Source organism: Bombina bombina, chromosome 1 (genome assembly GCF_027579735.1).
Source record: "Bombina bombina isolate aBomBom1 chromosome 1, aBomBom1.pri, whole genome shotgun sequence".
Lineage (NCBI taxonomy): Eukaryota > Metazoa > Chordata > Amphibia > Anura > Bombinatoridae > Bombina > Bombina bombina.
Window position 1 is genome coordinate 1,306,595,449 of NC_069499.1, and position 144,179 is coordinate 1,306,739,627.

A 144,179-nucleotide genomic window follows, 5' to 3' on the forward strand; every position below is an offset into this window, starting at 1 on the left:
GTACGGCCTGGTGTGCAGCCTGGCCTTTCATAAGAGCAGCAGGATGCTGGTGACGGGCTGGAGGAGGATACCTTGTGTCTCCATGGTTCTTGGATGGAGTCTTTTCGTCTAGAACCTGATGACGGAGTCCCTTTGTCTTGGGGTCCTGGTTCTTCTGATCAGATGCAGCAGGTGGGTATGGCCAAAGTGGTGGCAGAGGGCCTGTTCACAGTGGGGGTCATGACAATAAGGCCATTACTAGGGGTGTCAGGTCAGGTGACAGATGGCTGCATAGGCCTGGTGGTCACCCAGGGGTGGGGAGAGGGAGATTGCATAGGCGGCCTGGGCCTGTAGTTGAAGGGTATGTTGGTTGTGGTGTGACGGCTCCTAAGAGAGGAAAAGGAGGTGCTATGGTTGGGGGTGCCAACCTGAATAGGGGGAGGTGTGGAAAGGAGGGATATTTGCCCCATAATATGGAGAGTTCGAGTGAGTCCTCTTCCCCCCAGCAGCAAAGGTGTGGGTTCCTCCGGTTGCACCTGTGACAGGTCACAGGGGGGTTGTTGTTAACATAGACTTTAGTACAGGTTTAAGCAGGCGTGGATGCATCGGGTGGGTCTAGCAGTACCCGGGGTCTAGGGGCCATGGTTGTTGAAGCGGGTAGTAGTAGTAAGGCATCTGGGGGGTCGGAACTTAAGATGGCTGACACAGCATTGTTGAGGTCTTGCCTTTGTGCCAGTGGACCCTTGGGAAGGCTGTGTTGTTACTCCATGGTTTCCAATTTGTTTGGGGTGCCTATTGCTCATGAGAAATCTGAGGGACCGGTGATGTCCCTCAGTTTTCTTGGTATCACAATTGATTCTGTGAACATGGAATGTAGGCTACCTCATGAAAAAATTGATAATTTGGTCTTGATCATTGATCGGGCTTTGGGAGCCAAGAAAATGACTATGAGGGAAATTCAGTCTCTATTGGGCAAGTTGAACTTTGCTTGCCACATTATAGTGATTGGAAGGTTTTTTTTGTCAACAGCTGTCTTTTGCTATGGCCAGAGTTCGTCGGCCGTACCATTTCATGAAGTTGTCATGGGAACTGAAAGATGATTTGAGGGTGTGGAAACGATTCCTTTTGGAATTTAATGGGTCGGCTTTAATACAGGAAGTTAAACTTTCTAATATAGAGAGTTGGGGTTGGTAACTGATGCTGCGAGTGGCCATGGTTTTGGGGCCTATTTTCAGGGGCATTGGAGTGTGGCCATTTGGCTGGATTCTTTCTGGTATTAAAGTGCTTATGGATGAATGTGTTTGTTCGAGCAAAACATATTCCTGGTGTGACTAACTCAATAGCCAATGCCTTATCTCGTTTCCAGTGGCAGAGGTTTCGAGAGCTGGTGTCTCAGGCAGACTTGGTCGGTTGTCAGTGTCCAACATACTTGTGGAAGCTTGGAATGGAGGATTGGCTGGAATGATGAATGATTCCATGGCTCCAGGTACTTGGGTGCATTATGCTTGAGTTAGGAGAAAGTGGGAAGTTTGGTTGTCTGAGTGTGGAAGTTTGGAGGGGTCTGATGGTGTCACTGACTGTTTGCTGGAATGGATGTGGAGTTGTAAATGTGGGAGAGTTTCCCCTTCTGGGACGGACAAGCGGTTGGCAGCCTTGGCTTTCCATTTTAAGTTGTTGGGATTGAGTGATGTTACTAAGATTTTTTTGTGTTCGTCAGGTTCTGAAGGGTATGAAAAAAGAGGGTTGATGTTCTGATCGCAGAAGACCCATCACCTTTTCATTGTTGGTGAGGATTTGTGGGGTTGTGCCGGATATTTGTTCCTCTTATTTTGAGGGGGTATCTTTTTCAGTTGGCTTTTGTTCTGGCCTTCTTTGGTGCATTTTGTATATCAGAATTGGTGAGTAAGAATAGATGGGCCTCTGGGGGCTTGGGGGTGGTAGACATTGTTATGTCTGAGTCTCATGTTGAGCTTTTCTTGAGGCGGGTAAAACCGATCAGGTTGGAAAAGGCAGGTCAATCGTGTTGTTTCCTAGTGGTTTGGACATTTGTCCATGGGTATGTTTGAGTAAATTTTACTGAAGCATTGGCAATTGCTCTGAGTGAAAGTGTGATTAAAAACATTGGCACGTGGGGGGCTCAACGTTATCGACTGTATGTTCGCCCCAATTTGCAGGTGTGAAGTTTTGTCATGTTTTCTTCTGTTTTCTTTTTATTTTAGGTTTTAAAAGGATGTGGCTTTTCGGTCATTCATTCATTTATTGGGCCTGGAGGGCAGCAGCACAGAAGGTGGATGGCCTGCAGTTGGGTTTTCCTAGATCTGAATAGGATGTGCGGTGGTTTGAGTACGTGGTCTCTATTGGGACCAATTGCTGTTGATGGTGGTGGATTATTGTAGGTGGTATCCGCACATGGATGTTTTGGTGGTTCACGTTGGGGGTAATAACTTGGATTTCATGCCTCAAAGTCGTCATAAGGTTTAAGGAAACTATTATGTTCTGGGGGATTGTTAAGAATTGGTTTAAAAGGTAAAGGGCTCGAAATTGCTGACTAAAAGGGTCAAGGGTGCCCCTAGAGGCAAGCACAGCTATAGCTGGAAGGGGACTTTGACCTATAGAGGAAGAAGCCCTATGATGGGTGGGGAAAAGAAAATAGGTGGAGTTAATGGAAGGCATTACATCAGGGGATGAGCGGGAAAAGTTGCAGATCAGTCTAAAATATTTCTGAGTCAGCATCTCCCTACCGCCCAACTTTTTTTTAATTCTTTTATTTGTTTTGTCGCAGCTGGATGGCGGGGGTGCTAGTTTGTTGCAGGACAGCATGTATGGCCAATTGGAAGGTGTTGAGTAAATTTGAATTCCCATAAAGTGGAATGCTTGTCTAAAAGTCTCAAGGGACAAGGGGGTCTCTTAGAGTCAAGTGTTAAAAAGGGCTAACGGACTCAATCCTTAGAAAGATTGTGTCCAGATAATTGATGGCCATATGTGAGGAATTTTAAACTAGCACCTTTTGCTCATATGTTTACAAAAGTTGTTGTATTTTAGATTATTATTTATTTAATATTTGCACTTATTTATAATGTTATTTAAAGGTTTTATTTATAAATTTAATAAAAGAGCCGTGGCCAATTTTATACCAAGAAACAAGTCTGGTGTCTTTATTGTCATAAGGTTTAAGGAAACTATTAAGTTCTGGGGGATTGTTAAGAATTGGTTTTAAAAGGGCCGGAAATTGACGACTAAAAGGGTCATCTCTAGCTTTGTTTGCACAACAGCATTTTAATGTTTAGAAATACCTTTGAGGGGGCGTGTCCTGACCGCGGCCATGATCAGCAGCAACTTTGTGAAGCTCTTCAAGAGAATATAACTACGTATTACATATCTCCTTCATAACTTAGAATTTGGTTATGTAAGTCCACAATCCGACATGGGAGAAAACACAGAGCTTAATAATACCCTTATATTTCTGATCCTACCTGCTAGATTCAATCTGATTTGATTCAGAAAACAGGCCGCGGCACTTTTACACACTTGTATCTCCCCCCTCGGATACCCAGATTTTCCGAGTAGCGCAGTATTTATCTGCCACACTTTATTTCACTAACAGGAATCTCACATAACATTATTAACATGGAGGACATGTTATGAGTCAAATTAGAGGCTTTAGGGCATTTGATAGATCATAGATTTGCTGAGCTTAACGACATATGCAGAGAAGCCCTGAGCTCACAGAGCACACTTCCGGAAGTTTCTGGGGAGCCTGAAGCAGTTACAAGCATAGTCTGGCCTTTGAGATCTTTGGACTGGACATCAAAAATAACCCAGTGTGAGACACTAAACAATATGGATCAAAAGTACAGCCAATCTGGGGTTCAGAGCACGGAGCTGCCTATACAATTACCACCTGCGATATGGGACATACAGTGTGCACCATTACCCTCGGATCCGTTGGAGCGGGATGCGGCCGGTCCCCCCGGTGGTGAGGAGGGGTTTAAGACCATTCAGGCAGTAGGTTTGTCAGAGTACAACAAGCACTTGCAGTCTGTTGGAGACCCGGATTATGACTCGCAACGAAGCAGCAGCAACACTGAGTCGTCAGCAAGAGAACTGTGTCAGACCAGGTTTATCATTTCTCCAGTCCTACAGTACCAGACAGACAGTTCTATTGCAAATCAAATTGGGAATAATCTATATTTTAAACGCCACACAAGAGTAGGAGTGGGCTAATTCTGGACAATGTGAAGCGGAGGCCATGTTCTCCTGTTACTACATCAGGATATTTGACTCTTGTGAAAATATAATGATACTTGTATAAGATTTTTTACCTACACATACAGCCACACTACCTTTTTAGTGATTTTACATAACACTATGTCTGGTGCTTACGTTATACAAGTTTTGGGTAACTATTAATGTTGGTCTCTTGAATTATTCAAATAGCTAAGCCACTTATTATCCTTTATGTAACCTTATATATAATGTTCACAGGTTGCTAGTAAGGGGTTGCATAGCATATGGAAGTGGGTTTGTCTTCAATGATATAAACAGGTTTTACTTCGCATATTGAACATGATCTTTTTATTTAGAAGGGTGATTGCTGAGTCAGATTGTATTTTCTGGCTTCTGGGAGGGGGGGCTCTGCTCCTCAGACTTAAGAATTAGGTAGCCTATATTTAAAGTATATTAAGCCTCTATAGTCGTTATATTTGTTTTATATATTGCTAACGATGAATAGTCAGCTAGACACTGGGTAGTTATCAGATAGTTTAGAAAGAGAAGATGTATTATAATATTTCAGACCTGCCCAGTTTATATAACATATTTAATTTTGGGATACTAAAATAATCCTATGTTTGTGTGACAGTTCCCTAACACACCCACATAAGGCGAAGCACCACAAATAGTTAGCGTTAATATAGTGCTGGTAACGGGCACTGCTCTACGCGAGACTAGGTTTGTTATAAACGTGTACAAAAAGTCACTTGTGTGTTAGCACTAGATAACCACAGTCCACCTCATCAGATGCCAAAGTCAAATGGAATAGATCAATGTGTCAAACTGTTATGGTTCAGTGATGAAATTTCAGAACAGCTTAGCATCTGGTGACTCACCCGGCTTCTTGTCGGTACCGTGTCGGCTTCAAACTAATGCGGTATTTGGGAGCGGCCCGTCCACGGGGGTACCCTCGATCAAAGGAGTGTCTCTCCACGAGTGAAGTATCCTTCTCTTCACAAGACTTTCTCCCTGCGCTGGGTTGTTTCTCCCCTCCTGGGCCCGCTCCTCACTGCACCGCTCCACACTCGGCGTCTGACGTCATCTGCTGGCTCGCGACAGCTGGCCGATCCCTTTCTGTGGGATACTCCCACTTACGCTAGTGGGTTTTTGGTGATTGCGTGCACTAGGTTCCGTAGTGCCTTGGAATCTTCCGTGCTTGCTCGGTTTCAGAGTCAACTGGATTAGAGGTAATAAGCAGCACCGGAGACTTCGTATGCACTTAAAAACTTCACTTTATTCAGGCAATTGGATCCTTTAACAAAGCAATAGATGTGTGACAATCTGTGCCAAAAGAGTTGCACCCCATGAACCGTTGCTTACGCGTTTCAGCCCTTGTGGCCGTAATCGTAGCTGTGGTTCACAATCACCTGTACCTACTTATACACCTGTGCTTATACGTGATTGGATAAAACAAACCTGAGGTGCAACCCTCTAAATGGCTGCATATACATTTTAGCCACATTGACTGTTAGAATTCAGTGCAATTGCTTTCTTTAATAAATATTTACACAATAACCACACATGAAATAGGCTAACAACAAAATTAACTATGGCAATTTGGATGAATTATTGTACATAGGAATAAACATGCACTGACTTTTATAATTTATTCACCCTTATAGTTTCGCTACTGCTTACCTTAACATTCTAAAAGGCACTCTTTTACTGAACTAAGAGATGATTTATTCAAGTCAAATTACAATTGTGGGTACAAGACTTTAATGTAATAATCTTAGTCTTGTTTTCTCATAGTAATAACCCTCTTTAATCTAAAAAATTTATTATTAGGGGACCCACTTACGATAGTGTCTACAATCAACCTTTTTGCAATACTCATATTTTTCCATAACTTGTACAACTACCTTTCTATCAACAAACTGTATGCCACCTATTGAAGGGGTTTTTTTTAAACTACGAATATGATGGGATATTATGATACACTGTCTTAATAACGGTTAGCCTAACCTAAATTATTGTACTTAGATTAGATCAGGTTAATTCTAATATCTGAAAATAAAAAGAAAGAAAGAAAAAAAAAAAAAAAAAAAAAAAAAAAAAAAAAATTTTTGAAAAATATACAATAAAAAATGTAATATGATAATTCTTTCACTCACTTACTATTCCCACTAAACAACTCTTAATGGAAATGGAAAATCTAGACTGGCAGGAAGGAAATAAATGGTTGACAATTGATGTCACCTCGCTTTATTCTAGTATACCTCATGCCAGAGGCCTAGAAGCGATCTCCTTTTTCTTAAAAAGACTTACGAATTATACCCCCTTGTTCTGTCAGTATATCCTTAGAGTCACTGAATTTCTACTAACGCACAATTTCTTCACTTTTGAGGGGGTGCATTACCTCCAGAGATGTGGGACAGCTATGGGGGCGAAGTTTGCGCCCTCATACGCCAACCTGTTCATGGGTTGGTTTGAGCTGTCCCACATCTATGGATGTGATGGCCCTTGGAAAGCGAAGATTAGATATTACAGAAGATTCATAGACGATCTTCTGATCATTTGGCGAGGAGAAGAATCTGAGGCTCAGGATTTTGTTAATTACTTGAATAATAATACGGCAGGAATAAAGTTCACTTTTGAATTTGGACATACCAAAGTTAATTTCTTGGATGTAACACTAACAGGAGAACAAGACAAAGTTTCCATACAGGTGTATAGGAAACCCATTTCCAGAAATACTCTGTTACATGCGAAGAGCAGTCACCCAAAGAGAGTATTTTATTCAGTGATGAAGGGACAATTCGTAAGGCTAAAAAGAAATAGCTCCACACAAGAGGAATATGAAAGACAGGCTCAGGATTTAAAAACTAGACTAGTTGACAGGGGCTACAATAAGAAAGAAATAGCAAGAATAAGTAACCAAGTTAAATTAAGTAATAGAAAGACTCTTCTGGTACACAATGAAACAAATAAACAAAAGAAAACCTTTGAGGGTGTCACCTTTGTTACGCGCTATAGTTCTCAGTATCAAGATATTTGCAACATCATACGCAAACACTTTCACATGTTGAAAGCGGATGAAGAACTAATGAATATAGTCACAAAAGGGTGCAGATACGCCTTCAAGAAAGGTCTCTCAATAGGCAATATGGTAGCCCCAACGCAACTACCTACAATCCAGATTCCCAGCTCCTCTTGGTTAAAACACAATGGGGTTTTTAAATGCAGTTTTTCATCTTGCATAGCCTGCAGTCACCTACAAATTAACAATGAGGGCTTTTCAAGTATAATTACTGGAGAGAAATTTAATCACTATTCATGTCTTAATTGTAGAAGCAGATACATAGTATACCTATTGACATGTAATCTATGCAGGGTCCAATATACAGGTCTCACTACCAGAGAGGCACGTGAGAGGATAAGGGAGCACATCACAAACATCAAAGCAGGAAAAATCACTACGCCCCTTGTCCAACACTTTAAGACCCACCATAACAAAAGCCCAGCCTCATTAGAATGGACTATAATAGAGCAGGTGAAGAATAAAAAGAGAGGAGGGGACAGAGAAAGTATCCTGGCCAAAAGGGAAGTTTTCTGGATTCACCGCCTAAAAACCAGAACTCCCACAGGGCTAAATTCAGAATATGACATCATTAATTATTGGGAATAGTAAGTGAGTGAAAGAATTATCATATTACATTTTTTATTGTATATTTTTCAAAAAAAAATTTTTTTTTGATTTTTTATTTTTTTCTTTCTTTCTTTTTATTTTCAGATATTAGAATTAACCTGATCTAATCTAAGTACAATAATTTAGGTTAGGCTAACCGTTATTAAGACAGTGTATCATAATATCCCATTATATTCGTAGTTTAAAAAAAAACCCCTTCAATAGGTGGCATACAGTTTGTTGATAGAAAGGTAGTTGTACAAGTTATGGAAAAATATGAGTATTGCAAAAAGGTTGATTGTAGACACTATCGTAAGTGGGTCCCCTAATAATACATTTTTTAGATTAAAGAGGGTTATTACTATGAGAAAACAAGACTAAGATTATTACATTAAAGTCTTGTACCCACAATTGTAATTTGACTTGAATAAATCATCTCTTAGTTCAGTAAAAGAGTGCCTTTTAGAATGTTAAGGTAAGCAGTAGCGAAACTATAAGGGTGAATAAATTATAAAAGTCAGTGCATGTTTATTCCTATGTACAATAATTCATCCAAATTGCCATAGTTAATTTTGTTGTTAGCCTATTTCATGTGTGGTTATTGTGTAAATATTTATTAAAGAAAGCAATTGCACTGAATTCTAACAGTCAATGTGGCTAAAATGTATATGCAGCCATTTAGAGGGTTGCACCTCAGGTTTGTTTTTATCCAATCACGTATAAGCACAGGTGTATAAGTAGGTACAGGTGATTGTGAACCACAGCTACGATTACGGCCACAAGGGCTGAAACGCGTAAGCAACGGTTCATGGGGTGCAACTCTTTTGGCACAGATTGTCACACATCTATTGCTTTGTTAAAGGATCCAATTGCCTGAATAAAGTGAAGTTTTTAAGTGCATACGAAGTCTCCGGTGCTGCTTATTACCTCTAATCCAGTTGTTATAAACGTGGCAGACTCCTCTTAGCATCCTGAAAAGGTCTATATACAGATCATTGAGTTCATAGAGACAGACTGCAGTTACTTGTCTCTGGGGACAATTAATAGATTAACCTCTCTCGAGGTATGATATTTTGCTATGGGGATACTAGTCTTGCCTGCTTTTATTTTACCCAGGTTGGAGCTTGCTTGTTTTCACACTTGTCCTAGACAGGGTAGCCTATATGTTCATTTTAAATTTACCAAACATGGGATTTCTAACCAAGCAGAGATATATTGAGTTAAATTCCCTATATCACCCGTGCACTATAGTAGTTCCTCCTCACAACTATGAAAAAGAAGGTTCCTGAGTCTTTCTGTCTTTTTTCCCCCTTTATTTATATGTTATGTCATCAGTTAATTTTAATAATTTTCAAACTTTGTTTGGGTCCAAGAGAGACCTTGAGCGTTAGTTGAGACCCTCCCCAAGTTAAAGTGTTATCTTCAGGGTACAAGAGTGACCCGGCTTAGGTTGGGAGGTGTTACATTACAATATAGTCTTATTTCTGCGCTAAACATTTACCTCTCATCACTAATTGTAATTGTATGGTATTATTCTAAATATTCTTCTTGTAAGTATCGTTCTATTAGGCAGTTATACTACATTAAGAGGTATTATAGTAATCTCAAATCATAAAATAAAATGTAAGGTATAATGAAAATAGCTGGAATAGTCAATATGTATGACAGAATTGAATATGGGATATGTTATTTTACAATCCTTAGTAGTTTTATCCATGAGTTTAGACATGTGAGTTATGAGGGGGCTTATGTATTGTTATTTTCCCTCTACTATCCAATACATAGACAGATTATGTTGATAATATGATTTACATGTTGTTATTGTATGCATATTGTATCACCAAATACCTTAATAAAAAACTTTGATTTAAAAAAAAAAAAAGAAATACCTTTGAATGAAATGCTAGTACCACTGTAATGCTTACAACATATTTATTTTTCATAACATAATATCAGACAATTGACAATGAAAAATAATTGCTTCAATATGTTTGTCTTGTAACACAGGTCATTATCTTTTGTTTCTCCAGTAATGGAATATCAAACAATGAATGTCAATAAGTAGTGTCAGGATGATTCACAGTTTGCTGCAATTATTACACAACAGCATTAACTAACAAATATCATTGGAACATACCTTCAAAATGTTATCTCCAATATATTTTTGTAAATTAATTAATTGGGTGGATTTGAATAGAATCAAGAACAAGGATAATTAAAGGTTAACCAGAGCAGTATTGGCTGCCAGAAATGTCTGAGAGCTTTACATCAGAAAATGCTGACGCTTGGATCTGGTAGCCATATATGCTGGGCAAATGGTTTGCTTAAGGGGATAGTCAAAACTGAACTTTCATGATTCAGATAGAGCACACAATTTTAAACAACACTTCAATCAACTTTCATTATTTAAATGGGCACAATCTTTTAACATGCACAATGTCTGAGGAACCAGCTCCTACTGAGCATGTGCAAGAATTCACATAATATACATATATTTTGCTGATGGCTGTCACATAATGCAATGGGAGCAAAAATCTAAAATATTTTACAATTTGTCAGAGCAAAATACACTACTCATTTCAAATTGAAACTAAGTGCTTTTACATTGTCCTTTTCTTTTACTTTGTTGATTATGCATTTCTACTGTATTTAATGGTTCTTTTAAGGGGGAAAATTACATGTTGTTATTCAATTTATATTTATTTATATTCATTCAATGCATGCACTTTTATCACTATTGAGCCTGCAATTTGCAAAGAAGCTAGGTAAACTACTGCTCCAGAGCCCCAGAGCACTGCTGGTCCTGACCACAACCAGTGATTTGCAGGGGTTATACACGTAGAGTTGCAGGGTCAATTGTGATAAAACGCAGGTCATGGAACTGATTGGCTCTCTTGCATGGGAGCTGCAATGCTTTGGCTGCTGAGTGGGACATTACCTATTCATCTCATCCCTTTACAGGAATTAAACACAGTTATCAAGTTTTAGTAATGCAAACATGATACACTCTAAACAATAACACAATGGGGCATATTTATTATTGTGCGGGCGGACATGATCCGATATTGTGGATCAGGTCCGCTGCACATCGATAAATGCAGACAGCATACACTCTTGGCATTTATCATTGCACCAGCAGTTCGGGTTGATTTCTGTCCGCCGCCTCAGAGCAGGCGGACAGGTTATGGAGCAGCGGTCTTTAGGCTCGCTGGAAACACGGAGCATCAAACTCCGTACGGAGCTTGATAAATATGCCCCATTGTGTGTATTATATTGTCTGTGGTGTAACACTAAAAAAGTACAGTGTTTCTAGCACCTATCTCTATGTTCTTTCTTGCTTCCACCTACAACTATCTCAGTTTTTTCTCGCCTCTTAGTCCAGTGTTGTCCAAACAAAATCAAAGGTGGCTAAAATATAACCCTCCAGTATATTGTATTTGCCTTTCTCCCTATTATAAGAAAGCTTGTCCAATGCATTTTTCTGTGTCTGGGTAGACGCTTGGTAAATTTGAAGCTTGCTTATCATCGAAGAATAAATGTTCTGAGTAGGTTTTTTTAATTGGTTATTATCCTTTGGAAAAAAATAAACAAAACAAAAAAAACAATTACAAAGAGCCACTTAATCTGAAAAGGATGGAGACCTTTGTATAATCCCTAAACTCTTTGTGAGCCATTATTCCTTTATATTCTAGCCCCCTCTCCACCTTGTTTTCACTCCTCCTTACTATTCTCTGCATGCTTAGAGGGTGATTTATCAAGCTGAGGAAGACAGGGGCACACATACGTGCCCATGTTCGCCACAGCTCGCCTCTGGCGGGCTGAATTCCCCTGGCGGAATTCAGCAATGCACACGAACGCAATTTTGTGCTCACGTGCAATCCCGCCTCCTGCCCACGCACAACCAATCACGCGCGGGCAAGAGCTGTCAATCTCCCTGGTCGGCAATTTAGAGGTGTCGAAAGATTAGGGAAGCAGTGGTCTGATGACTGCTGCTTGTTAAATACGACGTGCAGGTTCTCTTGTTAGAACCTGCAGCCGTAGTGGGTCGAAAGGCTTGCGATGCCTTTGATAAATCGACTCCTTAATCATGGTCTGATGATCTAAAGTTCTCTATTCAGGTGAGAGCATCTAAAATGATCTATCAGTGCTACTTTGTCCACAGGCTGATCTAAAGGCACATGTGACGTGTATCTTGCTAAGGGGACTAACCTACATTTCGGTATGTGATGGTGATTTACATAAATACAGGATAATGCTCAATAAAATAAGCAAAAGTGCACAGAAGCTACATTGTAAAATCCTATAAACAGTACACATTCAAACAGGTATTAAAAACCTGCTACAGAATGCAAATTTACATTATGCCATGCAAATAATTCTGTGAAAGAAAAATTTATTCAATTTATATGTTAAAACTTGTATTTAAGGTACTCAGTAATTTCTGAAAACAAAGCTGAAAATGCAAACAAAATAGCAGCATTTAAATGGTTCTTCATATTTCAGTTGTGAAATGGGTCTTGCAGCATAGGCCGAGCAGGACTGTACCTTGAGCGTATATAACGTTTTCTCGCAGTTGGTTTTATATTTTTACACCTGCAGCTCTTTAATTCCAATAAATATGCTGGCGAGTTTGTTTCAAAATACACATTGTGCTTATGGTGAAGGAAAAAACAATGCAAGTTGAAATATACTGAAAACAGCGTCATTTGGTTTGTAAGTGCTTTAAAAAAATATTTCTATCAGTTCTGGGTGCTCTGTGTAATAATTTTTCCCCTACGAGATTATTTATACTAGAGAGATTACTTTTTATGACGGTAATCTCACAACTCCCAGGGAATTCCTGATTTAGCCCATTTTCTTAGATAATTCTATGAGGTGTGCCCATGAGAGTGTTGGCCAGATATTTCTCACCATGCTGATGAATTCTAGATCCCTGAGTCCTTAGCCCTTGTCATAATACTATTAGTAATTGTGTACAATCATTATATTGTGAGGAACTGGTCTTGCTGACTTACGATACATTTTTACCAAGCACCAAACATATTGCACATAGTTACACATACAAAATATACATTAGTAAACAAAACAGGCAGTTATACAATTTCTTGGCATTACGTATACATTAAATACATTTTAAAAATCTAATAAATAAAGTGTTGCAATGTCTGAGATTTTAGTAATTTACTGGTTTGAGTCTCAAATTCTTTTTTTCCCATGTTTGTTCTACTGTTTCCTTTATGAAAAATGCTCTTTAGATTGTTGGTGGTCAAGTTTTGATATTTTGTTATTTCATCAGGGCTCCAAGTAGGTTTAAAGATGAGTGAAGAAAACAAACCTTCTATTGTACAAGTACTGAAAGACTGGTTAGGAAATATTACCAAAGTATTGATGAAAATATCTGATCTAAAGTTTAGAACCTGTACATTTATTTTGCAGCTCAAACAATCCAAGTATTCTTCATAACCACAAAATAGTTTTTACAAACAACATACAGTACTTTTAAAATGAGGGTATAACAAATACCTTATTTAAATATTTGTATGCAGTTTTTTTCTAAAACAATGGCTCCTCTTTATCAAGGTCTGGCAGACCTGATCCGACAGTGCGGATCAGGTCCGCCAGACCTTGCAATACGCTCGCCGTATTCATCATTGCACCAGCAGCTCACAAGAGCTGCTGGTGCAACGCCGCCCCCTGCAGACTCGCGGCCAATTGGCCACTATCAGGGGGATGTCAATCAACCTGATCGTACTCGATCGGGTTGATCTACGGCGATGTCTGTCTACCTGCTCAGAGCAGGCGGACAGGTTATGGAGCAGTGGTCTTTGTGATCGCTGCTTCATAACTGCTGTTTCGGAGCTTGATAGATAGGCCCCATTGTGTGTTCTTTGCACCAGTACCAGAACCTGACAAGTGCCTACTGGGAAATAAGTTTTTTTTGGTGTTTAAAGGAACATGAAACCCATATTTTTTCTTTCATGATTCAGACAGAACATGCAATTTTAAACAACTTTTTGGGGTCCATTTATTAATGTGCGGATGGACATGATCCTATATAGCGGATCATGTCCACCGCACATTGATAAATAGCATCAGCATACACTGTCGGCATTTATCATTGCACCAGCAGTTCTTGTGAGTCAATCAGCCCGATTGTATTCGATCGGGCAGATTGTTGTCCGCCACCTCAGATGTGGCGGATGAGTTAAGGAGCAGTGGTCTTAGGACCGCTGCTTGTTAACTTCCGCTTCAGCCGGAACTGAAGCGGAGTGGGTCAAAGGCAGCACCCGCTGCTTCATAAATAGACCCCTCTAACTTACCTTAACACTAGATGGCAGCACTATTTCCTGCCATGTAGTGCGCCAGACGCCTACCTACGTATCACTTCAAAAAAGAATACCATGGGAACTAAGCAATTTCAATAATATAAGTAAATTGGAAACTTTTTCTAAAATGTATGCTCTGTCTTATTCACAAAAGAACATTTGAGTTTCATATCCCTTTAAACTAACATCTTGTACACCTTCCATACTGTTTTATAAAATTGACTAAACTTTGATTTCTCCTTGAGGTGCTCCACTAAAATATAATGGGGCTCTAAATCTCAGAGGATCTGGATGTTTATTACAAAGTCACCATTCATTACTACAAACGCTCCCTGTTTAAAGATAATACAAATGAAAACATTTTGCCATCTCTGCAGTTTTAAGGGACAGTAAAGAATAAGTTTGCACTGCATTTAAGTATAGCAGTGGCAAAGGCATAACATTATTATTAGTAATTTCTTCCTATGGATGCAGGTTCACATCTGCTTTGTTCCAATGGGCTGGACAATATAGTATCTGATTGGCTGTATCACCTATCACATCTTATAAAAGGGATGGATAAGGCTTTGGGGTGAACAATATAAGTTAAATGATCATTTTGTAAGCCTTTTGCAGAAAATGTCTACATTTATTGAAACTTGCGTTGCTTTGAATCTTTTAGACAGTTTGCATGGCTTTAAGAATACTTGAACTGCTTTAAATTTGCCCAAGGTTGCCTTGTTCAGTCTACTTTCTATGTTAATGCCGTGCAACAAACAGATTACAAAAGAAGTCTAAATAGAATACAATGTGTGTAGTATATTGTACTTTGCTTTAAATTTGAAATGTAATGACTTTGCAGTTCTTCAAAGACCAGTTTATAAAGCAAACTCTAATGAATTCAAGCCATGTAAATACCTCAAAGCCATAAGTTTGCTAAGCAAGGCTAACTAGTGTAATTACCTGTGCATAAGGGATAACGTGAGTCATAAACTTAAAAAGTGACACGACAAAAATAAAAGAGTGATACCACAAATATAATGTATTCATTCACTTGAAGGGACATTAAACACTAAATAAATGATAGGTAGAATTATGCATTCAAAGAAAAGATTAGCCTGAGAATAAAATGTAGATGCATGTTTTAATGTTTCATTAGTTTAAATATTGACAAAATAAATGTAAAGTTTTAGTGTCTATAAAACAATGGGAGCTGCCATGTTGTAACTTAGGTTACCTTCTCTGCTGTGGCCACTTAGAGACAGCTATAAATAGGTCACTAGAGTGTGCAGCCAAAGGTTGTGTGCAATATAACAGTGTTCTGCACTTTTATTTCTAACAGGAACTGAAAAGCTCACAATTTCAGAATGGAATTACAAGGAAAGGGGACAAAATAAATAATGAAAGTATTAAATAAATAAAATGTATGTTGCAGACTTTTTTTTATATTTATATACAATTTATAATTTTATATTTCCATCTCAGTATTTAATGTCCCTTTAAATTGACAGCAAACACCTTGAGATTTTAATATAAAATGTTTAGTTTATTCATAATAAAAAAACTTAGTTTGCAATATACTTTAATTATTTATTTTCCCACTAATCATGTAATGTAGCTCTGAAAATTGTTTTATTTTCTAATTTTCAGACCTGGAAAAGCACCCTGCAGATTTCTCAAGGCTAACCCTGAAACATATTGTTCACTTATTGGCTTAAGCAGATAAGAACTGCAAAACAAGTCACTTTATACTAACAGTATGACTGTAGCTAACCTTGTTGTCTGCAAACTCAAGCCCGGATTGGCTTTTTTAAATAAGGCAAGAGGTGGGTGGAGTTTGGCTATTGAAAACCACATGCAGCAAACCAGATGTTAATGTTAAAAATGTTTAGACTTGTCTGATATATTATTGTATGTTTAATATAGAAAGCAAACAGAAATGTGTTTACTGTCCCTTTAAAATGTTGTGCTAATATTTCCATGATAAGGCATAATGCCTAATGTCTAATGCTGAACATCAAGAAATTAGCAATAATCACACAATAACTTAAAGCTAAATCAATACCAGCAAGATTGTCAGACAATTAAAAATACTTTCAAAGGGAAAGGATAACAAATGTTATACTTTAAAAGATCTGAAAACATTTGGCAATGGGTCACAACATAAATATTAAATCAAACTGCAGTGTTATTTTACTTGTTTTGCAGCTAATTTGAAGATATCAATAAATGTGATTGAATACTAGTGTATCGTCTTCAAATATAGCTGCATATTATAAATATTTTAAAGCATTAAATCACATAGAACACAGCATCATATTAAATGATCACAATTATTGCAATGTGTAGACAATAAATGTTTTATATCTACTATAACTTATCTTGTGTGACTTGATTATAGTGTTAATAAAAAATGCTTGTCATCTTGACAAGGTACTTTAATTTGTATCTTTATTTAATAGAACTGTTGATAAAAGTTGATAATAAAAATGTGGTACAAATGTAGCCCAGATTATTGTTGATCACAATACAGTTAAATGGACTTTGCCATTTGTGTATATGTATGTATGTATGTATGTATGTATGTATGTATGTATATATATATATATATATATATATATATATATATATATATATATACCTGCATGAAAAATACCAATTGTATAAGCATTTGAACTGTAACTTTGTGAACAAAATTTGCATTGTTTTGCTATTGTAGTCCAGAGTTATAGGCCTTGAGTACATTTTTAAAGTGACACTAAAGTCAAAAAATGTCTTTTATAATTCAGATATGTATGCGAAAACCCCAAAGCTTCTCAATTTACTTACGTTATCAAATTGTATGCATAGTTTTTTTAATATGCACACTGTCTGAGGCACCAGCTACAGTATATATCACCCACGCTCCATTGTGCCGTTGAAGCGCGCAGGGTCAGGACGCTGGGTAAGGCAGAGCGCGACACTACAACTAGTGTTTTGAAGGAGAGAAGGTTTTTCGTCGTGTAGTGGTCGCTGCCTACTCGATATACAGAAAAGTCATGTGTACCCGGGAGAAAGCACTTTGGTACGGCTGAAGAGGAGGTGGGTAAGTGAAATACATATGGAATATGTTTGTGACTACACAGTAATACAACGTCACTTTTGATTGATATATCTTCACAACTATTCATGGGCTATATAGCGAATTTAGCTATGATAATGCTAGTGACACTAGGCTAGAATATATGAGAATTTTTTTTTTATATATATATATATATATACGGTGCACATTACAAAAACATTTTTTCTTTCTTTGTCACCTAATTTTTGCAACATCTAATAAATTACAGTATGGGAGAGGGTGAAGAGGAGTCATATGTTCTCACTGACTTTGGGGAGGAACTTACACTGTATGATACCAATGAGGAAATTGTCCATACAATTGACAGCTTATTCTTTGACATAGATTCTCTTAAAAAGAAGGATATAAAGTTAGAACTAGATATTAAAACCTTTCTAATTTACAAGCACAATAAAAGGATCCCAAGAGGATTACGTATTCGTAAGTTCCCATCATTTAGAGCAGTGTTTTTCAACCAGTGTGCCGTGGCACACTAGTGTGCCGTGAGAGATCCTCAGGTGTGCCACGGCAGACTGACAACAGTGTGACATATTTTTTAAACTTTGCTTGTTTTTTACTCCCAGTGCAGGGGTAGTTTGTAGGAGGCATGGCATAACAGCACAATACATACAGAATGTGTGTGTTTGTGTGTATGTGTATATATATATAGGCTGTATTAGGCTACAATGTGTGATTTTTTTAAATTTTGGGAAGGTGGTGTGCCACAGGATTTTTTAATGTAAAAAAGTGTGCCACGGCAAAAAAAAAAGGTTAAAAATCACTGATTTAGAGTACTGGAAGCTGAATTTATTGCCAAATGGAACACAATTCTGTACACTTGTTCTTTTGCCTTAATTGACCTCTTAATTGAATATAAACAAAAGCAGAGGGGTCAGCTATTACAGGAAATGAAAATAATACAAGAAAGATTAAAGGAAGTACAAAAAGATCCTGAATTTAGACCCTATGATAAAAAGTTTGAGAGAACTATGACAACATTTCGTCAGGAACTTTAGCAGTTTATATCAAGAAAAATGCTGCGGGATAAGTATGATTATGAATATCAAACTGTCTATAGGTGGGATAATAATGATAGCTTGGGCCTGTGACCGCAAAAAAAGGAAGGCGATGGTTTAAGAACCGAAATAAAAAAGGCAAACAGGTCACCTTCTCCGATACTGAATACGAGGTAGAACCCTCTGAGGGGGAAACGAATATTGAGGAACAAGAGCCTACTGTATTACAATCCACTTCTGAAGTACCCAGAGATAGTATGTCAAAAAACAAACAACAAAAGACTCTACCATTGGGAAGACGAAAAAAGTACACAGAGGTAAAAGGGGCAAAAGACGTCAGAGAAGGAGGAGAGAGTACACATCAAGACAAGAAGACACAACAGAAAACATATGCGACCAGATCAGGGACACATCAGAAAAAATATGCATGAATCATAATATATTAAATTTATCAGATGTTGTGCTGATTGATATAGAAATTAAGGTTTTATCTAAAGGACTCAATTTTGTTCCATCACAACATTTTAACCTATTCAATACAATCTTGGATGTTAATAGGTTTGTAAGGATGTTGATACTTCGTAAACATTTTGTTAATGCTGTGGTGGAACAAGATGAGGCCTGTAGTGATAGTCATAGTCCTAGGGAGATAAATTTGGCCTTTTCTGAGGCATGTACTATATTTGATTTACAGGGTTTATTAGAGGAAAACATTGATGATACAGAACATCTAGTCACGAAGAGCGATATCAATTTAACTAAATTCAGGAAAAAGAGTAATTTCTATCCTGTGAGCTCTAGAACACACCAACTTGAAATTTTTCAAAAGGTGATAGAAGATAAACTGAGAGAGTTAGATCAGAAACCCAAGAAATCAATTGCTATGGATAATAGAATCATAGTGAGACCTTCTGACAAGGGGGGAAATGTGGTCGTACTAAACAGAACCTCATATATTTTGGAAGCCCATAGGCAACTGCATGATGTAGAGGTAAATACCAAACTTAAAAATAATCCCACAAAACAATATAGGGAAATATTAAGTAGTATTGTAAAAATGGCAAGACTTAATAATATAATCTCACAGACTACAGAATAAATGTTAGTACCCCATAATCCAGTTACGCCGGTTTATCACTATCTCCCGAAAGTCCATAAAGACATATGTAACCCTCCTGGCCGCCCGATTATTGCGGGCATTAACTCCTTAAACGAACCATTGTCAGATCTTATTGACGCATTTCTACAACCTCTTGTCTGTAAACTGCCCAGTTTTATACAAGACACTACAGATTTATTTGTGAAATTGCAGAAAGTAAAATGGAAATACAGTTACAGATTTTTGGTTGTAGATGTTACTTCTCTCTATACCTCTATAACACATCAAGTCGGGCTTAAGGCTGTAGAATACTTTTTGGAGAGTCAAAGCAATTATGATGAAATGACCAAACACTCTATTCTTACATCCATAGAGTACCTACTCACACATAATTTCTTTATGTTTGAGGGGGGTTTCTATCTCCAGGGACGTGGAACCGCTATGGGGGCGAAGTTTGCCCCCTGCTATGCCAATCTCTTTATGGGATGGTGGGAGCGGTTCCACGTCTATGGAGATAGGAATCCCCTCAAAAGTGACATCATATTGTATGCACGATACATTGATGACTTGATATTCATTATCGACAGTGACGAACAGAATGTGGATAGATTTTGTGACTATTTAAATGCTAAGAATGTTGGCATTGGATTTGTAGGTGAACAAAATACAGATAAGATCTGTTTTTTGGATTTAACAATAACAGGGAACAGAAAGGAGGAGTGTATAGAAACTGATCTTTACAGAAAACCCACTTCTGGTAATACGATATTGGAATTTAGTTCTAATCATCCAAGACATACCATACAAGGCATTCCTAAGGGTCAATACATTAGGGCAAAGAGAAATTGTAGCAATGAGGATGATTACATCAAACAAGCAGACATCATCACTGAAAGACTATCAGATAGAGGGTACAATTCTAAAATCTTAGGTAAGGCAAGTGATGAAGTGGATAAATTATCTAGAGAGGATTTATTGAGGTACAAAGCGAAACACAGCATACAGAGTAATGAGATCAAACAGAAACCTAAATTCATAACAACATTCAGTCTGGAGTACAACAGTATTTGTAATATTGTGAAACAAAGTATTCCTATACTACACACAGATCCCGTGCTAAAGGAAATTGTAAAAGGGGGCTGTGATTTCATATCTAGAAGAGGAAAAACTACAGGAAACCATGTCTCACCCTCTGATTGCACAAAAAAGACAAGTAGTGCCTGTTGGCTTAAACAAAGAAAAGGATTCTTTAAATGCAGAAAGAATATCTGTAAAACCTGTGAATATGTGACTGAGGGTGAGACATTTGTTTCAACTAGTACTGACAACGTACATAAAATTAATTTTTACATTAACTGTGACACCACACATGTGATATATTAGGGGGTGCTCAAAGTAGTACACAGGGAAAACAAAGTGCTCCTTCAAAGATAGATTTCTAGCCCATGTGAGATCCATTGAGGACCCTCATTCTGATACTCCAATAGCAAGGCATTTTAGGGAGTATCACAATTCAGATGTAAAGCTATTAAATATTCGAGCTATTGATCATGTCGCCTTATGGAGAAGGGGAGGTGATAGAGAAGAAAAAATGGGTCTCAGAGAAGTATTCTGGATTTTTACCCTGAATACTTCAATACCATTCGGTTTAAATTTTAGAAGGGATATAGATCTATGTGTATAGACTCAGTGACAAATTTGAGATGTAGTTGTTCCAAATAATAGCATTTATATAAAGCATTTAACCTAATTTAGCATTATATTGTATATATTTAATATTTCTATTTTGGATCAATTCTGTGTGCACTGTATGTATATGTTCTTTAATTGCTGAAGTTAAATGAGGACTTTTTATATGGTGAGCATATGCCTTTAAGAATCAAGTATTTGAGGGATGGAGGAGGCAAGAATACTGTGGGCAGTGAACAAGTGCTGTTTGAGCACGAAACATGATTCTTGCAGTCCTCATTTACTCTGCCTAGTGTCTGAATTTTCGGTTGTGAAAGATTGGATTCAACTTTATATGTTTTTAACTTTATATGAAATAAAAACTTGTGACTTTTACCTAAAGGAGAGCCCGGATATTCTTTTGTGTTTTTATATATATATATATATATATACCTGCATGAAAAATACCAATTGTATAAGCATTTGAACTGTAACTTTGTGAACACAATTTACATTGTTTTGCTATTGTAGTCCAGAGTTATAGGCCTTGAGTACATTTTTCTTAAAGTGATACTAAATTCAAAAAATGTCTTTTATAATTCAAATATGTATGCGAAAACCCCAAACCTTCTCAATTTACTTACGTTATCAAATTGTATGCATAGTTTTTTTTATATGCACACTGTCTGAGGCACCAGCTACTACTGAGCATGTGCAAGAGTTCACAGTTTAATTTATACATTTTTGTGATAGGCTGATGACTGTCACATGATACATGGGGCAGGGAATTTATAAGAAATATAAAAATTGTCAGAAAAAAATCTTCTGCTTATTTAAAATTCAGAATAACTTTTTATTATGCATTTGTTAATTATGTATTTCTACAGTATATAATGTTCCTTTAAAATGATGGTAAATCCGAGCATTTAACAAATTTACCCTGACTGTGCCGCTGCACATTGCTAAACAGCAGCTCCAGCCGCCTCTGGTACAGCACTCTCCTTCAGTGAGGTGCCGCTTGCACCTCTAAGCTAATAGCCGTGCTAGCATACAGAACACTGTCAGCTGACAAACACAGGTGGTTTAGAGATGCAATCATCACCTCATTGAAGGAGAGCGATGTGCCGCAGACGGCCGAAGTCTCTGGGTTTGGCGATGTGCAGCAGCACAGTCAGGGGGAGTTTAGCACCCTTTTTTAATAACTGATCACTTAAACTTCACTTTATTTTTAGTGATGGTAAATCCTAGCATTTGTTAAACGCTCAGATTTACCATAACTTTAAAAAAAAAATATATATATATATATATATATATAAATTAGCTCTAAACAATCACTTTACAGAATGTTGCAGAATGCATCCAAGCCTCTCTTGGATAGAATGAGAAAACACAAAATTATGCACATTAAAGAATGCTTTTAATAAAGTTTACTTCTGAAAATGGACTATTTTAATTGGCAATTTAAATTATAGTTTAATATAGCTTTTAAAAAAAATTTGTTGTCTGGATGTGTTAGAGAATTACCCTTGTTATCATTTATTAATTGCACGTAGATCAAATTATTTCTGTAGCCTGCATAGAAAAGGCTGCTTTCAGCTAATCCTTTGGAAACCCACATAAAATTATTACAAGCACTGCCAATCACAGCACAGCTAATGTGTCACTTTCTATCTTTTACTACAACTAAACTCTAAATGGAAATTAAATTGTACAATAAATAGCCTCCATTCCAATCAATTGGCGTTTACCAAGCAAAATCTTTAAACTGAACTAGGCTATATTTTGGCTTCTTTTATGTGACCATCCAATTAATTAGAAATAATTACACCACCCAACTTAAAGGGACTGTCTAATCAATATTACATTTTCAGAAAAGGCATGCAATTGTAAACAAGCTAAACCTAGGTAGGCTCATGTGCTAATTTCCTTGAAGACCGCCTCTTATCTCAGTTTATTTTGACAGTTTTTCACAGCTAGACAGCACTAGTTCATGTGTGCTAAATGGATAACATTTTGCTCACTCCCATGGAGTTATTAATGAGTCAGCACTGTTTGGCTAAAATGCAAGTTTGTCAAATGAATTGAAATAAGGGGCAGGCTGCAGAGGCTTAGATACAAGGTAATCACAGAGGTAAAAAGTATATTAATATAACCGTTATTGTTATGCAAAACTGAGGAATGGGTAATAAAGGGATTATCTATCTTTTTAAACAATAACATTTTGGAGTATAATATCCCTTTAACTATGTAATAAAACCAAAACATCTGATTTTCCTTCATTAGGGATTGTGAAAAAATAACTATACACTTTATTTATAAATAACTTTCAGATGATCGTATTTTTCTTCTCTATACATTTATTAATTGAAAACTGTGTTGTTTTTTTTAAATTAAACTAAGAAACAGTCATTTGTATTCAAATCAGAACTTAGTATGTAGGAAAGCCGTATGAAATGCTATACCACATAAAACAGGCCAAATTTGGCTTCAAGAGGGTAAAGGTGCTGAAATACAACAAGAAAGGGGTTTGGTTAAGCACACCAAAAAACATTTTATATATTAGCACAAATATTGTGGGAGTGCTGCCAAAGTGACCAGGATGTGCGCAATACTTGTTTAGTAAAGGTGCTGAATCAGATGAATCTAAAAATCATTTGAAAACATAAGCAAAAGCTATTTTTGGAAGAGTAGAATACTTCTGGTAACCGGTCTCAGTGTAAAGTATCTCATGGTTTTTTTTTTTTTTTGCTGTATATATAAAAGACATAAGAAAACCACAACAAACACCTCTTCTAACAGACTGGAATAGGGGGCTGTGATTGGATGCACTAGAAACATTCTTGTTAATTGGAAATACCAAAGAATTGCAAAAGCTGCCTTTAATAAATGTATATGTTTATTTATTTATATTTATGTATGTGTATGTATATCTTTAGCAAGTTTTCAAGCAGCAATGTGATGAATTTCACACCACTTAGGCAAACAGAGAGAACAACAAATTAGGCTTCAAATTGTACCACATATTTTAGGATCAATAATTGCTGTTTTAGGAGCCATCACTTTTAGCATCATAAGATACAATCATCATGGTGTAACATTATCCTGCAAGAAAGCCACATATTCTCTTTCTAATGTAATAATGCCATAGGCATATTTAGACCTAGGTACACTCAGTCTATGCTAAGGGCAGCAGATATTTGGTGCTGTCAGACGTTTAGCAGAAACACAGCAGCTTGCTTTTTTACTTTCTCATTGGTCCAGTGCTATATTTATTAATTCAGTATGTTTGAGTGACTTGGCCCCTGCTCCACTAAATTCCCCCTGGTGTCATGTGAGGAAATTGTGATAACTAATTACTCCCCCACTGCTCTGACAAAGTTTTACATTATTGCTCCTCTTGGCACTGACAGACATTGGTGGGAGGAGGGACAGTTGAAAATGAGAAAACAGAGGGCTCATAGAAAATCTGTGTGATCAAACTAGATATCAGGAATCATCATAGATACCCCAAAGAGGGTAATTAGAAGAGTAATTCAGGGTGTTAATCGCACAGAAAGGGTTAAAATAATGCTCAGTGTTTTAGTGTCTGAGTATTACTGCCATAAACCACTGTCCTTGAGGATGTTACTGGTAAAAATTTGTTAAACTACTTTTCTATGTTTGTTGATTTTGTTACTGGCAGAAAGTGTCTAGTGTATGTTACATGCATGTAATGTGGCTAATTATAACATTACATGTGATTGACAGGAAAGAGTTAATATCTAACTGCTCAGTTACAAAAATATTTATGAAGCAAATATTATATAAACCTGATAGGGTAGAGATGACAGTTATCTGTGTGCCCATTACAGCATGACATCTAGCAAACAACTTGATACAATTATCAGCTTTCTCCTTCCCCCCAAAATTCTCCATATCACCTTGGCTTGAAACAAGGCTTCAGTCTGTAACATATACTGTGGATGGAGTCGTTCTGTGATATCAGGCACCAGTGAAATGACAACACTAGCTCTTATTTTTGTTTCAAAGGAAAAACCTCAAAGGATCAAGCTGTCCATGAGAGATACTAAATATTTTAGAAGATAAAATTTATACTTATAAAATAAAATGTAAACATAATTTAAATATTCTTTTTTGCCGTTGAGCTAATGGTAGAGAATGAAGACTTTTGATATAACTTTCCAATACAAAAGTAAAAGAGATCAGCTATGAAACGCTGACCAGGATGAAGAATAGAAATCTTCATTTGATGGCCATTGTCTGTTCTTTTCATTTTCTTCAGTGTCACTATCCTCTTCACTGGATGGATCATACTTTGGCATCTCACTATGGAACTGTAGCGCACACTGTTTTGCTTCTTCTTCCTCTCTTATTTTCTCAGATGTCAATTTTCTATGGCAAAGACCACATACTCTTACGGGTTTCTGGTCTAAACCAGGAATTAGGAATTTATACTTGGAGCATTCATGACACACAACAAAACCGCACTTACGACAATGGTGTTTGCGGTTCAAAGTTGTGAACTTAGTCTGCATGCAGCGCATGCAGATATCGGTGACTATGTCAGGTATCCAGGGAGCAGCATGATTGGCTGAAGGTTGCCTCCCAGTCTTCTCTAGGAGCTGTTGGACACATTCCTTGATATGATCTACCCATTCTCTCCTTTCTGTGAAAGAGGCTGCAGAAAGTACAAAGGATTTTTTGGATGCTTTTAGCAACCACCGATTTTTCATATGCAGTGTGTCTTTCAGTATATCAATAGTCACATCTTCAAGGGGAATTATATGTTGGCGAGTATACCGTATCTTGTTTATCACTATAGTTCCATACAAAAGTATGTCATTAAACAGAAAGAAAACCCTTGGTTTGGGCTTTTTCCTACATTCTTTTGTTAAAATTCCTTCACCCACCAAAACTCTTCCTGGTTTAGCCAAGGGTTGACCTGATGCACCAAAGCAATTTTCTACTACAGCAATCCTTTGATCGTTAATTTCAGTTCCAACTAGATGGTCCGCCATATTTAAGGAGCTACCTGGAAAAAAAAAATATGGATGTGTTAGACAAAGACTATGTTTGAATCACTTGATTACTTAAAGGGATATGAAACTCAACAGTTTATTCAATGATTTACATAGAGCCTGCAGTTTTAAACAACTTTCTAATTTACTTCTATTATCAAATTTTCTTAATTCTTTTGGTATTTTTTGTAGGAAAACAAGCTTGAGAGTGTGCAAGTGTCTGGATCACTATTTGGATCACTTTTTGGCAGCAGTATTGCAATAATGTTATACATTTGCAAGAGCATTAGATGTCAGCACTATTTCCTGCCATGTAGTCCTTCAGACACCTACCTATGTATCTCTTCAACAAAGAATACCACAGGAACAAAGCAAATTTAATAATATAAGTAAATTGGAAACTTTAAAAATGGTATGTTCTGTCCGAATCACAAGAGAAAATGGTTTGGTTTTATAACCCTTTCTTTGCTACTTTAAAATGTAATAAATTATTTCTCTAATTGCCCAATGATCAAAAACTCACCAGCATGGAGCAAAATCACACACAATGTTTGGTATTTTTTTTTAGACCTTATACTGTAATATGGGAGTTTCTCCTTCACACGTAGAACACTTCATAGTGAGCTAAACATCTCTCAAGGTAAAAATTAGAATTTTTTAATTTTTGAGACACCTCACAGTACTAACGAGTTCTTAGCTCATCTCATCAGAGTGGAGAGCTTTAGATCATTGAGCCTTAAATGTTTAATTCATGGTTTCCATATCACTAGCATTTTTTAGGTTGAAAATTCAATATTTAAAATGTTGAAAAATATACAATCTAAGGAAAGCAAAAACAAAGTTATGTTAATTCTAGAGAAAGTAATTTCATACATTTGTTAAAGTTTACTGAGTAGCACACAATGTTAAATTATTATTGCTGTTTTATTTTTCTGAAACACTGGTAAAAAGCCAAGCTGGAAAATGTGGACAACATACCTTAAACAAACATTGGACGTGGCTATAGCTCATAAACCCAATAAACCCAAAAAAGGAAATACACTTGGGATTTATAAACCACGTAGAATTAATGTTCTTTTATTTTGTGAACTATGTATCCAAAATTATGCAGAAAACAAATAAATGCTGACAAAAACACAATATTAAACATAAATGAAATAGCTCATAAAGAGCTAGATTACAAGTGGAGCGCTAATTTATAAATAACCAGCCATTACAAGTGGCTGGTTATTGCTACTGCGAGCTTGCGGTAGCAATTAGCGCTCTGAAAATTAACCAGTGATCAGATCTTTGGTTAATTTTCAAAATGTGCCAAATTGCCCCCCAAATACAGTGTAGTAAAGTTATTAATACATTTGTTTAGCATTTTTATTTTTAAAAAAATAGCTGTAAGAAGCAGCTATGAGAGGTTAAAGCGAGTGGGTCTGGGGTATTAGAAAACAAAGGTCACTGAAAAGTGCCTTTACATTGCAGACTATGGGGACTGTTTGTTCCCTGTAAATATACAGTATATGTAAATGCTTATATACATATATATGTGATAATATGTGTTTATACACATATTAACACATAAATATATATGTATATACTCATATACATATATATTTATATTTGCTGCCCATCACTGCACAACTTAGCCCCTTTGCAGCACTAGGTTCTCATGCTGTGTCTCACATGGAAGTAAAAAACTGATACAATGTAGAAAAAACGAATCAAAAACCTTCTATACGTCTATTATCAAATGTATTTATATATCTATATTGCTTGGTCTCCTTTGTTGAGATGTACTTTCTTCCCATGAAAAGGTATTAAAGGTAGTAAGCAATGAATGTATAACAATGTTACGTTACGAGTACTGCTGCTATACGCGCTCCTGAGCCAACTGTATATGTAGTATGGAAAGGAGATAAGTAAATCTGAGAATAAAAGTAAATTTGACATTTTTCTTTAGTTTTGTGTTCTGTCGCAATTACGTATGTTTAATTTTGACTTTCTTGTAGCTTTAAACAGTAAATCATTGCAACAGGCATTCATTTTCTTTCATGTAATTGGCAAGAGTCCATGAGCTAGTGACGTATGGGATATACAATCCTACTAGGAGGGGCAAAGTTTCCCAAACCTCAAAATGCCTATAAATACACCCCTCACCACACCCACAATTCAGTTTTACAAACTTTGCCTCCTATGGAGGTGGTGAAGTAAGTTTGTGCTAGATTTCTACGTTGATATGCGCTTCTCAGCATTTTGAAGCCTGATTCCTCTCAGAGTACAGTGAATGTCAGAGGGATGTGAAGGGAGTATCACCTATTGAATGCAATGGTTTTCCTCACGGCAAATCTATTTCATAGGTTCTCTGTTATCGGTCGTAGAGATTCATCTCCTACCTCCCTTTTTCAGATCGACGATATACTCTCATATTCCATTACCTCTACTGATAACTGTTTCAGTACTGGTTTGGCTATCTGCTATATGTGGATGGGTATCTTTCGGTAAGTATGTTTTTATTACTTAAGACACTCTCAACTATGGTTTGGCCCTTTATGTATTAATATACAGTTTTAAATATACTTGCCACGAGTCAGGTTTATGTATGTTTACTTTTGCAGACTATTCAGTTTCATATTTGGGAAAAAACATATTTAGAAAAATATTTTTCTTACCTGGGGTTTAGTATTTTTTTCAAATTGACTGTTTTTTCATTAAATTTCCGCAAGCAAAATTAGACTAGTGAGGTGCAAAATGCTGATGTTTATTGCATCATTCTTGGTGCAAGATTTTTTTGGCGCGAAGGTATATCCGGTGATGCAAGTTCGTCATTTCCGGCGTCTTAGTTGACGCCGAGTTCCTTGCACATGGTTGCGTCTGCAATGATGCGAGTGTGTCATTTCCGGATGTTGTTAGCGCAAAAAAATTTCATTTTGCGTTGTGCATCATACTTGGTGCCAAATAATTTCATTATTTAAAACCCCATTCCTATGTGCATCTTGCCTTTTTCTATGTCAGAGGGCTATGCTGTTTTTTTATGCGTTTTTTCCCATTCCTGAAACTGCCATATAAGGAAATTGATCATTTTGCTTTATATGTTGTTTCTTCTCTTACATTTGCAAGATGTCTCAATCTGATCCTGTCTCAGAAACCACTGTTGGATTCCTGCTGCCTGATAACAGTTCTACCAAAGATAAGTGTATCTGTTGTACATTAGTTGAGATTATATCTCCAGCGGTAGTATGTAAAAGTTGTCATGATAAACTTTTACATGCAGAGAATGTATCCATCAGTAATAGTACAATGCCTGTTGTTCCTTCAACATCTAATGTACATGATATCCCTGTGAATATAAAATATGTTATTGCTGATGCGATTCAGAAGGCTTTGTCTGCTATCCCGCCTTCTAATAAACGTAAAAGGTCTTTTAAAACTTCTCATAAACTTGATGAAATTTCAAATGACCGACAACATACTGAATTATCCTCCTCTGATGAGGATCTATCTGATTCAGAAGATCCTACCTCAGATATTGACACTGACAAATCTACTTATTTATTTAAAATGGAGTATATTTGTTCCTTGTTAAAAGAGGTGTTGATTACATTGGATATTGAGGAAACTAGTCCTCTTGATATTAAAACTAGTAAACGTTTAAACTCTGTTTATAAACCTCCTGTGGTTACTCCAGAGGTTTTTCCAGTTCCTGATGCTATTTCTGATATGATTTCTAAGGAATGGAATAGGCCTGGTACTTCTTTTATCCCTTCTTCAAGGTTTAAAAAATTGTATCCTTTGCCAGCAGTTAGATTGGAGTTTTGGGAAAAGATCCCCAGAGTTGATGGGGCGATTTCTACTCTTGCCAAACGTACTACGATTCCTATGGAAGATAGTACTTCCTTTAAGTACCCTTTAGATGGAAAACTTGAATCTTATCTAAGGAAAGTTTATTTATATTCTGGCTATCTTCTCAGGCCTGCCATTTCTATGCCTGATGTTGCAGCTGCATCAGCTTTTTGGTTGGAAAGTTTAGCGCAACAGGAAACAGATCCTGATTTGTCTAGCATTGTTCTCTTGCTTCAACATACTAATCATTTTATCTGTGATGCCATTTTTTATATCATCAAAATTGATGTTAAATCTATGTCTTTAGCTATTTTAGCTAGAAGAGATTTGTGGCACAAATATTGGAATGCTGACATGGTATCTAAATCTAGATTACTATCTCTTTCTTTCCAAGGTAATAATTTATTTGGTTCTCAGTTGGATTCAATTATTTCAACTGTCACTGGGGGGAAGGGAGTTTTTTGCCTCAGGATAAAAGACCTAAGGGTAAATCTAAAGCTTCTAACCGTTTTCGTTCCTTTTGACAAAATAAGGAACAGAAACCCAATCCTTCCCCCAAAGAATCTGGTTCCAATTGGAAACCTTCTTCAAGTTGGAATAAATCCAAGCCATTTAAGAAACCAAAGCCAGCCCCCAAGTCTGCATGAAGGTGCTGCCCTCATTCCAGCTCAGCTGGTAGGGGGCAGATTAAGATTCTTCCAAAGTATTTGGGCAGATTCTGTCAAAAATCAATGGATTCAGAGTATTGTCTCTCAAGGGTACCAAATAGGATTCAGAGTAAGACCTCCTGTGAGAAGATTTTTTCTCTCACACATTGCACCAAATCCAGTAAAGGCTCAGGCTTTTCTGAAGTGTGTTTCAGTCCTGCAGCTTTCAGGGGTGATCATACCAGTTCTGTTTCAGAAACAGGGTCTGGGGTTTTATTCAAATCTATTCATTGTCCCAAAGAAAGAAAATTCATTCAGGCCAGTTCTGGATCCGAAAATTTTTAATTGTTTTGTAAGAGTGCCAACTTTCAAAATGGTGACTATAAGGACTATTCCGCCTTTTGTTCAGCAAGGTCATTATATGTCCACGATAGACTTACAGGATGCATATCTTCATATTCTGATTCATCCAGACCACTATCAGTTTCTGAGATTTTCTTTTCTAGACAAGCATTACCAATTTGTCGCTCTTCCATTTGGCCTAGCGACAGCTCCAAGAATCTTTTCAAAGAGAACGGGGTATTGCGGTGTTTCCTTATTTGGACGATTTCTTGGTACTAGCTCAGTCTTTACATTCTGCAGAATCTCACACAAATCAACTAGTGTTGTTTCTTCAAAGACATGGTTGAAGGATCAATTTACCAAAAAGTTTCTTGATTCCTCAGACAAGGGTCACCTTTTTAGGTTTACAGATAGATACAGTGCACATGACTCTGTCTCTAACAGACAAGAGATAATTAAAATTGGTTTTTAGCTTGTCAGAACATTCAGTCTCAATCATTCCCTTCAGTAGCTATGTGCATGGAAGTTTTAGGTCTCATGACTGCAGCATCGGACGCAATCCCGTTTGCTCATTTTCATATGAGACCTCTCCAGCTTTGTATGCTGAATCAATGGTGCAGGGATTATACAAAGATATCACAATTAATATCCTTAAATCCCAATGTTCGACTCTCTCTGACTTGGTGGTCTGATCACCATCATACAGTTCAAGGAGCCTCTTTTGTTCGTTCAACCTGGACTGTGATCACAACAGATGCAAGTCTTTCAGGTTGGGGAGCTGTCTGGGGATCTCTGACAGCACAAGGGGTTTGGAAATCTCAAGAGGCGAGGTTACCAATCAATATTTTAGAACTCTATGCTATTTTCAGGGCTCTTCAGTTTTGGTCTCTGTTGAAGAGAGAACCATTCATTTGTTTTTAGACAGACAATATCACAACTGTGGCATATGTCAATCATCAGGGTGGGACTCACAGTCCCCAAGCTATGAAAGAAACATCTTGGATACTTTCTTGGGCAGAATCCAGCTCCTGTCTAATTTCTGCGGTTCATATCCCAGGTGTAGACATTTGGGAAGCGGATTATCTCAGCCGTCAGACTTTACATCCGGGGGAGTGGTTGCTCCATCCAGATGTGTTTTTTCAGATTGTTCAGATGTGGGGTCTTCCAGTAATAGATCTGATGGCTTCCCATCTAAATAAGAAACTTCCCAGGTACAGTACCTGTCCAGGTCCAGGGATCCTCAGGCGGAGGCAGTGGATGCATTAGCAGTTCCTTGGTGTTACCAACCTGCTTATATCTTCCCGCCTCTAGTTCTTCTTCCAAGAGTGATTTCCAAGATAATCATGGAACAATCGTTTGTGTTGCTGGTAGCTCCAGCATGGCCTCAGAGGTTTTGGTATGCGGATCTTGTTCGGATGTCCAGTGCCAACCTTGGCCACTTCCTTCTGTCTCAAGGTCCGTTTTTCCATCAGGATCTCAAATTATTACATTTAAAGGTATGGAAAGTGAACACCTAGTGCTTAGTCATAGAGGTTTCTCTGACTCAGTGATTAATACTATGTTACGGGCTCGTAAATATGTTTCTAGGAAGATTTATTATCGAGTTTGGAAGTCTTATATTTCATGGTGTTCTTTTCATAAATTCCTAGAATTTTACAGTTTCTTCAGGATGGTTTGGATAAAGGTTTGTCTGCAAGTTCCTTGAAGGGACAAATCTCTGCTCTTTCTGTTTTATTTCACAGAAAGATTGCTAAGCTTCCTGATATTCACTGTTTTGTACAGGCTTTGGACCATATCAAGCCTGTCATTAAATCAATCTCTCCTCCTTGGAGTCTTAATTTGGTTTTGAAGGCTTTACAGGCTCCTCCTTTTGAGCCTATGCATTCTTTGGACATTGAACTACTATCTTGGAAAGTGTTGTTCCTTTTGGCAATCTCTTCTGCTAGAAGAGTTTCCGAATTATCTGCTCTTTCTTGTGAATCTCCTTTTCTGATTTTCCATCAGGATAAGACAGTTTTGCGGACTTCATTTAAATTTCTACCTAAGGTTGTGAATTCTAACAAAATTAATAGAGAAATGGTTGTTCCTTCTTTGTGTCCTAATCCTAAGAATTCTTTGGAGAGATCCTTACATTCTTTGGTTGTTGTAAGAGCTTTGAAATATTATGTTGAAGCTACTAAAGATTTTAGGAAGACTTCTAGTCTATTTGTTGTCTTTTCTGGTTCTAGGAAAGGTCAGAAGGCTTATGCCATTTCCTTGGCATCTTGGTTAAAGCTTTTGATTCATCAGGCTTATTTGTAGTCGGGTCAGGCCCTGCCTCAGAGAATTACAGCTCATTCTACTAGATCAGTCTCCACTTCATGGGCTTTTAAGAATGAAGCTTCAGTTGATCAGATTTGCAAAGCAGCAACTTGGTCTTCTTTGCATACATTTACTAAATTCTACCGTTTTGATGTATTTGCTTCCTCGGAAGCAGTTTTTGGTAGAAAAGTTCTTCAGGCAGCTGTTTCAGTTTGATTCCTCTGCTTATGTTTAAGTTTTTTCTTGTCATTTATAAGAATAAACTTATATTTTGGGTTGTGGATTAATTTTTTCAGCGGAAAATGGCTGTTATTATTTTTATCCCTCCCTCTCTAGTAACTCTTCTGTGGAGTTCCACATCTTGGGTATTACTATCCCATACGTCACTAGCTCATGGACTCTTGCCAATTACATGAAATAAAACATAATTTATGTAAGAACTTACCTGATAAATTAATTTCTTTCATATTGGCAAGAGTCCATGAGACCCACCCTTTTTATGGTGGTTATGATTTTTTGTATAAAGCACAATTATTTCCAAATTCCTTTTTTTGATGCTTTTAACGGCTTTCTTTAATCACCCCACTACTTGGCTATTCGTTAAACTGAATTGTGGGTGTGGTGAGGGGTGTATTTATAGGCATTTTGATGTTTGTGAAACTTTGCCCCTCCTGGTAGGATTGTATATCCCATACGTCACTAGCTCATGGACTCTTACCAACATGAAAGAAATTAATTTATCAGTTAAGTTCTTACATAAATTATGTTTTTCCTGCTTTTTCCTTAATTAGCGACAACAAATTTTGCTTTTCTTCTCCCCTCAGAATTATTTGAGACCTGGCTTGCGTATAGACCATATCAGCAAAGTCTTAATATTGTTAAAACAAATTAACATCCTTTTTACTGCAATTATTTTTTAGCAGCCAAACTCCACCCTACATTTGCCTTATTAGGAGGAGCCAATCTGGTCATAAACGTAAACATTATGATTACAAGTGGAGCGCAAAATTGCGCTTTTGCGAGTGCGATATTTGCATTCCACTCAGTAATTACAAGTAAAGTGCAATTGCATTAAAGTTTTGCGCTCACGAAAGCACATGTCCAAAGGCTCCAATGGGAGCCTCGTTCTGATGCCGATAGACATGGCCCAAAACCTAGTGCATCTAAAGGAGTAAGTGGTGCAGCGATGAGCAGCAAGTTTAAAATAAATAACACATAAATATATATGTATACAAGCATATACAAATATATTTACAGTGATAACACAGTCCACTATGTTAAGGCACTTTTCAGTGCAGTTTTTTTTTTAACACCCCACATTCCCTGACTTTAACCTCTGAGGAAGGGGGGAGAAGCCCTGTGAAACGTGTCAGGCCATGCCCACTGAGTGACGCTATCGTCACGCATCGTGCAAGTCCAGCGTGTCTGGGAGCAGGCTGTAGCAGACACGTTTGGCAGCGTATGTTGTGCATAGGACTCTAGGACACTTTACCACATACTAGTCAGCCTACTGTTTGGCATCCGGTAACGACTGTGATCTGAACCACGCTTTTGGGAGAAGTGTGGGGTGGAGATCGACAGGAACGTCCACATTGAGATCAGGGACAGACTGGAGACAGGAGGAGGTTGTTGTGCCTAGAGAATCAACCGTTTTTTATGTGTGACGATCATACCTCATATGTTTGAGGGTACCTGTGTGAGTGCATTACTATCGTATTAAAGTACATGTTTTTATTTGATACTACACTCAGATATTGTTTTTCAGAGTTGATATAGTTGTTATTTTACAGACACTGCACCTGTGCCCAGGAAGGAGCTGCAAACACTCTGAGGATTACAAATACTGTTACCTTAAGGAGATTTAACAATTGAGGATAAGACATTGCTACATTGGTTTACTGATTTTACATCTGTTAATTGATACTGTAAGCATTATTGTCCCCTATTATACAGATTATCTATATCTTTAGACATTTCACACACACAGTAGTAATTAGCGGCCCTCTGATACTTAGTGTAATACTACAAGGTTTAACAAAAATTATAGTTTTAAATATTTTTAACCCTTTAAGGACACAGCTTTCAGTTTGCTCAATTGTTTTATGACGGAAAAATTCCGTCACATGTCCTTAAGAGGTTAAACATGTATTTGAATATAGTGCTTAATGGTTGGTATGTAAATATGGCATATGTAAAAACTAACTTTAATATTCATTTAGGTCTGGAAGAAAGGCTGGCTGAAGAGAAAACAGTGACTTCATCTTGGAAGGGAAGTCTAAATGTGGAAATATAACTGTTTCAACCAACTGAACCATTTACTTTAGATAAACATTTAATTATATTTAGTTCTAGACACTTTTTTTATTTTTTTTAATCAAACAACCTGCATTCAAAATAAATGTTTCAAAAGATGTTATGTTGTTAGCTACATTTGTACTGATCTTATGGTTCAGGGAAGTATATCTTGATAAGCCTTTGCAGTACTCTTTATCTCCTTTGACGTGGTCTATAAGGGGCAGATATACATGAAGTTCTGCAATGATTAAACAATCACTGACTGGCATGTTTCAGGGTCATTATTATGGATCATGCAGAGTTTTCATAGTTAAAAGAAAAGAATTAAATATTTGCAAATAATTTCAAATAATTAAATATTTGTATGTGAAATGTTATTGTGTGTTTAGCATCCCATTACATATGCATAGAGTCTGTGAGTCAACTCATAAGCCCATGGTTCCTGTAGATACTTTGTGTACAGGTGGTGTCAATCAGATGATTACAAATGGGCAGGGCCTTCTACCTTTTAAATGGACTGCTGAGCACAACACTCATACATACCTCATCCTGCAGGATAGTAACAGGTTGGTTATGTCTCCCCATTCCGCCTGCATGCCCCAGGTGTTCAAGCCCCACCCACATGCTGATGGACCACCCATATCCTAGTCCATCCCTATGTAACTCTGCACCTCCCTGCATAGCACCACCCACAAATTACCAGTGGGGCACTGCTTTTGATCACATCCCACATCCCAGAAAAAATCTGGCATATGTTAGGATATATGCCCATGGCAAATTTAAAGGGACAGTCTAGTCCAAAATAAACGTTCATGATTCAGATAGGGCATGTAATTTTAACAATATTCCAAATTTACTTTTTTCACCAATTTTGCTTTGATCTCTTGGTATTCTTTGTTGAAAGCTAAACCTAGGAAGTTCATATGAGAATTTCTAAGCCCTTGAAGGCCATCTCTTCTCTCAGGGCATTTTGACAGTTTTTCACCACTAGAGAGTGTTAGTTCATGTGTATCATATAGATAACACTGTGCTTACGCATGTGACGTTCCAGGGAGCCAAAACTGATTGGCTAAAATGCATGTCTGTCAAAAGAACTGAAATATGGGAGCAGTTTGCAGAGGCTTAGATACACGATAATCACAGAGGTAAAACGTGTATTTATATTACTGTGTTGGTTATGCAAAACTAGGTAATGGGTAATAAAGGGATTATCTATCTTTTAAAACAATAAAAATCCTGGTGTAGACTGTCCCTTTAACTCACACCAAGCTATTGTTTTTATTCTTTGATTCCAGCAGCTCTTTACAAAGCTGTTCTCGTATTTTACCCTTTACAGGTGCTAGTGTACTGAATATCTACATCTTTGTTATGGGAGCTACCATCAGAAGCAGTGCACATTCATAGATCAATGACGTTGCAGATTTGTTATAACAGCAACGTTGGAGCATTACATCTTTGCAGTTTTCTTACACAGAAAGGTACATAAAATATATAAGGAAAATAAATCATGAATAGTATAAAGCAATGCAGCCACCCCAAAAACATAGAAGCCCTCTAACCCTTACTGCATGATATAGCTGTCCAAAAGTCAGCAATGTCCCTGATCTATGAATGTGCACTGATTCTGTCACAGGGTGTGAGAATACCTATCCTCCAAGATGGTGGCGCCCAGTATGAAGAACATGTGAAAATAGGAAAATAGCTTTAACCCCTTAAGGACTGGGCATTTCAGACAAAAACTTCCCCAAAATACCAGAGCATTTTTAGTATTTTTGCCCACACTACATTTAAACAAAAATAGAGCATTTTTTTATATTTACCTATCAAAACTATATATATATTTTTTATATATATTTTTAGTAGACAACCAAAAGTATTGATCTAGGCCCATTTTAGTATATTTCATGCCACCATTTCACCACCAAATGCGATTAAATAAAAAAAATCGTTAACTTTTTCACAATTTTAGGTTTCTCACTGAAATTATTTACAAACCGCTTGTGCAATCATGGCACAAATTGTTGTAAATTCTTCTCTGGTGTCTCTGGGATCTCCTTTGTTCAGAAATAGCAGACATATATGGCTTTGGCATTGCTTTTTGGTATTTAGAAGGCTGCTAAATGCCGCTACACTTGTATTATGCCCAGCAGTGAGGGGGTAAATTAGGTAGCCTGTAGGGTTAATTTTAACTTTAGTGTAGAGATCAGCCTCCCACCTGACACATCCCACCCCCTGATCCCTCCCTGACCCCTCTCAAACAGCTCTCCTTCATCCCCCACCCCACAATTGTCACCCCCATCTTAAGTCTTAAGTACTGACAGAAAGTCTGCCAGTACTAAAATTAAAGGCTTTTTTTTCTTTTCTTTTTTAATATATTTTTTTTTATATTTTTTGCAGGGTAGTATCCCCCCTTACCTCCCAACTTCCCTGATCCCCCTCAAACAGCTCTCTAACCTCCTCCCTCTACCTATTTGCTGCCATCTTAGGTACTGGCAGCTGTCTGCCAGTACCCCGTTTGCTGCAAATTAGTCAATATTTTTTTTAAAAAAATTAAAATACTATTTTTTTTCTGTAGTGTAGTTGCCCCCCCCTCAGTACCATACCCCCTCCCAGATCCCTGTAGTGTAGGGATCCCCCTTACCCTTCCCATCTCCCCCTCCAAGCGATTACTTAATTCTGTAGTGTAGGGTCCTGCCACCTACCCCTCAAAACAATAATTTTTAGTAGTATAGAGACCCATCCCTTCCCTCTCCTGCGCTAGGCTGCCCACCCGCCTCCCTCCTCTACTCCCACTGACACCAACAGAAGATTGTTACAGAGAGTGACACAGACAGTGTCACTTTCTGTAACGATCATTAATACGGCTTCATATGGTAAGGGAGTACCTCTTCTGCCTCTTGTTGCAGCTCCTGCTGCCTAAGCTGACAGCGGGGATTGTAACATGCGCCTCTGTGCTGGATGTAGATACGACGCCAACACAGTATGCTGGGAAAAGTACTGTGTAACGCAATACTTACATCTATTTGGTGCAAGGGGTTATAAAGTAATACTAGGTAAGCTCAGGAGCGTGCACATGTCTCAAGCCACCTGGCAGCAATGTTTGCAACAATGTTTATAGCAATGTTATACATAGATACAAACACTGCTGCCATAGACTGGTAAAGATATGTGCACACTACTAAGCTCCTATCTGCCTACCTAGCATTACTTTTAACAAAGGATATCAAAGGAACAAAGCAAATTTGATAACAGAAGTAAATTGGAAAGTTTTATAAAATGTAATGCTCTATCTGAATCATGAAAGTTTAATTTTGACTTTACTGCCCCTTTAAGTATCCTAACATGCTCAATGCTTGACGAGAACGTTTAACCCTTTATCGTTTTGTGTCAAAATATGCTTGAAAGTTTATAACATCCAAACACTTAAAGGGGCATTACAGTTGCTGAGTACAACTGCAGTGGCAACGTTACTTCTCACTATTGCTATTGTTTTCCTCTGGGCCTACAGCTTTCTTCAAAGTTATTCTCTTATTTTAGCACTTCAAAAGTGCTGGTTAGTGAGGTTCTGCATCTTTACACTGGGAATCCGAAAAGGATTGAGATGGTTCCAGATTTGAAAATGGTTTAAGTCACCATGTTAAAGTGCCAATAAAGTGAGAATTATACATTCATAATTCAGATACACCTAGATTATGAGTTTTAAGCGCTATAGGGAAAGTAAAGAACGCAACAAAAGTGGCGTTATTTAACCTCCTATAGCGCTGCCATTACAAATTTTAAAAAACCCGTCTTGTGCGGGCGATATGGCTGCGTTGAGCTCCATACCGCACACAAAAGCAGCAGTGTTTTTTTATGTGCCCGTGCACACTTTCCCTATAGACATCAATGGGGACATCGCCGACACTTGCCTACAGTTATTAACCCCTAACCTGCCACTCCCGATATCGCTGCCACCTACATAAAATTATTAACCCCTAATCTGCCATTCCCGTTATCGCTGCCACTATACTAAAGTTATTAACCCCTATTCCGCCGCACCCCAACATCGCTGCAACTATATTAAAGTTATTAACCCCTATTCCGCCGCTCCCGATATCGCCAACACCTAAATAAAGCTTTTAACCCTAAACTTCTGGCCTCCCACATCACTACCACTAAATAAACCTATTAACTACTAAACCGCCAGCCCCCCCACATCGCAACATCTTAAATTAAACTATTAACCCCTAACCCTAACGTAACTCTAACACTAACATAACCCTAACCCTAACACCCCTTACCTTTAACATAATTAAACTAAATCTAAATTAAACTTACAATTATTAACTAAATAAACCCATTAACCCCTAAACCGCCAGCCCCCCACATCGCAACAACCTAAATTAAACTATTAACCCTAAACCTAACCCTAGCCGTACCCCTAACCCTAACAGCCCCTAACTTTAAAATAATTAGAATAGATATAAATTACATTTACAATAATTAACTAAATAATACCTAGTTAAAATTAAATACTTACCTGTGAAATAAAACCTAAGCTAGCTAAAATATAACTAATAGTTATATTGTAGCTAGCTTAGGTTTTATTTTTATTTCACAGGTAAGTTTGTATTTATTTTAACTAGGTAGACTAGTTAGTAAATAGTTATTAAAGGGATAGGAGAGTCAAACTTAAACTTGCCTGATTCAGATAAAGCATGTAATTTTAAGACACTTTTAAATTCACTTCTATTTTCAAATGTGCTTCATTCTCTTAGTATACCTTGTTGAAAATGAATACGCACATATCATACACCAGTGGGAGCTGCTGCTAATTGGTGCCTGAAAACAATGTCTCTTGTGATTGGCTAACTAGATGTGTTTAGCTAGCTGCGAGTAGTGCAATGATGTTAATTCAGCAATGGATAACAAGAGGATAAAGCAAATTTGATAATAGAAGTAAATTGGAAAGTTATTTAAAATTGTATGTTCTATCCAAATCATAAAAGAACATTTTGGGGTTTACTATCCCTTTAACTATTTACTAACAACCTAGTTAAAATAAATATAAACTTACCAGTGAAATAAAACCTAAGCTACCTTACACTAAAACCTAAAAAAACAAAAAACCTTCTATTACAAAAAACAAACAAATGAAATTATCCAAAAAAATAAAGATTATTCCTATTCTAATACCCTTAAAAAAAGCACCCTAAAATAAAAAGCCTAATATAGAATAAACTACCAAGGGCCTTTATAAGGGCCTTTTGTATGGCACTGCCCTAAATTAAAAGGCTCTTTTGCTACAAAAAAAATAAAACACCCCCTAAAAATATACATTACACAAAATAAAAAACAAAAGAATTACACCTAATCTAACAGCCCTATCAAAATAAAACAGCCCACCCAAAATAAAAAAAACCCCTAGCCTACAATAAACTACCAATGGCCCTTAAAAGGGCCTTTTGTCGGACATTGCCCCAAAGATATCAGCTCTTTTACCTGTAAAAAAAACACAAAGACCCCCCAACAGTAAAACCCACCACCCAACCAACCCCCCAAAATAAAAAACCTAATTCTAAAAAAACCTAAGCTACCTATTGCCCTGAAAAGGGCATTTGTATGGGCATTGCCCTTAAAAGGACATTTAGCTCTTTTATTGCCCAGACCCTAAACTAAAAAATAAAACCCACCCAATAAACCCTTAAAAAAAGCCTAACACTAACCCCCTGATGAGTCCCGCTTGAACGATCTTCATCCCAGAGTTGAAGTCCTCATCCAGGAGGCGAGAAGTCTTCATACGGTCGCCGCCGTACACTGAATCTTCAATGCAAGGTACGCGATCCAAGATGGCGTCCCTTGCATTCCTATTGGCTGAAAAATTTGAATCAGCCAATAGGAATTAGAGCTGCTAAAATCCTATTGGCTGTTCAAATCAGCCAATATGATTTAAGCAGCTCTCATTCTATTGGATTCTAGCTGGATTTTAGCAGCTCTAATTCCTATTAGCTGATTCAAGTTTTTCAGCCAATAGGAATGCAAGGGACGCCATCTTGGATGGCGTACCTTGCTTTGAAGATTCAGTGGACGGCGGCAACCGTATGAAGAGGAAGCTCCGCGCCGGATGTCTTCAGGATGGACCCGCTCCGCGCCTCCGGGATCGAGATAGAAGATGACGCCTGGATGAAGACTGAAGAGGCCGTCTGGATGAAGACTTCTCGCCGCTTGGATCAGGACGTCGCCGCCGGGATGAAGATTGAAGAGGCCGTCTGGATAAAAACTTCTCGCCGCCTGGATCAGGACTTCAACTCCGGGATGAAGATCGTTCAAGTGGGACTTCAAAAACTGTAAGTGGATCGTCAGTGTTAAGCTTTTTTAAGGTTTTTTTGTTTAGTTGTTTTCAGGGCAATGGGTAGCTTAGGTTTTTTTAGAATTAGGTTTTTTATTTTGGGGGGTTGGTTGGGTGGTGAGTTTTACTGTTGGGGGGGTCTTTGTGTTTTTTTTACAGGTAAAAGAGCTGATATCTTTGGGGCAATGCCCCACAAAAGGCCCTTTTAAGGGTCATTGGTAGTTTATTGTAGACTAGGGTTTTTTTATTTTGGGTGGGCTTTTTTATTTTATTAGGGCTATTAGATTAGGTGTAATTCATTTTTATTTTGGATAATTTCGTCTTTTATTTTTTGTAATTTAGTGTTTGCTTTTTTGTAACAGTATTTTTTTATTTAAATACTTTGTCATTTTTAGAGTAGTGTTAGGATTTTTTTAATGTGTAGTTTAGTTTAATTTAATTGGTAGTTAGTTTAATTTTAGTTTAATAATTATATTAATTTAATTGTTAGCTTAAACTTAGCTTTTTTAATTTGACAGGTAAGTTCTAATTTAATTTAAACTATGGAAATTGTAAATTTAATATAAAGTTAGGGGGTTGTTAGTTTTAGAGGTTACTAGTTTAATTTAGTTTATTTCAATGTGGGGGCTTTCAGTTTAGGGGTTAATATTTAGTTTAGTATATTTTGTTGTGAGGGACTTGTGGTTTAGGGGTTAATAGGTTCAGTATAGTGGCGGCGGTGTAGGGCTTAATAACTTTAGTATAGTGGGGGTGATGTGGGCGGACGGCAGATTAGTGGTTAATAATATTTAAATAGTGTTTGCGATGTGAGAGTGCGGCATTTTAGAGGTTAATAAGTTTAGTATAGTGGTGAGGGTGTCAGGGATCGGCAGATTAGGGGTTAACATATTTAATTTAGTGTTTGCGATGCAGAAGGGCCTCGATTTAGGGGTTAATAGGTAGTTTATGGGTGTTAGTGTACTTTTTAACACTTTAGTTATGAGTTTTATGTTAAAGCTTTGTAGCGTAACACTCATAACTACTGACTTTAGATGGCGGTACAGATCTTGATATTTTAGGCTGTAACGCTCGCTTTTTATCCTCACCACAAAACTCGTAATACCGGCGCTATGGGAATCCCATGAAAAAACGTAATTTTTAAGAGTGTGGGAATGACGTTGCAGTACGGGCTAAAAGGCTTGCAATGCACCTATACCATCAAGGCTTGTAATGGCTGCATTAGGAAAAATGATGGCCACAACGCTGCTATTTGACTCAATCTAGTCATATCTAGGTGATAGTACTTATGTACTTATTTTATCTAATTTGCTTTGTTCTCTTGGTATCCTTTGTTAAAAACATACCTAGGTAGGTTCAGGAGAAGAAGTGCACTACTGGGAGCTAGCTACTGATTAGTGGCAACACATATATGTCTCTTGTTATTGTTCAAAAAAGGATACAAAGAGGATAAAAAAATGTTATCATAAAAGTATATTGAAAAGTCTTTTTAAAAATGTATGTTCTATCTGAATCATGAATGAAAAAAATGGGTTCTATGTCCCTTTAACTGTGCAAAACCCTCATTCAGAAGTTTTGAATATACCTACGTATTTGAATCACACTTGTGTATTTCAGTTATGGGATTGTACATCCCAATAGTAACCTCAATATATGGGATTTGACAATTTTCATATATACCAATTAATAGTAAAACATTGTTATGTCTTTTTGGAAATCCCCAGTTCCAATTCACAGACAAGAGAGATGAAACTACTGTAACATCAGCCAGTTTCGGGTCTTTTTTCATTAGTTTCTGAAACGTTCCCTGGCAAGGTGGCGATTTCTTTGCCTAGTCAGTGACATCTTGGCAGCAGCGCGACTTTGTTGCCTCTAAGCAAGAATGAGTCATCATAAATTAAGTTTTTTCTTAAAATAGACCCAGGTTGTTATTTTAAAAACAAACTTTAGACATGATAGAGACTCAAAGTAAACCACTGGACCTATTCCTAGACTTTGTCTTTGAGCTAACATATAGAATTACATTTCTTACAAATAAATTGTATATCTGTTTGCTGCTTTACTTTTACTATTTCACAGATACTATGGACAAAACTTAATTACATCAATGTTTAATAAATAGCAATACTATGTATCAATAAAGTCATCTACTGCCGATATTTGTGGTCCATTTTGTAAAATCAGCGCATGATAATGTTCGCTGGTATTACAAGTTACCGCAATGCAAACGCAAGCTTGTGTTTGCATTGCTAGGAAGCATTGTGCTTACAAGAGCACACTTCCATAGGCTCCTATGGGAGCCTCGTTCTGATGATGTCACAGACGTCATTAGAACCTTGCGCAACAAAGGAGGTAAGTAGTGCAGCGATGGGCAGCATTTTTAAATATATATGACTATATACACATACAGGTGGCCCTCGGTTTACAACGGTTCAATTTGCACCGTTTCAGAATAACAACCTTTTTTTCAGTCATGTGACTGCTATTGAAAAGCATTGAGAAGCAGTGCATTGATTAAAAAAAGCCAGTAGGTGGAGCTGTCCACTTTTGTTGCAGCAAAGATATGCAAGCCAAGCAAGCTGAAATTAATCAGTTTAACCAGACCTGAGCTATCGAGCAGATTTCAAAGGAACAAGATCTTCCTGTCTATAAATCAGTCCAGACTGGAATGCATATAAAGAACTGTTTGCAGAAAAATGCAAGTAAAGTCTGTGTTGTGTGATTATTTTATTAGGTTTATAATGCTGTTTAGCATGTAAAGTCTTCATTTCAGAGCTTTAAAAATAATGTATTAGGTGTTACTTATGACAATTTTGAGAGGGGCTTGGAACCTAACTCCCTCACTTCCCATTGACTTAAATTATAAACTGGGTTTCAATTTACAACGGTTTCGATTTACAACCATTCCTTCTGGAACCTAACCCCGGCGTTAAACTAAGGGCTACATGTATATTTATCTGTTAATGTGTGTATATACACATAGGTTTTTTGCCCATGTCAGGTTGCACTCATATTACAAGTTTAAAGTAAACTGTTTTTGATTGCGTGCTAACCCGACACACTCAAAAAGCAAATCTTATGGCTAGATTACGAGTTTTGCGTTATGAACTGTGCGTTGCTAACTTGCACATTACTGTCACCGCTCACTTACCTACAGCGCTAGTATTACAGGTTTTTACAAACCCGGCGTTAAAAGGCATGAAGTGAGCGTAGAGCAAAATTGTGCTCCATACCGCACTCCAATACCAGCGCTGCTTAAGTCAGCGGTGAGCTGGTTGTACGTGCTCGTGCACGATTTCCCCATAGACATCAATGGGGAGAGCCGGCTGAAAAAAAGTCTAACACCTGCAAAAAAGCAGCGTAAAGCTCCATAACGCAGCCCCATTGATTTCTATGGGAAAACACATTTTATGTTTACACCTAACACCCTAACATGAACCCCGAGTCTAAACACCCCTAATCTTACACTTATTAACCCCTAATCTGCCGCCCCGACATCGCCGACACCTACATTATACTTATTAACCCCTAATCTGCCGCTCCAGACATCGCCGCCACTATAATAAACATATTAACCCCTAAACCGCCACACATAAATCTAATCTGCCGCCCATAACATCGCCGCCCCCACCTTCATTTATCAACCCCTAATCTGCCGCCCCCAACGTCACTGCCACTAAACTAAATTTATTAACCCCTAAACCTAAGTCTAACCCTAACACCCCCTAACTTAAATATAATTAAAATAAATCTAAATAAAAATTACTATTAATAACTAAATAATTCCTATTTAAAACTAAATACTTAACTGTAAAATAAACCCTAAGCTAGCTAGAATATAACTAATAGTTACATTGTATCTAGCTTAGGGTTTATTTATTTTTTACAGGCAAGTTTGTATTTATTTTAACTAGGTAGAATAGTTACTAAATAATTATTAACTATTTACTAACTACCTAGCTAAAATAAATACAAATTAACCTGTAAAATAAAACCTAACCTGTCTTACACTAACACCTAACCTAACCTTACAATTAAATAAATTCCCTAAAATAAATACAATTAAGTAAATGCAATACAATTAGCTAAATTACAAAAAAACAAACACTAAATTACAGAAAATAAAAAACAAATTACAAGATCTTTAAACTAATTACACCTAATCCAATAGCCCTATCAAAATAAAAAAAAGCCCCCCAAAATAAAAAAAGCCTAGCCTAAACTAAACTACCAATAGCCCTTAAAAGGGATTTTTGCGGGGCATTGCCCCAAATATATCAGCTCTTTTAGCTGTCAAAAAAATACAAACAACCACCCCAACAGTAAAACCCACCACCCACACAACCAACCCCCCAAATAAAAGCCTAACTAAAAAAACCTAAGCTCCCCATTGCCCTGAAAGGGGAATTTGGATGGGCATTTCCCTTAAAAGGACATTTTGCTCTATTGCAGCCCAAACCCCTAATCTAAAAATAAAACCCACCCAATACACCCTTAAAAATCCTAACACTAACCCCCGAAGATGCACTTACAGTTTTGAAGACCGGACATCCATCCTTAACGAAGCCGGGAGAGGTCTTCATCCAAGCCGGCAGAAGTGGTCCTCCAGACAGGCAGAAGTCTTCACCCAGACGGCATCTTCTATCTTCATCCTTCCGACGTGGAGCGGCTCCATCTTCAAGACATCCAGCGCGGAGCATCCTCTTCAATCGATGGCTTCTTCTACAATGAAGGTTCCTTTAAATGATGTCATCCAAGATGGCGTCCCTTAGATTCCGATTGGCTGATAGAATACTATCAGCCAATCGGAATTAAGGTTGAAAAAGTCCTATTGGCTGATGCAATCAGCCAATAGGATTAAATTTCAATCCTATTGGCTGATACAATCAGCCAATAGTATTGAGCTTGCATTCTATTGGCTGATTGGAACAGCCAATAGAATGCGAGCTCAATCCTATTGGCTGGTTGGATCAGCCAATAGGATTGAAGTTCAATCCTATTGGCTGATTGTATCAGCCAATAAGATTTTTTTCAGCCTTAATTCCGATTGACTGATAGAATTCTATTAGTCAATCGGAATCTAAGGGATGCCATCTTGGATGACGTCACTTAAAGAGACATTCATTCTGGAAGAAGACTTCGTTGGAAGAGGATAATCCGCGCAGGATGTCATGAAGATGGACTCGCTCTGCGCCGGATGGATGAAGATAGAAGATGCCGTCTGGATGAAGACTTCTGCCGTCTGGAGGATCACTTCTCCCGGCTTGGATGAAGACTTCTCCAGGCTTCGTTGAGGACTTCTGGCCGCTTCGATGAGGACTTCTCCCGGCTTCGTTGAGAATGGATGTCGGATCTTAAAAACTGTAAGTGAATCTTCAGGGGTTAGTGTTAGGTTTTTTTAAGGGTTTATTGGGTGGGTTTTATTTTTAGGTTAGGGTTTGGGCTGCAATAGAGCTAAATGCCCTTTTAAGGGCAATGCCCATCCAAATGCCCTTTTCAGGGCAATGGGGAGCTTAGTTTTTTTTAGTTAGGCTTTTATTTGGGGGGTTGGTTGTGTGGGTGGTGAGTTTTACTGTTGGGGGGGTTGTTTGTATTTTTTTCAGGTAAAAGAGCGGATTTCTTTGGGGCAATGCCCCGCAAAAGGCCCTTTTAAGGGATATTGGTAGTTTAGGCTAGGTTTTTTTTTTTTTTTGAAAGGGCTATTAGATTAGGTGTAATTAGTTTAATGATCTTGTAATTTGTTTTATATTTTCTGTAATTTAGTGTTGTTTTTTTATGTAATTTAGCTAATTGTATTGAATTTATTTAATTGTATTTAATTTAGGGAATTTATTTAATTGTAGGGTTAGGTTAGGTGTTAGTGTAAGACAGGTTAGGTTTTATTTTACAGGTCAATTTGTATTTATTTTAGCTAGGTAGTTAGTAAATAGTTAATAATTATTTAGTAACTATTCTACCTAGTTAAAATAAATACAAACTTGCCTGTAAAATAAAAATAAACCCTAAGATAGCTACAATGTAACTTTTAGTTATATTGTAGCTAGCTTAGGGTTTATTTTACAAGTAAGTATTTAGTTTTAAATAGGAATTATTTAGTTATTAATAGTAAGTTTTATTTAGATTTATTTTAATTATATTTAAGTTAGGGGGTGTTAGGGTTAGGGTTAGACTTAGGTTTAGGGGTTAATAAATTTAATATAGTGGCGGCGACGTTGGGGACGGCAGATTAGGGGTTAATAATATTTAACTAGTGTTTGCGAGGTGGGAGTGTGGCGGTTTAGGGGTTAATATATTTATTATAGTGGCGGCGACGTTGAGGGCGGCAGATTAGGCGTTAATAAGTATAATGTAGGTGTCGGCAATGTCCGGAGTGGAAGATTAGGGGTTAATAAATATAATGTAGGTGTCGGGGGTGGCAGATTAGGGGTTAATAAGTGTAAGATTAGGGGTGTTTAGACTCAGGGTTCATGTTAGGGTGTTAGGTGTGTACATAACTTTTGTTTCCCCATAGGAATCAATGGGGCTGCGTTACGGAGCTTTACGCTGCTTTTTTGCAGGTGTTAGGCTTTTTTTTCAGCCGACTCTCCCCAATGATGTCTATGGAAAATCGTACACGAGCACGTACTACCAGCTCACCGCTGAATTAAGCAGCACTGGTATTGGAGTGCGGTATGGAGCTCAATTTTGCTCTACGCTCACTTCTTGCCTTTTAACGCCGGGTTTATAAAAACCTGTAATACCAGCGCTGTAGGTAAGTGAGCGGTGAGAATAACGTGCAAGTTAGTACCGCACCCCTCATAACGCAAAACTCGTAATCTAGCCGAAATTTAATGACTAAGCCCACTAACCTAGCACCCCCTTAGTTACATAAAAAGCTACATTACAATTAAAATTAAATTTAAAAAAAATTACATTACATTAATCTAAAATTACAGAAAATTAAAAAAGGCTAACATTACAAAAAATAATAAAAAACACTATCCAAAATAAAAAAATTAAACCTATGAAAATAAAAAAGCCCCCCAAAATAAAAACACCCCCTAATCTAAGAATAAACTACAAATAGCCCTTAAAAGGGCTTTTTGTAGGGCATTGCCCTAAATTAAACAGCTCTTTTACATTAAAAATAAACAAAGTCCCGCCTAACATTAAAACCCCCCACCCACCAAGCACCCCAAAATAAAAAAAAACTAACACTAATAATCCTAAACTACCCATTGCCCCTAAAGAGGCATTTGTATGGGCATTGCCCTACCCACTGCCCAATAACCCCCCCCCAAAAACAAAAAACAAACTAACACTAAAGTCCCAAATATGTACTCACAGTTTCAGAAGTCTGGCGGAGGTCTTCTTCCAGACGGGTCCATCATCTTCATCCGCAGTGATGGCAGCGCGGAGCGGATGTCCGGAGCGTTCTTCCCAGATGTGGTGGTCTTCCCAGATGTGCGCAGATCAAACGCGGAGCGGAGGTCCGGAGCGGTCTTCCCAGATCTGGCAATCCTCGGTGGCGGACATTGGTGGCGGCACTCCTCTGCGGAGGTCCTCGGCAAAGGCGTGGAGTCATGCGATTGTCCGCCGCACACTGGAGATTGAATTTAAGGTACCCCATAATTATTGGGGTACCTTGCATTCCTATTGGCTGGAATTTTCAAAATCAGCCAATAGGATGAGAGCTACTGAAATCTTATTGGCTGATTTGAATAGCTCTAATCCTATTGGCTGTTTTGAAAAATTCAGCCAATATGAATGCAAGGTACCCCAAATTGATTGCGGTACCTTGCATTCAATATTTAGTATACGATGGACATCGGATAAAGAGGAGCCTCCATGCCGCCAAGGACCACCCCCGCCGTGAGGACCACTGCAGAGGATCGCCACATCTAGGAAGACCGCTTCGGACCTCCGCTCTGCACTGCCTTCGCTGTGGATGAAGATGATGGACCCGTCTAGAAGAAGACCTTCTCTGTCAGATTTCTGAAACCGTGAGTACCTATTTGGGGCTTTAGTGTTAGTTTTTTTTTTGGGGGGGGTTTGGGCAATTTGCAAAAGAGCTTGCTGGCGGTAATGGAACTAGCGAGACATCTACCACAAGTTTCGCAGACAACCCTACAACACGGAAGCCTGGAGACTCCCCTTCAGACCACTAGTTTACAGATCCCAAAGGAGGGTGCAACACCAACTGGTCAGCGCTCCTCAGAGTCTATGGGTGAGCTGCCCCACATTAAGTTCCTAGATACCGGGACAATACCTGATAGCGGGCCACAAGACACGCTACACACACCCGCAACTATGTTTGAGCTGCATACTCCCCTTCCTCTAGAGATTTTCAACTGGAATAGAGGGAAATTACTCATCAGGGACTTGGTCTCATTTAATACTCCTAGCAGCTCCCATCGCCATCCCACGGAGGTATTCTCTGCCCTTCTGCTTGAACGCGGAAGGGCCCAGGGACAGACTCTGAGCCTCATGTATAAACTTCACCGATCTGGTTTAGAGGATTCAAAATCTGGTATTGGTTAGACGACCTCATAACCTCATCTTTGCTTCTAAGTGGTGTACTGGACATTTATTATCTCCAAGTTTAAACGGCCCTTTTCCCTTCCTATGTTATGCTACCAGTCTCTTATAGGCAACAATACCGTTAAGTTATATTGTGTGTTCTTATTTTATCTAATAGGATGTGGTTTTAACAATGTCTGCTATGACTATTTTTTCTTTTTTTTGTTATTATTCTATCTACATATTGCATGATGGAGGACATTTACTTAAGTACTTAAATTGCCCTTAAGTGTTAAAGATTTGACTAAGTGATGGTTGAAATCGTTATTTTCTTCTAGAAATGACCCTTTGCACTTGAAACCTGATTCCTTACGAATCCTATGCATACAGCTATAAAGTTTAGATACAGTGTGTATGTTATGCCACATCATAGCTAGGCTATACCTATGCTGCATGATTAATGCTCTTCACCTTCTAGCCTATACGGCAGACTCTCCATACCCACAAAATATTATATTTATAGCTCTTAAACACATGTCTCCCCCAAGCTGCATGCAATTTATTTATGTGCCACCCTAACATTTACGCTATAACCCTTTACTTAAGTCCTATATAGGCTGTAAGTAACAAACCACCCCTCTGCCTTTATATTAGCCACATACGCCTGGAATCATAACTTACGCATTTTATGTCTAGCCACAAGCCCAAAAGCTAGAGCAAAAGCTGGATTACTTATACATTGCATTATGCCAGACACAATATCTCCTGACCTTATTACTGTTTAGCTTCTGGACTCAGGTAAAATGGTTTTCTACCCCCATAGGGATCCTCTTTATGATGTCACCTATATTATATCTACTTGTGTAAACATTTGAGCTTTTGATTAAGCAACCTTACTATTAGACCCTTATAAGTCTCCTAGCCCTTAAGATATCTATATTCTCCCCATTCTCACTATGGTCCGCCCCCCTAAAATCCCCCCCCTAAACTGAAAGTGGCTCTGGCCCACTGATCTTCCCCCCCCCCTTAAACCATACCACTACCAGTGAATATTGTTGAGTTTCTTTATTGAACAATTGAACCTATGGGTTCCCTCTATCAAGGGTTGTTCAACTTTCCATAATCCTCTATTCCCTTACACATCATTTGCCTTATCATTAGGATTCCTAAATATATATACTTATGTTATAATATACCTTGTTCTATCCGGTAGTGGTTGGTCTATGAAAAAAATTAGAGGTCACTCCTACCCCTGCACAGGTTGGTTACTGTAAATTACATCACCTTTTTCTCAATACTTACCATAAGTACGTGGATCGCATAATCTCTGTCTTCTGTATTAAGCGCTAATACTACTCTGTATTTTGTACTTAACCTGTGCTGTTGGCTTACTGTTTGTTACCTTTTACCTTAACCTCAATAAAAAAATATTTAAAAAAAAATAAAAAATGGCGGCCTTTAGCTGTTATGCGCATGCGCAATCTTTATGGCTCGTCATAGAATACGGCACACTCAATCCATCCAGCAGACGCTCTGAATTGATTTTAGAAAGAAGTCATGGGCGAGTGAACGTATCGCAGTGCGCATGCATCCAATGATGAAATGGGCAAATAATTATATGTACAAAAAATAAGGTAAAAAAAATAATTATATGATGTAAAATAAGATACGTTATAATCTATAACCGTTGATTAGAATTAGATGATCAAGTTGTGCTTGAAAATGTAAACTTTTGGCGCCCATACAAATGCCCCTTTAGGGGCAATGGGTAGTTTAGGTTTATTAGTGTTAGTTTTTTTTTATTTTGGGGGCTTTGGTGGGTGGGGGGTTTTACTGTTTGGGGGACTTTGTTTATTTTTAATGTAAGATAGCGAATTTCTTTAGGGCAATGGCCTACAAAAAGCCCTTTTAAGGACTATTGGTAGTTTATTCTTATATTAGGGGGTGTTTTTATTTTGGCGGGGCTTTTTATTTTCATAGGGATAAGCTTTAATTTTTTTATTTTGGATAGTGTTTATTTTTTTCTGTATTTTTACTTTTTTATTTTTTGTAGCTTGGGGGGTTACATTTTTCACACATAGACTGCCCTCTGGGAACGCTTATCAACTAGTGGGTAATAAAGGGATTATCTATCTTTTTAAAGGGACAGCTTACTCAAAAATTTTCTCCCCTTTAATTTGTTTCCAATGATCCACTTTACCTGCTGGAGTGTATTAAATGGTTTACAAGTATTTCTACTACCCTTATATTGGCATTTCAAATAGTTTATTTAGCCTGTTGTATCCCCACCCATACTGAAAGTGTTTGGCCTCCAGGCCAAGCTGTGTTAGCCCATTAATTACACTCCCAGTGGGGTATAAAAGAGATAAACTAATAAAATGTTAATTTCCCATTGTTCTCTACAAGTATTGGTGATTGGTACATGGACAGATATAAGATAAAGAAGCAGTTATATGTACACAATGTGATAAAGTAATGGGATCTGATTATACCTACAAGTTCAACCCATTGTATTAGGTTGTGGCTTCAAAACACAAAATCAGCTAATTGATATACACAAATAAGCCTTAAAAAATCAAATCTCATACATGTTATACTCTGCAGCTGGTAAAAAAATAATTGGAAACACATTAAGTAAAAAACTATTTTATAGTATACTGTCCCTTTAAACAATTACAATTCTTGAGTAGACTGCACCTTTACCTCTCCTACCTCCTATTGTGAGTGTAATTTATTTTGCTAGCTATGTTTACATAGCTTTTTTATACCCAATAGTTAAGTATTACATTTTCAGTATAGGTGGGGTTACCACAGGCTAAAACAGCTGTTTCAAATGCCAAAATAAAAGTAAAGGAGCTATATGTAAACAATTTGATACTGTGACGCTGCTCTCTGCTCTTCTGTGACCGTTGCCATGGACACAGGCACTCCTCCTGGTGCTTTGGATACGACAGTAAAACTGCAGCATGGTGATGACATAATCACCGCCCGCCCTGTCTTCCCTATGTAAAAGCCTCAGTCTCTCTCACCTGTGCCCAAGTAGGTGTTACCTCTTGTGCTCCTGGGTGCTGTATATCTTTATGCTGAATTGCTGTATTGATTCTCTGCTGCTGAACTCTGCCTGTTTGACTAAGCTGCTTGCCTTAACCCCTGAATTGCTGGATTGCTTTTCCGTTGATGAACTCTGTCTGTTTGACTACGCTGCTTGCCTTAACCCCTGAATTGCTGGATTGCTTGATGAACTCTGTCTGTTTTGACTACGCAGCTTGCCTTAACCCCTGAGTTGCTGGATTGCTTTACTGTTAATTAACTCTGCCTGTTTTGATTACGCTGCTTGCCTTAACCCTAAAATATTGAACTGCCTTACCAGTGGATTCCCTACCTGTTGCTGTCAGAGACTATCCTGTCTGTTTTCAAGTCCTTCAAGTGGTTTACTCTTGAACTGCCTAACCGCTGATTCCCTGCTTGTTGCCGTCAAAGACTATCCTGTCTGTTTCCAGTCCTTTAAGTGGTTTTCCCTTGAACTGCCTAACCGCTGATTCCTACCTGCTGCCGCCAAAGACTACCCTGCATATTGTGAGTACTGCTTACCTCATTTTGCAAACTTTCTCTGCTCTGGGATATTCCCTATCATTCCAGCTCGACGCCGGGATAAGAAGACTACTGGCCGAGTTTGGTCTGATAGTGGAATATCCCACAAGCATTACAGATACACTGCAGTAGGTAAAATAGATCATTGGAAACTAATTAAAGCGTAGAAAATGTTACAGTAAACTGTGCCTTTAATGCACTCTGTCAAATAAAATGGATCATTGAAGGAGAGAATAAATACACTGTCCCTTTACTGTATAGATAGATAGACAGACAGATAGATAGATTAGGAGGTCAGCTTCCTTTTTCCTCATTTCATCTGCAATTTATGCAGGCTCAGCCCATTTATATGGGCATGTTAATGAGAACAATGGATTGAGCCTTCAATCAACAAACATAACTATTTAATGTACAAAAATAAACATAAATGAGAAATTTTCCTAACGTTTTATGCTCTGCAGATACTGTAACAAGTAATTCAGAACACAGTAAGGGAAAACCAGTGTTAGTATAAAATGCATTATTTTGCAGTTGTTATCAGTAAAAGCCAATTAGGTAAATATATATAACATGGATAGCCTTGAAAAGTCAACAGGGTGCATTTTAAGTTCTCGGAATTAAATAATCCTCAATTTTCAGAGCTTCATTACACAAAAAGTGAGCAAAATAAATAATGCAAGTATATTGCAAAGTTGTTTCATCACACATCATTAAACATTTTATATAAAAATCTCAAGGTGTTTACTTCCCTTTAACAAATGAATTCCAAGAGGCCAAATTTAATCAAATCAGGAATAGATCTATTGACTTGCATTTCACTTCAAAATGTGTGCCGTATATGATCTCATAGTGTAGTTTAACTATGTTCGCAACATTCCATTAGTGCGGTCAAAATGATAAAAGAACAAGAGAGGTATGAGCCTGCCCCTAGAGAATAGCAACGGCACAAACAAGATGGTCACTGTACTAGATACACTAGCTAAACAAATCTTCAAACAGCAATTTCCATTTACCATTACAACTACGTACTCTGAGATTACACTGTACACTAGATTTTTCTTTGCATAGATGTTTTGTAGATGATCAATTTATAAAGCCCATCTGGAAGTGTTTCTGTAACAATGTGTAGTTTTGCTTATTTTTCTACAACATTGTGCTGATTTTCAGACTCCTAACCAAGCCCCATAGTGTCAGATGCATACACTCGTTTACAGACGACTGCTGGGTCCTTTTTGTCTTATCTGTCTTTTCATATACAGGAAAGGGTGGTGTCTGCTGTTTCTGTTTCCCCAGCCCTTTTCACTAGGTGTCCCAATCTAATCTCATCAACAGAGCTAAACTTGGAGCTTATGAGGCCCATTTATCAAGCTCCGCATGGAGCTTGTGGGCCCATGTTTCTGACGAGTCTTCAGACTCGCCAGGAACACCAGTTATGAAGGAGCGGTCTAAAGACCGCTGCTCCATAACCCTGTCCGTCTGCTCTGAGCAGGCAGACAGGAATCGGCACAATTCAACCTGATCGAGTACGATCGGGTTGATTGACACCCCCCCATTGGCCGCGAATCTGCAGGGGGCGGCGTTGCACCAGCAGCTCTTGTGAGCTGATGGTGCAATGCTGAATACGGAGAGCGTATTGCTCTCCGCATTCAGCGAAGTCTTGCGGACCTGATCCGCACTGTCGTATCAGGTCCGCAAGACCGTTGTTAAATAGGCCTCCATAAGTACGTTTTTAAAAGGTTCTATAATGGATTTTAGATCAGTATCTGGGCATATTCTACCCTATAGTAGTGTCTATTACATGCAGCTATATGGAAATTGGTGTATACTGACCCTTTAATATATTAGAAGGCACACAGTAGGCTTGTTAGTTTAGTTAAACCATGGAATGTTTCTTATACATGAGTTTGTAGGGAAAAACAGAAACACCAAAAATATTTTAAACCAAAACATCCTGTTTGTTTCTGTGTAAACTAGATGGAATGTGAGATTAGTGCAGTATTTTCAGCTGAAAGGAATATTTTTATGCAGCTACTCACATCAGTCGGGCCTTCAAATTTATTATTAATTTAATAACCTTCAAATCCCAATGGTCACAAACAAGAGAAATATGCTTTTTGATAAACCTCCAGTAAAATGACTGCTCTGGCCGCTATAAGGCCGACTACATTCAAATGATTCACATTTCGGTAATTCGGTATTCCTGTGGTATTAAACAAATGGCTCCAAACATTTCAGTAACACATGCATATTTCAATATGCTAAATATATGAAGAAGTCTATGCTTTCAGGTTAAACCATTGCTGTTCTGCTTATAATGGCTGCTTGATATTTGGCTAAAAATAACCTAAATTACATCATGCAATGTGTGAATTTGCTAATTGGAGGCTAAGAAATGACCCCTTGTCCTTGTGAAGTAAGGTTGCCACCTTGGCCATGCTTTCCTGGACACTTATGAGTTATACATGCTGCAGGGTGTGCAAGGAGGAATATGAATTTCAACCCTGGACAGCACCCAATTAGTGACACTGAACAGCACTATTCATGTTCCTCTCTGTGCACCCTGCAGCATGCGTAACTCATAAGTGTCCAGGAAAACCTGGCCGAGGTAACAACCCTATTGTGAAGTCATATATTAGTTTTGTCTGTATAGCAGGTGATCACTGTGGTAAAAGTAAAAGCCTTGCACTCTTCATGGCAATTTAGTAAGGAGATCACAATAACTGGCTATGAATTTTAAATATAATAATGGCATTTTGTGAATCTGCTGGGCCTGCGGAAATATATAATAAGCAATTTGAAACGACTAGAAAAGGGTTTAAATAAAAGTAGCAAAAAAAGCTCAAAATTGGTTCAGCACTGGGGTGAAAAAAAAAGGCTTAGCAGTGAAAGGGTTAAATGGCAATTACAGTCAAAAAATGACATGCTCGAGTCAGAGTATATCATTTTCAGAATATTTACTTTTTCTCTGCTGTGTATTTAACCCCTGTTAAGGGGTTAAACACACAGTAGAAGTTCTGCTAGGCACCTGCAGTACACTGCGGGTCCCGAGAGGAAACGCCACTGATCCAACCACCAGTGCTAGTCACACAACTCAGATGTGCAAGTAGCATATACACACAGACTAAAACCCTGGCCCAGTAGCCCTCTATAAGCTTCTTATTACATTGAAGGTACAGAAAACACCTTGAGATTTTTTTATATAAAATGTTTACCTTTGCGCAATGAAAGAACTTTGGGAAATGCTTTCATTATTTATTTTGCCCATTTTCATGTAATTTAGCTCCAAACAATTGTGAATTTTCTCATTCTCAGAACTTGAAATGCACCATGCTGACTTATCAAGGTTAACCCTGCAATTACTCTTTCTCTAAATGGCTTTATTTCATAACAACTGCAAAACAATTCACTTTATACTAAAACTATGACAATAGCTAACCTTGCTGTGTGCAAACTTAAAGGGACATGTAACCCACATTTTTTCTTTCATGATTCAGATAGAGAATACACTTTTGAACAACTTTCCAATTTACCTCTATTATTTAATTTGCTTTCTTTTCTTGCTATCATTTGCTGAAAGGTTTATCTAGGTAATCTCAGGAGCAGCAAAGAACCTAGGTTCTAGCTGCTGATTGGTGGCTGCATATATATATACCGATTGTCATTGGCTCACCCATCTGTTCAGCATTGCTGCTCCTTCAACAAATTATACCAAGAGAATGAAACAAATTAAAGAATAGAAGTAAATTAGAAAGTGGTTTTAAATTGTATTCTCTATCTAAATATCTTTAAAGGGACAGTCAACACCAAAATTGTTATTGTTTATAAAGATAGATAACGCCTTTACTGCCCATTCCCCAGCTTTGCATGACCAATATTGTTTTATTAATATACTTTATAACATTTAAAACTCTAACGCCTAGATCGGAACAGCCAATAGAATGCGAGCTCAATCTGATTGGCTGATTGGATCAGCCAATCGGATTGAACTTGATTCTGATTGGCTGATTCCATCAGCCAATCAGAATATTCCTACCTTAATTCCGATTGGCTGATAGAATCCTATCAGCCAATCGGAAATTCGAGGGACGCCATCTTGGATGACGTCATTTAAAGGAACCGTCATTCGGCGAGTAGGCGTCGGTTGAAGAGGTTGGATCCACGTCGGTTGGAAAGAAGATGGCTCCGCTTTGCTCCAGAAGAAAGAAGATTGAAGATGCGGCTTGATAGAAGACTTCATCCCGATGATGGACTTCCGACTTCAGCCCGATGATGGAGTTCTTCAGCCGCCGCTTGGATCCAGACTTCAGCCCGAGGATGGACGTCACTCTTCAGCCCCCCGCTTGGGCTTGGATCAACACTTCCAAGGCTTGGATCAAGACTTCCGAGGACGGATCGGTGAACCTGGTATGGTGAAGATAAGGTAGGAAGATCTTCAGGGGCTTAGTGTTAGGTTTATTTAAGGGGGTTTGGGTTAGATTAGGGGTATGTGGGTGGTGGGTTGTAATGTTGGGGGGGGGTATTGTATGTGTTTTTTTTACAGGCAAAAGAGCTGAATTCTTTGGGGCATGCCCCGCAAAGGGCCCTGTTCAGGGCTGGTAAGGTAAAAGAGCTTTGAACTTTTTAAATTTAGAATAGGGTAGGGCATTTTTTTATTTTGGGGGGCTTTGTTATTTTATTAGGGGGCTTAGAGTAGGTGTAATTAGTTTAAAATTGTTGTAATATTTTTCTAATGTTTGTAAATATTTTTTTATTTTTTGTAACTTAGTTCTTTTTAATTTTTTGTACTTTAGTTAGTTTATTTCATTGTATTTATTTGTAGGAATTGTATTTAATTAATTTATTGATAGTGTAGTGTTAGGTTTAATTGTAGATAATTGTAGGTATTTTATTTAATTAATTTATTGATCGTGTAGTGTTAGGTTTAATTGTAACTTAGGTAAGGATTTATTTTACAGGTAATTTTGTAATTATTTTAACTATTTTAGCTATTAAATAGTTCTTTACTATTTAATAGCTATTGTACCTGGTTAAAATAAATACAAAGTTACCTGTAAAATAAATATAAATCCTAAAATAGCTATAATATAATTATAATTTATATTGTAGCTATATTAGGGTTTATTTTACAGGTAAGTATTTAGCTTTAAATAGGAATAATTTATTTAATTGTAGTTATTTTATTTTGTTAGATTTAAATTATATTTAACTTAGGGGGGTGTTAGTGTTAGGGTTAGACTTAGCTTTAGGGGTTAATCCATTTATTACAGTAGCGGCGAGATTCGGTCGGCAGATTAGGGGTTAATAATTGAAGTTAGGTGTCGGCGATGTTAGGGAGGGCAGATTAGGGGTTAATACTATTTATTATAGGGTTATTGAGGCGGGAGTGAGGTGGATTAGGGGTTAATAACTTTATTAGAGTAGCGGTGCGGTCTGCTCGGCAGATTAGGGGTTAATAAGTGTAGGCAGGTGGAGGCGACGTTGAGGGGGGCAGATTAGGGGTTAATAAATATAATATAGGGGTCAGCGGTGTTAGGGGCAGCAGATTAGGGGTACATAAGGATAACGTAGGTGGCGGCGCTTTGCGGTCGGCAGATTAGGGGTTAATTATTGTAGGTAGCTGGCGGCGACGTTGTGGGGGGCAGATTAGGGGTTAATAAATATAATATAGGGGTCAGCGGTGTTAGGGGCAGCAGATTAGGGGTACATAAGGATAACGTAGGTGGCGGCGCTTTGCGGTCGGCAGATTAGGGGTTAATTATTGTAGGTAGCTGGCGGCGACGTTGTGGGGGGCAGATTAGGGGTTAATAAATATAATATAGGGGTTGGCGGTGTTAGGGGCAGCAGATTAGGGGTACATAAGTATAACGTAGGTGGCGGTCGGCAGATTAGGGGTTAAAAAAATTTAATCGAGTGGCGGCGATGTGGGGGGACCTCGGTTTAGGGGTACATAGGTAGTTTATGGGTGTTAGTGTACTTTAGAGCACAGTAGTTAAGAGTTTTATAAACCGGCGTTAGCCCAGAAAGCTCTTAACTACTGACTTTTTTCTGCGGCTGGAGTTTTGTCGTTAGATTTGTAACGCTCACTTCAGCCACGACTCTAAATACTGGCGTTAGAAAGATCCCATTGAAAAGATAGGATACGCAAATGACGTAAGGGGATCTGCGGTATGGAAAATTCGCGGCTGGAAAGTGAGCGTTAGACCCTTTAATGACTGACTCTAAATACCGGCGGTAGCCCAAAACCAGCGTTAGGAGCCTCTAACGCTGGTTTTGACGGCTACCGCCCAACTCTAAATCTAGGCCTAAATTTCTGCCTGTTTCTAAGCCAATACAGATAGCCTTTTATCACATGCTTTTTTATTAGCTTTTCACAACAGGATACTGCTAGTTCATGTGGGCCATATAGATAACATTGTGCTCACGCTCGTGGGTTTTGGATGACACTGCACTAATTGGCTAAAATCCAAGTCAATAGATAATAAATAGCCATGTGATCAGGGGGCTGTCAAAAGAGGCTTAGATACAGAGGTTAAAAGCATATCAATACAACCATGTTGACTGTGCAAAACTGGTGAATGGGTAATAAAGGGATTATCTATCTTTTTAAACAATAAGAAATTTGGAGTTGCCTGTCCCTTTAAGCCCAGATTGGCTTCCTCAAAAAAAGGCAAATGGGGGGTTGAATTTGACCTTTAACTATAACTGCAGCAAACAAGACGTACTTATGTTTTAAAAACATTGAGATTTGGCTGATATTCTAAAACAACACAACAGACCTGTTTTGAAACTACAAGGTCTTATACTGTTCAAGTCTAAAGAAATATCTTCTGCTGTCTACATGGCAAGTAAAAAGAACAAACATCTGATTTGACCTGGTTGTGGTTAACAGATCTGTTGTCTAACAGGAAAAACAGAAAAATGAGTTTAAGGTGAAATCTAAAATTGGACCAGTTATTTCTGCAAATGTGAGAACACAGAGCTGTTACTATACTGGGAATGCGCCCGTTGACTGCACAAATCCTTTAAATAAAAGCATTTATACAGACATTGTATACTTTCTGTCATGTCCACATTTTTTGATAATAACGGTTTCTCCGCTTAGTTGCGTTTGGAAAAGAAACAATGACAAATCAAGCACTATAAGATACAGTTCACACACACAGCACATATAAACCAGCTGCGAGACTTATCATTGTCATCCAGTAAACAAATTAAACGCAGGGAAGAGTTGCACACAAACGTATGCTTTTTGTTAGTTTCAAATTAATTATAAACAGATTTAATAAAGCCTTTTTCAAATACATACATATTTTTAACATGTATAAATAGTGGTGTATCTAGGTGTACAAATAAGGGGATGATAACAAAAGTTGCCAGAAATCAGGAATTTAAGGGTCAAAAATGAGCAATAATAAAAAGTTCCATTGTGCTAGACAAATTTATTTTTGCACTTTTGCTGCAAAGTAGGGAACACATAGCTTAAAGGGACATGAAACCCAAATTTTTTTTCATGATTAAGACAGAGAATACAAATCTAAACAACATTCCGATTTACTTCTATTATCTAATTTGCTTCATTCTTTAGATATCCTTTGTTGAAGAAATAGCAATGCACAAGGGTGAGCCAATCACACGAGGCATCTATGTGCAGTCACCAATCAGCAGCTACTGAGCCTATTTAGATATTCTTTTAAATAAAGTATATCAAGAGAATAAAGAAAATTAAATAATAGAAGTAAATTGGAAAGTTGTTTATAATGTTCTATCTAAATCATGAGGAAAATAAAATGTGGGTTTCATGTCCCTTTAAAGAGATATAAAACAGTCAGTTTCATTGTTGTATTCAAACAAGCACTAAGCAGTGGGTTATACTTAATATAAATCATTGTAATATCTATTATTTTATAATTTTAAAAGGATTTTTACTTTTTATTTGTTTAACTTAATTTGGGAGGGGTCCATTACTTCCGGTGTGATTTGGTCTCTATAGGAAGGCAAAGGAGGAGCTTTCCTATTGAAGTGGTTGCTAGGAGACACCATCACTAGCTCCAGTCAGTTTCTTGCCCATGATTAGTAAAGAACTTTTGCTACTAAAAAATGTTGTGACAGTAGAACTTAAAGGGATAGTGAACACAAATGTTTTCTTTCATGATTCAGATAGAGCATGCAATTTTAAGCAACTTTCTAATTTACTCATATAATCAATTGTTCTTCATTTTCTTGCTATCTTTATTTGAAAAAGCAGAAATAAAAGCTTTGGAGCCGGCCCATTTTAGGTTGAGAACCTGGGTTGCGCTTGCTCATTGGATGGCTAAATGTGGTCACCAATCCGCAAGCCCTATCCAGGGTACTGAACCAAAAATAGGCTGGCTCCAAAGCTTTCATTCCTGCTTTTTCAAATAAAAATACCAAGAGAATCAATAAAAATTGATAATAGGATTACATTTTAAAGTTGCTTAAAATTGCACGGAAGGAGGAGAGAGACAGCGCAGCTCTAGGTTAGGCACCGATGGCAACTCCCAACAGCTCACAGACGCCAGAACACAGACGCCTGGAACAACATGCGTTCAACACATATGTGTAAGATCGAGTAGCAAGGTGCAAGCCATGGAAACAAGGCTGAGCAAGTCCGCGTAAACATGCAAAATAAATAAGTAGGCAGCACTCCAGGATTCTGGTAAAACAAACAAATTTATTCCAGCGTGGTGAAGAACATACAAACTCACAGGTAAGAGGGAAAAGGGGGCGTGTCCTTACACGTTTCGTGCCGAGCGGCACTTAGTCATAGGGTGACAGGTAAGTCTACCAACAGAACCTATATACTCAGTAATCAGACACCTACAACAGGGAGCCAATCGCCACCCTGGACAAGGTAAGTGAAGGGACAAAACATGGAAAATTTAAAACCAATAAATTGAAGGTAGAAAAGATTACCGCTATAGAAAAATAATGATAAATACAGTCATATGTAAATGGGCAAACTTGTTTGAAAGAGAAAGTGTCAACAGGAACAATTGTTACTTAAGTCCCAGTACATGTTTCAAATATCCGATAAGATCTTACGTCATACAAAATCCATATACATGTACAAAAACAAAACCAGAGACAAATATAGCCATGTCATTTGTAACAATATAGCAATAAAGTCAAAGTCCAAAATCGGGACTAAAATTAAATTAAATTTAAGTTAAATTAGATTAAATACATCCAACATTAACACCGCGGTGCCGAAAAGACTCTCATGTTCATGCAATTTATAATCCTAATTGAAAATCTATTAATAAATAGGAAACTATTTAGCACTGTGATGTAAAAGCAGAGGAACATATAAGACACTGCAAAAAAATGTTACATCAATGTGCTCTTAAATATACAAATGAAAATGAAACCTTAAAATTTAAAGATTTAAAGAACCATAAATGGAACATAGAACAGATCTTATCAAATGAATTAAGGAAATAAATATAGAATGTCAAATATCAACCATTCAGCACCATAATGTGACGGCAGAAAAGTTTGTTAGACATTATAAAACATATTGCACCATTGTGCTCTTTAGCGTGAGGAGCAAAAATCTTAGCCTAAAAATTTAAAGAGCCATGAATAGGACATTCCTATGTGTAATGCACAAGTCACAAATCCTATCACATAAAATGAGAAAGTCAATACAGATTATAAATTAGTCAAAACACCAAGTGGCCTAATCCACAAATAGACTAATATCCCATTCCTTATTTAGGCCCCTCGGCTCCCTAGTATTTAGCACAAAGATCAAATACAGTTCTTTTTTAGTTAAAACTTTATATCTGTTTCCCCCTCTAAGTGGCGTTCTGGCAATGTCTATTACTTTAACATTGAAATTGGCCAAATGTGTAAAATGTAAACCATTAAAATACCAGGCTATACTCGAGTCTTTAACATAATTTTTAACATCTCTTCGATGTTCACCAACTCTTGTCCTCAAACTGCGTGAGGTTTGGCCCACATATTGGGCATTGCAGAGATTGCACTCTAGAAGATAAACAACAAAGGAGGTGCCACAATTGGCATAGTGATCTATCTTGTATTCTAATCCACTATTGTTGGTGTCACCCCTTGAAATAACCTCACATGTAAAGCAATTACATGAGAGACATCATGTCATCCAAGGCATTTAGTGAAATTAATACCAAAAAGCCAATTTCTTAGATTAAGAAGAAATGCCTCATTGAGGCTCTGTTTGACATACAGGCGGAGAAACTTATAGCGAGATTATTGGCCAGGGGTTATGACCAGAGCCTTTTGAGAAAATCTTTGAAAGAAGTCAAAAAAAGACCTCTGCCTTCCGTTAAAGGCAAAAATCACAGGGAAGACCCTATGACTAAGTGCCGCATGGCATGAAATGCGTAAGGACACGCCCCCTTTACCTGTGAGTTTGTATGTTCTTCACCACGCTGGAATAATTTTATTTTTTTACCGAAATCCTAGAGTGCTGCGTACTTCTTTACTTAAAATTGCATGCTCTATCTGAATCATATCATAAAATATTTGGGTTTACTATCCTTTTAAGTTTTTATAAAGGTCCCATATCTCACTACAAGCTGTGGCTACACTTTCAAGGTGCTCATTGTACAAGAAAACAAGCAAGTTGTTTGCTGTTTTAGCACACTCTGTTTCTTTTATGTTTACATTTTTATTTTATTTTTTACTAAAGAAGCACTTTTTCATCTTTCTTTGTCCTCTCCGGTATACACTGGTGTGGTTATGCTCAGCTTTGAACTAGAAGTGCATTGCTGCTCAGGAGCTGATAGTAACAATGTGGTATGTGGTGTTTCAACCCATTGTTCTGTTCAAGCAATAGGGCAATAATAACATTTTGTTGCACATTATAGAATTTTGTTACTGCTACGTTATGTTCCTTTAAAACTAGATGGTGGTACTTTTAAGGCACTTGTCATTTGCTAATAATTAATTTTTAAAGGGATAGGAAAGTCAAAATTAAACTTGCATGATTCAGATAGAGCATGTCATGTTAAGACACTTTTAAAGTCACTTCTATTTACAAATGTGCTTTGTTCTCTTGTTATTCCTTGTTGAAAAAAGAAAACGCACATATCCTACACTAGTGGGAGCTAGCTGCTGATTGGAGCCTGCACACATTTGTCTCTTGTGATTAACTAGATATGTTCATTTAGCTGCCAGTAGTGCAATGTAGTTCCTTAACCAAAGGATAATAAGAGAATAAAGCTAATATGTTAATAGAAGTAAATTGAAAAGTTGTTTAAACCTGTATGTTCTATCCAAATCATGAAAGAACATTTTAGAGCTTCCTGTCCCTTTAATTCTCTTATTTAAATTCCCATAGTGCCCCTAGTTCTTCTTTATGTAAAAATGAAATGTTATGAATGCTGACACCCCAGAGAACTGAGAATAAAAAAATGAGTGGGCTATAATCAGTTTTGTTATAGTGCCAATGAAACACAAGGTAACAATTACCGGAAGAGTTAAAGGAATTATTTTGTAACAGAATATTTTACACTGGAGATTTGCTGAGCTGGCAACCACAAGTGGTAATAACAAAATATGTAGTTACACACTGGAACCTCCTGGAAACCACAGCATGCCCATTGTGTAGCCTAAGGGCTTTCAGCCATAGCAGCAAGGAATGCCAGGGCTAAATATGATGCAGAGCAGGCAATCCAAATGACCAATCTAGAGGAAGCAGAATAGCTCAAAAAGTATTATTATATTATTGGGGATACTTTTGAAAAGGAGCCTTGAATAAAAAGCTGACAGTAATTAGGGAAAGTTTCTTCAGATTGTAATACATAGCACAGCCTTTTCTCTTTTGCTGGAATTGTCTGTGGAAAGAAACCCCAGCTTGCTACTGCATCCCTGGTTTTGCTGCTCTGCCTTGTATATCAGTTGCACCATGCATGGCCCATCTTACACAAGGCTGAACAGTAGTAGAATGCTCTGGTTTCTTTCAATTGGACAAGCTATACAGAGTCTGACTGGCTATAATGCCCACCAATTTAGAAGAAAAAAAAAAAGGCTGTTGAAGAGGGTGGCTGATTAGTAAATATGCACAGTCAGGGATGCTAAATATTAACTTTATCAATTGCTTGACTGATTAGACTACTTACTTAAAGGGGCATGGAAACCCCAAAAAATGATTTCATGATTCAGACAGAGAATACAATTTTAAACAACTTTTAAATGTACTTCTATTATCTATTTTGCTTCTTTCTCTTGGTTTTCTTTGTTGACAAGCATACCTAGGTAGGCTCAAGAGCTGGGAGCTAGCTGCTGACTGGTGACTGCACATGTATATCTTTTATCTTTGGCTTACTGGTGTGTTCAGCTAGCAACTAGTATAGTGCATTGCTGCTCCTTCAATAAAGGATTCCAAGAGAATGAAGCAAAATTGATAATAGAAGTAAAGTGGAAAGTTGTTTAAAATTGTATGCGCTATCTGAATCATGCAAGAAAAAAAAATTGGGTTTCATGTCCCTTTAATGAGAGATAACACCTCTGTTTGCCACACTCTTTCATATGCACTGAAAATGATGATTTGCTAAGTTCATAGTAAGTCTATGAGAATCAGTATTTCTTATTTCTGTGTCATCTGATACAGATTTTTTTTTTTTTTAAAAAACAGTGAATGCAGAATGTTTGCCAAATATTCAATATTTGGCTAGAAAGAATTAATATATACAGGTTTTATGTGAAATAAATGTACACCAAGCTACTGTTAACAGAAAAATATATTTTTATGTGCAGTATGCAGCACACTTGAGCAGGATGATTAGCAAAGCTGCTATGATTACATGCTTTTGCCACTAATATATATTCACAAATGATGTATTTTAAATGTTATTATTGAACCAGACACCAAGGGACCGGGGAAGGATGAATTACATTGCAGAGAAGCATCTCCACTTGTTCCTATGGTCCAGATTTAAGAAAGTAAGGCAGACACGGAGTATACATCTTCGCCCCTTTCCACCCGGCTTGGCGTCTAGCAGGCAGCAATGCGCTGCCCCGCATTTACCATTGCACACTACAACTAGTGTGCAATGCCACCCCCTGCTTGCACACAGCTGATTGCACGCGAGCAAGGGCCCTCAATCTCCCCAGTTGTAAAAGTCCAGGGGGATTGCCATATGCCACATAACAAGTAGTGAATTGGTTTAATAAGCTTCTTAAATCTCAGGTACAGGTTCGCTTTTTTGAATCTGCAGCCGACGGCCCTCTGACCACTTGATAAATGGGGCTCTATATGTGGCTGCTGGTTCAGCTTCTGCTGATTTCAAATAGTCGGAAAGGGCACCATTGGAATGGGGATCCTTACCACACCCTTTGTCCTGGGGCCATGTGAGGTTTAGTTACACCCACGTCCTTGCCCTGTTTAATCCTGCTGCCTCTGTAACATCCTTGGCATAATTTTAGAATGTATATGACACACCTGGTTTAACGTTCAGGCAATACAATGAGGTAAAAGGAGTAAAATATACAGAATCAATACTTAATGAGCAACCTGGGATAGTTTTACCTTCAGTCCTAATATTGTAACACCCCAGTTATCCCAGCACCGGTTGGAAATCACAGCACTAAATGTGCCACCTTTAGTAACACTACCTTTGTTTATAGAACTACATTTAGTAGGGAGTGCAAAGGTTTCTCTCACTGGTAAGAAAGTGCTCAATATTAAAGGGACATGAAACCCAAATGTTTTCTTTTATGATTCAGAAAGAACATTCCATTTTAAACAACATCCCGTTTTACTTCTATTATCTAATTTGCTTCATCCTCTTGATATCCTTTGTTTATTTGGCTCACCCATGTGCATTGTTATTTCTTCAACAAAGGATATCTAAAGAATGAAGCAAATGAGATAATAGAAGCAAATTGGGTTGTTGTTTAAAATTGTATTTTCTATCTGAATCATAAAAGAAAAATGTTGGGTTTCATGTCCCTTTAAGGTATACAGCCCAGAAGTATACATTAGGGGGTGTCAATCAACCCGATCGTATCTGATCGGGTTGATTGCTGTCTGCGGCCTCAGTGCTGTCAGACAGGTTATGGAGCAGCGGTCTTTAGACCACTGCTTCATAACTTGGTGTTTCTGGAAACACGGGGCATCAAGCTGATAAATATGCCCTGATGTGTTAAGTGAACACAGAGGTAACAAGTAGCGATCTACAGGTGTGGGAGTCACATATGATAGCACAGCACTGGATGTGTATGGGAACTCACCTGCTTTATAGTGGATAAGATTTTTGTGGAAATTTTATAACAAGACTTTTTAAGAGGTGGTATTACATTGTACTCCTGTTTTTGAATAACAATGAGACTTTTTTTTATGTATATACAGTACTGTGCTAAAGTCTTAGGCCACCATTACATTTGTTGTTTTAGCAGTTTATTTAACTTGATTAAAGGGACATGATACCCAAATGTTGAAACACTTGAAAGTGATGCAACATAGCTGTAAAAAGTTGGCTAGAAAATATCACCTGAACATCCCTATGTAAAAATGAAAGATATTTTAGCTCAAAATGTCCTAAGTATTCACACCCCATTGTAAAGCACTTTAGGCAGCAAATCAGTATGACTTGCAAGGGAGCGTGCCTCATGCACACTCATGTTATTTCCCTATACTGTTTAAGGAAGTTTACTATAAAATCTCATGAGATCACAGTAAAACAGTTCATGACCTCAGCACTGCTAATGCTGATTTGCTGCTGTTCGGCCTGCAGTTGAGGCCTTTCTCAAGAGTCTTGAGAAAGGCCTCAACTGCAGGCCGAAACGCGTTGACAAGTATATGGTGAGCATTACTCTTTTTATTATTGCCTATTTTTAACAATATCACACTATGTTGTTATCTTTTGTTTACAGGTTTTGAGGAATCCCCAAGTTCTTCTCATTTTTATACTTTTACTTCTACTTCATTTTGTGCATTTTTTAATACCATTGTGCACTACAATAAGAACCACAGATTTTTGTTTTTTCAGTGATCACGTTTATAATTTTGTGTATACACTAGTCACCTACATTGGATATTTTGGAGATTTTGTATTGGACATTTTCATACATACAGATATAGATTTTTCATATTTTCAAATTTTGGATATTTTTATCATTTTTTGAGATATCAAATCAAGGATTACACAATTTTTGAACATTTTCTGGACTTTGCTATATTGTTTTTAAGATTTTTTTCACGGATTGAATCACCTCACATAAATTTGGACTGCCCACACCTTCATTTAAGGAACGCATTTTTTTTTAACACATTTTTTGAATTGACTTTTGGACTATTATTTGATCACAAGCTGTTTTTTTGGATCATTGTTTTGACCACTACTTGTTTTTACACACAATTGAGGTTTTTATTTGTAAATTTGTGTGTTATTTTTATCTGTACATTTGTGTATCATTATCAGATTGTATTTAATATTTGTTACTTTTCAAATTGCTATGTTCATACAGCCACCTTACTAGCAAATCTATCCTATAGGCATATTTGCTGTTCAGCTGTACCTTAGCTTACCTTCCCCACGACAGACGTAGGGACTTTGCTAGAGAGACCCAGACTATCTCTAACATACAGAACTTTCACTGCATTATTGTTCTTAATACGTATTATTGTTCTTAAATATATTTTTTATTTAATATTTTTAATATATTGTATTATCATATAGTTTTTATGGATCCATATTCTTGTATGTAACTTGTTTTTAACCGGATATGATGTACTAAATTGCACATAACCGTATTAAAATTGTGATATTTTATTTGGAAGACGTATGCTCTGTGTCATCTAATATCATTATATATAGACAATTTCGATTTCTAATTATCCTGCACCTATATATGCCTTCATAGTACACATTAACATTCACCCCCCAACCCAAAGCGCCAGACGCTTGTAATAGACCTTTTTCACAGCAGTCATTTTGACATGAAATAGAAGGACAAATGCAGGTGTTAGCAATGACATTAATTAGGGTTCCACTCTATTTAGGTTTATGAGAGCCAATTTCCTGCTATTGCTCAAGTGTAAGGTCAGACTAAATACTTTAGCCTATAGAAGCTGTTTTTCTTTTTTTTCTATTTTTTTTAATATGGCATACAAATATCCTATATTTTCTGGTTGTATTCTAAAAAAGAGACTGAGAAATAATTATATATGGTCATTATACCATTGCTAAAACAACAAATCTAATGGTAGCCTAAGACTTTTGCACAGTACTGTGTATATATATTGTTTTAGCTCTGGTCTTTTAGCAATCACCTTTTATTGCTAGAGCCCTCCATGCAACATATTTTTCTGAAAGAATTGCATTGTAGCCTAGTGGGAGAGCTACTTATAGGAAATATGTATGCCTCCTCAGCTCACACCTATTTATATAGCTTTTTTACAGTTATGCTGCATCACTTTCAGTTGATTTAGCTGCAGCATATTGGGTATTATGTCCCTTTAATGTAAATGTCCTTTTATACTGCTAAAGCAATATATGTTAATAACCACTATATACAATGTTATACCTGGAGACAGGAACAACTTGCAATACATCTCCATTTGAGCAAGATAACAGATATGCAAATAACTGATTAAACAGCAAGGTTTATTGAAGGAAGTTTCATAACTTTCTGCTTGTTGGAAATTATGAACTCACAATTACATTCTTGGCATATTTATGTATAAGGCAGCTGCAGCAGCAGCCAAAGCTGTCTGCATACCACAGAGCCTTAGGCCAGAGACTCTCTCACTTGCCTTAAAGGGATAGTAAATCCAGATTTAAAAAAAAAACAAAAAACGATTCAGATAGAGCATGCAATTTTAAGCAACTTTTTTTATAATGACTATTATCAATTTTTCTTCGTTCTCTTCATATCTTTATTTGAAAAGCAGGAATTTAAAGCTTAGGAGCCAGCCCATTTTTGGTTCAGAACCTGGGTTATGTAGCCACCAATAAACAAGCGCTATCCATGGTGCTGACCATAAAATGGGCCGGCTCCTGAGGTTTACAATTCTGCTTTTCAAATAAAGATACCAAGAGAATAAAGAAAAATTGATAATAAGAGTAAATGATAAATTTCTTACAATTGCATGCTCTATCTGGAGCATTAAAAAAAAAAAAAAAAAAAAAAAATATATATATATATATATATATATATATATATATATGGATTTAGTGTCCCTTTAATGGACACGAAAGTGAATGTTCAACTTTCATGGTTCAAACAGAGCATGCAATTTTAACCCTTTAAGGACCAGCAACGCCTTTCTATGGGAACTGCATTTTTAATGTCCCTATTTCCGATTGGCCAGCAGGAGGTAGGGTATAAATGCGCAGTCCCACCGCTCGTGGCGGGACCTGCGCTATTATAACCAACAAAACCCTTAAACGACCACCGACATGCAGGGTATGTCATGGTCGTAAAGGGGTTAAAAGGATCTAAGACTTAACAGTTTACTTACTCTCTTTGTATTCTTTGTTGAAAGCATAGCTTGGTAGATTCAGGAACAGCAATGCACTACTGGGAGCTAGCTGGTAATGAGTGCCTACTCATACAGTATATGCATCTTGTCATAGACTCACTAGATGTGTTCAACCCTCATTGCTGCGCGGAAGATAATTTTAACTATACGTTTAACCCCTTTTTGGAGGTTAAACACATAGTTATATGCAAGCAATAGTTCATATTTAAATTCTGTAACAGAGTATTTTCTTTTTGTGCTTTAAAGGGATATGAAACAAAAACATGTTTTTTGTTATTTACACAGAATATGCCATTTTTAAAAAGTTTCTTATTTACTTCTATAATCAAATTTGTCTGTAGGACTACATAGCAGCAACTAGTGCTGCCCTCTAGTGCTCTTGCAAATGAACTTTCATCCCTGCTTTCAATGAAAGATATCAAAAGAGCAAAGACAATTCTATTACAGAAGTAAATTAGTTGTTTGAAATTGCAACTGAATCTGGAAAGAAACATTTTGGGCTTCATAACCCTTTAAGCACCGTAGCTACCACTGAGAGCAGCTACATATTGCAACACTTTCTTTTAATTAAAGGGACAGTCAACACCAGAGTTTTTGTTGTTTTAAAAGATAGACAATCCCTTAATTACCAATTCCCCAGTTTTGCATAACCAACACAGTTATAATAATATATGTTTTACCTCTGTAATTACCATGTATCTAAGCCTCAGCAGACTGCCCCCTTATTTCAGTTCTTTTGACAGACTTGCATTTTAGCCAATCAGAGCTGTCTCCATGGTAAATTCACATGCATGACCTCAATGTTATCTATATGAAACATGTGAACTAATGCCCTCTAGTGGTGAAAAACTATCAACATGCATTTAGATTAGAAGCGGCCGTCAAGGTCTAAGAAATTAGCATATGAACCTCCTAGGTTTAGCTTTCAACTAAGAATACCAAGAGAACAAAGCAAAATTGGTGATAAAAGTAAATTGGAAAGTTGTTTAAAATTACATGCCCTATTTGAAACATGAAAGTTTTTTTTGGACTTGACTGTCCCTTTAAGACTAAAACCTTTTGCTGTAACTGGAGCATAACAAATTCAATGTCACTGGAAAGTAACTTTTGACATAGCAGTGAGCCTGCTGGGCAGATATTTGTTTTCACAATGTTGCTGATAGCAAACCGCTGGAACCTATAGTGCTCAGTGAACAGTATTTCAACAGGTAAAAAAGTAACATACATTTGACTACCAGCACAATATGGTAACATTTTAAATGTATAGTGATAAAATAAAAAATAAACTACAAGGGCAGAAGCAAATAGTATTTTGTTTATACCTATGGGCTGTCTGATTCTAACAGATTATTGTAAAGGCTGCAACAATGTTAAGAATATATATGAACAAGTAAGATAGATATATTTGAGATATATATATATATATATATAAATATATATATATATATATATATATATATATATATATATATATATATATATATTATAGCTATATATATATATATATATATATATATATCTCAAATATGCTAGTACAAGTAACAACTATTTAATATATTTGACCAAATTTTGTATTAGCAGATAGAATTGAATAGATCCTACTTTATATGAAAAAAGACGTTTTTCTCTTTTATAAACACTTTATGTAGTTTAGCATATGACGCCTGTTATTTGCTTTTGAGCTGCAACATAACTTCGAGTTCGTCCATTTAAAGCAAAGATGTTTCTACACTTACCTAATGCTCACTCATTAATTCTGCACAGATTTTCAAAGTACTGTTGTTCTTTCTTTATTTCAAAGCCAAACCCAGTGCGCAGCCAGAACTCAGCCCTGCAGTGCAGTCTGTTTCAGCGTCAAGTTAGATTGCTCTGAAGTTCCTACCCTCCGGGCGGTTGTAAAGCCAAGACTGACAGTCTATGCCTGTAACTCACAGGCTCTGCCCAAGACAGCCACTTCCCAAGGTTTTTCTTTGAGATTCTGCATCGGGATTCCCCCTTTCAAATGCGAGAGCTGCCACATGACCCTCATTGTTGACTGTTATCCTGTCTTCTGCAATCCGCCCACTGAAACACAGAGTTCCATATTTACGTGCACAACAGAGCAAAGTACAGCTGCTCCGCGCTCACAGCTGTGCCCGGGAGAGAATGCTGCTGCTGCTGTTACTCACAATCATGTGCTCATATGGACAATTATTATTAACGCCATTTAACATAATATAGGAAGTGTAAATGGTTAATTACGTCAGATAAGTTTTAATGTATTTGCATTTTCTTTTTTTTTGCAGTGGAAAAGAAAGCCGTGAGATAAATTTCTAAGCTTATCAAAGTGACTTTCTATTTAGAGAAATAACTGACAATCTAAGATTCATTAATACAACTTTTTAGTACACATATTCTTGGTGGGAAAAATAATGTCATGCATGATGAATTTTGAGTGAAAGTGATATAGGTTATATACAACTCCTTTATCTTTCTTTTGTCATTTAAAGGGACTTTGTACTCTTACATTTTCTCCCATTTTAGTGGCGCACTAATGAGAGCACGAGGCACAATATATATTGCTGAACCCGCTAACATTAGCATGCAACTTGACATTACAAAGCCCATAGTTAAAGGGACAGTCTAGTATAAATTAAACTTTCATTATTCAGATAGGACTTTTAATTTTAATCAACTTTCCAATTTACTTTTATCATCAAATTTGCTTTTTTCTCTTGGTATTCTTAGTTTAAACTAAACATAGGTAGGCTCATATGCTAATTTATAAGCCTTTGAGGGCTGCCTCTTATCACAGGCTTTTTAAATCTCTTTTCAACACAAAGAGACAGAAAGTACACGTGGGCCATATAGATAACACTGTTCAGGCACAGGGGGTTATTTAAGATCTAGCACAAAACAATGCTAATTTAAGACAATAGATAATAAACAGTCACAGTCATGTGATCAGGGGGCTGGAAGAAGGTTCCTAGATACAAGGTAATCACAGAGGTAAAAAGTACATTAATATAACTGTGTTGGTTATGCAAAACTGGTGAATGGGTAATAAAGGGATTATCTATCTTTTAAAACAATAACAGTTCTATGGTAGACTGTCCCTTTAATCCCAGTTACCAGAAAATGGTTAGTGAGGCCGACATCCTATACATTAAATAGATATTAGGTAGAAATGGCTGAGGGCAAGTGGGATCTAAAAATAAGAATTCTAGGGCAAATAATTACTTATGCCAATGTGTTGGCCCTATAATTCTAGAGAAAGGCTAGAGCAATACACTTATATGTGCCATTAAATGCAAACAAAGAGAGGTTTTGCAAAAAAAGGGAAAGGCTGCTTTTCGCTAATTTGATATATTAACAAAATCCTGCAAATATGAACAATCAATTTATTTGGATAAGGTTATGTCAAAGATCAACATTATGTGTCATAAGGTAAATGTGTCAACAAAATCAAATATATGTGTTTCTTTATAAATAAAATTTGTCTCAAAAGGTATCACTCACACTAGAAAAAACTTTATTGGAGACAAAGGGTTGAGTCCAGCAGGACTCATACAAACACTCACACACACACTGGTTAAAATTAGCTCAAGCTCATAAGTATAATCATGGGAATCAGATATATGACGGAGAAGATATATATAATAGATTTGTAGCAATCTACCAGGCGATCTTAAAAGATATCCCTCATTAATAATTGTATTGGGATTGCAAAAATCTGAATTTTTGTGCAAACAAATTAACACAACGAGTAATGGACCCTTAGATGGTATGTCACAATAATAATAGCCAGAATTTTTTGCATATATACCAGTGTTAAATAACTTCAGATCTGATTAGTTGTTAGATATCATATGCAAGACAGTACCGTGTATGGTTGTGGAGAAAAGGGGAGTATTATGAAAATTTGTTTGTGGCACAGTGTGACAAGGGGTAAACTTGACGACAATAGTAAGTAAATTAAATAAAATATGTCAATGGTACTACAATTATACTGTGTGTTTAAATTCGACACTAGCATAACATGACCGTTTTAACATAACCCAGCACTGTGACTAAATTTATAAATCCCCAAATTTCCTAATAGATGTTGTTGGCAAGTGGCGAGCAATTGGTAGTTGCGGACACAAAAGTGAACAAACGGATACAAAGTATATCCTTGCTGCGAAGAATCACTTCTATAGTAAAAAACTATAATTAACGTTACACTGGGGGTAAAGAAATTCAATTGTAGCACAATGTAACAAAAAATAATTGTAGCTGCAGTAGTGAGTGAGTTACACTGTGTATGTCAGTGCTATTGCAATCGTGTTACGTGTTTGTATTCAACACTCACATGAGCTATAAGTTTATAATAAACCCAGCACTGTAACTGAATGCCGCCCCCAATTGCCCAGTTTTCAGATACGTGTTATTAAAAAAATTGCAAACTATATGTGTTCACAATCCACAATAATAAAAGCCCAAATATGGTCTGGCTACAAAAAGCCTCTTCTATAGCGGAGGCTGAAATTAATATTATACTGGCTAATCAGGACAGAAAGGTCACAAACCTATCTAAAAAAGTCTCTACTATATCGCAGACTGTGTTAAAATTATACTGCACTAGTTTCAATCAATCATATATTTCAGGAACATTGAAAAATTATTATATCGAGCGAGCAACTAAAAGCAGTGAGGTACAATGACCTCGTGAACAGTGCCCCTGACGCGCGTTTCACATAAAGCTTCTTCAGAGGGGTACGCGCCGGCCGGACTCGGCAGATGATATTCACATGTAAGATGCAGATAGGACCATTGATTGGCTTACTGCAATATGAATTACCGTTTGCAATTGATCATCAAGGTTAGACCACATTTTTGAACGGACCAATCATGGAATTCAATTTGTAAGCGTCACTTGTTGTTGGGTAGAAATTTCCATGGATGTTAAAGTCGGTCAAATTCGCCGCATTCAAAATCATTGTCAGAGGAGTTGCTCAGTACATTTTATGTGATTGTATACTGTAAATCCGTAAATCTAATTATGCTACATCAAAAGATCACAATCTACAATTGTAAAAAGTAGGGGTATTCCGATGTACCCTATAGAGAACGGATTATATATACCAATGTGAATTAATTTTATTGTATGACTTACTATATTGTTAATAGTGCCTTGTTATAATAGAAATAGTGAATAAAAGTGATGAAGTGGGTAACAAAGTGTATATGTGAAACTTGTGTGGATATTGTTTGTTGAGAGAAAATGATACAAAATTGATGAAGATTAAAAAAGAGAAAAAGTTAAGGAAAAAATAATAATAATAAAAATATAAAAAATAAAAAGCAATAAAAATAAAGTGATGTGCTGAGAATTTCTAGAAGATGTAGAAATTATCATTGCCTGAACCCAATACTATATATAACGAAATTCACAAATAAATGATTTTGGCATTATAAAGAATTATATTGTATATCTAGTATGCTAGTTCATATGTGTAAGTATGTCTAAGTTGCATACTTTGTGTTATCGATGAATGTCCGTTATTGTGAAAGAATAGTGATACAAATAATAATAAAGTGATATTGATATTATGAGAACTGAAGCAAAAAGTGAAGTATGGTAGATAAAGTGATAAATAGGATGGTGCACACGTGAATGGTGACTGAAATATTGGGAATTGTGAGAACGATAGAGATTACTGATCAGTGTACTTGTGTTGATAACGTGAGATTATGTTAAGATAAAACATAAGTACACAAGTACACTGATCAGTAATCTCTATCGTAATTCACATTGGTATATATAATCCGTTCTCTATAGGGTACATCAGAATATCCCTACTTTTTACAATTGTAGATTGTGATCTTTTGATGTAGCATAATTAGATTTACGGATTTACAGTATACAATCACATAAAATGTACTGAGCAACTCCTCTGAAAATGATTTTGAATGCGGCGAATTTGACCGACTTTAACATCCATGGAAATTTCTACCCAACAACAAGTGACGCTTACAAATTGAATTCCATGATTGGTCCGTTCAAAAATGCGGTCTAACCTTGATGACCAATTGCAAACGGTAATTCATATTGCAGTAAGCCAATCAATGGTCATATCTGGGTCTTACATGTGAATATCATCTGCCGAGTCCGGCCTTCGCGTACCCTCTGAAGAAGCGTTATGTGAAACGCGCGTCAGGGGCACTGTTCACGAGGTCATTGTACCTCACTGCTTTTAGTTGCTCGCTCGATATAATAATTTTTCAATCTTCCTGAAATATATGATTGATTGAAACTAGTGCAGTATAATTTTAACACAGTCTCAGATATAGTAGAGACTTTTTTAGATTGGTTTGTGACCTTTCTGTCCTGATTAGCCAGTATAACATTAATTTCAGCCTCCGCTATAGAAGAGGCTTTTTGTAGCCAGACCATATTTGGGCTTTTATTATTGTGGATTGTGAACACATATAGTTTGGGATTTTTTTAATAACACGTATCTGAAAACTGGGCAATTGGGGGCGGCATTCAGTTACAGTGCTGGGTTTATTATAAACTTATAGCTCATGTGAGTGTTGAATACAAACACGTAACAGGATTGCAATAACACTGACATACACAGTGTAACTCACTCACTGCTGCAGCTACAATTATTTTTTGTTACATTGTGCTACAATTGAATTTCTTTACCCCCAGTGTAACGTTAATTATAGTTTTTTACTATAGAAGTGATTCTTCGCAGCAAGGATATACTTTGTATCTGTTTGTTCACTTTTGTGTCCGCAACTACCAATTGCTCGCCACTTGCCAACAACATCTATTAGGAAATTTGGGGATTTATAAATTTAGTCACAGTGCTGGGTTATGTTAAAACGGTCAGGTTATGCTAGAGTCGAATTTAAACACACAGTATAATTGTAGCACCATTGACATATTTTATTTAATTTACTTACTATTGTCGTCAAGTTTACCCCTTGTCACACTGTACCACAAACACATTTTCATAATACTCCCCTTTTCTCCACAACCATACACGGTACTGTCTTGCATATGATATCTAACAACAAATCAGATCTGCAGCTATTTAACACTGGTATATATGCAAAAAAATCTGGCTATTATTATTGTGACATACCATCTAAGGGTCCATTACTCGCTGTGTTAATTTGTTTGCACAAAAATTCAGATTTTTGCAATCCCAATACAATTATTAATGAGGGATATCTTTTAAGATCGCCTGGTAGATTGCTACAAATCTATTATATATATCTTCTCCGTCATATATCTGATTCCCATGATTATACTTATGAGCTTGAGCTAATTTTAACCAGTGTGTGTGTGAGTGTTTGTATGAGTCCTGCTGGACTCAACCCTTTGTCTCCAATAAAGTTTTTTCTAGTGTGAGTGATACCTTTTGAGACAAATGTTATTTATAAAGAAACACATATATTTGATTTTGTTGACACATTTACCCTATGACACATAGTGTTGATCTCTGACATAACCTTATCCAAATAAATCGATTGTTCATATTTGCGGGATTTTGTTAATATATCAATTTAGAGAAAAGCAGCCTTTCCCTTTTTTTGCAAAACTTCTCTTTGTTTGCATTTAATGGTACATATAAATTCAATAGATATTGCAACCATGCTAAATAGCGCTCATATTACAAGTTGAAAGGTATAGGTTGCGCTCGAGCAAATGCCGAAAATGCTCTAGAATATTTAGTGCTACTTGAGACCTGAAAAAAAATGTAAGGCTTAAAAAAATGAACAAAACATATAAAAACTTATTAAAATAAAGTATTACTCTCATATATACACTTTTTTAAAATTAAAAAATATAATTTAAATATTGATAAAAAGGTTTTGAAAGGGGTAAAATGGATATGGTGTATGGCAAAGTGTTTGACTGAACAGGGCTCCAATGTGTGTGTATATAATATATACTCCTAACAGGCCAGATTTCTGGATATCTGAATTACAACCCAAGTGAAATAATCAGTTGATTTGATTGTTAAACTTTCGGCTAGATTACGAGTTGTGCGTTAGGGTAAAAAAGCAGCATTAAGAGGTCCTAACGCTGCTTTTTACGCCTGCTGCTATTACGAGTCTTGCAGGTATAGGTGTACCGCACACTTCTTTGGCCTTACCGCCAAATGACTTACTTAAACTTCGTAAAGTCTTTTTTCTATGGGACTTCCATAACGCTGATATTACAAGTCTGTCCTGGGAGGCCAAAAAGTGAGCGGTACACCCTACCCTGTCAAGAGTCCTAATGCATTTAAAAGTCAGTAGTTATGAGTTTTATGGTACAACGCCGTAGCATAAAACTCATAACTAAAGTGCTAAAAAGTACACTAACACCCATAAACTACCTATTAACCCCTAAACTGAGGCCCTCCCTATAATAAAAAATTTAACCCCTAATCTGCTGCTCCGGACACCGCCGCCACCTACATTATATTTATGAACCCCTAATCTGCTGCCCCCAACATCACCGACAACTACATTATATTTATTAACACCTAATCTGCCACCCCCGTCATCGATGACACCTACATTATATTTATTAACCCCTAATCTGCCGCTCCGGACACCGCCGCCACCTACATTATATGTATTAACCCATAATCTGCTGCCCCCAACATCGCCGACACCTACCTACTATTTATTAACCCCTAATCTGCCGCCCCCAACGTCACCGCCACTATATTAAAGTTATTAACCCCTAAACCTAAGTCTAACCCTAACCCTAACACCCCCTAACTTAAATATAATTACAATAAATCTAAATAAATATTACTATCATTAACTAAATTATTCCTATTTAAAACTAAATACTTACCTGTAAAATAAACCCTAACGCCTAGATTTAGAGTTTTGCGGCCAAAGGGGTGCGTTAGCTACGCATGCTTTTTTCTGGCCGCACGTTTTAAATACCGCTGGTATTTAGAGTTCACAGAATGGCTGGGTTTTCAGTGCGTTAGGCTCCAAAAAGGGAGCGTAGAGCATAATTTAACGCCACTGCAACTCTCGATACCAGCGGTGCTTACGGACGCGGCCAGCTTCAAAAACGTGCTCGTGCACGATTCCCCCATAGAAAACAATGGGGCTGTTTGAGCTGAAAAAAAACCTAACACCTGCAAAAAAGCCGCGTTCAGCTCCTAACGCAGCCCCATTGTTTCCTATGGGGAAACACTTCCTACGTCTGCACCTAACACTCTAACATGTACCCCGAGTCTAAACACCCCTAACCTTACACTTATTAACCCCTAATCTGCCGCCCCCGCTATCGCTGACCCCTGCATATTATTTTTAACCCCTAATCTGCCGCTCCGTACACCCCCGCCACCTACATTATCCCTATGTACCCCTAATCTGCTGCCCTAACATCGCCGACCCCTATATTATATTTATTAACCCCTAATCTGCCGCTCCCAACGTCGCCTCCACCTAACTACACTTATTAACCCCTAATCTGCCGACCGGACCTGAGCACTACTATAATAAATGTATTAACCCCTAATCCGCCTCACTCCCGCCTCAATAACCCTATAAGAAATAGTATTAACCCCTAATCTGCCCTCCCTAACATTGCCGACACCTAACTTCAAGTATTAACCCCTAATCTGTCGATCGGAGCTCACCGCTACTCTAATAAATTTTTTAACCCCTAAAGCTAATTCTAACCCTAACCCTAACACCCCCCTAAGTTAAATATAATTTTATTCTAACAAAATAAATTAACTCTTATTAAATAACTTATTCCTATTTAAAGCTAAATACTTACCTGTAAAATAAACCCTAATATAGCTACAATATAAATTATAATTATATTGTAGCTATTTTAGGATTAATATTTATTTTACAGGCAACTTTGTATTTATTTTAACCAGGTACAATAGCTATTAAATAGTTAATAACTATTTAATAGTTACCTAGTTAAAATAATAACAAAATTACCTGTAAAATAAATCCTAACCTAAGTTACAATTAAGCACCAATTGGGCTGGTGCTTCCTTCCCCCTCCTCAGCCTGTCTGGCGCTCACCTCCACTTTCTAACAATTTATCTTTACATTGGGTACACTAGGGTACCCGCTGAGGAGAGCTAGAGGTATCCCCTATCCCCATTCCCCTAATCTGTTTTTTGCGCAGGATATACATCCCATCTTCTTACTAAGTTACAATTAAACCTAACACTACACTATCAATAAATTAATTAAATAAAATACCTACAATTATCTACAATTAAACCTAACACTACACTATCAATAAATAAATTAAATACAATTCCTACAAATAAATACAATTAAATAAACTAACTAAAGTACAAAAAATAAAATAGAACTAAGTTACAAAAAATAAAAAAATATTTACAAACATTAGAAAAAAATTACAACAATTTTAAACTAATTACACCTACTCTAAGCCCCCTAATAAAATAACAAAGACCCCCAAAATAAAAAAATGCCCTACCCTATTCTAAATTACAAAAGTTCAAAGCTCTTTTACCTTACCAGCCCTTAAAAGGGCCCTTTGCGGGGCATGCCCCAAAGAATTCAGCTCTTTTGCCTGTAAAAAAAAAACATACAATACCACCCCCCCCACATTACAACCCACCACCCACATACCCCTAATCTAACCCAAACCCCCCTTAAATAAACCTAACACTAAGCCCCTGAAGATCTTCCTACCTTGTCTTCACCACGCCGGGTTCACCGATCGGTCCAGAAGAGGGTCCGAAGTCTTGATCCAAGCGGCGGCTGAAGAACTCCATCATCGGGCTGAAGTCGGAAGTCCATCATCGGGATGAAGTCTTCTATCAAGCCGTATCTTCAATCTTCTTTCTTCCGGAGCGGAGTGGAGCCATCTTCTTCCCAGCCGACGCGGATCCAACCTCTTCAAGCGACGCCTACTAGCCAAATGACGTTCCTTTAAATGACGTCATCCAAGATGGCGTCCCTCGAATTCCGATTGGCTGATAGGATTCTATCAGCCTATCGGAATTAAGGTAGGAAAATTCTGATTGGCTGATGGAATCAGCCAATCAGAATCAAGTTCAATCCGATTGGCTGATCCAATCAGCCAATCAGATTGAGCTCGCATTCTATTGGCTGTTCAGATCAGCCAATAGAATGCAAGCTCAAATTGTGCTATATTGTGATAGCACAATTTTATGACAACACAGTCCAATTTTCCAAACATCTTTGCGAAAATCGCCAGTATCTAAATAGCTAATCACAATTAATTTTCAAAATCAATAGACATCCATAGTTAAAAATTAGCTCTTATGATAAATATGCAGATTTTACAAGATGAACCAATTATCTTAAGGTTATAAGGTTCAGAATTATTATAATTATAGGAAAAATGGAAATAATATCTATTGTTTTATTTGTTCTATAAGTTAAGTCTAAACTTAATCCAGTCATTGCCATAAGTTATTCTTTACTATCAAATAAGATCATCTAAAGTTTTACAATAAAAACAAATACCTACAATTATATTAGGTTTTTTATATTTCTGTGCACTAGTTGTATTAGGATCTTTATATTATCATTATTATTTTATTCTTTTATCACACATTCTAATTTTATTTTTTATACATCCATGGTGGTTCTTTGTACTATCAGTTCACTTTTTGTGTTTTAGCCTTTATCTCTATGAATAATTATGTCTCACAGTCACTTTGTTTCTTTTAGGCACAATATTTATGATTAAATATCACTTACAGCACTAGTAAACATGCAGTTTGTTAGTATCTGCTTCATATAGCTCATTTCAGTAGTAGTTTTCATGGAGTTAATGCACCGAATACTTTCATAAGATATCACAGAATTATGTGGAATATATCAGTTATAGTAATAATTTTGAAAATTACAAAACTATTCACAATGCAGGTCGTCCGTATCTGTTATATACAGCACATTTTCATAGTTGTTGTCACAGGGTTAATGCACTAAACATTATCACAAGATATTACAAAATCACTTGGATTACATTAAGTTATTGTAATAACTTTCAAAGATATAAATATTTTGCGGAACATTCTTTATAAAGGATGAAATAACCTTAAGATCTTATTTCACGTTTTATCAATAAGTTTGCATACATACATACATAAGGCTGCTTTAGTGTAACCAATTGTAAGTTGGGTAAGACTTCAATGTAATAATATGGTTACATTCGAGATTAGCAATGGATCAGGTTGTATCAAACTAGGACCGCAACGGTAGGCGGGTCCTATACTGAGGATGATGAGGACTGGTTGCTAACAATATCGTCATTAAGGAGGCGTGACCAAAAGGCTTTAAAAGACCAGTATGTGAGCGGCGCGCTCACCCTTTGAAAAAGCCGCAAGGCGAAACATGTTAGGGACGTTAGGGACGCTAGGGTACTGGTGATGAGCCCTTGGAGCTCATGTATTTTTAGTTAGCCTTAGGAACCTCGATCTTAAATAATACTTCTTACCGTAATATGTAAACCTAATTTGGGTGTGGAAAAACTGTAATATGTAAACCTAATTTGGGTGAAAATTGGGGCAGACCGCCGGTGATTACATAGCCGCTTGATAGCTTATAGCTTAACCCTTTATCATGGCAGCTAGTCAACGATTCAGTACTATTAAACCTCTGCAGTAGAAATATTGAAGCACAGCTACATATGCATTAACCGCTTATGCAACACTTATATGTAATACTGAGTCAAAGGTAACGGGAGCATACTGCTCGTGAATCTACTCAGCTGCTTTCTAAACAGCTCTTGATTTAGTTGACAGCTTGACAGCCCTTAAATCAGACTAACCGAGACTGAACTGTTAGTAGCACACACATTATTTCTAAACAGCATTCATTAACAAGTGTAAAGTACCCCACTTATATGATACTCCTTGGGAATGATAAACCGCAATTTACATATACTTGCTTACTGATCATAACTGATAGATTGAAATACTACGATACCATTAGCTAACTAAAGCTAATGCATCCGGTGTACATTTATAGAGTACACGTTCAGTTCTTGTAGCAGCGGTAAATCTCTTATTACCCAGACCACGGATATTATAGTAAATGGTATTTACTTAAGGGTACATCAGAAATTTTACATAATAACAGTCTGTCTTATATAATAATAAGAGGAACGCTATATATCAAGTGTTTATTCATGTGTAACAACACCGGTACTGGTAATCTCAAACAAGAATCTTATAACAAGTCTACACAAGATATTAACCAATAAGTTTCAGTCCCAAATATCAGGTATCTTTGCACCTGTAGGGATAAATTTAATGGAACCTCATGAATGTTAGATCAGTAATATCTTTTAGCTTGGTGTAAATTTCACACTAAACAGGTACAAGACACATTAATACCGATGCAAATAATGAAAACACTATAGTATTAGCGGTAATAATATTACTATGAAGTGTGACCCTTGGTTACACTGGTATCCTGTATGACAGTGTGTATGCTTGCCAGACTTTGTTTCTCTAAATATCGATGATACTATCATCACTCAGCCTAAAGCCTCTATATTTTTTCTGACATACAATAGTGGCGCTGGAATATGCTATTGAGTGTGCAATGCACCTAGTAATGTTACCCACACTATTGTGATATGATCCAGCAACATGTCACTCTAAACCAAGAGGCATAAACTAATTCCAAATGTGCTTATAACTCAAATCACGACAAAGTTAACACTTGAGCTCCTCAACAGATTAGAATACAGCACGACTAGTGAATAAAAGTGAATATAAATCACAATTCACCAGCAGCAATATACTGATTAACCTTACTTGAGTTTTTTCAATTGTTGTACATTTAATGCGAGTGAGTGTTGTCAGCCCCAATACCATATATTCAATTATTAAAAGTATTACATATCCACTATACCCACAATTACAAGGTCTATAATTGTGAATCTCTTGGCTCCTAAGAGTGTTTTTAAGTGTGTGTTTTCCATTTTTAATCAGCCTCTAATAAAAGTTAATTTTTAATGTAGATTAGTATATCCAGACAGTTTTGTCTTTGTTCTTTGCACATTTTTGTATGATTTTCTCTGTTACCACAATTTAATTTAAAAATTCCCCAGAGTGCTATAAATGTAGTCTATCTCAGACAAGGCTATACAGCCTATCTGTCAGTTTTTGCTTAAACTCCTCTTACTACATAGCACCAATTTCTTTAACCCTACTAATGTGTAGAATTCACATGAGTTATTAATGAATATAGGGGATAATTTCATTTGATATTAGGTAGTGCCATTGGAAACTCTCCCTTGTTTCAAGTTAGGTTTAATTGTAACTTAGGTTAGGATTTATTTTACAGGTAATTTTGTAATTATTTTAACTAGGTAACTATTAAATAGTTATTAACTATTTAATAGCTATTGTACCTGGTTAAAATAAATACAAAGTTGCCTGTAAAATAAATATTAATCCTAAAATAGCTACAATATAATTATAATTTATATTGTAGGTATATTAGGGTTTATTTTACAGGTAAGTATTTAGCTTTAAATACGAATAAGTTATTTAATAAGAGTTAATTTATTTCGTTAGAATACAATTATATTTAACTTAGGGGGGTGTTAGGGTTAGGGTTAGAATTAGCTTTAGGGGTTAAAAAATTTATTAGAGTAGCGGTGATCTCCGATCGGCAGATTAGGGGTTAATACTTGAAGTTAGGTGTCGGCGATGTTAGGGAGGGCAGATTAGGGGTTAATACTATTTATTATAGGGTTATTGAGGCAGGAGTGAGGCGGATTAGGGGTTAATAACTTTATTATAATAGCGGCGCGGTCCGGTCGGCAGATTAGGGGTTAATAAGTGTAGGTAGGTAGCGGCGACGTTGGGGGCGGCATATTAGGGGTTAATAAATATAATATAGGGGTCGGCGGTGTTAGGGGCAGCAGATTAGGCGTTCATAGGGATAACGTAGGTGGCAGCGGCGTGCGGTCGGCAGATTAGGGGTTAAAAAAATTTAATAGAGTGGCGGCGATGTGGGGGGACCTCGGTTTAGGGGTACATAGGTAGTTTATGGGTGTTAGTGTACTTTAGAGCACAGTAGTTAAGAGCTTTATGAACCGGTGTTAGCCCAGAAAGCTCTTAACTACTGACTTTTTTTCTGCGGCTGGAGTTTTGTCGTTAGATTTCTAACGCTCACTTCAGCCACGACTCTAAATACCGGCGTTAGAAAGATCCCATTGAAAAGATAGGATACGCAATTGACGTAAGGGGATCTGCGGTATGGAAAAGTTGCGGCTGGAAAGTGAGCGTTAGACCCTTTCCTGACTGACTCTAAATACCGGCGGTAGCCCAAAACCAGCGTTAGGAGCCTCTAGCCGTAAGATAGCTACAATATAACTAATAGTTACATTATTTTACAGGCAAGTTTGTATTTATTTTAACTAGGTAGCATAGTTATTAAATAGTTATTAACTATTTAATAACTACTTAGCTAAAATAAATATAAAAGCACCTGTAAAATTAAACCTAACCTAAGTTACACTAACACCTAACACTACACTATAATTCAATTAATTAACTAAATTAAATACAATTACCTAAATTAAATTAAATTAGCTAAAGTACAAAAACAAACACTAAATTACAGAAAATAATAAACAAATTACAGATATTTAAACTAATTACACCTAATCTAATAGCCCTATTAAAATAAAAAAGCCCCCCCAAAATAAAAAAACCCTAGCCTAAACTAAACTACCAATAGCCCTTAAAAGGGCCTTTTGCGGGGCATTGCCCCAAAGTAATCAGCTCTTTTTCCTGTAAAAAAAATACAAACAACCCCCCCAACAGTAAAACCCACCAACCACACAATCAACCCCTCAAATAAAATACTATCTAAAAAAACCTAAGCTCCCCATTGCCTGAAAAGGGCATTTGGATGGGCATAATAAAACCCACCCAATACACCCTAACTAAACCACTAAACCTAACACTAACCCCCTGAAGATTGACTTACCGGGAGAAGTCTTCATCCAAGCCGGGCCGAAGTCCTCAGCGAAGCCGGGAGAAATCTTCATCCAAGCCGGGCGAAGTGGTCCTCCAGATGGGCAGAAGTCTTCATCCAGACAGCATCTTCTGTCTTCATCCATCCGGCGCGGAGCGGGTCCATCTTCAAGACATCCGACGCGGAGCATCCTCTTCATCCAACGACTAAAGCTGAATGAAGGTACCTTTAAGTGACGTCTTCATCCAAGCCGGGCGAAGTGGTCCTCCAGACGGGCAGAAGTCTTCATCCAGATGGCATCTTCTGTCTGCATCCATCTGGCGCGGAGCGGGTCCATCTTCAAGACATCCGGCGCAGAGCATCCTCTTCATCCGACGACTAAAGCTGAATGAAGGTACCTTTAAGTGACGTCATCCAAGATGGCGTCCCTTCAATTCCGATTGGCTGATAGAATTCTATCAGCCAATCGGAATTAAGGTAGGAAAAACCTATTGGCTGATCCAATCAGCCAATAGGATTGAGCTTGCATTCTATTGGCTGTTCCAATCAGCCAATAGAATGCAAGCTCAATCCTATTGGATGATTAAATCAGCCAATAGGATTGAACTTCAATCCTATTGGCTGATTGAATCAGCCAATAGAATATTTTCTACCTTATTTCCGATTGGCCAATCAGAATGGGGATGCCATCTTGGATGACGTCACTTAAAGGTACCTTCATTCAGCTTTAGTCGTCAGATGAAGAGGATGCTCTGCGTAGGATGTCTTGAAGATGGACCCGCTCCGTGCCGGATGGATGAAGATAGAAGATGCCATCTGGATGAAGACTTCTCCCGGCTTCGTTGAGGACTTCAGCCCGGCTTGGATGAAGACTTCTCCCGTTAAGTCGATCTTCAGGGGGTTAGTGTTAGGTTTTTTAAGGGTGTATTGGATGGGTTTTATTTTTAGGTTAGGGACTTTGGGCTGCAATAGAGCTAACTGCCCTTTTAAGGGCAATGCCCATCTAAATGCCCTTTTCAGGGCAATGGGGAGCTTAGGTTTTTTTAGATAGTATTTTATTTGGGGGGTTGGTTGTGTGGGTGGTGGGTTTTACTGTTGGGGGGTTGTTTGTATTTTTTTTTTTACAGGTAAAAGAGCTGATTACTTTAGGGCAATGCACCGCAAAAAGCCCTTTTAAGGGCTATTGGTAGTTTAGTTTAGGCTAGGGTTTTTTTTTATTTTGGGGGGTTCTTTTTTATTTTAATAGGGCTATTAGATTAGGTGTAATTAGTTTACATATCTGTAATTTGTTTATTATTTTCCATAATTTAGTAGGGTTTTTTTGTACTTTAGCTAATTTAATTTAGGTAATTGTATTTAATTTAGTTAATTGATTTAATTATAGTGTAGTGTTAGGTGTTAGTGTAACTTAGGTTAGGTTTTATTTTACAGGTACTTTTGTATTTATTTTAGATAGGTAGTTAGTAAATAGTTAATAACTATTTAGTAACTATTCTACCTAGTTAAAATAAATACAAACTTGCCTGTAAAATAAAAATAAACCCTAAGCTAGATACAATGTAACTATTAGTTATATTGTAGCTATCTTAGGGTTTATTTTACAGGTAAGTATTTAGTTTTAAATAGCAATAATTTAGTTAATGATAGTAGGTTTTATTTAGATTTATTGTAATTATATATAAGTTAGGGGGTGTTAGGGTTAGACTTAGGTTTAGGGGTTAATAACTTTAATATAGTGGCAGCGACGTTGGGGACAGCAGATTAGGGGTTAATAAATAGTATGTAGGTGTCGGCGATGTTGGGGGCAGCAGATTAGGGGTTAATACATATAATGTAGGTGGCGGCGGTGTCCGATGTGGCAGATTATGGGTTAATAATTCTAATGTAGGTGTAGGCGATGTCGGGGGTTGCAGATTAGGGTTAATAAGTGTAAGATTAGGGGTGTTTAGACTCGGGGTTCATGTTAGGGTGTTAGGTGTAGACATAACTTTTATTTCCCCATAGGAATCAATGGGGCTGGGTTAGTGGGTTTTACGCTGCTTTTTTGCAGGTGTTAGACTTTTTCTCATCCGGCTCTCCCTGTTGATTCCTATGGGGAAATCGCGCACGAGCACGTGCGACCAGCTCACCGCTGACTTAAGCAGCGCTGGTATTGGAGTGCGGTAATGAGCAAAATTTTGCTCAACGCTCACTTCTTGTCTTTTAACCACGGGTTTCTGAAAACTCGTAATACCAGCGCTGCAGGTAAGTGAGCGGTGAGGGAAAACTGCTCGTTAGCACCGCATAGCCTCTAACGCAAAACTCGTAATCTAGGCATTAGTTATTAACCTGCTCTGACCAAAGGCAATCCTGAAGATCTGGCCTGTTAGGGAGGCCTGAGGACAGGTTTGAAAACCAGTGGTCTATATATATGTGTGTGTGTGTAAACATGTCTATATACGCGTATATATGTGTATACATTTGTATTTTTGTTTTTAAATGTTTACATATATACACTTCTGAGCCCTTTCCAGTAAAATACCTTTAAACATGCAATATAATTTGTATTATTTTTTAATACATTTTAATGTGTTTTTAATAGAAATACTTAGAAATATAGAATAGAAATAATTCCTATGTTCTTCACAATGTTCTTTTTATTTTTAAATATATATTTATATCTATATATATATCTATATGTATATACAATATCTATCTATCTATATAGCTATATATCAGTCTGTCTGTCTATATTCATATAGATATAAAGGTATAGATATACTATATATATATATATATATATATATTTTTTTTTTTTTTTTTAAATCAAAAGAACATTTTCTTCTAGTGAAGAACATAGGAAGTTTAAGTATTCCTAATGCATCTTCTTCTTAAGTGCAGTTAGGGTGCAAGCAATGAATAGGAAAGACCTCCTTCAGAGCGGGAAGTGCAGACACAATATCTGAAGTCCTGAAGGCCTAGATTTAGAGTTCGGCGGTAGCCGTCAAAACCAGCGTTAGAGGCTCCTAACGCTGGTTTTGGCCGCCCGCTGGTATTTGGAGTCAGTGATTAAAGGGTCTAACGCTCACTTTACAGCCGCGACTTTTCCATACCGCAGATCCCCCTACGCCATTTGCGTAGCCTATCTTTTCAATGGGATCTTTCTAACGCTGGTATTTAGAGTCGTTTCTGCAGTGAGCGTTAGAGCTCTAACGACAAGATTCCAGCCGCCTGAAAAAAGCAGGAGTTAAGAGCTTTCTGGCTAACGCCGGTTTATAAAGCTCTTAACTACTGTACCCTAAAGTACACTAACACCCATAAACTACCTATGTACCCCTAAACCGAGGTCCCCCCACATCGCCGCCACTCGATTAAAATTTTTAACCCCTAATCTGCCGACAGCCACCTACGTTATACTTATGTACCCCTAATCTGCTGCCCCTAACCCCGCCGACCCCTATATTATATTTATTAACCCCTAACTTGCCCCCCACAACGTCGCCGCAAGCTACTTAAAATAATTAACCCCTAATCTTCCGACCGCAAAGCGCCGCCACCTACGTTATCCCTATGTACCCCTAATCTTCTGCCCCTAACATCGCCGACCCCTATGTTATATTTATTAACCCCTAATCTGCCCCCCACAACGTCGCCGACACCTACCTACACTTATTAACCCCTAATCTGCCGAGCGGACCTGAGCGCTACTATAATAAAGTTATTAACCCCTAATCCGCCTCACTAACCCTATCATAAATAGTATTAACCCCTAATCTGCCCTCCCTAACATCGCCGACACCTACCTTCAATTATTAACCCCTAATCTGCCGACCGGAGCTCACCGCTATTCTAATAAATGTATTAACCCCTAAAGCTAAGTCTAACCCTAACACTAACACCCCCCTAAGTTAAATATAATTTTTATCTAACGAAATAAATTAACTCTTATTAAATAAATGATTCCTATTTAAAGCTAAATACTTACCTGTAAAATAAATCCTAATATAGCTACAATATAAATTACATTTATATTATAGCTATTTTAGGATTAATATTTATTTTACAGGTAACTTTGTATTTATTTTAACCAGGTACAATAGCTATTAAATAGTTAAGAACTATTTAATAGTTACCTAGTTAAAATAATTACAAATTTACCTGTAAAATAAATCCTAACCTAAGATATAATTAAACCTAACACTACCCTATCAATAAAATAATTAAATAAACTACCTACAATTACCTACAATTAACCTAACACTACACTATCAATAAATTAATTAAACACAATTGCTACAAATAAATACAATTAAATAAACTATCTAAAGTACAAAAAATAAAAAAGAACTAAGTTACAGAAAATAAAAAAATATTTACAAACATAAGAAAAATATTACAACAATTTTAAACTAATTACACCTACTCTAAGCCCCCTAATAAAATAACAAAGACCCCCAAAATAAAAAATTCCCTACCCTATTCTAAAATACAAAAATTACAAGCTCTTTTACCTTACCAGCCCTGAACAGGGCCCTTTGCGGGGCATGCCCCAAGAATTTCAGCTCTTTTGCCTGTAAAAAAAAACATACAATACCCCCCCCCCAACATTACAACCCACCACCCACATACCCCTAATCTAACCCAAACCCCCTTAAATAAACCTAACACTAATCCCCTGAAGATCTTCCTACCTTGTCTTCACCATCCAGGTATCACCGATCCGTCCTGGCTCCAAGATCTTCATCCAACCCAAGCGGGGGTTGGCGATCCATAATCCGGTGCTCCAAAGTCTTCCTCCTATCCGGCAAGAAGAGGACATCCGGACCGGCAAACATCTTCTCCAAGCGGCATCTTCTATGTTCTTCCATCCGATGACGACCGGCTCCATCTTGAAGACCTCCAGCGCGGATCCATCCTCTTCTTCCGACGACTAGACGACGAATGACGGTTCCTTTAAGGGACGTCATCCAAGATGGCGTCCCTCGAATTCCGATTGGCTGATAGGATTCTATCAGCCAATCGGAATTAAGGTAGGAATTTTCTGATTGGCTGATGGAATCAGCCAATCAGAATCAAGTTCAATCCGATTGGCTGATCCAATCAGCCAATCAGATTGAGCTCGCATTCTATTGGCTGTTCCGATCAGCCAATAGAATGCGAGCTCAATCTGATTGGCTGATTGGATCAGCCAATCGGATTGAACTTGATTCTGATTGGCTGATTCCATCAGCCAATCAGAATATTCCTACCTTAATTCCGATTGGCTGATAGAATCCTATCAGCCAATCGGAATTCGAGGGACGCCATCTTGGATGACGTCCCTTAAAGGAACCGTCATTCGTCGTCTAGTCGTCGGAAGAAGAGGATGGATCCGCGCTGGAGGTCTTCAAGATGGAGCCGGTCGTCATCGGATGGAAGAACATAGAAGATGCCGCTTGGAGAAGATGTTTGCCGGTCCGGATGTCCTCTTCTTGCCGGATAGGAGGAAGACTTTGGAGCACCGGATTATGGATCGCCAACCCCCGCTTGGGTTGGATGAAGATCTTGGAGCCAGGACGGATCGGTGATACCTGGATGGTGAAGACAAGGTAGGAAGATCTTCAGGGGATTAGTGTTAGGTTTATTTAAGGGGGTTTGGGTTAGATTAGGGGTATGTGGGTGGTGGGTTGTAATGTTGGGGGGGGGGTATTGTATGTTTTTTTTTACAGGCAAAAGAGCTGAAATTCTTGGGGCATGCCCCGCAAAGGGCCCTGTTCAGGGCTGGTAAGGTAAAAGAGCTTGTAATTTTTGTATTTTAGAATAGGGTAGGGAATTTTTTATTTTGGGGGTCTTTGTTATTTTATTAGGGGGCTTAGAGTAGGTGTAATTAGTTTAAAATTGTTGTAATATTTTTCTTATGTTTGTAAATATTTTTTTATTTTCTGTAACTTAGTTCTTTTTTATTTTTTGTACTTTAGATAGTTTATTTAATTGTATTTATTTGTAGCAATTGTGTTTAATTAATTTATTGATAGTGTAGTGTTAGGTTAATTGTAGGTAATTGTAGGTAGTTTATTTAATTATTTTATTGATAGGGTAGTGTTAGGTTTAATTATATCTTAGGTTAGGATTTATTTTACAGGTAAATTTGTAATTATTTTAACTAGGTAACTATTAAATAGTTCTTAACTATTTAATAGCTATTGTACCTGGTTAAAATAAATACAAAGTTACCTGTAAAATAAATATTAATCCTAAAATAGCTATAATATAAATGTAATTTATATTGTAGCTATATTAGGATTTATTTTACAGGTAAGTATTTAGCTTTAAATAGGAATCATTTATTTAATAAGAGTTAATTTATTTCGTTAGATCAAAATTATATTTAACTTAGGGGGGTGTTAGTGTTAGGGTTAGACTTAGCTTTAGGGGTTAATACATTTATTAGAATAGCGGTGAGCTCCGGTCGGCAGATTAGGGGTTAATAATTGAAGGTAGGTGTCGGCGATGTTAGGGAGGGCAGATTAGGGGTTAATACTATTTATGATAGGGTTAGTGAGGCGGATTAGGGGTTAATAACTTTATTATAGTAGCGCTCAGGTCCGCTCGGCAGATTAGGGGTTAATAAGTGTAGGTAGGTGTCGGCGACGTTGTGGGGGGCAGATTAGGGGTTAATAAATATAACATAGGGGTCGGCGATGTTAGGGCAGCAGATTAGGGGTACATAGGGATAACGTAGGTGGCGGCGGTTTACGGAGCGGCAGATTAGGGGTTAAAAGTGTAATGCAGGGGTCAGCGATAGCGGGGGCGGCAGATTAGGGGTTAATAAGTGTAAGGCTAGGGGTGTTTAGACTCGGGGTACATGTTAGAGTGTTAGGTGCAGACGTAGGAAGTGTTTCCCCATAGGAAACAATGGGGCTGCGTTAGGAGCTGAACGCTGCTTTTTTGCAGGTGTTAGGTTTTTTTTCAGCTCAAACAGCCCCATTGTTTCCTATGGGAGAATCGTGCACGAGCACGTTTTTGAGGCCGGCCGCGTCCGTAAGCAACTCTGGTATCGAGAGTTGCATTTGCGCTAAATATGCTCTACGCTCCTTTTTTGGAGCCTAACGCAGCATTTGTTTGAACTCTCGATACCAGAGTTAAATTTATGGTGCGGCCAGAAAAAAACCCGCGGAGCGTTAACAGCCCTTTTACCGCCAAACTCCAAATCTAGCCGGAAGAAGAAGTTAGCTTGCCTGAGTCTTTCACTTACATGCAAACTTTTTGCTTTCAACTTGCAATACGTGCGCTAATGTGTGCTCATTTTTTAATGTGAGCACAGTTAGTGTTAAAGTGAATAAAATAGCGCACCACTTGTAATCTAGACCTAATTTTGTTCAACCTAGTCAATTTTTCCGGCTGTAGTGTATTTCATTGTTTGCAAATTGCTCATTTGCCTTTATTTTATTATTTGATATATCTGCTTTTGTCTGTTAAAACCACCATCTATGCTGAAAATATTAACACCGATGTACTATCTGTAGAAAATTTATGTAAACAGGAGGCAATAACAAGAATTAACCTGCAAGTGGGGGGTGGGGGTAGGAGAGAGAAATTGTTGTAGATGTGCATTTATTTTGCTATGGATGCATATTCATATCGAAAATATGCATATTTGTTTCTTTCACTAAACAAATACTCAAACAAATACACAAACTAATAAAAAACAAACAAATATACTAACAAAATTTGTTAGTATATATTTCCTTTAAATTATCTTTAAAATTCTTACCTATAGTGCTCTGGGGAGCAGCGCTAATCCTAACCCTTCTTCACAGAGCCCAGGGCTGCGCTAATTGGAGGCATAGCTCAGCGGATCCCAGTGCCTGCACTAAAGAGGAAGCCTCCTATTAGCGCTGCCCTGGGCATTGTGTAAAGGGGTCGGAGTTAGCACGGCTCCCCAGCGCTCAATAGGTAAATATAAAACTATAGGTGACACTTTTTCACCTGCAGTTACCGAATATTCAGTATGTATTGTGTTTAAAATAGCTGTTTTTGCTCCTTAAAACAATTACTTGTTCTTCTCAATGACATGCCTATATAAATTGGCTGAGTCTGCAGCAGGAGCATATTTTGGCCTAGGCAAACAAGACACTTGCCAAGTGCAGATTGGAAGGGGGGGGGCAGAACATTTTTGTGGCTATATTTATAAGAAGCTTACAGTTATTTTAGAAGTATTATACAGGTATATAATGAGAGATTTTGCCCAAAGAGCTTACATTCTAGGAGGGTATAATAAGAGGCTGCCCATGGAACTAACAGTTTAGAGGTAACTGAACCTTTCATTTATTTAGCTGGTTATTACCTTTAGTTCTGTTAGCTTTCATCACTCAGTATTGTGTTTGGGGAAATAAAACCTTTGCTGGGGGGGGGGGGGGGGGAGCAGAATTTTGAGCACCTAGGCAGTACAAAACCTAAATACCCCACTGGTCTGCGGGTAAAACAGTCTGACTCATGTCTTCTCTGCCAAAATACACAGACAAAAAGTTACTTTATATATTGAAATACAAAAACAAACAGTAAGGAACACATTTCCCATACATTTAATACCCTGTAATACGTATAACAAGTAATTTGGAACAAGTCATTTTTAAAAAAAAATTTTTAAAATCTAACAGTTTTAAAATAAATATGTCTTTGGTTACACTTGCTCCACATAATATGATTTATTTCCTTGGCAAACAACCTTCATTTGGCACAGTTGCCTAAGTACCTGTTTCATTCCTAAATTTGAAAAGTTCAAAAGTTTGTAGAAGATCATTTTTGTCTAGTTTTCTAACATTGTTCAAATGTGGAAGTATCCAATCCACTTATCGTCAGAATGAACTGTAATGATCTCTCATGGGGGAAGGTGCCGAGTGGTGACGTCATCACGTTTCTGTGAGATGGATGGCAGCCTGTAGTAAAGGTTGGGAAAAGAGAGTGGTGGTGAGAGCTAAACACCACACTAAGCTAAAAAGGCGTTTTTTCCTAGCTACACAGCTGCATTTAGATCTGGACCGCGCAGTTAAGCGCTGGAACGCAGTAGACAAGTGGAGGTGGACTGTTGAGCCCATTAACACCACGACACGGCAGGTGACATAGGTTCTCAGGTATATGGAGAGCCGGTCTGGCTAAACTGCATCGATATTTGGCCTGTTTTTTTTGCTTGTTTGGCCTTGTGCAGATATAAAACAGATGCGGAGGAGACCTAGCCCCCTAAGCACTAAACAGTGGGGCAACTGATGAATGGAAAACATTCGTACAGCTGGAAGACACAGAAGTGCAGGCGGCCTGGATAAAGTGTGCTAATTTTCTTCTCATTTGTGTGTGCTTATTTTCATATATCAACACTTCAATGGTTATCTAAAAAGCGCAATAAGTGAAGTTCTATATGTAATAAGTCACAGCAGAGTGATGAATAAGAGAAGCACTGCAGTGTGTGCAAATTAAGGGCACGGAATTGAAATGTTGTGAACTTTGCAAACTGTTCTGGAAGATTCTTAGGGGGAGGTCTAGAGACTCTGGGAAAAAGGGAATGGCATAGAAAGTGAGAGCCTAGACAATTCATCAATATAAAAGGGTACTGTATCCTTAAAAAGTTATGCTGTTGTATATGAGAACCTATGCTTCTGCGTCAGAAGGGTTACACCAAGGCTATATGAATATGCCAATATAACCTTCTTTACAACAAAAAAAGAAAAAAAAAACTAGCATTGGGGAAGGAAGCATATCCAGCTGCTATAGAGAGAACGAATAAGCAACCGAGAGTGACCAGAAGGACAGATATATAAAAGCACAAAAGATGTCCCCTAAAGTTAAACCAGGGGATAGGAAAATTACTAAAGGTAAAAATATAACTGGGGACTCATTGCTTGAGGAAAAATGAGAAGAGACAAATGAGGCCAGTAACATAGCCACCCAGGTTTCGGGGCTGATATTCCCCAAATAGAGGAGATTCATTTAAAGCTCTAATGGAGGAAATTAAAAATCAGAACAGCAGGATGACTGAATTGGAGCAAAGGCTATCTGATTGTGAGGATAAGCAAATTGCTTTGGAGACCAAATTTGATATAATCATGAAACAAAATCACAGATTACCTGCTAAATTAGAAGAGTTAGAGGACAGAAGCAGGTAGGGTTGCCACCTCAGCCATGTTTTCCTGGACACTTATGAGTTACACATGCTGCAGGGTGTGCAGGGAGGAACATGTATTGTGTTTCTGGACAGCACTATTTATATTCCTCCATGCACACCCTGCAGCATGTGTAACTTATAAGTGTTCTGTATTTTAAGGGACAGGTGGCAACCCTAGAAGCAGGTGAAACAATTTAAAGGATCATAGGCCGTGCCTGAAGAAAGAAGTACAGAGAATCTGGTGCAATTTGCTGAGGAAACACCTGCCCTTTTAAAGATGGAAGGTTCAAGTGGTAAATTCACGGTTGAAAGAGCCCATAGAACTGGGAAAGCCCAAGATACAACGGAGCAGAGACTTAAAGGGACAGTCAAGTAAAAAAAAAACTTTCATGATTTAAATAGGGCATGTAATTTTAAACAATTTTACAATTTACTTTTATCACCAATTTTGCTTTGCTCTCTTGGTATTCTTAGTTGAAAGCTAAACCTAGGAGGTTCATATGCTAATTTCTTAGACCTTGAAGACTGCCTCTAATCTGAATGCATTTTGACCACTAGAGGGCATTAGTTTCCTATAGATAACATTGAGCTCATGTACTTGAAGTTACCCTGGAGTGAGCAATGATTGGCTAAAATGCAAGTCTGTCAAAAGAACTGAAGTAAGGGGGCAGTCTGCAGAGGCTTAGATACAAGGTAATCACAGAGGTAAAAAGTGTATTTCGATAACAGTGTTGGTTATGCAAAACTGGGGAATGGGTAATAAAGGGATTATCTTTCTTTTTAAACAACAACAATTCTGGTGTTGACTGTCCCTTTAATAGGCCAAGACCTGTGTGAAATATCTGGACTTTCAGGCTAAAACAGAGCTACTGAGAGCCAATAGGAGAGACCCGCACCTGACATAAAGAGAAGGAAAAATATTGTTGTTCCAGGATTTCTCATATGAAACTGTGACAAAAAAAGAAGACTGTTTTCAAAAATATGCTCCCAACTGGTAAAAGAGGGGAAATTTTTTATTTACTTTATCCAGCCAGGCTAAGGATCAAAGTTGGCAATGATTTTTTTGTTTTTGACACCCAGAGCAAGCACAGATTTTTCTGGATAAGGAGAAAAATGCCAGTTAGGCGTGAACATGGCTTCCTTTTTATGGCTATGTCTTATAAACTCAGGACTTAAATTCAATCCACTTATCATAAACATTGTATTTATTTTTCAATAATAACATTTATTTTAATTTCATTTGTTATACACTACTTTTGCTTAAAGGGACAGTCAGTTTAAAATGAAACATTTATGATTCTGAAAAAGCATGCCTTTTTAAACATATTTCCAGTTTACTTCTATTATCAAATTAGCTTTTTTTTCTCTGTATCCTTTGATGAAGAATAAACCTAGGTAGGCTGATAGGAGCTTAGGAGCGTCTACATTTCTTTAGCAGTGTATAGCAGCAGTGTTTGCAACTATATATAACATTGCTATAAACATTGTTGAAAATACTGCTGCCAGATGCTAAAGACACTTGCCCTCCCCTGAGCTCACCTAGGATTTCTCTTTAACAAAGGATACCAAGTGAACTGATTAACAATTGATGTTAGAATCTAATTGGATAGTTGTTTCAAAGGTATTGGTCTATCCAATTCATTTAAGTTTTTAATTTTGACTTTACTGTCCCTTAATAGTGAAATTATAGGGACATTGAACCCAATTTTTTTCTTTCATGATTCAGATAGAGCATGCAATTTTAAGCAACTTTCTAATTTACTCCTATTATCAATTTTTCTTCCTTCTCTTGCTATCTTTATTTTAAAAAGAAGGCATCTAAGCTAAGGAGCCAGACAATTTTTGGTTTAGTACCCTGGACAGCACTTGTTTTTTGGTGGGTGAATTTATCCACCAATCAGCAAGAACAGCCCAGGTTGTTCACCAAAAATGGGCCAGCATCTAAACTTACATTCTTGCTTTTCAAATAAAGATACCAAGAGAATGAATAAAATGTGATAATAGGTGTAAATTAGAAAGTTGCTGCCTTAACCCCTTAACAACCAAGGACATTCCTGGCACGTCCTCCGGGGTTTAAAGCTCTGGAAGCGATCCTGATCGTTTCCAGCAGCTTTTACGGTATTGCAGTGATGCCTCGATATTGAGGCATCACTGCAATACCTTTTGTGGCACACCGCTGCAGAAAGAGCCACTCTGTGGTCCTCCCTGCATCGGCCAGTGATGGTGCCGATCGTTGGTGGGTGGGAGCAGCTACAGGGAGGCGGGTGGGTGGCCCATCGCTGGCAATCTTCCAACCAGCAGTCGGAAACGATTGCCGGATGCGCACAGGAGCTGGGGGGCATGTGCCCGTCCGCGTCTTGTGTTTCAAAAATTTAAAGTGGCGGGAGAGGGTGGTGGGTGGAGGTTGTGGGTGGGAGACAAGGGGGAAAAAATGGCAGAAAATGGTTAGTGGAGGAGGGTTAGAGAGCTCTTTGGGGGGGATCAATGTGGTTGGGGGCTAAGTACTTAGGAGGGCGGGGACAATTGTTGGGGGGGAAGGATGAGAGCTGTTTGGGAGGGATCAGGGGGTGGGGTATGTCAGGTGGGAGGCTGATCTCTACACTAAAGCTAAAATTAACCCTTCAAGCTCTCTACAAGCTACCTAATTATCTCCTTCACTGCTGGGCATAATATTTTTTTTATTTGATCGAATTTGGTGGGGAAATGGTGGCATGAAATATATCAAAATGGGCCTAGATCAATACTTTGGGTTGTCTACTACACTACACTAAAGCTAAAATTAACCCTACAAGCTCCCTAAAGCTATCTAATTAACCCCTTCACTGCAGGGCCTAATAAAAGTGTGGTACGCAGCGGCATTTAGCAGCCTTCTAATTACCAAAAAGTAATGCCACAGCCATAAATGTCTGCTATTTCTGAACAAAGGGGATCCCAGAGAAGCATTTACAACCATTTGTGCCATAATTGCACAAGTTGTTTGTAAATAATTTCAGTGAGAAACCTAAAGTTTGTGAAAAATTTGTGAAAAATTATTTTTATTTTATCGCATGAAATATACCAAAATGGGCCTAGATCAATACTTTGGGTTGCCTACTAAAAAATATATATATACCTGTCAAGGGATATTCAGGGATTCCTGACAGATATCAGTGTTCCAATGTAACTATCGCTAATTTTGAAAAAAAAAAATGGTTTGGAAATAGCAAAGTGCTATTTGTACTTATTGCCCTATAACTTGCAAAAAAAAAAAAAAGAACATGTAAACATTGTGTATTTCTAAACTCAGGACAAAATTTAGAAACTATTTAACATGGGTGTTTTTTGGTAGTTGTAGATGTGTACAGATTTTGGGGGTCAAAGTTAGAAAAAGTGTGTTTTTTTCCTTTTTTTCATCATATTTTATAATTTTTTATTTATAGTAAATGATAAAATATGATGAAAATAATGGTATCTTTAGAACGTCCATTTAATGGCAAGAAAAATGGTATATAATATGTGTGGGTACAGTAAATGAGTAAGAGGAAAATTACAGCTAAACACAAACACTGCAGAAATGTAAAAATAGCCTTGGTCCCAAACGGTCAGAAAATGGAAAAGTGCTGTGGTCACTAAGGGGTTAAAATTGCATGCTCTATCTGAATCACAAAAGAGAAAAATTGGGTTCAGTGTCCCTTTAAGTTATATCCTAATACATAAAACTAATAATGCAGATAGGCTAATAACGACAATGACAAGAGCATGTGCCAAACTGTTTCATTAACTTAGAAATTATAATATTTCCTTTTCTCAAACTATTCCAAGGAACACTTTTTCTTTTTTCTTTCTTTTTTCTTTATTCATCTGTATCTTTTACAAATACTCGTCTTTTTTGCAGATGTATTGGTATGATAACATTAAATTAGGGTGAAATGTGTAATACAGTAGAAAAATCTGATTAAAAAGCAACAAACAAGAATATAAAGAACTATCAATGGTCATTTGTTGAATTACAATCTATATATCCTTTCATCCATCTCAAATATCTATTATTGTCTCACAGAAATTGGAATAATCTGTAAAAATTATACATTTTTGTGAAATTTGATCAAACGATCATGGAAACTCTCCAGCCTATTTATTGGGTCTATCAGGATGTCAAATCTTGCCAGATTTTCTTTCATATTATATTAATGGAAGGTTTTTGTTTAGGAATCCATAACATAAAAATACATTTTCTAGCTATTAAAATAAACAAAGTTATGAATTTAGTAGCTTTAGTTGGAACTAAGTTAACAGTATTAAGCAGCAGTATATTCATTAAATAAAAATTATTTTTAACCTTTATTATTTTGAATAAAAGAAAGGAGATTTGACTAAAATAATGTCTGGAAAGCACAGTGAACATTTTGGACATATTTCTGCATACTCCTTATTCTACTTACTTATTAAGCAATCTCTGTGAATAATTCTAAATTGCGATTCCCTTAATTCACTGTCCAAAGAGGAACTCTTAACAGTATGCAGACTCTGACATATCATTTTATGATTAATAGAATTTCTCAATAACTGTTGCCAAGGCTCAGTTATTTTAATTAAACATTTTTACTGCAACTTTGTTTATTGACATAGAATAACTGGAAATAGGGCTGGTCTTCAAATTATTCTAGGGCTGCTTTTTTATTCCCAGTCTGGCCCTGTTAACTGGCACTAGCAATTGATCAAGATTACTATTTTTCCTTTTTAGGATTACAAATTAAATTCCTAATATTCAAGTTTAGTTGTACATCTCAATTAGAAGAAAAGTACAGCATTTGCATTAGATATAATAATCTTGGTAATATAATAATTTCTTGTTTCTAGACCCTTCACTATTGTAGAACACAGAATGTTCACCCATGTTTTTTTTGGGAATAGTATAATTATAGTGATATTGATGGTATAGTTTCTACCTACAATGACTCTTATTTGATCTGTGCTTTGAAAGCAAATGTATTTCTTCTACTAGATATGACAAGTCCACGGATTCATCCTTACTTGTGAGATATTTTCCTCCTGCTAACAGGAAGTGGCAAAGAGCACCACAGCAGAGCTTTATATATAGCTCCTCCCTTCTCTCCACCCCAGTCATTCTCTTTGCCTATACTAGTAATAGGAAGAGGTAAAGTGAAAGAGGTGTTAAAATGATAGTTTTTATTTTCTTCAAGCAAGACTTTTTTTATTTTAAATGGTACCGGTGAGTGCTATTTTTTCCTCAGGCAGCAGATGGATGAAGATTTCTGCCTGGAGGCTGATGATCTTAGCAGTTGTCACTAAGATCCAGAGAAGTTCCCACAGAATGGCTGAGGAGTACTTGAGAAGCTTCAGTGTGGGGAACGTTTTTCATGCTACAAGCATTGAGGTATGTTCAGTCATTTTTTTCTGGAGAGACTGTGGTGTTTTAGAACTGGCTGACATAGTTCCCATAAGGGAAGGGCTAAGCAGTAATCCTACATGTAATAGAAGGGGTATTACTGGGACCTGTATTTTATGGGCTAAAAATTGGTTGACACTGGTAACATAATGTTTTGATGACAAAACGGTTTTATGCTTAGGGGCAACATAACGTTTTTATGAGCAAACGTTTTTATGTTTGATGGCACTGGAGGGTTTCACATGGCTTACAATATTAGATTGGGAATATGAAAAACCCACATGGCTAGTTTCTAGACCGCTTTACAGCGGTTTTTACTAGGCAGAGAGACATCAATATAGATGGGCGGGGCCTAATTTCCCGTCTCAGATGCGCAGTTGAAATTCTTATGAAGGCAGCAAGCTCCAGCTCCGGTTGGCCTAAGCTGAAGAGTTAGCCTAAACAAAGGGATAGTGTGAATTATCAGACCCCTGAGGGCAGGTAGGCGCCACAGCAGAGCTGTGGCGAGGTGCAGGGGGTTGCTATCTTATTTTTCATAACGTTTTTGAGTAATGTTTTTTTCCATAGAGGGTTAAGTATACCTTACTTGTGGTGCAATCTTAGCTGGCAAGATAAGACACATATATGCTAAAATTGTGATAATTATAACATTTTAAAACAGTTTTGGAAAAATTGTACGCTTTTTTTAATCTTAAAGGCGCAGTACCGTTTTTCAAATTGTTGTTCTTTTCACTAAATAAAGTGTTTTCAAGACTTTTTGTGGTTATTACTAGCCTGTTTCAACATGTCTGACATTTAGGAAAGTCAATGCTCTATGTGTTTAGAAGCCATTGTGGAACCCCCACTTAAAATGTGCCCCTCATGTACTGAAAGGGCCTTACTTTGCAAAGAACATATTTTAGGTGATAAAAGTATGTCTAAGGATGATTCTCAGTCTCAAGAGAATCAGGTTATGCCATCCAATTTTCCCCAAGTGTCACAACCTTTAATGCCCACTCAAGCGACGCCAAGTACTTCTAGTGCGTCTAATTTTTTTACCCTGCAAGATATGGCTGCAGTTATGTCTACTATCTTACAGAGGTATTATCTAAACTACCAGGTGTACAGGGTAAGCGCAGTAGGTCAGGTATTAGAGTAAATGCTGAGCCCTCTGATGCTTTATTGGCCATCTCCGATGTACCCTTACAGTGTTCTGATTTGGGGGTAGGGGAATTGCTGTCTGAGGGAGAGCTTTCAGATTCAGGAAATGTGTTCCCTCAAACAGACTGGGACGTGATAGCCTTTAAATTTAAGCTTGAACACCTCCGCCTGTTACTCTGGGAGGTTTTAGCGACTCTGGATGATTGTGACCCTATTGTAATACCACCAGAGAAATTGTGTAAAATGGATACATATCTAGAGGTCCCTACTTACACTAATGTTTTTCCAGTCCCTAAGAGGATTTAGGACATTGTTACTAAGTAATGGGATAGACCAGACATTCCGTTCTCTCCCCCTCCTACTTTTAAGAAAATGTTTCCAATATCTGACACCATTCGGGATTCCTGGCAGACGGTCCCTAAGGTAGAGGGAGCTATTTCTACCCTGGCTAAGCGTACAACTATACCTATTGAGTACAGTTGTGCTTTCAAAGATCCTATGGATAAAAAATTAGAGGGTCTTTTAAAGAAATTATTTATTCATCAGGGTTTTCTTCTACAACCTATAGCGTGCATTGTTCCAGTTACTACTGCAGCAGCTTTCTGGTTTGAGGCTCTAGAGGAGTCTCTTAAGGTTGAGACCCCATTAGATGATATTTTGGATAGAATTAAGGCTCTCAAGCTAGCTAATTCTTTTATTACCGATGCCGCTTTCAAATGGCTAAATTAGCGGCAAAAAATGCAGGCTTTGCCATTTTTTTTTTTTTAAATAGTTTTTATTGAGGTAGCAATGGCATACAGAAACAAACTATTACATTTGTCATGGCAACACGCCTGTCAACATACATTGATTCTCATGTATCCTATACAGAAGGCATGTCCTAGTAACCATAAACAATATTAGATCCTAAACCATAGGAAAATATAACAAGCCATGAGTGGCACCTCTTTTTTATATAAGTACATGTTAGCTTGAACACCAATAAGTAAATTAGCAAGTAGTAGTCAAACGGCCTAACTTTTGTGTAGGGTTCTAAATAAAATGTAGGCCTTTGTGTGTCCATACCATTCACATCAGAACACATATGCACAAAGAGCATTAAGCTTCTAAACAATTTTCAGGGACATACATACAACTAAGTATGCAAAAAAAAAACAAAGAAAAAAGGAAAAAAATGCAAACCTATGCCACAATACTGCTAAAAGATCATTACAGGCTCTAAACCCCCTGTATGTAATAGATCTATGGGGATAGTTATCCCTAATAGTCTCATATGCTTAATTGATTAAAAGTGGCTCTCAAACCCAAACCTCCTCCCTCAAAGGTCACAGGACTATCATCTAAAGAGGCTAGATTACCGTTTTTTTGCTGCAGAGTATACAAGATATGCTGTGATGGAAGGCATATGTAAGGGTAAACATTTTATGTAAATAATTAACATACATGCAGTGCAATGACCATTTTGGAAGTCACATTTATCTCACAGACTTCACTCACTCCAGCACTGAATAGATTAAAGAAAGGCAGTTCCCCTCATACAATTACACATAATAAACTAAAGAACACTTTAAACCAAGCTATGCTGACCTTAAGTTGGGAACACAGGGGTCTAACAATTAAACGACTATGTATCTTATCTCTTATCAAGGCCAGTTCTTTTAGGAGTAAGGAATAGGGGGCACCCTCCTTTCTACATAAATCTAATAGAAAGTTGTATCTGGGACAAGAGGTACATTACTTTGCAAAGTTCAGTCTGAATGTCAGAGAGCTCGTAGCCCACACATGTTAATATCAACCCCTGATCAGATATGTACATTTATATAGAGGATACCCCTGTTCAACTAAATAAGAGCTCTTATATTCAAATATACAGTTGGGGAGGACAAGTTAAAATAATAAAAAAAAAAACAAATAAAAAACATGGGAACTGAATAATATACACCCTTCAAAGGAACATTAAAACCCAACTAGTTCTGATAACGAGAGTCCAGTGATATGAATTATAATCCCACGGACCTCAACTTCAAATTTTGCAATTCTCATTAGAGTGTCCCAGTCCCGGACTCCAAGAGGTGTATAACTCGAAAATAAAATACGAAACCGGACCTGTGGATCTCGGAATCGCCATTACATTGAAAGTGTCACCCCACACCAACTCTTATGGGAGTACAGAAGTATTGAGAGCCTCTTGCTGGTTCAGCGATCTTCTGCAGCTCTGAGTCGGCAACTGAGTCCAAATACCTAGCCGCCTGTAGCTCGTGCTTACCAGCCAGGCCACACACCCGGGAGCCGGCCGCTCTCCCATATGCGACCCCACCAGCAGCACCAGCCCAGTAGTCCTTGCCAAAATAGATGCCAGTATTTTTTACTGAGTCCCATCCGCTGACGAAGGACCTTTTGTCCTCTCTTGACTCTATCTCAGAAGTCAGTAATTCCCTTTCCAGCAGGTCCATCGAATCGCTCACGTCCTCTAAACTTTTGTCTGCGGCGCTGATTTCTAGCCGCCTCGTTTCTAATGCGCCATAGTTATTGAGAGCAACCCCATCCCCCACTGGGGCCTCACTGATCACGTCTTCAGCCCTATTAGAGCCAGTGTATACCACTGTAATACACGGGGTTCCTGCTAGTGTCATAAGGCGATCAAATCTGTTATGTATCAGCCGATCAGACTCGGCAAATAGAGCCTATATCTTGAAGTATAGTGCCTCTGCCATGGTCAAAGAAGGTTTTGTGCTTACGGTACCCCCCGGGGGGGGTGTTGGAGGCTTTCCCACACTGGGCCGCCAAAGCCTGCAACGGTACAGTCCGGGGAAGTCAGTAACATGCAAGTCTTATATTTTCGTTTCCAGCAAACTTTCAACTGTCACCTGCAACAAAATACTCAGCTGGATGGCTTTCATAGCTTGAGATACACGGCGGAATGTATATCCTTATTCCTGAGCTCCCAGAATAGCTGCCATCTTGGGCCACAGCCCGGACACGCCCCCCAGGCTTTGCCATTTTAGCATGTAGAGCCTTATGGTTTAAGTCTTGGACTGCTGATGTGTCATCAAAATCTAAACTTTTAGCTATTCCTTTTAAAGGTAAGACCCTATTCAGGCCTGAACTAAAGGAAATCATTTCCGACATTACTGGAGGTAAAGGTCATGCCCTTCCTCAGGACAAGACTGTTAAAATGAGGGCTAAACAAAATAATTTTCGTTCCTTTAAAGGTGGACCCTCTACTTCCTCCTCTGCCACAAAGCAGGAGGGGAATTTTTCACAATCCAAGTCAGTCTGGAGACCTAACCAGACCTGGAATAGAGGTAAACAGGCCAAGAAGCCCGCTGCTGCTACCAAGACAGCATGAAGGGGCAGCCCCGGATCCGGGACCGGATCTAGTAGGGGGCAGACTTTCTCTCTTCGCTCAGGCTTGGGCAAGGGATGTTCAGGATCCCTGGACATTAGAAATCGTGACCCAGAGGTATCAACTAGAATTCAAGGATTTTCTCCCAAGAGGGAGATTTCATCTTTCACGTTTTTCTGTAGACCAGACAAAAAGAGAGGCGTTCTTACGCTGTGTAGAAGACCTATATACCATGGGTGTAATCTGCCCAGTTCCAAAACTAGAACAGGGGCAGGGGTTTTACTCAAATCTGTTTGAGGTTCCCAAAAAAGAGGGAACCTTCAGACCGATTTTAGATCTCAAATGCCTAAACAAATTTCTCATCGTTCAAGATGGAGACCATACGGACAATTTTACCAATGATCCAGGAGGGTCAATAGAAGGATGCGTATCTTAACATTCATATCCACAAAGATCATCACCAGTTTCTCAGGTTCGCCTTCCTGGACAAACACTACCAGTTTGTGGCTCTCCCTTTCGGGTTGGCCACAGCTCCCAGAATCTTCACAAAGGTGCTAGGGTCCCTTCTGGTGGTTCTATGGCCGCTGGGCATAGCAGTGGCACCCTATCTGGATGATATTTTGATTCAGGCGTCAACTTACCATCTAGCAAAATCTCACACGAACATCGTGTTGGCTTTTCTAAGAACTCACAGGTGGAAGGTGAATATACAAAAGAGTTCACTAGTTCCACTGACAAGAGTTCCATTCCTAGGAACTCTGATCGACTCGGTAGACATGAACATTTTTCTGATGGAGGTCAGAAAGTCAAAGATCCTAACTACTTGCCGAGCACTTCAGTCCATTCCTCGGCCATCAGTGGCGCAGTGTATGGAGGTCATTGGATTAATGGTAGCGGCAATGGACATTGTTCCGTTTGCTCACTTACATCTCAGACCACTGCAGCTGTGCATGCTCAGACAGTGGAATGGGGATTATGTGGATTTATCTCCTCAGATAAATCTGGATCTAGAGACCAGAGACTCTCTTCTTTGGTGGTTGTCAAAGGATCATCTGTCCCAGGGAATGTGCTTCCGCAGGCCAGCATGGGTCATAGTGACGATGGATGCCAGCCTCTTGGGCTGGGGTGCAGTCTGGAATTCCCTGAAGGCTCAGGGTGTTTGGACTCAGGAGGAGTCCCTACTACCAATCAATATTCTGGAACTGAGAGCAATATTCAACGCGCTTCAAGCGTGGCCTCAGTTGGCTTTGGCCAAATTCATAAGATTCCAGTCAGACAATATCACCACTGTAGCATATATCAATCATCAAGGGGGAACAAAGATTTCTCTAGCGATGATAGAGGTTTCCAAAATAATTCGATGGGCAGAGACTCACTCTTGCCATCTATCAGCAATCTGTATCCCAGGAGTAGAGAACTGGGAAGCGGATTTTCTAAGTCGTTAGACTTTTCATCCGGGGGAGTGGGAGCTCCATCCGGAGGTGTTTGTGGCATTGATCCGTCAATGGGGCACACCGGAATTGGATCTGATGGCATCACGTCAGAATGCCAAATTTCCTTGTTACGGGTCCAGATCAAGGGATCCCCAAGCAGTACTGATAGATGCTCTAGCAGTACCTTCGTCGTTCAACCTGGCTTATGTGTTTCCTTCTTTTCCTCTCCTACCTCGTCTGATTGCCAGAATCAAACAGGAGAGGGCTTCGGTAATCCTGATAGTGCCTGCGTGGCCACGCAGGACTTGGTATGCAGATCTGGTGGAAATATCATCTCTGCCACCGTGGAAACTGCCACTGAGACAGGACCTTCTCATCCAAGGTCCGTTCCAACATCCAAATCTAAATTCTCTGCAGCTGACTGCCTGGAGATTGAACACTTAATTTTATCTAAGCGGGGATTCTCGGAGTCGGTCATTGATACGTTGGTTCAGGCTCGTAAGCCTGTCACTAGGAAAATTTACCATAAGATATGGCGTAAATATCTTTATTGGTGCAAATCCAAGGGCTACTCATGGAGTAGGGTTAGGATTCCTAGGATTTTGTCCTTTCTTCAAGAGGGATTGGAGAAGGGATTATCAGCTAGTTCCTTAAAGGGACAAATTTCTGCATGTCAATTTTACTACACAAGCGTCTGGTGGATGTCCCAGACGTTCAGTCTTTTTGTCAGGCTTTAGTCAGAATCAAGCCTGTGTTTAAACCTGTTGCTCCGCCATGGAGTTTGAATTTAGTTCTAAATGTTCTTCAAGGGGTTCCATTTGAACCTATGCATTCCTTGGATATTATGCTTTTATCCTGGAAAGTTTTGTTCTTAGTTGCTATCTCTTCTGCTCGAAGGGTGTCTGAGCTTTCTGCGTTACAATGTGATTCGCCTTATCTTATATTCCATTCTGATAAGGTGGTTTTGCGTACTAAACCTGGATTTCTTCCTAAGGTTGTTTCAAATAAGAATATTAATCAGGAAATTGTTGTTCCTTCCCTGTGTCCTAATCCTTCGTCTAAGAAGGAACGTCTGTTACATAATTTGGACTTTTTTTGAAGTTTTACTTACAAGCGACCAAGGATTTCCGTCAAACATCTTCCCTATTCGTTGTTTATTCTGGAAAGCGTAGGGGTAAAAAACCAAGGCTACCTCTCTTTCTTTTTGGCTGAAAAGCATCATCCGTTTGGCATATGAGACTGCTGGGCAGCAGCCTCCTGAAAAAATTACAGCTCATTCTACTAGAGCGGTGGCTTCCACATGGGCTTTCAAAAACGATGCTTCTGTTGAACAGATTTGTAAGGCTGCGACTTGGTCCTCCCTTCATACCTTTTCCAAATTTTCCAAATTTGATACTTTTGCTTCTTCTGAGGCTATTTTTGGGAGAAAAGTTCTTCAAGCAGTGGTGCCTTCCATTTAGGTATCTGTCTTGTCCCTCACGTTCATCAGTGTCCTGTTGCTTTGGTATTGTATCCCACAAGTAAGGATGAATCCGTGGACTCAACGTATCTAGTAGAAGAAAAGGAAATTTATGCTTACCTGATAAATTGATTTCTTCTACGATATGACGAGTCCACGGCCCTCCCTGTCATATTAGACAGATTATATTTTTGTTTTCAAAACTTCAGTCACCTCTGCACCTTTTAGCTTTTCTTTTCTCTTCCTATACCTTTGGTCAAATGACTGGGGGTGGAGAGAAGGGAGGAGCTATATATACAGCTCTGCTGTGGTGCTCTTTGCCACTTCCTGTTAGCAGGAGGATAATATCCCACAAGTAAGGATGAATCTGTGGACTCGTCGTATCGTAGAAAAAAATCAATTTATCAGGTAAGCATAAATTTCCTTTTTTCCCTTTATTAACTGGTATGGTATCTGTAATTTGAGTTTTTTGTAATTCCAGGTGTTTGTCAGTGCAAGGAATTATCTTACCATAAAGATATTCACCTTTAAAACTATTTTGTAGTTTTAATAATGTTATGATTGTATTCTTTCCTCATACAGGAGTGCAAGAGAATTTAGGTTGCATAAAATAATTAGTAAATTAGTAGTGTCTATATCAGATGAGACAGCTGACTCTATTAAGATCATATTTGGAGAATTATAAATATTACATATAGTAGCTTTGCAGAATAAAGCAACACTAGGTTATTTTTTACTTTTTAGTAGTTCAAAGAGAAAGTGTGAAGAAATTGTGTGAAGAAATTAATTTTAAAGAAAATGTTTTTTATTGACTGTTTTACTTTTCATTTTTGTTGCAGGGCAGGCCTTAGCACAAGTTACTTAGCATAGCCATACAGCCTCTTGATGAAGTCTAGCAGTCTTTACTTGCTTAGTATTCATGTTTAAGGTTTTATTTAAATTGTATAGAGAAGCTGTGAGTTATTCTCTGTAAAAGTATAATCAATGTATTTAGTTTTTATTATATATCCACAATGTTTTCCCGGTTTTAAATGACATAGGATAAGTTAAGCTATTAAAGGAATGGTGATGCTTACAAAAAGGTGAAAGAAGTTTTGTTGGACATAACTGTGATTGTATTGGGGTGTGTGCTCATCTTGTGCTGTTTTGTTTCCTCCTTAGACTCCTTCTGACTCGAGTGTCTGCTTGCTATGGGGATCCACCTGCTTTCCTTGTCTACCCCATGAACAAACCATCATATTTCCAGCACGTGCCTGCAGAAGGACACTTGCAAAGCACCCCTACTGCAAATGGACTATGGCATTGAAGCAGAATGTCTGAGGGAGGTGGAGCTCTAAGAGGACAAAGACTGTTCTTAAAGTGATCAGAGGCCACCCAGAGATATTTGTGCTGTTCCCATGTCATGCTTCACTGTGGAGAGTGAACAGTGCAGGAGACTTTCAATGCTATTTGGAAGTGCTAGCTATGCAGGTTGAGGAATAAAGATGTAGCGTTGTTTAGGGGTAGATAGGGGGCTGGTTGGATCTTTGTGCAGATAGACCGGTAGTCTGGGATGCTGGGAGGTAGACGGAGAGTATTGGAGAGACTGTACCTATGTGCAGTGACAAATTGTGCCCTATTGGCCTATGTTCAGTTTTTAAATTGTGTCTATATATTATAGCAGTAAATGTGAATACATTTCTCTACAGTATTATCACATAGATTCATTTTATACAGAAGTATTAGGCTTATATTGTTGTTAATAGATTTAGTAATTTTCTGTGCCTTTTATATAGTTATTCAGTTCTCATAGTATGCTATTCTGGTAGAATAAAAGAGTGGAATGTTAGAATATATTTAGCATTACTGATGCCATTTTGTCTTTAGGCATCCATTTTTTCTAGAATGGTTTATTATAGTTTATTATATCAGCTTATTAAGTTGTGAGAAATATGCTGATGTTAGGAATACTTGTATATCTAGAATGGCCTTGTGAATGTCCCTGGCGATGCGCCTGGATGCCCCGTTATCTCTATAAGATGTCCAATGGCCTTGCTTTGATGCGCCCAGTTATACTTATATCTAACATACCCTGCATATGAAAAATACTCATTTTCACCCAATTATATTTTAATACGCTTTTTTTGTTTCTAAGCAATACTGTGTAAGATGGTGTAGCTATGAGTACGTCATTGTTTAACTCTATATGCTGTAACCACTGCCTATAAAAGTATTGTGCACCTTATAATAAACAGAACAGTGATTAGACTTTTCTTGCTGCGTGTCTGATTTCTGTTCTTGAGATATCTCGTCAGGTAACCCATTCAGTTCCAGGTGAAGTTGTAGAATACTGTTAAGTGCTAACTGACACTCCCCCCCTGAAAATAACACCTAACATTTCTATAAAATGTATTTTACCTGTGATCGATAAGTTAAGATTTTAGATCTTTTCGTTTATATAATAGGAGTAATATTTAATTTATGTATCTTATTATTGACTATGGGACATTCCCGAAACGCGTAAGCCGTTGTGCTGCGCTTCTCACAGTTTTTTTGCATTGGTGGCTTGGTATACTTTTAAATATGTTATAATAAATGCTAATTTTTACCTTCAAGAGCATGTTATTATCCTTTCAATTGCTCTTATTAGGATCTACACTGATTTTATTATCCAAATACATTAATTAACCCTGAACTATCTCAAATGGGTATATAAATGTATCCTCTCCTTTATATATCAATAAAACTTGCGATTTTATTATATTAATTTTATAGCCTATTTTTCTAAAGGAAATTATAATATTAAATGTACATTGTAATCTAAAATGTTCTCCCCTGTTTGCAAACAGCTAATTTACCTTTATGTTGTTAATTGAAATAGCTGATTTTGATAGAACAAACATTTTCTCTGAAGAAAAGCTACCTAAGCAAAAGTCAATAGCATTGATGTTTCCCTCAGTGTGTGTGAGTGTGTGTGTGTGTGTGTGGGGGGGGGGGGGGGCGGGAGTTAAAGATTTTGTATCTGAAGTATCTGGTTGTGCTCATTCAATTCCCCGACAATAATTTGCATTTCAGTACCCAATATAGATATCATTAGCAGGCCATTGTTATGGATATGTCCTGGAGAACAACAGCTGATGGTTTTAATGAGCAAAACCAGCTTTTTCAAACTCAACTAGACATGAACAAACAATTCCCCATTCATTTAATACATTGCAGTAGGTATAGCAAGACATCTGAAAAAACATTAAGGGGAAGCTAATGTTATTGTATAGTGTTCCTTTAAAAATCTTATGAATATATTCTTTAGGTTTTGTTACAAATAGAAGAATATAATCTGCAGTTAAAATATTTTTTAGTTGGAACTTGCCTATTTAATACATGAAAATAATTGTCTTAATAAATAGGCCAATGGCTCTAATGCTAAATTAGAATGCAAAGGGGAAAATGGGCATCCTTGACAAGTATCTCTGTATAAATTTTATTGTGGAAAAAATTTACTATTTACCTCTGTTTTTTTTGTAAACCCTTTCTGTAAAATTTAAGATAAAACACTGGAAATTAAATTATTGTAGTGTAAATTGTTGTAATGTATTGATCACAATCTGTCTGCTCTCATAAAAGCCTCCTGAAAACGCTTTTCTATTACCAGCCAAATTTGGAGCCACGTTTTTCGAGTGATCACAATGCTATATTGTATCGTTTGTTGAAAACCCACTGCTCCAAATGCATTTTCAATAGCAAGAATATAGAATATCACCAGATGAGTTATTAAAAGCATGTTTCTTAAAAGAGTTTGGTTAGTTATGGCTTTCAGAGTTAATTGTTTTATTTCCAATATATTTTAACGTCCTTTTTTGAACATTAGCCCAGAATTTAGTGTCTTACTTGTTTAGATCATATATATTACATGTAGTTTTCCATGTGAGAAAGTTTTCATGTGGCTAATTTTCATGTGAGCATTTGTGACAGTGGATTTTTTCTGTGTGGAATTTTTATGTGGGCTTTTTTCATGTGGCATTTATTACATAGAACATATTCTTGATTAAAATCTTTAGTAAAATGTATCTGCCTTTATTGTCTAGAATCACATATTTAAATAAAAATAAAAAATAGCAACTTCTATAGATGAACTAATATATAAAGACTAAAAAATAATCTTCAACCCATCCTGATTTGAATTCCTCATGTGCAATGTTAGTCAAAATTGTCTATTTTTTTCATTTGTTTTAAGATTTTTCTTTTTGATAGGTGAATTAATACCGCCAACATTCCATGTGACAAATGTTATAACCTAAATATGTTCAAATATGTGTAATAAAAGTGAGTTAGAAAAAAAAACAGAAGGAAAGAATAAAAAAAAAGAAAAAAACATTCTTCTAAATTATGAGCCAAAAAAACCCCATGAAAAATATTGATGAAAAATCAGAAATAAAAGTTAATTTAAAAATGTATTGGTCTAAATAATTTACAGCAGCTTCTGGGTTGAAGAAGAATTTGTCCCCAGTTTGTATTTTAAGCTTTACTGGATGTAATAGGATAAATTGCTTCCTTTCTGCAGATAGTCTTTGGCAACGGAGAACTGTTCCCTATGGGAGATCAACAGAATAATCTTGAAATAGTATAGAATGGTAGATTTCCTATATTCTCTTAAAATGGTAATTTTGTATTGGAAATTCAGATATTTAATTATTTATCTGAGCCAATCTAATACATAAAAATGTTAACATTCAGCTACAAGCGTAGTAGTTGCGGTAATGTATTTTCTGCAAATTCAATCAACTTTGATGATTTGATTGATTCAGGTAAATCTACTAATCTTAAATTGTTTACCCTTGAGCAATTTTCTAAATCTTCAATTTTAGCATTAAGAATCTTCTTCTCTTCAGGTAATTCTCTCACTTTCTTTTTAGTGACTGTTTGTACATCTTCCAGATAGTATATATGTTGTTCAATTTATGTAAATCTAGATACAATTTGTCTACGTTCTTTCCTTTTACTGTCTAATCCTCTCTGGACCTTTTCAATGTTATATCAGTAAGATTGTTTAATTGTGATGAAAATAGATGTGTCTCATTCTCATCTGGTAGCGTTTATTCTACTATATATCTATAAATATATCTGCATTTTTTGCTTTTGGTGCCATTTTTGACAGCAGAAAATATTTATCTATAAAGTTATAGGAAATAACTAGGCTTAACATTTTCAATCATTTGTGACTTGAGGCTAAATTAGCTCTTTCATTGAAACTAATTATTTATGAAAAATTTAGTTGAGTATAATACTGTGAAGAAACAAGAGATTATTCTTTTCGAGAGTCATTTTAAAATGTGAATTAGAAATCAGTTATGACCCATTCAGGAAAAACCTATCACTTGAGTATATGCAACTAAATACATCATTGTGCACCTGTAGTTCTAAATTCTTTCAGCCGGATGAAAAATGATTACTTCTTACTCATCAAAGCAATATGTGACAGTTGCATATAAAGTCATTAGTATAAATAAACAAACTGTTTTGGCCTCCAGGCTTTTACCTGACCTAAATGACTGGATTGTTCTTTATAGATTTCTCTTATGCCAGAAAATTAGCATTGCAGGAAATCACTGGCTGTCTCATGTTTACCGCCTGTAGTATCATGGAGGCCAATTCCTCCTTCAACCTGGACGATTGAAACAGCTTTTTCAAATACTGGCAACACTTCTTCTCTGGGAAACTCATGTCTCATTTTGTTTACTGTCCCTCACTCTGTGAATGCTCCCTCCAATCAGGGAGAACAGTACCCGGTTCTCAACCTCCAGGAGTGCACGCTAATTATGGCATAGCGTTCTTTAGTGGTGTAAGAAGAACGGACCTGCTGGTAGCAATATACCCACCTAGGCACATACACTCAAGGCTGTTTCTAGAATTCTCCCATCGCGTGTCTCCCGGCATGTCCTTTCTCGAGGTATTACCTTGTTCACATTATGGGCCCTAATAATCTAAAGGTCTCTGGGCTGACGAGATTATTATAGAATATCGCCAGTACTTTTATTTTTCTGGTGGAATGATTTCAAGCCACTTTTCACCCTGTAAGCATGGTGTCTCACTAAGGGGCGTATATTGCATTTTAGTTTGGGGAGGAGATGCATACATTACAAAAGTGAGCAATAAAATTTGTAATTTAAAAATCATACAAAATGAATAACTGAACCATTCACAAAACATCTGCAGGAAAAATCTGTATTGTTAGGGTGTATCAAAAATTGTAACAAAATTATTCACCAAAAATCATATTTTATCAAAAACATAAAATTGGTATGTAGATCCCACAATAATAAATCATGTAAATATGCACAGTGCAAATCGTAATTTAAGTAAACTGGATGTGCAAAAAAACCATAGAAATTCATAGTTATAAGTACAAAATACAAAGTTTAAAGGGACACTGAACCTAAATGGTTTCTTTTGTGATTCAGATAGTGCATGCAATTTTAAGCAACTTTCGAAATTTACTCCTATTATCAATTTTTATTCGTTTTCTTGCTATCTTCATTTGAAAAATAAGACATGTAAGCTATTTCTTTTTGTTAAAAACTCTGGACAGCACTTGTTTATTGGTGGATAAATTTATCCACCAATCAGCAAGAACAGCCCAGGTTGTTCACCAAAAATGGGCCGGCATCTAAACTTACATTTTTGCATTTCAAATAAAGATACCAAGAGAATGAAGAAAAGTTGATAATAGGAGTAAATTAGAAAGTTGCTTAAAATTGCATGCTCTATGCAAAATTGGGTTCAGTGTCCCTTTAATTGTTGTTTTTTTTGGTAAAATGGGCTGAACATTGGCATTCCATGGGCATTTATGAAATTGTCTCTCAAATCCCAGCTTACTTATCTAAACACAGTTTTTTCTTGAAACTTAAAAGGTGCAGAGGTTTTATCAAAATACTCAAAATACTAATTGATCTGATAGAAAACCCTATGCATATGAAAATAATAGCAAATTTAAGGTACAATGCACTAAAAACAACGTATTTCGATTTGATTTAGGCGTAAAATTCTAGTTTAAAATACTTTTTTTCCCTGTGTTCTTTGTCCTCCATTAAAAACTTTCACATAGCAGAGAGTTATCATTATATTTATGGGAGAGATCACGCCACTCAAAAGGACAGACCGTTTCCTTTGATAAATGTCCCAGCAAGGCTAATCCTGTTTTTTTGATCATCGGGCCCAATTTGTTGAAGGACCTCCTTTTCTTGTATTAACCCTCAATATTACCATTATGAACTATATTTCAGGAAGCCAAATACTTTAAAAAAAATGTATAGCATGCATTGTTTACAATGATGGAAAACCCCCCACAAACATTCTAAACTCCTTTTTATGCTTTATTTATATGTAATTGTTGTTGCAGGGTGCTGAGATGAAGAATCTGAGCCACAAACACGCAAATACTTTTTCTGTGTACTGATATCTTGGTTTGTTTTTGCTCCTTTGCATAAAATGGAATTCCCCAGCAAGCAGATGGAGAACCTTTCTTGAGTGTTTTGATGCAAATTGCCCAGAGGGTTTTTTCTTTTTGGATTACAATTTTGCACATTAAACTTCCAAAAATGCAAGTGAGAGTTTTTAGTGTGTCTAGGAAAGGGCAACATAAAATGACAAAAAATGCTTGAAAATGTTGTCACTGCTTGATTTTTAATACTGGATTTGGAATTTCAAATATTTTTTCACGTGAACTGGACAATGCCTGCTTATGATGTTGGTGGGGAATTACAAATTTTAGGCTAGTATTAAAGTGATGGTAAACTCTCCCCTTTATGAAAACATATCTGGAATGTTAGTGTCATATCCACTGTTCATTTAAGCCATAACATCCATATTATACTATTCTTTTAAGAAGGAAACCTCCCAGTCCTGCACAACCTATTTAAAGGGACATTCAACACTGCCCACAACATTAATCTATGTTTCAAAACTAAATAAAAAGATCAAGCTCCAAGGTGCCCCCTTTCTCTTACTTACCGCCTTCACTGTTGAATCATCATTGTTATCTTCCAAATTGGTGTCCTAACATGTCTTCCTAACTCCCCCCCACCGTGACGTCTTCGCCTTCTTTCTCAAACTAGCAGCCAATGAGAGCCCATTCCCCGGACTGAAATCCAAGCGCGTTCATGGCTGTTAGCGCATGCGCAATATACTAGGAACACTAAAAGCGGAACCAAAATAATCCAAGTTGTTTCCGTTCCGCTTATATTACGTAATGGAGTACTATAAGTAAGATAATCGGAACGGAAACAACTTGGGTTATTATGGTTCCGCATTTAATGTTCCTATTGTATCACGCATGCGCTAACGCCCGTGAACGCGCTGGGATTGAAGTAGGAGAAATGGGATATAACTGCCGGCTAGTTTGAAGAAGACGAGCTATACGTCACAGTGGGGGGAGTTAAGCAGCCATATTAGGAGACAAATTTTGAAGTTATCGATGAGGATTGAACAGTGAAGGCAGTAAGTAAGAGAAAGGGGGAACGTTGAAGCTTGCTCTTTATACTTAGTTTAGAAACATAGATTATTGTTGTGGGCAGTGTTGAATGTCCCTTTAAGGATCACATCATTCCTCACTCATTGCTCATCTCGCATAGATACTGAAGCTATTCTGAGAACTGTTTAAGGATTAACTTTTTTGCCTCTTTAAAGACTTTTTCTCTGACCTTAAGTTTGTATTGTCTTTTTACTTTTTGGACTTCTTACTCTTGCAATTCTGCGAGTTATTACCTACATTCCGTTGCATCTCTGTTGGGCTTACCTACCTCCCAGCTACGGACTGCTCTGACGTCATTTGGAATTGTCTGCACCTCTGACTCACCGCATAACGCTTTCGGATCTCAGCCACAGCGTGTTCTCTCTCTCTCCATATCCTGTAACCGAATGTGAGCACACCACTAACGCAGCACTTGATTCCACAGCTCACAGCTTCTCCAATCTCTGGCTCCTCACTAACCACAAGTACTCAACTAATTGGTGACAGGTCATAAGATTCATCTGTTTCTGTTCTTGTTACAAGTATTGACTATATCAAGTTTATCTTATGTACTGAATCAATCTAAATCTTGAAGGTTAACCTCTGTTTGCAACTCCATACTGTCATAGGAAATATGTGCTAATTCAGCTTACTCCTCAGTGATGCTTATTCTTAACCCTTTAAGTACATGGACTGCTCACTTGCTGCTCATATAATCCTCTGACTAAATCTCTAGAGGGTATTTCTAATTCTAACTGCAACATAAGTATTCTTTGTATCAAATGCTGCAATCCAATTTGACACAATGGCCCCTATTTATCAAAGGCCTTGCGGACCTGATCCGGCAGTGCGGATCAGGTCCGCAAGACCTCGCTAAATGCAGAGAACAATACGCTCTCCACATTTAACATTGCACAACGCCGCCCCCTGCTGACTTGCGGCTAATCGGCCGCCAGCAGGGAGGTGTCAATCAACCCAATGCGATTCCTGTCCGCCTGCTCAGAGCGTTAATTTACAAATCCATGAATGAAACTTATGCTTATTTTAAGCAATCATTCTATTGCCATAACACAGTGAGCTTGACTTTACATTCACTTTAATTGTGGTGGGTCAGAGACGTTAAGGGATATTAAATATTTTGTTATTGCAGTATAAAATGTTTATACAGGGAGTGCAGAATTATTAGGCAAATTAGTATTTTGACCACATCATTCTCTTTATGCATGTTGTCTTACTCCAAGCTGTATAGGCTCGAAAGCCTACTACCAATTAAGCATATTAGGTGATGTGCATCTCTGTAATGAGAAGGAGTGTGGTCTAATGACATCAACACCCTATATCAGGTGTGCATAATTATTAGGCAACTTCCTTTCCTTTGGCAAAATGGGTCAAAAGAAGGACTTGACAGGCTCAGAAAAGTAAAAAATAGTGAGATATCTTGCAGAGGGATGCAGCACTCTTAAAATTGCAAAGCTTCTGAAGCGTGATCATCGAACAATCAAGCGTTTCATTCAAAATAGTCAACAGGGTCACAAGAAGCGTGTAGAAAAACCAAGGCGCAAAATAACTGCCCATGAACTGAGAAAAGTCAAGCGTGCAGCTGCCAAGATGCCACTTGCCACCAGTTTGGCCATATTTCAGAGCTGCAACATCACTGGAGTGCCCAAAAGCACAAGGTGTGCAATACTCAGAGACATGGCCAAGGTAAGAAAGGCTGAAAGACGACCACCACTGAACAAGACACACAAGCTGAAACGTCAAGACTGGGCCAAGAAATATCTCAAGACTGATTTTTCTAAGGTTTTATGGACTGATGAAATGAGAGTGAGTCTTGATGGGCCAGATGGATGGGCCCGTGACTGGATTGGTAAAGGGCAGAGAGCTCCAGTCCGACTCAGACGCCAGCAAGGTGGAGGTGGAGTACTGGTTTGGGCTGGTATCATCAAAGATGAGCTTGTGGGGCCTTTTCGGGTTGAGGATGGAGTCAAGCTCAACTCCCAGTCCTACTGCCAGTTTCTGGAAGACACCTTCTTCAAGCAGTGGTACAGGAAGAAGTCTGCATCTTTCAAGAAAAACATGATTTTCATGCAGGACAATGCTCCATCACACGCGTCCAAGTACTCCACAGCGTGGCTGGCAAGAAAGGGTATAAAAGAAGAAAATCTAATGACATGGCCTCCTTGTTCACCTGATCTGAACCCCATTGAGAACCTGTGGTCCATCATCAAATGTGAGATTTACAAGGAAGGAAAACAGTACACCTCTCTGAACAGTGTCTGGGAGGCTGTGGTTGCTGCTGCATGCAATGTTGATGGTGAACAGATCAAAACACTGACAGAATCCATGGATGGCAGGCTTTTGAGTGTCCTTGCAAAGAAAGGTGGCTATATTGGTCACTGATTTGTTTTTGTTTTGTTTTTGAATGTCAGAAATGTATATTTGTGAATGTTGAGATGTTATATTGGTTTCACTGGTAAAAATAAATAATTGAAATGGGTCTATATTTGTTTTTTGTTAAGTTGCCTAATAATTACGCACAGTAATAGTCACCTGCACACACAGATATCCCCCTAAAATAGCTATAACTAAAAACAAACTAAAAACTACTTCCAAAACTATTCAGCTTTGATATTAATGAGTTTTTTGGGTTCATTGAGAACATAGTTGTTGTTCAATAATAAAATTAATCCTCAAAAATACAACTTGCCTAATAATTCTGCACTCCCTGTACATAGTAAAACAACTTATCAATCTTCTTCCATTATGTATTTTGCACCCTTTGTATATAATTTAGCTATAAAAATTGTGGATTTTCTAATTCTCAAAACTGGAAATGCATCCTGCTTACTTTTCAATTCTAACACTATTACATCTATTTCCCAAATTGGCTTCAGCAGATAACTGCAAAGCAATGCAGATTATACTAATATAATGACCTTGGCTAGCCTTGTCTTCTCTAGAAGCAAGCCCATATTGGCTCCTCAAAATAAAACAAGTAGTAGCAGAGGTGGTAGCAAGTGGTAAACATGTTTAGTGTTCCTTTAGGGGTTGATTGGAATGGTGGTTTTGGTTAGAGCTTATTATGGTGGTGAGTGGTGATAATAGCAGAGGCAGCTATGAGCAGTATGGGGTTAAGTACACTTGTGAGTCGACGGAGTCTCTTGGATACTAGAGAGCCAATACAGAGTTAGTATGTTGGAATCAGGTTTTAGTAAACAGTCAATTGCAGTGAGATCTAGGCTATTTGGGTTAAAGGGACATAAAACCCCAAAGATTTCTTTCATGATTCAGATAGAACATACAATTTTAACAACTTTCTAATTTACTTATATTATAATTTTTTTGTTTTCTTGTTATCCTTGGTAGAAAAACACAACATTTTATAAAGTTCTGAATGTTTTTTCAGACAACATAGGAGCTGTGTGTAAATAATTTTTACATTTATAACAATTTTTTCAAGCACTTTTTTATATTTTTTATTTTTTAACTATTCTTTTAAAGGATTACTTTCTGTTATAATTTTTAAGCTAAACAACTAACATATTAAAGTTAATAAATATTAATTAAAACCTACTGACCTATATTTTCTCCAAAACGAAGTTTCATAACGTTCTAAAAGTTATATCTTTTATTCGCCGATGATGTCACGTTATCCTGCCCACTATTTTCAGCACTGAGTGTTCAAAATACTTAAACCAATAACTTTGTGTTTAAAGTGCCATTTTGAAACCTAGGTATTGTAAACGGATTGGTACAGAGCAAAGGATACCCACGGAGTGGGTTTGGAAAACAATTAAATTTGCAGACAAGATTTCTGATACACGGTAGAGATATGTTAATGAAATGCTATTGATAAAAAGAGTATTTGGGGTAGTTAGTTAGTAACAGGCATACAAAATATTTACTTACAGTGGCCCTTTAACAATTTTCTAACAAATTTCCACTTCACTATATAAATATATTTAATTTATTGATTAAAGTAAAATCAATATAATATCGCCAATCCACTCTATTCTATAAGGTTCATTTATACCTGTATTCCACATCACTATTATTAGCACACTATTTTTAGCACATATTCTTTAAAATAATTGCCATTTACTTTATTGTAAGCATACTAATATAATTTTTGGGTCATGTATTTTAATATGTGTTTGAATATGTATTTTGAATTTGTGATAGATCATAAAAATGGTTGTCACTCTGATACACACCCATTGGGTGTTTCCTATCCAATAAGGATAAAGCTTATGGTATTTAAAGTCGAACTGAATCACAATGAGCATCTCGATAAAGGCCTGAAGGGCTGAAACACGTAGAATTTGCTCATTTTTATCCAGTATCATAGTAGTAGGTGAGGTGCATTGAGCCACTTACACACAATCGAGTGGTCTCTAGATGCGTAATTCCTACCCATGATCTACTATTATCTGTCTGTCAGTTACACAGATTTGACAACAAGCTAACGCTGCCGCCAGCTGAACCCATAGGAATCTGCTCATTTTCTATTGATTATTCTAGTAGTAGGTGAGGTGCATTGAGCCACTTACACATAATCGAGTGGTCTCTGGATGCATAATTCCTACCCATGATCTACTATCACCTATTTGTACGTTACACAGATCTCACTACAAGTTAAACGCATCCGCCAGCAGAACCCATAGCGTTCACATTTGGGAATCCGAAATTTGACCTTCTAACCGGAACTGGTAGTAGGACCTAGAGGTTTAGCTACCACAAACCGCAAAAGCTACAAACAAACACCTCGGTCCCAACATCTACCGCTGAATATCAACTATCGTCGAGGGACACTGACTCTACCTAATACTTCAAAGAAAAGTTTGCAGCTTCCTACACTAGATGTGTGTTTGAACGGTACTTGAACACTTACTAAGTGTCAAAAATTCACTCGGACAGTAACACCTAGTTGCAACATTAGATATTGTTGCCACAAGTAACACTCCATGCATTCAGCTACCTTGTATTCACTAACAGTTGGTGAACTTTGATTACTAGTGCTACTCCTGCTTAGTGATGTCGTGAACCTAAAATTTTGCGTTCACGAATGGCGGACGCGAATTTCCACAACTGTTAGCGAACGGGCGAACCGGGCGAACCGCCATAGACTTCAATAGGCAGGCGAATTTTAAAACCCACAGGGACTCTTTCTGGCCACAATAGTGACGGAAAAGTTGTTGTACTAACACCTGGACTGTGGCATGCCGGAGGGGGATCCATGGCAAAACTCCCATGGAAAATTATATAGTTGATGCAGAGTCTGGTTTTAATCCATAAAGGGCATAAATCACCTAACATTCCTAAATTGTTTGGAATAACGTGCTTTAAAACATCAGGTATGTACACTACTGTTACACCAGATATGAGTTGCACTGGGGTGACACTGTGCCCTGGCAGGCAGGCACTTAAACGCACACGTGTGAAGGAAGCTGACTGCTATTATTTAACACAGTCAAAAAAGTGTTTTTTTTTTTTAAATCTACACTACTGTTACACCAGATATGAGTTGCACTGGGGTGACACTGTGCCCTGGCAGGCAGGCACTTAAACGCACACGTGTGAAGGAAGCTGACTGCTATTATTTAACACAGTCAAAAAAGTGTTTTTTTTTTTTTAAATCTACACTACTGTTACACCAGATATGAGTTGCACTGGGGTGACACTGTGCCCTGGCAGGCAGGCAGGCAGGCAGGCACTTAAACGCACACGTGTGAAGGAAACTGACTGCTATCATTTAACACAGTCAAAGAAGTGTTTTTTTTTTTTTAAATCTACACTACTGTTACACCAGATATGAGTTGCACTGGGGTGACACTGTGCCCTGGCAGGCAGGCAGGCACTGAAACGCACACGTGTGAAGGAAACTGACTGCTATTATTTAACCCAGTCAAGTGTTGTTTTTTTTAAATGTACACTACTGTTACACCAGATATAAGTTGCACTGGGGTGACACTGTGCCCTGGCAGGCACTGAAACGCACACGTGTGAAGGAAACTTACTGCTATTATATCACAGTCAAAAAAGTGTTTTGTTTTTTTTAAATGTACACTACTGTTACACCAGATATGAGTTGCACTGGGGTGACACTGTGCCCTGGCAGGCACTTAAACGCACACGTGTGAAGGAAGCTGACTGCTATTATTTAACACAGTCAAAAAAGTGTTGTTTTTTTTTAAATCTACACTACTGTTACACCAGATATGAGTTGCACTGGGGTGACACTGTGCCCTGGCAGGCAGTCACTGAAACGCACACGTGTGAAGGAAACTGACTGCTATTATTTAACACAGTCAAAGAAGTGTTTTTTTTTTTTAAATCTACACTACTGTTACACCAGATATGAGTTGCACTGGGGTGACACTGTGCCCTGGCAGGCAGGCAGGCACTGAAACGCACACGTGTGAAGGAAACTGACTGCTATTATTTAACCCAGTCAAGTGTTGTTTTTTTTAAATGTACACTACTGTTACACCAGATATGAGTTGCACTGGGGTGACACTGTCTCCTGGCAGGCACTGAAACGCACACGTGTGAAGGAAACTTACTGCTATTATATCACAGTCAAAAAAGTGTTTTTTTTTTTTAAATGTACACTACTGTTACACCAGATATGAGTTGCACTGAGGTGACACAGTGCCCTGGCAGGCAGGCACTTAAACGCACACGTGTGAAGGAAGCTGACTGCTATTATTTAACACAGTCAAAAAAGTGTTGTTTTTTTTAAATCTACAATACTGTTACACCAGATATGAGTTGCACTAGGGTGACACTGTGCCCTGGCAGGCAGGCACTGAAACGCACACGTGTGAAGGAAACTGACTGCTATTATTTAACACAGTCAAAGAAGTGTTTTTTTTTTAAATCTACACTACTGTTACACTAGATATGAGTTGCACTGGGGTGACACTGTGCCCTGGCAGGCACTGAAACGCACACGTGTGAAGGAAACTGACTGCTATTATTTAACCCAGTCAAACAAGTGTTGTTTTTTTTAAATGTACACTACTGTTACACCAGATATGAGTTGCACTGGGGTGACACTGTGCCCTGGCAGGCAGGCACTGAAACGCACACGTGTGAAGGAAACTGACTGCTATTATTTAACACAGTCAAAAAAGTGTTGTTGTTTTTTTTAAATCTACACTACTGTTACACCAGATATGAGTTGCACTGGGGTGACACTGTGCCCTGGCAGGCACTGAAACGCACACGTGTGAAGGAAACTGACTGCTATTATTTAACACAGTCAAAAAAGTGTTTTGTTTTTTTTAAATCTACACTACTGTTACACCAGATATGAGTGGTGGCACTGGGCAAGTGGGCACAGTATACGCTGTGAGCCTGACACACACGCTGGCAGGCAGGCAACTGCAATTAGATTACACAGGAAAAAATCGCATATGTTCACCCTCCGCGGCGAACGCGAACATGCTATGTTTGCCGGGAACTATTCACCGCCATAGCGACAGTCCTGCTATGATTATAGCCCTTATTGTTATCAATTTTTGTATAACCATTTATTTATCTGCATATCCATTTTAATTGTTTATTATGTTATATTGATGCCGGCATCTGCCAAATATTGGTAATTTTGTCAAATATATTTTTAACTTTATTTACATCCTGTATTTATTATCTATATTAATTATATACAGAGGTTATTATTAATAATCAGATATTATTAATTTATGTTCATATCTTGTTGTATATACAATCACACATATTTAGCCTCACAATCTCTTATGCTTTTTTAGCGCTTTCCCATACCCTCTTGTTTCTTGCATAATCTTTGGTTCGTAGTTTGGAGGTATACTTACCTGTTGGGAATAGCTTAGAGATTAGGGTGTAGTATCTATAGCAACTTTCTTGTCTTTTTAGAAAAACACAACAGCAAGCTCAGGAGTGTGCACATGTCTGCAGCACTATATGGTAGCTGTTTTTCAATAATTATTATACATTAGCAAGAGCACTATATGGCAGCACTATTTCCTGTCATGTAGTGCCAAGACATATCATAAGAATGAAAAAAATTTGATAATAGAACTAAAGTGGAAAATTCTTTAAAAGTGCATGCTCTGTCTGAATCGTGAGTGAAAAATCTTGAGTTTTATGTCACTTTAAAGGTACAGTGTACTGTAAAATGTGTTTCCTATTAATATATTTCTCCCAAAAGGTCCAGATCTTAGGCTTCAAATATTGATGATAACCTCATAACTAACAATAACTTCAGAATTAGTACTTACACTATCCATATTGTTGACCATCAAATGGGATATGAAGAGAGCTTTCGTAGCATTGAATTTTGGTGACACAATAAGTTAGACTGAGTCCTACTTTCTGCATCCATTCATGTCATTGTCCTGAAACCTCTTAATTGAAAAAAAAAAAAAAAATAGCAAAACAAGAAAAGTTGCCCCCCCCCCATTTATAATTGGTAATATGGCTTCAGTAAGCTGGGAATTAAATGAATATGCTTTGCAAGGTTTCTGGAATAAAACATTCTGCTACTGAGTAGTAAAAGGCAGATAAAAAAGAAATCTACATTAAAATACAATTTGCTGAATAGCTACCGAAGTCTGAAGTTGGTAAAACTATTGCACATGCTTGAGTTTATAGTTATATACATCTTTATTCAGTATAAGTATTTCATTATAAACAAAATTGGTATACAATGTTAGGATGACTTCATTGATAACAACAAATGAGCAGCCTTCCTCCTTTATACAAAACAGTATAAGTAAACTAAGCCACATATTATAAATTGTGTATTTCCAATATTGTGATATCCGGTTTTAAACACTATTAGTAGAAAATGTAAACAGTTAATATCTTAGTTTGCATGGAACATTATTTGTAAGTTTATAAGTTAATAAGTGTATGATTAGGGGTGTTTAGACTCGGGGTTCATGTTAGGGTGTTAGGTGTAAACATAAAATGGGTTTCCCCATAGGAATCAATGGGGCTGCGTTACTGAGCTTTACGCTGCTTTTTTGCAGGTGTTAGACTTTTTCTCAGTCGGCCCTCCCCGTTGATTCCTATGGGGAAATCGTGCATGAGCACGTACGACCAGCTCACCGCTGACTTAAGCAGCGCTGGTATTGGAGTGCGATAAGGAGCACAATTTTGCTCTGCGCTCACTTCTTGCCTTTTAACGCCGGGTTTGTAAAAACCCATAATACCAGCGCTGCAGGTAAGTGAGCGGTGAGAGAAAACTGCTTGTTAGCACCGCATAGCCTCTAACGCAAAACTCGTACTCTGGCCGTATGAGACTATAAAGTTGAAACAGGAAAAGAACAAAGCCCACCTTGCCTATCGAGGATTGAGTCGATGAGCAGTTTCTAAGTACATCAGGTTCTTGTGATCCGTGAGAATCTGAATGGGGTTGGCAGTACCTTCTAGCCAGTGATGGCATTCAGTAAGATGGGGTAAAATACCGTCAAATTCTTGAGGAAAATCTGCTGCCCTCTGCCAGGAAGTTTTCAATGGGAAGAAGGTTTACCTTCCAACATGACAATGACCCAAAGCACACAGCAAAAATGACAACACAGTGGTTGAAGGAGAAAAAGGTGAATGTCCTTGCATGGCCTAGTCAGAGCCCAGACTTAAACCCCATTGAATATCTGTGGCATGACTTGAAGACTGCAGTCCACAAACTGTCACCATCAAATGTAACAGAATGGGAGCAGTTCTGCAAAGAAGAGTGAGCAAATATTGCACAATCTAGGTGTTCAAAGTTAGTACAGAAATATCCCAACAGACTAAAGGCTGTAATTAAAGCAAAAGGTGGTTCAACAAAATACTGACACAAGGTATTTGATCCTTTTCCCGACTCAATGATTCTGTTTTTAAATTGTCTTTATTTTTCCTGATATGTTGGTGTTAAAGCTTTCACTTGAATGTTATAAGTTGCACTGGGTAATTACAACTGGATAAACAAAAACTGTGTCTGTCTTTATTTCAGGCTGCAAAGCAACAAAATGTGATTATTTTCCAGGGTGGTGATTATTTTCAAAACCCACTGTATGTTATACTTCCAATACCTTTAAATGCAGGTTTTTTTAAACCGTTCTCTGTAAATATAAGCACATTTATTATTATTATTATTATTATTATTGTTATTATTATTATAATTTTGCAAGTGTCTAACACATATACGGCCAGATTACAAGTTTTGCGTTAGGAGCTATGCGGTGCTAACGAGCAGTTTTGTCTCACCGCTCACTTACCTACAGCGCTGGTATTACAGATTTTCTGAAACCCAGCGGTAAAAGACAAGAAGTGAGCGTAGAGCAAAATTGAGCCCCTTATCGCACTCCAATACCAGCGCTGCTTAAGTCAGCGGTGAGGTCGTACGTGCTCGTGCACGATTTCCCCATAGACGTCAATGGGGAGAGCCGGCTGAGAAAAAGTGTAACACCTGCCAAAAAGCAGCGTAAAACTCAGTAACGCAGCCCCATTGATTCCTATAGGGAAACACATTTTATGTTTACACCTAACACCCTAACATGAACCCTGAGTCTAAACACCCCTAATCTTACACTTATTAACCCCTAATCTGCCGCCCCAAAATCGCTGACACCTACATTATACTTATTAACCCCTAATCTGCCGCTCCGGACACCGCTGCCACCTACATTATATTTATTAATCCCTAATCTGCTGCCTCCAACATTGCCGCCACCTACATTATATTTATTAACCCCTAATCTGCCGCCCCCAATGTCACCACAACCTACCTACACTTATTAACCCCTAATCTGCCGCCCCCAATGTCGCCACCACTATTCTAAATTTATTGACCCCTAAACCTAAGTCTAACCCTAACCCTAACACCCCCTAACTTAAATATAATTTAAATAAATCTAATGAAAATTACTATCATTAACTACATTATTCCTATTTAAAACTAAATACTTACCTATAAAATAAACCCTAAGCTAGCTACATTATAACTAATAGTTACATTGTATCTAGCTTAGGGTTTATTTTTATTTAACAGGCAAGTTTGTATTTATTTTAACTAGGTAGAATAGTTATTAACTATTTAATAACTACCTAGCTAAAATAAATACAAATTGACCTGTAAAATAAAACCTAACCTAAGTTACACTAACACCTAACACTACACTACAATTAAATAAATTAACTAAATTAAAAACAATTAAATAAATTAAATTAAATTAGCTAATTCACAAAAAAACAAACACTAAATTACAGAAAATAAAAAACAAATTACAGATCTTTAAACTAATTACACCTAATCTACCAGCCCTATCAAAATAAAAAAAAGCCTCCCCAAAATAAAAAAAATCCTAGCCTAAACTAATCTATCAATAGCCCTTAAAAGGGCCTTTTGCGGGGCATTGCCCCAAAATAATCAGCTCTTTTACCTGTAAAAAAAATACAAATAAACCCCCAACAGTAAAACCCACCACCCACACAACCAACCCCCCAAATAAAATACTAACTAAAAAAAACCTAAGCTCCCCATTGCCCTGAAAAGGGAATTTGGATGGGCATTGCCCTTAAAAGGGCATTTAGCTCTATTGCAGCCCAAAGCCCTAACCTAAAAAATAAACCCACCCAATACACCCTTAAAAAACCTAACACTAACCCCCTGAAGATCGACTTACTGTTCTGAAGACCGGACATCCATCCTCAAGGAAGCGGCAGAAGTCTTCATCCAACCAGGCTGAAGTCCTCAATGAAGCCGGGAGAAGTCTTCATCCAAGCCGGGCGAAGTGATCCTCCAGACAGACAGAAGTCTTCATCCAGACGGGTCCATCTTCAAGACATCCGACGCGGAGCATCCATTTCATCCGGAGTCTTCTTACTGAATGAAGGTTCCTTTAAATGACGTCATCTAAGATGGCGTCCCTTAGATTCCGATTGGCTGATAGAATTCTATCAGCCAATCGGAATTAAGGTAGAAAAAATCCTATTGGCTGATGCAATCAGCCAATAGGATTGAGCTCGCATTCTATTGGCTGATTGGAACAGCCAATAGAATGCAAGCTCAATCCAATTGGTGGCAGATAAATATAATGTAGGTTGCGTCGATGTTAGGGGCGGAAGATTAGGGGTTAATATTATTTAACTAGTGTTTGCGAGGCGGGACTGCAGCGGTTTAGGGGTTAATATGTTTATTCTAGTGGCGGCGCTGTCCGGAGCGGCAGATTAGGGGTTAAAATTTTTATTTTAGTATTTGCGATGCGGGAGGGCTTCGGTTTAGGGGTTAATAGGTAGTTTATGGGTGTTAGTGTACTTTTTAGCACTTTAGTTATAAGTTTTATGCTACGACATTGTACCATATTACTCTTAACTACTGACTTTAGAATGCGTTACGGATCTTGGAGGTAGAGGGTGTACCGCTCACTTTTTAGCCTCCCAGGACAGACTCGTAATTCCGGCGATATGGAAAGGAAAAAAGTTGTTTTGCAGTAAGGCCAAAGAAGTGTGAGGTTCCCCTAAACCTGCAAGACTCGTAATACCAGCAGGCGTAAAAAAGCAGCATTATGACCTGTTAACGCTGCTTTTTTACCCTAACGCACAACTCGTAATCCAGCCGATAGTTTGCTCAAAATATAGCCATCTTAGCAAATAGTAAAAATAGAAAACATTGTCAGAGCCCAGCATGTTCTTCCCTAAATGAGTATCTTTAAAGTGATACCAACTATGTTTTAGCTAAATTTTAAAACAGTGGACATAAAGTACTAAATAAATGCAAAATATCGACAGACAAGAAATTGTCTTTTTGGGTTGCCAGGCTCACAGTCTGTTGGTCTGTCGATATATTCTAAAAAAGTGGGATGAACCTCGTTGTGCTGACAAGTTGCGCCACTGAGCTGCAATGTAGGCGGTGAGGGGGCTGTCTTTAAAGCATGTTTGCACAATATAGACTGTGTGTTCATAAAAATAAAGTTTTTTATTGTTCATTTACTAGAATTGTCACACTAGGAAGTATCACCACTGAAAAGCAGGCAAGACTGATATGGCTGAAAAGGGATAGCTAAGATGTAGGACAGTTCTTTGAATATTAGAAACGCACAGATATGTTTCTCCATTAACATACAGGTTACTACCATGGAACGCCCAGTAAACTCAAATTAAACTCCTATATATTTGTCATGTCTGCAATCAACTTTGTTAATAAAGTAAAAAAAAAAAACCCACTTTCTATTAAAACTATAGGAGCTGGGGATTGTATATTATCATGTTAGAATATGTATGTAAACTGTAAGTGTGATTGTACTAATCTTCTATTGTGTTGCATGTATTTTAGTTATTTTAAGATTGCGATTGCACGTTATGAGTATTCATGTTTACATTTTATTGAGAACACGCATTCACGATCACAGTATTCATATTTCACAATATTGCAATTGCGATGTTGCATTTCCATACTTTACAATATTGCAATCGCATTTTCGCATTCCTAATATTCATATTTCATAATATTGTGATAACAATTGCACAATTGTCTTTTACTTATAATATTGCGATCACACTGTCGCAAACGTGTTCTATATTAATATACAGTATCTCTCTCTCTGTCAGTGTCGCCAGTGGCTTCACTGCATCCAGGTGGATTCCGAAAATGGCAGGGTGGTGAAAGAATACACCTTTGGTGGATTATTTCACCACCCTGCCATTTTCAGAATTCACCTGGATGCAGCGCAGGCAAACGAAGCCTTAAACCCCCCCCCAAAAAAAAACATGCAACCACCTATAAGAAATAACGAAAAAAAAACACTTAACCCCCTGCAAGAAATAATACAAAAAAAAACACGCACAAAATAAAAAAAACTTAATCGCAAAATGAAGTATAACAAAAATAACTAACCTCCCGCACAAAGTATGAACAAACACCTAAACCCCCAAACCCACATCACAAAATAATTAAGTAATTAACCCCTAATCCGCAAATTAAACAATGCAAATATCATAATTAAAATATTAACCCCAAAACCACCAACCCCCCACATCGCAATATACCTAATTAACCTATTATCCCCTAAACCGCCAACCCCCCACATCGCAATAAACCTAATTAACCTATTAACCCCTAAACCGCCAACCCCCCACATCGCAATAAACCTAATTAACCTATTAACCCCTAAACCGCCAAACCCCCACATCGCAATAAACCTAATTAGCCTATTAACTCCTAAACCGCCAACCCCCCACAACGCCTAACACCCCTAAATTAACCCCAATTACATAAACTAAGTTACAATTAAAATAAAAATTCCTAACATTAATTTACAAATAAAACCTAACATTAAATTACAAAAAAATAATCTAAAATTACAAAAAATAAAAAAAGTCTAAAATTACAGAAAAAAAACACAGAATTATCAAAAATAAAAAAAATTAAACCTAATCCCTATGAAAAAAAGCCTCCCCAAAATAAAAACACCACCTAATCTAAGCTACCAAAAGTCCTTAAAAGGACCTTTTAATACTAAGTCCCCCCTAACAGTAAAACCCCCCACCCACCAAACCCCCCAAAATAGAAAAACCTAAGACTAAAACAGCTAAACTACCCATTGCCCCTAAAGGGGCATTTGTATGGGCATTGCCCTTAAACGGGCATTCAGCTCTTTTACAAGCCCATTAAATCCCTAATCTTAAAAAAAATAAAATAAAAAAAAAATCTTAAGTCTAACCCCCAAATAGGTACTCACCATTCCTGAAGTCCGGTGGAGAAGGTCTTTTTCCAGGCGGCTCCATCATCTTCTATCTTCATCCAGAGCAAATGCGACGTGGAGAGGTGCAGAGCTGGCTCTCCCGATGCACGGATACTCAGCGGCGGTTCTCAGCGGTGGCGGTCCAAAGTGGCGTAGAGGCACTGCACACTGAAGATTAACTGCCAGGCACCCCATACTTATTGGGGTACCTTGCATTCCTATTTGCTGATATTTTGAAATCAGCCAAAAGGATGAGAGCTACTGAAACCTTATTGGCTGATTTAAACAGGCAATAGGATTTCAGTAGCTGTAATCCTATTGGCTGATTTCAAAATTTCAGCCAATAGAAATGCAAGGTACCCCAATTGAATGCGGTACCTTGCATTCAATTTTCAGTGTACGACGGAGATCGGATGAAGAGGAGCCTCCACGCCACTTTGGACCACCACGGCTGAAGACGGCTGCTGGGGACCGCTGCTCCGGATCCGGGCATCGGGGAATCCGCGTCGCCTTTGATCCGGATGAAGATAAAAGAAGATGGAGCCCCCTGGAAGAAGACCTTCTCCGCTGGACTTCAGGAACGTTGAGTACCTATTTTGGACTAAGTCTTAGGCTTTTTTTTATTTTTTGGGTAGTCCTTTTATTTTAGATTGGGTTTTTTGGGCTGTAAAAGAGCTGAATACCTTTTTAAGGACAATGCCCATACAAATGCCCCTTTAGGGGCAATGGGTAGTTTAGGTTTTTTTAGACTTATTTTTTTTTTTTTAAATAGCTTTATTGAAGAGAGATAAACAGATACATACAACAATAAGTTACATAAAGCACATACAGGTATATATGTAAAATAGCAGTGGTGAAATATGTAATAATCTCCTCAACTTGGTAACTAGCATGAGACTCTCCCAACACGCAGGGTGGGAGTGTCTAATCATTAAGACAAGAAAAACATTTTTTTGGAACAATATCTTGCTGTAAAAATATAAAAGAAAGGCCAGCAATGTTGGGGTAGAGCGGTGGGCTCTAAGGGGGGATCCAGGATCCCTTGGTATGAGGGATCCTGAGAGAATATCGAGAAAGAATGAAGAAAGAAAAGGAAGAGAGAGAGAAAAGAAGAAAAAGAAGAGAAAAAAAAAAAGGGGGAATGGTTGGGGAATGTACATTATTGAAGAGTGTGCTTTATTGTAGACCAATTAATGCTTTGGTCAAGGAGATAGTTATATGGAACCATGCCATAGGGCGAGGATCAACTCGTATTTGTCCAATATATGGTTTTTCAAGTAAAAGTACCTTTCTAAGAGGAGCAACTCCTCCACTTGTGAATGCCACTCTCCCAGTGTAGGGGGACTTTGTTTTTTCCACTTTCTAGGGATCAATTTTTTTGTGCTTGTTATCAGGATTAGCAGTAGGGCTAGATGCTGGGCTTGCTTGACCATCAGCTTATACAGAAGGGAGATCAAGTGTCTCGGCATGTTTTCTGCAATGCATAGTCTTTCGAATGGAGTGAGTGCTCTCCCCAGGTCCCTTTTGTGTTTGTGCCCGGTTATAAAGTGTACCAACTGATTGTAATGCAACCAAGATGCGAATAAAAGTGGTTGAGTTTCCTGTAATGTGGATTGTAGGATGACTTTCCCATTAACCACTACTCCTGACATAGACCCTGCTTTCAATTTATAGGGTGTGATTTTGTTATACCCCATCTTGTAGTATGGGAGTTCAGGGTGCTCGAAAACGGGTGTCAGTGGGGAGTATTTTGTAGAAATATGTGTGGACGTGGCCAGGGTCTCGTCCCAGATATTAAAAATTTCAGCTGTTAGGTGATATTGCGCTACCTTGATAGGGCGTTGGGAGGGTGGCACCCAGGCCAGCGATCCCATGTTGTGTATTTTAAAAATCTGTCTGTCTAAGGCAATCCATGCCTTATGGTGAGAATTTTGCGCCCACTCGACAATCCTCTGTAGGCCGATCGCTCTCTTATATGAAGATAGATCTGGTAATCCAAGTCCTCCTCTCTCTCTTGGCAAGTACATAGTGCGTTTCGGTAATCTGGGCCTCGTGTTAGCCCAAATATATTGTTCTATTAATTTTTGCATCCGATTCATATACCCCCTAGGAAGTGTGATTGGCAGGGTTTGGAGAAGATATAGAATTCGAGGTAAGATATTCATCTTAATGACCCCCACTCTACCCAGCCAGGAAATGTTTTTATTTTTCCAAGAAGAGAGGTCAGCAGCAATGTTACTTCTCAGCGGGATATAATTATATTTAAAGAGCTCTGTAGGATCAGACGTCAAGTTAATTCCAAGGTACTTAAGTTTCTTGAGAGCTAGAGGTAGTTTATATCTTTGTGTCAGAGTTTGTATAATTTGTGGGTCCGTGTTGACATTTAGTAATTCTGATTTATTCAGGTTGAGTGAGAAGTTCGAAGCCCTACCGTATTCTCTGAGTTCAGCGAGGAGCTCAGGAATGGATTCACCGGCGTTAGTCAGAGTGTACAGCACATCATCTGCATATAACGCTTGTTTATGCTCCGCCGTGCCTATTCTAACACCTGTTATACGTTGGTTGGTACGAACTTTATGGGCCAGAACCTCTATTGACAACGCAAACAACAATGGTGACAAAGGGCAGCCCTGTCTAGTACCATTGCTGATGTCAAATGAGTCCGATAGAGTGTTGTTGATTCTGACCTTGGCGTTAGGATTCGAGTAGAGAGCGAAAATCGAATGTAAAAATGCTTGTCCGAACCCCATTTTCTCTAAGACCTGACGCAGAAAAGGCCAGCCAACCCTGTCGAAGGCCTTCTCTGCGTCGGTGGAGAATAGCACTAAAGGGAGACCAGACACCTGGTTAATCAGTTGTATAACTTTGGTCGTGTTGTCTCTGGCCTCTCGGCCAGGGACAAAGCCCACTTGGTCATAGCCAATCAGATCAGGTAGGCATTTGTTCATTCTGGTTGTGAGGATCTTCGCGAGCAGCTTCATATCCGTATTAATTAAGGATATAGGCCTAAATTGGCCGGGAGCGTCCGCTGTTTTACCCGGCTTAGGTATGACCGTAATATGCGCTTCTAAGAGTACTCTAGACAAACTGGAGCTGTCTCTAAGTCCATTAAATAATTCTAGAAGGGGTTCTGCCAAAACCTCTTTAAATTTTTTGTAGTATGCAGAAGAGAACCCGTCTGGGCCTGGGCTTTTGCCCCCTGGGCTATTTTTTATAGCGGCAAAAAGCTCCTCAGTCGTTATTGGGGAATCTAAAAATTCTGATGCTTCCTTGGTTAGTGTGGGGAGATCAATATCTTTCAAGTATGAGCTAAGGTGAGCCTCCTGCTGGGCATATTCATCAGCGGAGGGAGAGGTTGCTGAATTGTCATGTATATTGTATAGGGCGTGGTAGTATCTGTGAAACTCTGCTGCAATTTGTGTACAACTATGTAATTTATGGCCATTCGTAGATTTAATAGAATGTATATGGGATCGTAACTGCCTTTTTTTGAGAGTTCTAGCTAAGATTCTACCCGGTTTATTTCCCCCTTCGTAATAATGCTGTTTTAAATGTAGGGCCATTTTTTGATGTGCTTCATTTAAGTGTTTTTGTAGTTCCAGTCTAGCGTCTTGTAATTGAGTTATGGTCTCGCTACAGGAGGGATTCGCTTTATGTTTGTGTTCCAAAGTGCCTATTTTAGACTGTATTTCACTATACTTGGCTCTGTATTGTTTATTGAGAAATGCCTTGTGTTTAATTAGAGCCCCTCTAATTACAGGCTTGTGTGCTTCCCAGATAGTAGCTTTAGAGGAGGAAGGAAATGTGTTTACTTCGAAGTATTCCCTCATAATTTTATGTATGTCTTGAAAGATTAAGGGGTTGTCAAGCATAGTGTCGTCAAGTCTCCATATCCGGTGTGTGACAGGGATGTCAGGCCAGAGGATTGAGCAGGACACAGGGGCGTGGTCGGACCAAGTTATATGTCCTATACTACTATGATGAGTGATCGAAAGGCCACAAGAATCAGTGTAGATATAATCGATCCTTGAATAACTGTTGTGTGGTATTGAGTAAAACGAATAGTCCCTATGAGTAGGGTGGAGTGTGCGCCAGACATCATGTAGGGTTGTTTTTCTAAGAATGTTATTTACCTGGTTAATCATGGATATGGGTGTGCATGTAGTTCCACGTGAAGTGTCTATCAGGGGGTCAGCTACTAAGTTAAAGTCTCCAGCTAAGTATGTTATTCCTTTTGAGTGTTCTAAGAGGAGATCAGAGATCTTAGCCATAAATGATTCCTGGCCTTGGCTAGGAGAGTAAACTGAGGCCAGAGTAATGTAGTGTCCGAATAGTGTTCCTACAAGAATGAGATACCGACCATCAGGATCTTTTTCCATGTGAGTCAAACTGAATGGGACTGAACTATGGAACAGAATGCCCACACCACCTTTTTTAATTTGACCGGAAGCAAAATATGCTGTAGGGAAGTGTGAGTTATGCCATTTAGGCTCCCTACCTTTTCTATAGTGGGTCTCCTGCACCATAATTATATGACTTTGGGATTTGCACAGTTCCCTAAATGCTATAGATCTTTTACCTGGGTTATTTAACCCTTTAGCGTTGATAGTGGTGAGGTTAATGGAGTGGTCTCCAAATTTGCTAGCTTTTGGCTGCATGATCTTTTTAGGGGAAGGGAGAGGGAGTGTAAGAGAAAAAAAAATACAGGAGGAGTATAGAAAAAGAGAGAGAAGTTAGCTAGAGATTAAAGAATGCAGAAAATATAAAGGTTTCTGTATGGGCAAGAATGAAAGATAAAGGTCTAGACCAGCTAGATATCAACAGAAGTCCTTACACCCTAAACAGGTGGAAAAAACTAAATGTAAGACTGAATACAGGGGAAAAGCCCCATAACTGACGTAAGTTATATTCTGAAAAGAAAATATTTTCATATTATTAACACACATAAATTCTGAAAACAAAGTAACCTTATTATAACAAATTAGAAAACATGAAAGCAACAAAGCAACATCCCGGTTGAGTTTCAAACCCAGGGACATCTCTAGGTGCAGTAACACAAGTGCATGTGCACTCGGGGCAGACCGTTAAAGGTAGTCTAAAGATGCGGTGGCCCACTATCATAAGCAAGCATGTTATACTATGTAACTGCTAAATCCTTAGCTGAAACTGAACCATACACCCGAAACATTGACCCCCAAAGGATCCCTGTGATGTACATTTGAGCACTAAACGTCTTTACTCCCATATGGCTATGTATGTCTACTGGTATGTAAATAAAGACACCCAACAGTTCACAACTTTTTAAGCAAAATGGACAACCATGGTCCTGTCTAGACTAATCAAACCTGTAATAAAGAAGCAATGTTAGATAAAACACAATAATGACATGTGATAAAAACAGAGTAAGTCCAAATTCTTCAATTTAGTCCATTTCAAAAATCCGTGTGCTTCTACATAAATGGACTAACAACAGTATAAGTTATTTAAACAAGGCTAACCGGCCCATCTCAAAATGTATGCCCCTGTGTAAAACTATATATTAATTAGTAACATGGATGAGCCTGTGCAAGATCACAGACCATTCAGTTTTGTCTGCTGTCTTAAGCAAGTATCTCAAGCTGTATAATCGTTTAATCTTTAGCTAAGGCTCACCCATGTGCCCAAAAAGGTGGGCCATAAATTATCCCTGTGATGTACCTTTGGACCTAGGACAACCATGCTCCCACACAGCAATTCCCCTCTATTTTTATTTAAACAAAGACCCCTATCAATTTATAACTTATTAAACATAATGGACATCTAGTGGCTTATCTAGATTAAGCATTCCTGAAAGAGAGAAGCAATGTTAGATAATACGGAATTATAACATTGTATACATATAGAAAAAGTCCATATACTTAAATTTAGTCCATTCAAAAGTCTGTGTGCATCAGTGTAGACATACCAGCCACAGTATAAGCTCTGTAAGCACGGCCAGCTGGATTAGTAAAAAATGGATGCCCCTGTATAAGAGTACATAGCATTCAGACACAAGGATGTGCCTGTGTAGAATTACAGACCATTCAACAAAAAAAGTTCACTTGTACATTACCCAATGGAATGTTCTGGTGGACAGTCTCCTCGTGGGCGAGCAGAAGATTCTACTCTCCTCCGTGGTGGACCCTCCTCAGTAGGGGCTTGTAAGGAGAGATTTTCAAAAAAGTTTTTGTGATCCATACCAGGTCTAAATATAACCGTTCTGTTGTTGTTAGTGGTGATGATGGACACAGGAAAGCCCCATCTATACGGAACCAAATTATTCCTCAGAAAAGAAGTGATATGGCTCAGTTCCCTACGCTTTTGAAGGGTCAGTGGTGACAGATCAGTGAAAACTTGAATCTCATCTCCTGCGTGCATGATAGGGTGTTTTTTCCTAGCTCCTTGAAGAATCTCCTCCTTGTCTTTAAAACTCAGGAACCTAACAATAATGTCCCTAGGAGGAGCTTTATTCGGTGGTTTGGGCCTAAGGGCCATATGAGCCCTTTCGATAGGTATTTCCGGGGAAGATGGAGAATTTTTGATGATCCTAAACAGGGCTTGCAGATATCCTTCTATGTTTTGCGGTGCAATGGCTTCAGACACTCCTCGGAAACGCAGATTATTCCTGCGTCCCCTGTTGTCTATATCTTCAAGCTTATCATTCAGAAGCTGTAAGTTGTCAGCATGGCTTTGAATGTCCGTTTTCTGTTGTTGCAGCGATAAAGCATTATCACTTGAGGATTTTTCAACAGCGGTAACTCTCGTTTCTAACGCTGAGAAGTCTTTTCTCAAGTCCCCAAATAAGCTCCTCATTTCACACATGACTTCTTTGATATCATCTTTAGAGGAAAGATGTAGTATATCATCTTTTGTGATGAATTGGGATGAGGCATTGCTGCCAGATGGCTTAGCAGGAATTAAGCTGTCTTGTTGGCTTTCCATTTCTCCCCTTACTGTTTCTTTTGCAGAATCCACAGGTTTAAGGTAGTGGCTCATAGGCTTAGAAGCGCCTGATTTATCTGCCCTGCTAATTTGTTTGTTAGGCATAACCCACCTATAGAGCTGCTAATTAGGCCCAGATTCTGGGCCAGCAGGCAGCCTCACTAGAGCAAAAAGAGACACTGTTCTTGCTCTAAAGAAAGGAGCACTATGATAACAAGGACTCCTCTATGAGCCACGCTTCCTGGACGGTCTTATTTCCCTTCTAGTTGAATTCTGTACAGCAGTATATTACAATGTCCAATATGGCCTCTCAAGCCCAATAAAGTTTCTATACTTCAGGCCTCTTTGTTGCTTTGAATGAGTGTTCTGTCTGTATTAGATGATCCTGCCTGAGTTAACCGTATAACACCCTTCTGTCCCACAACTATACCACTTGATGTTATGCTGCTTATTGTTAGGCTGCTAGTCTCTGCGTCTAACACCGGGACTATAGCTCATATAGCTGCCACGTGGTCCCAATCTCACTGGTATAGCCTTCAATATAAAATTGCCTGCAAACGGTAAGTTCCGGCTATCGCCCTCTTAATCAGGGCATAGTAGTAAATAACCCCTTTCAGCCGATTACCTTTTAGGCTCAGTGCTGGGATCCTGAAGCGCTCTGTGATGCCACAACTCGTTGCGGTAAAATGCAAGGTTACCGACTTAACACCGGAACCTCCGCTCAGCACTCCTGACACCGGGCTTTATGGGGCTACGCTTCGGTGGTATTACGAGTTCTTGCCCATGTCATACGGTGTCACTACTCGAGGAAAATATGTACCTTGGCTCCGAGGTCTCTATTCCTTCCGCCTGTAGTCTGTTGTATTTGCGATGCAGGTGTTTGTAGTGATAAAGGCCCCGTTTTTTCTTGTGCTCGTTAAGTGCTTATCAGACAGCTCTCCCGGTGAAATTAGTTCTCATGCTGGGGGAAACATGTTCCCATTTGGTTGCACAGGTAACATTTAAGTATGAAAATAGCTAAGTGTTATTTAAAGCATAATTGTCAGTTTTAGGTGGCAGGAGCCTTCCTAATGTGCGAACATCTTCCTGCGTGGTCAGGCTCCGCCCCTTATTTTTTTTTATTTTGGGGCGTTGGTTGGGTGAGGGTTTTACTGTTAGGGGATAATTGGTAATTTTGATAGGAAAAGAGCTTTTTAACTTAGGGCAATGCCCTATAAAAGCCCTTTTAAGGGCTATTGGTAGTTTAGTATTAAAGGGTGTTTTTATTTTGGGAGGATTTTTTATTTTTATAGGGGTATTAGTTTAGGTTTAAATTTTTTATTTTTGATTGCTTTGTTTATTTTTTTTCTCTAATTTTTTTTTTTTTTATTGTTATCACCTTTGGGGTTTGTAATTTTTTAAACATAGACTGCCCTCTGGGCAGGCTTCTCGCCTAGTATATTAATATTAATAAAGAACACATTTGCTACAGTGTGATTACAATATTATAAGTAAAATACAATTGTGCAATTGTGATCACAATATTATGAAAAATTAATATTACAAATGTGAAAACGCGATCCCAATATTGGGAAATATGGAAACTTAGCATCTTTGATTGCAATATTGTGAAATATGAATATTGGGATTGTGAATATTCATTCTCTATATAATGTTAATATGAATACTGAACACGCAATCGCAATCTTAAAATAAGTGAAACTACACGGGACAGTTTAATCAAAATTCTGAAGTAGACTGTCCCTTTAAGCTACAATTACAGTAAATAAAATAAATCTAAGATTACAGAAAATAAAAAAGAAAATTACCAAATTTTAAAAAATTATACCTAATCCCTATGAAAATAAAAAAGCCCCCCCAAAATAAAAACACCCCCTACTCTAATAAACTACCAGTAGCCCTTAAAAGTGCTTTTTTGCAGGGCATTGCCCCAAGATAATCAGCTCTTTTTCAAGCAAATACACAAACCCCCCCAACAGTAGAAACCCCCCACCCACCAAACCCCCCAAATAAAATAACCTAACACTAAAAACCCTAAACTACCCATTGCCCTGAAAAGGGCATTTGTTGGGCATTGTCCTTAAAAGGGCATTCAGCTCTTTTACTGCCCACCCTATCTAAATAAAATTAAAAAAAACAAAAAACCCTTAAAAAGCCCTAAGTCTAAGCCCCAGGTTGCTACTCACCGTTCCTTAAGTCCGGCGGAGAAGGTCCTGTTCCAGGCGGTGAAGTCTTCTTCCAAGCGGCGACCTCTTCTTTCTTCTTCCTGGAACATCCTTTGCGGAGCGGAGCTGAAGACTGAAGACCGCGGAGCTGAAGACCAGCGACCCTGGAACTGAAGACCGGCGAGCCTGGAACTGAAGACCGGTGACCATGGAGCCATGGAGCGTGGAGGATCCTCTTCATACGATCTCCGCCGTACACTGAATAGGAATATAAGGTACGCGATTAAAAATGGTGTCTCTTGAATTCCTATTGGCTGATTTGAGCCTTCAAATTCAAATCAGCCAATAGGATGAGAGCTACTGAAATCCTATTGGCTGTTCAAATCAGCCAATAGGATAAGAGCTACTGAAATTCTATTGGCTATTATTCTGTAATTGTAGCTTAAAAGGACAGTCTACTCCAGAATTTTGATTAGACTGTCCTTTAATTTATACTTAGTTTATTTGTATTTTTAAATTAGTGTTAGGTTTTTTTAATTTAATAGTAACTTTAGTATTTTGTAAATTAGATAATTTGGGTTCATTTAGGTGGTGTTAGGTTAGGGGGGGTTAGATTTATTGCTTTGTGGGCTTTGGCGATTTAGGGGTTAATACTTTAATAGGTTTATTGCGTTGTGGGTTAATGGCGGATTAGGGGTTAATAATTTTAATGGGTTTATTGCGTTGTGGGTTTATGGTGGATTAAGGGTTAATAGTTTAAATAGGTAGTTTGCGATGTTGGGGTTAGCGGATTTAGGGGTTAATTATTTAGTTATTACTTGTGGTGTGGGTTTGATGGCAGATATAGGGGTTAATACACTTTATTAGTTATTGCGGTGGGGGATTGCGGTTGACAGGTAGATAGACATTGCGCATGCGTTAGGTGTAAGTTTATTTTTGCAGGAATTTTTGGGAGTTACGGTGCTCCCATACACAGCGCAAGGCCTGCTACGGCTGTCTTTTATGGCGAGGTAAAAATGGAGTAAGATTTCTCCATTTTCACCAGTAAGTCCTTGCGCTGGATATTGGATACCGATTTACGACGCGGTCCCATGTTAGCCTATGGGAATAAAAATTGCGGGTGACGGGTGAAATATACATGCCGCATTTAAATGCGGCGCTGTATATAGGATACCAAACCCGCGCAAAAATTGGCGTCACCGGCTTTTGCGGGCAACGCCGCATATGTAATGGGGCCCCTAGTTTTAAAAACCACCCTTCACAGGTGTTATAAGATGACATTCCTTACTGAAAAAGAAATTCAAGAGAAGGAAGGAATACACTGAAAAAAAGCATGACAGTAAAGAGGTGATTTTAATTTCTGCTGTATCTGAATAATGACAGTTTAATGTTATGTGGGCTATCCCTTTGAGCTATCATCTTAAGATTATATTGAATCAAACATCAATTCAAATTTTATAATCCTTGTCTAAAATATTACACTGTGTGTCCTAATGTCAGCATCAATGTTTATCTTTAATACTAATTTTACATATACATACTTTCAAAGTATAATACGCAATGTATATTTGAATCAGATAGGCTGATGTCATAAATCATGTGTTTATGCAAAT

At 37.8% G+C, this 144,179-nt stretch overlaps 1 protein-coding gene across 2 annotated transcripts; it reads right to left on the reverse strand.

The window, feature by feature from the left end:
• Positions 1-22,462: 22,462 nt before the first annotated feature.
• On the reverse strand, positions 22,463-73,491 carry PLEKHF1 (pleckstrin homology and FYVE domain containing 1). 2 transcript variants are annotated; one of them, XM_053701849.1, is made up of 2 exons: positions 73,144-73,491; positions 22,463-26,095 (listed from the first exon to the last, which is right to left on the reverse strand). In XM_053701849.1, the coding sequence occupies exon 2, from the start codon at positions 26,083-26,085 to the stop codon at positions 25,270-25,272; it is 816 nt and encodes a 271-aa protein (XP_053557824.1). In that variant the 5' UTR covers positions 26,086-26,095; positions 73,144-73,491; the 3' UTR covers positions 22,463-25,269. The 2 variants fall into 2 exon arrangements, with proteins under 2 accessions (XP_053557824.1, XP_053557815.1); XM_053701840.1 differs by having other exon boundaries at positions 22,463-26,099.
• Positions 73,492-144,179: the final 70,688 nt, after the last annotated feature.

Coding starts and splice junctions, on each gene's coding strand:
- PLEKHF1 (XM_053701849.1), bottom strand. CDS start 26,085: ATGGCGGACCATCTAGTTGGAACTGAAATTAACGATCAAAGGATTGCT.